This window comes from Apostichopus japonicus, chromosome 11 (genome assembly GCF_037975245.1).
Source record: "Apostichopus japonicus isolate 1M-3 chromosome 11, ASM3797524v1, whole genome shotgun sequence".
NCBI lineage: Eukaryota > Metazoa > Echinodermata > Holothuroidea > Aspidochirotida > Stichopodidae > Apostichopus > Apostichopus japonicus.
The window spans coordinates 6,822,884-6,965,265 of record NC_092571.1 but is presented as its reverse complement, the minus strand read 5'-3'; the positions used below and the strand labels follow the sequence as shown (position 1 = coordinate 6,965,265).

Genomic DNA, 142,382 nt, shown 5'->3' with positions numbered 1-142,382 from the left:
GCCTTACTCTAGAGATCAAACATGATGCTAACCAACTCGAAATCATTTGTGATTCCTAAAGCCGGATCTCGAAAGAGATACTTTGAACAGACTTTATGTTAATGCAATGGAGGTAAACGACAAAGGCAAATGAATATATATAAATGAAAATCGTAATATATATATATATATATATAATCGTATATATATATATAGGCTATATATATAGACTATATATATATAGGCTATATATATATATATATAGGGTATATATATATATATACATACACATATATATATATATATATATATATATACTACGATTGTACTACGATATGTACTACGATTTCAATTATATATGATATATATATATATATGTGTGTGTGTGTGCATATGTACAGCTCTGATGTTTACTATTTTACTACGCTCTCTTTTCGGATTCACTAACGGCACCAGCTCCGCACTGCGAAACATACGGTACTAACATTTTTTCCTGAGATATTGCAACATGCACAGTGAGTGAAATATGCAGTTGAAATTGTCTGTGCGGAAAACCTAAACTTTTGGATAATATGTATCTATTGCATGTTAGAAGTTATATCAGAAGCTAGCTGTCTTACATAAAACATCACATTTGTCCCAAAGTTTGTAGATAAGATATGGTCGTGTGTGGGATAGTTTTCCAGAGGGCAAACTCTGTATCATACACGGTTAGGTGAAAGGACGGCGCCATTGTAATTAGCAACCACTCAGTGGTCACGAAGCTCAGATAGATCTTACTAGCTTTTCTTCTTCTTCTTCAAGTTGTCGATATATGAGAACCGAAACTGAGAAATTGCGGTGATGTTCATATATATATATTAGTGTTTGCACGGGTTATCCGGGTACCCGGGTACCCGCCCGACGTGATACTACCCGGTTCCTAATTTATTACCCGAATCCTAAGCAAAGTGTGATTTAAAAAAAAAAAATGGCAAACCGACGGTTAGGCAGATTTCCCATTGACTTAGTGTGGTGTTAGGCTACAATGTGGTAGAAGATAACAGCAATAATGAAGGGCCCGTTCGAAGCGATACTACCCGGTTCCTAATTTATTACCCGAATCATAGGCCTACGCAAAGTGTGATTGTTTAAAAAAAAAATTGCAAACCGATGGTTAGGCTGATTTCCCATAGACTTAGTGTGTTGTTAAGCTACCATGTGTTCGAAGATAACAGCAATAACGAAAGCTTTCCATAGATATCTTATAACTGCGTCACAATTTCAGCTAATAAACAGATGGCTAGGCTAGACTGCCCCATGGACTTAGTGTGGTGTTAGGCAACCATGTGGTCGAACGTAACAGCAATTACGAAAGTATTCCATGGATGTCTTATAACTGCGTCACATCTCCAGCAAATAAACAGATGGTTAGGCTTAGCTAGATTTCTCATTGACTTAGTGTGGTGTTAGGCTACCATGTGGAAGAAATTATTATTTATTCATTCGTTTATTTCAAAGAAGGAAAGGCTGACAAGGAATTTTACTCGATGTTTATGGATTATAGACGGGATAACTAAAAAATAGTAATCGCAAGTGGCTTTTTACTAATCGTTTACTCCAAATGCGATCAAATTGCGCGAATCGCGCAATCTCGCGGCTAATGAGAACCCTGGGCCTGCATAATAGATAGTAGTAGTATTAAAAACTGTTTAAGAGCTAAATTGCATATCTATATGGTTTGATCCAATAGACGTGCACGAGCTAGCATAAGCAGAGGCGGCAGTGCGATGTTAGTAGTAATGCTAATTATAATTAAATAATTTATTTATTAACAAGTTAATGAAAGAAACAGAAGCAAATAAAAATTATTGAGGGAGGTTTTATACCTTATCTTATACCTACGTATTTGAACATGAAAACATTGTCAGTAGAGAATATAATGCATTTATTACAGCATCCAATATGTAATTTCTTGAAAATCGTGATACACGAGGGTAAACAAATTTTTTTTCCGGGTACCCGGATACCCGACGGGTAACGGCCCTCGGGTACCCGGTTCCCGATTTTTGGACCCGTGTAAACACTAATATATATATATATATATATATATATATATATATATATATATATATATATATATATATATATATATATATATATATATATATATATATATATATATATATATATATATATATATATATATATATATATATATATATACTAATGCGATCGGAAACAGAAAAGTGCTATGACAAGATCCTCAGAAATATCGCAATTCTGAAGATTCTTATGTTCTCCGTTTGATGAGTAGCCTACCATGAATAGTGTATGTTACGCATCCATAACCAATTAGCCTAACGAAGAGATGCCCACAATTGCCCAAGCTAATGTTATGCTACCATATACTTACATTCACTCTCATCGAAAGTAAAATACAAATTGAGAATACATCTGCAGTATTGAGAAGACTTGCATGATCAAACCTCTGGAAATGCTAAAGCTCGTTTGATACACTTGAAAGCCGTGGAATACCTTAACAGCCGGCACGCTGTGGTGGCTGTGGGAGAGGGCGGGAAGTGGAAGGCAGGCTTCTGCCATCTTGGGTCCACATCGTACTGAAATAATGTAGCTTAAGTGCCTTCACTACAAATAACTCTTACTAGCAAAAGCTGGGCTACGAAAAGTGCTGAGAAACGTTTCTGTATTGCAAGTTCCACTCCCTTCCGCATACTAAGGTGCACTGTGCCTCTTTCCCATTACACACTGATATGGGTATATGCCTATAGTATGTATTATATATTCTCTGTATTCTCTATATTCGTACGGGGAGGGCCCGGTTAGCCGTCGTACATCTCTACCCCCTCTCTCGAAAAAGGAGTCAGTTTACCACAGTGCCTCCAACCACCCCCCCCCCCCCCCCATCTTCCTCCAATTTACGATGTGGACGCCATCAGTAGTACAAGGATATTATTGCCATCCGCATTTTTTGTCAAATATATCTTACTTCAGGATATCTTCAGGACCAAAGTTGAAAACACGGCTGTATGTGATAGTTGTTATGTATTATTGATGACCAGTGAGACTAAAGTTGAGATGTTTGATTAACTAAGGTATTTCAATCCTAATAATAAAGAACGTTTTTTTGATTTCTTCATGAAAGAAAAATTCAACTGAAGAAAGAAGGAGTTTTGTTCTTAAGATTAGGCCATATAATATTATATCGAAATGAATAATTGTGTCATGTGTGGTCTTGTGGTACAGAAAGTGTTCAGATTTAAATTACCATCTTCGGAGAAATAATAAACAGGTTATGACGCCATGGCTAGTTCACAGAGTAACCTGAAACACGTATTTATATATACCTTTATTCATGGGCGGCGATCCGTACTTTCGAGTGGGGGGGATATGACCTTGTTCACTATCTAAGCGTAGCGCCACCATGAGTTGGCGCGAAGCGTACAAGAAAATTTGGGGATTTACAAACCCTCTAGATGGCCGGAAACGGCACTTGCCGAGGTTTCCAAGCGGCATATACCCAACTTTAAAATAGGGATATCATGTCCGAAATATCTCATAATCAGGATCCAAAATACTTTTTTTTTTTTTTAATTTTGGGTGTTATTTTTGGAAAACTGCACCTGTCAATCTTGTTTCAGGCACTACGTTAGAATGTTCGAGAGCTCTTTATATTATTCGATGAAGAAAATGGCCTCATGCAGGCTATTATAGGCCTATACACATGCAATACACAATTACACATAGTTACATTCCTAGGTACCGATTGCTAGGGCATCCAGGTGAAACGTACGTGTATTAACAGGGGCGTCGGAAGCTATTTGGGATTGGTACGGAAGATCAGAGTTTGGCCATCTACCATAATTATCGGGGGGGGGGGACGTTTGGAAGGTCAAACTACGCAACGCGCCACCATTGGTTGGCGCGTAGCGTAATGGAGAAAATTTTGATAAAATGCCTCCCAGATTGCAGGAAATGGCACTTCCCGAGCTTTTCTTCTGTGCATTCTCCCTTGTCTGTTTTTGTACCCGATTAATCTTTTGAAACACATTTTGAAGTATGTTTCATTTGGTTCTTTATTTTTTGCCTTTTTTTCTTCTTAATGCTACTTTTTTTCTACTTTTTTTTTTGCGCCGTGAATATTGGTCCGGCGAACCGCTCCGACGCCCCTAATTAAGCATTACCCTGGTAACATGAGATTCTCAGATGTTCGAGGGAACATGTACGTGTGTAGGCCTACTATAGGGCCTATATGAATACTATGAGGGTGCATATATGTACTATATCAATACCGTGGGCGCAATAATACATTTTGTTGTTATAGGGCCAATGAAGCCTACAGTCAACTATTCTTGCTTTATAAAGACGGTTTATTTGAAAAGATCGCACTGCGTTTATGGTAGGCGAGAAATGAAGCTAAAAAAGGGCCGTACATTCACGATGATGCATAACTGAAGGCATGAAAATATTCTTATTCCTGGCATTTGGTGGGGGGGATATGGTGTATTACATCCCCTCCACCCATTTTCATGGGGGGGATATATCCCCCCCATCCCCCCCAGGATCGCCGCCCATGCCTTTATTTATTTATTATCATTTTTTATCAGGTCATAAAAGTCAGCTTGTTTAATTCTTTTCGCACCCTTGAGTTTATTGTGCTCTCCACGTTATACTTTACGTCACTGTGCCCTCAGTACCACCACCACTGAAGTTTTCGGTGGACCAAGTTAGGAGTTACCGTTATATTGCCTGAAATGTTTACAGGAGTAGTTCATAAAGTCGCCAGGAAATTGGATTTTTAACAACTTTTGAGCCATTTCTCAAAGATGTTTTTTTTTTTTCATTTCAATACGGTATACTTTTGTCGCATAAACCGTCCAATGTGCAAAACATTGAAGCCATGTATAATTTAACATGACAGAGTCCTGGTCATAGCAAGTATGGTATACTTGACTTTATCATAATCGTGGCAATAACGGCAGTGTTTTCCGGGTCTTCGTTATATCGTCAACATCTCACTGGTCATATCTGGGGTTGTCGTAACTCAGTTCATTTTAGGTATCAACAGACCCCCCCCCCTCCCCCACTTACTCCCCAATTCTCTCTAAACGTGCCCGACGAGTTCCACTGGGGGTCGTTTTATATTTTAAGGTGACATATCGTTATATAGCTCCCCTGTTGCAGAAGGCCTCTCTTTATCTTCTTGTAGCTCGGCACTGAGACAATACATGAGTCATTTCTAGGTGTTATTGGCAAGTACTTATAGGTTAAACATTATTGGCCCCCAAAATGCTACCAAGTCAAACAATGGTCCCTCGTTTTAACTACCACCCTATCGACATGTTGCCTTGAATCCCTTAATTGTCTAGCGGTAGGTCAGAACCTATACATGAATGAAGTAGGCGTAAGTTAGTTCTGAAAAAAAGTTTTTAATAATTTCAGCATAGGCCTACTCAAAATTTGGGGCCAATCCTAATTGTTGCGTTTATAGCCATACTGCTGATTTATGTTGCAAGAAATAATATTACACTGGATTTATTTACTCAACAATGTATTCTCGATCACGTGATGTTTTTTTTGGGGGGGGTGGAAAATACTACATGTAAGTATTCTGCGATTTTAGAGGGTGTATATATTAAGCACTACATACTATTAGGTGACTTATCCCAACACTGATGACCATTAGAACGTGCAGTTTATTAATACGGCATGGTTTCCAGCGACAAACAACCATTTAAGAAAGAATCAGGTAAATTGTTCAGGTCCAAAAAGCACAAATATTCTCATTCAGCTATATGGTTTGTTTACCGCTTAATATCGTGCTTATATCTTAAAACATGTACGCCTCGCGTGTCGTAGTTATAGATTCTTTGAGGTCTAGACGTATGTGATGTCAATAAAGGACTGACCTATTCATTGGTTTAAAACCATACACTAGATGGAGTTCATAAATATTTTCACGTTCTCATTGTTTACCTTTAGTTCATTCTTAGGAGTAAGTTATTTGCGAATCTAATACTGGCTCAATAAGTTTTCAAGTGTAACTCTTGGCTGGCAGCATGTGAATAAACACGTGAAACAATAACAACCATTCCATCTATGCCCTTGTGAAGTTTTTTCATATTTCTTTTATTTTGTAATTCTATAGATTGCCATAGGCCCTGCTGTATATATTGTTCTACTAATTCGTCACGAAAACTGGATTAATACATGTGGTTATATAGCATATAATAACTTATATGCACCCCCCACCCCCAACCCCGGTGCAACAATAAAAATGGCCACAAGTTGGAGTCCACATTCACCCTGGTCCAACCTGCTTGGGCTTAGTACCTTGGGCTTGACGTTTAGACATCTGGATATGGCATTCTAACGCCTTGAAAGACTAAATGGGGCACGGAGGCCGGCTAAAGCGGATTGGTGGTCTTTGCCACCACCCCCCCCCCCCCCCACCTTGGGCGCGAGTCCCGGAAGACCGCACCGGCCTAGTTACACCGCTGTTTATATCTATATTAACGTCAGATTCTGGGCTATATAGCCTTCGTATAAATGGTTACGTACCGTAGGTTGTAACGCGACAGCCTGCGTTGGAATTGTACAACCTGGCCATAACTCATTAATCTGTAACAGAAAAGATAAGATATCTGAATGCAATATATTAATTTGGTCCAGCAAAATTATGCCCAATAGTAGGAATGGTGATACTAACAGAAACCGATGGTTTCAAATGAGAACCAAAAACGTTTCGTTTTAAGATTCACCCCGTTTCATAGTTATAATTTCGACCGAGTATGTTTACCCTAAATTTGACAATAACGGTAGCTTCCCTTTTGTGCTCTGTGAACTGAGTTCATTGCATGTCATTTTGTTTTCATTGGCACCAACCTGGAACTGATGCATATCTTGTCTGCAATGGGTTCCAATGAATCGCATTGATAGATAAATAAAACTAGTCACAGACCTGAGTCACGAATCCCTACAATTGAAACAATTAATAATGGAGCATCTTGAAAAGGGGCTCCTATTGTTATGACAATGAAGAGGTAGGTTTCAATGGCTTTAATTAGTTGGTAATTACATGGTACAATGACACATTGAAAACCGTGGGTGAGAATCCAATAGAGTCGACTGCGGGTACGTATTGACGTATTCGTTTCTTTCAAAATAACCAGCTTCCAACAAAATACCCAAACAAAATAACAGACCTATCATTGTTGCATATGGGGTGAGTTGCAATAGCCCCCTCTATTTAACGAAGATTATAACTGATTATAACTGTAAATGATCAATAACAACCGACACGGGGTATTCTTTTGCAATGCCGTCGGTTGTTACTTCTGCAGTAATACGCTCCTACTGTAAACGTATGGAGCCACCTAGTGATTCGGTCTTTAAGAATTTGTCACTTATTTAGATAAGAAGTGGGTTCGTTTTATGTTTCTCGCAAGAGTGAATTCGTTGTATTTTGGTATTTGCCACAATCTGATATTGAGACACGATACGGCCATACTAGGGTCGCACAGGCTGAAACACTTTACTTTTGTCCACCTAAGAAGGAGATGTAATTAAAATATTTTTGTGGTATTTTAAGATAATCCCAGCCTTGTATAAGTCACAAAAACAGAACCTCATCACTTAAATACGTGTTTTCTGGTGGGAGGAAAAATTGGCAACGTATTATTCTTGTCACGTGCAAACCAGCTGATGAAAACACCGGAAGTAGGGTAATCGATACATTGGGACGGCTGCATATCGTAACTTTCCCGTGTGCGTAATTTTTTTTCCCAGGACGAACGTGGGTTTCAGGTTTTTCTGGAATTTACAAATTCGTTTGAAATCAGGGTTAGGGTTTAGAAAGTGGGTTAGGGATCCAGTTTGTATGAAAATGAAGGATTGTCGTTCATAATCTGGGGTCAAAACTAGGAAAAAAGATTCACAAACATGTTTTTTGAAAGAGCGTCACATGTTTGGAATCCAGGGATTTGATTGGCCGATGCCCACGTTCGTCCTGGGAAAAAAAATACGCTTCCCGTGTAGCCTTGTGTGTCCGTCAGTCGTTAGAGTTCATGTATAGAGTGAATTGTATGTCTTAACATGATGTAAGCGGCGCGAGCAGTTCTCGTATGTCTTCAGCTTATGTCAGTGTTATATACTTTGCTCTGTTCAGCAGGCTACATAACGGAACCTTATACTAGACACAGTGCGCAATACCATTCATGGAGGTTCGTGCTGGAACTTAGGTCAACATTTCCTGTGTTATTCATAAACATAAACTTTATGATTGTAATGATTCATACTTCTAAAATGTTATTTACTTCTCTCGTATACGTTCACCGCTTATTACGACCCAATGGGGGGGGGGGGGTGCGGGAGGAAGACATACATAAATCTAAATTTAATGTCAGTCTCTTTACCGCGTTTTTCTGTGGAACATTATGGTTACAACCTTTTACAAAAATTGTTTACGTTACCAGCAATTAGATGAATGATAACGACAGGAGTTTAACTAAAGTTGACCATTAAATTTAAGAAAGAAATAAGAAAAAAAGTTACAAACTTTGAAAGCGATATATAGCTTTCTTATTGACAAGTTAAGGTGTCCTGTCGACTCTATCAATGTAAATTATGAGGTGGCTTTGCGATTTCGGAAATAAACGCCGTCAGAGTGGCGCTCCTGACGACCTGGTGTATTATGTGTCCGAGTGACTCGTTGCCCAAGTTACATGTATGCTATGGAAATCGATCAATATTCAACGATGTGCATCTTGACAAACTCGAACCAATTGTGAATATATTGGCATATGCCTTGTAAATGTCGAGCTTGTTTGAAGTTTGCTTCCTTATTTTCAGAAATCGTAACAAACCAACCAAGCCAATTTTCAGTGTGACCTGATTACTTCGTAGATGGCATTGCAAGGGTCCTATCACAGGGGTTCTACTCGTTATGCGTAAGGAGGTTGTCATGTAATATACAATTTTGAGTAGTCAAATGAGAACTATTTTTCAGACTACATAAAAATAATTAAAACAATTGTGTTCCATATAACGCATCTGATTTACAAGCAGTTTTTCTCGTTATACATATATTCCCATTTTTGTTCTTATTTAAAGCAAACTTATGCTACCCTTATCAACATAATGAACTCAACTACAAAGCTTCAGGTACATGGAGGCTATTGTATAGGGGGTCAACAATTTCTGTATCGAACATATTGTAATATTTAAAGACATGTTAACTACAACATATTATCAACATTTACTAACTCCAAGCACAATTTTATTATATTGTATTTTCTTTATATATTGTATTAATATATTGTATTGCATTTAATATATTGTATTTAATACATTTTATTATACCTGTTGTATATTATTTCTAACATTGACAAGTAATGTTTGCTATGATTTTATAGTAACAGCAACCTTCTGAGAAATGACGGTCTAGCCGTCGCTGATCAAAGGATTTGTAGTAAAAGGGCTTCGGCTTTGAGTACAGCGTTGCTGTAGGTTGCCTTGTTGGACGAATCTAGCCGTATACCAGTAGGCTAATTACCGACTTTGTAATCCGCGGTCCCCCTCATCATTTTTCAAGGTCGGTAAGAATGACTCAATAGTTATCCCTTTAGGGAAATAAAAAAAATAGTACACGTCTTGTCATGTCAAAATTCATGATTAAACTCCAGGTAGGCCTTGTCGTGCCTGAAGAATGGTATGTATCGATACATATGACAACTTATGAAATACCCGTAATCTCTATTAAGAATAAGGAAGGAAGTACGATGTGTTATGCATGACGTATACTCCCCGATATAGCCTCACAAAGCTGTTCCGCGAGACCATATATAGCAACACTCACTGAGTATAAACAATCCCTAACCAGCCGCGTGTATATACAGCAAAATCATTGTTGTCGTTCTTAGCTCATATAAACAAAATGACTTGCGGGATAACATGTGAAAACTTAAACCCGTCTGGAAACTCATATTTTGCAATTATTTATAAACCGTGACTGTTTTGAAAGTTGTTGTGTGTTTTTCTTGCTACCAACCTAAGGATACAGATATATTATGGTTAAGTTGCGTATACCAGGAACCGATGATAACCTGATGTGGTTTGAGCAAACATGATCATATTATTTGTTGTGGCAGTCATAGTTTATTTCTCTAATCTCTTGACACCGACCGATCTTATAGCCCACGTATCCTCCTAAATGTCCCGTAGCATGCATGTATGTAATGCGGCATATCATACTTTTCTCTATTAATTTTCATCGTTATACAGCAACTTCAAAGGTTTCGGCTGAAAAGGCTTTAACGTCTGCATGGGCTATCATTCTTTGAAAAAAAATTTGAGGTTCTCAACATATATAAGAATGGACGCCATTACCACCATATGGACTCCTGTGGTGTCTGCTTAATGTACATGCAAGGCATAGCGAGTAACTCATCCGTATAGCCTTTACAACTCTCTCCATCAATGGTTCATTTCACACACTATTTATTTTAAGAACATTTCCATGTATACCGGTACCATGTGGGATCATTAATAATATATTTTATTGACATGAATATTGCGGCTTTCCTGTGTTTCTTGTTAATATAATATTTGTTTGTTCGAATTCTCTCTCACAGCTCCCACGGCTTTTGTTCTCCTGAGTCGTTAGTATATATATGCAAATGAACAGACTTGGTTACGAAAACAAATTGAGCAGGGGCACTTTACTTCGAATAAATAATTACCCACCGGCGTTTGGAGTGCATGCTTCGCCGTGAGCTTTATTTACCACATGGAAAGTGGCATAAAAACTAGACTGGAACGGTTACTCGTTCAGTGTGAATGGTGCAGATCGCTCGCTGGGGTTGTAAACCACCAATTCCCCTAATGAACTTGAAGTTTAACCATGTCACAGCCACAAATGCAACCCTCAACCTGCTTCACTCCGACACTAGATTTACGAATTCTCCGATGATGTGGACTATCATTACTGCCAGATTATTGACAAATACACCTCACATTTGATATAGCATTGTGAAGCAGTGTGAACCGTGAGTTGTAGCCGAACAGGCAACCGGTCTTCTTCAATCCCTACTCCTTCTCTACCCCCCCCCCCTCCAAGTTCCCTCTCCCTCCTCACTTTCTCTCCGTGCCTCTTTCTCTCTTCCCCGTCTCCCTTAGTCTTGGCCAAGTCGTTTGTAATAATCTTTTTCTCGCGTGCATACTTTACATGCCTCAGAGTCCGTTTGTGCCTATCACGAATGTGCTTGCCCACTTCCTTTTACATACCCGAGGATCTGTCCCTAGTATCAATCGAAAACGTCACTGGGGCGTTTTCTGGACAGTACAGCAAATAGATACAGGAAAATAGCTTTGTGAAAAAGAATGGTAGCTAGGCTGTTCATACTATAGGGTCTTAATAGACAAAACTCTCATTAACGAAACATACTTTGTGTTTGGTACAAACTGCATTTTGTAACAAACGTATGAGTGACCAGATATGTGACTTTCTAGCATATTTTTGATGAAGATGATTAACGCTTAAAGCTAGTATAAATACTAGACTCTTTAATCTACGAGACAATAGGAAATATAAGTGTCAAGTGAAGAATTATTTGGTCATAATTTGGGGGTTTGTTTGGAGATGATATACGCCTCCGAGACGACTCTAGCCTTCATCGGCAGTCACTGTGTCAGACATAATGAGCCAATGACAATGTTGAATTAATGTCAAGTTCGAGGAAACAGGCATGAATGATAAATAATGTCATTGAAATGTCTGTACAAGTAATAACACGTTGTCTGAGTGTTACACTCTACCTGAGTTATGTATAAAGGGCCTCACTGCCACGTTGTCGTCGGTGTCATTATATATGTACATATTACAGGTTATATGAGAGAAGTATCCCATGAAGTTGCAGACATGACACAATTATAGGGGATTTTCCACCTTTTCAAGTTGTTTACCAGATTCTATTTGAGATTAAGTTCACGGTATCCGCTATCCATTTTTTTTATTTGTATATTATTTTTTCGTTCTGACTAGCCTAAGTGTTTTGATAGTACTAGTAAAACCAAGGTTCAATAAGTAAGTGCATTTGGCTTCCCTTCGCCAAGGAGGCAGGTATATATCAACGAGAGGCTGTAGCTTTACTACCTGAGGCATGCATATATAGGGGTCTCTCACCATCGGCGTGTGTCCACTCCCCTCTATCCTGCCACCCCTAGACACTTTCTAGGCACTGTTGTAACTGTACAAAGGGATGGGTACAGACATATAGAGATGCATGCCAGTTGAGAATTGTTACGGTCCAGGAATATCAGTCCCTACCGAGTTGTAGGTATATATGGCTGTAATAAGCTGTGTGTAGAATGTGAGCGATAAGCAAGAGAAATATTGAGCAAATCCCGAAACAGTACGTATAACTCGGTAGGAACTGATATTCTGGGGATCGTAACAATTCTCAGCTGGCATGTTGTTTCGTTTAACTTCCGATCGCGATTTAGATACGATTGCTTTACGACCATTGGAAACAGCGAACCCACCTTCACAAGTAATTAAAGTCGTAAGTAGCCATGCGGGGGTCACTAAAGGAAAACATCAAAGTTTGATGTACAAAGACAAGTTCATCCATCCTCCGGGCATTTCGTCATTATTACAAAATATCATCTTTAATTTGCCCCATTTCTGTTGAAAATGACAACAAAATAGCCGTTCCAAGCCAAAAAAAGGAAACCATCTCCAGTTCTTGATGAGTGCTAAAAGCAGACCGCCTCTTGCCGTTGGCTAGACTAATATCAGTTTGCCTGCAATACAACCCAGGGCTACGAGTCAAAGGAAAGTGAAATTGTTACATGTATCAACTTTCTAGCTGCAATCTATGTTTGCGGTCGAACGGAAACGTTTTTGGTGGTCAAGTTCTCTTATTAAATTGATTTTTTTCATTTTCGGAAAAAAAGCCGCGAGGGAATAAAATTTCTATTAACAATTAATTTTAATATTATAATATGGACTACATACACTGTTGAGAAACCAAACGATTTGGTAAAAACAGACTTCCATAACATGGACCGTGTTATCGAGAGAGATTGCATGGAGTGCGCTTGATACATCTTCAATTAGCTGACGAGAGAAATGAGTTCGTCTTTCTTAGGAAGTTCATATAGGTGTATACTACAAATATATACTATAGGCAGTGTTAATAAGCAAGTCATGGACGATCCACTTAGAGGCCTACATGACATCCAACGACTGGGCTCGGAAAGATTGTAGTGGGGTAGGTGAAACATGAGCCTAATGGGTTAGTTAGGTCCTACACCACAGTGTGACCCTGCTCATTGTTTTCCCCCTCCCCTGTCCCGACCCCCCCCCCAACCCTATATCTCTCTCTTTACATATGGACGTCATCGGTTTTGCAATTATTGAATGATCGATCTTCAAAGATAAATTGGTCCAGACTTCCTGGCGCCTCTGGTGCTATCAGAAGTCATTGAAACAAATAAAGTGTTAGCTCTGTGATTCGTCATATTCATAATCGTCAAATCGCTGGAGATGAACAGGCCACTCTCAACTCAGACAGCCACTTGATTTTTCACCTCTAGCACATAATCGTACTTAAAGCATGCAGCTACCATGCACCCTCTCATCACAAAATATCATAATTATTATATTTCATTTTGCGTTGCATTTTGACATAATTATGGTATCATACTCTATACATTTAAAGTAAAGATATAACATGACTTCATAATAAAAACACTGTGAGTTTAGATCAACAAAGTCGCAATTGAAACGATGAAATGAAGACATTTTTAAAAGGTTTACTACATTTTAAGTTTCCGTACATATTTAGATTTATATATTTGATATATATTGTTCATAATAATTACTTATAAGTATATCGGATATCTCGAGGTTACTTTGATTGATGTCACTTACAAAACCGTACCTGGTCTATAAAATATGGCGCATGTTCCAAAATCCTAATCTAAGTTGCATAACAGAATTGGTTGATTCCTGTGAGCATGGGCGCAGATCCTGGTGGGGACAGCGGGACGCGTTCCCACCAACTTTTTTTCAGTGGTGGGGACATGATATACCGTGTCCCCACCAATATGTCTTGACCAAACGCTGCATTTCAAATTCACCTGTATTGAACTTTGGCGCAGTTTGATCCAGCATTGTGAAAATGACTTGCAGCAGTTGTCATTTTATTATATTTAACCACAGTGTTTTAATATTGGACGGAAATCACATTTGCGGCAATCTATAATTGTTTACTGGAGAGAACCCCAAACCCATCGTATACAAAAGTCTACTTAGATTATTTGTCCCCTGATTTTTTTTTCTGCAGACGCCCATGTATTTCCCATAAACTAAATTTCTAAGCCATGAGATCTCAAATTTAAGGAGGTTTGGAAGCATCATTGGGTCTGGGACGTGTTATTTCCGGCGATCTGGTAGGTATATTTGCCAACAAATTTCTTGTACGCTACGCGCGAACCCATGGTCGCGCTCCGCTTAGATAGGATCAGAGAACGCGTCAGAGACACGCGTCCCCACCATTATCCAAGACTGATCTGCGCCCATGCCTGTGAGTGTCAAAGGGCTAATTAGGCCTACACCGTTTGTGTTTGTATGCTATGAGAAATAGTATCGGATCTTACACAGTAAATTGCATGTGTAAATGTTGGGCATAGATGCACGAAATTTGGATGCATTAAACGTAGTACTCAGCTGCTTTAATTTTACTCCCTATCCTAGTTTGATTGTAAATTCCAGTAGCTGAGTGTTTGAGCACTTCATTGACTTTGCTCTTTCATTATCAAACGTACTTGAAAGAGGTGGCTTGGCTGTTTGCTTTACAATCCCCCAGCGCCTTTGTTATATCGAGGAGAGCTCTACGAGCCAGTTTAACTCCGCAATACATACCCCCTATACATTCGAGTGATAAAACGAACCCCGCAACTACTCTAAATCTTTGTCTTATGGTCGAATATAAAAGTGACACTTTTTTTTAATACTTGTATATTTTAAACTAAACTTTCGTCTCATCAAAGGCACCTTTCTTATCATTGTAAACAAAACACGCAGCCAATATGTCTGTTGAATCTCATTATATACTGCACTGCTTCAACACTAGATAATTTTAGTTGTTTGCTGGGTTATAAGTGCGTTGCATTTCTTATTTGTTTATTTTATATTTTGGTGGGAAATTGACCTGGATTTGTTTGGGTCTTGTTACAGTAATCTAACAACAATACAGAGTGACCGTAATGGTCCTTGCATGTTATCGTTTTGATATCCTGAGTGACCATTCCTTTCGCTACAGCTGACCACTCCCGCCGGGTAAAATCGACACTTCTTGTAATGAGGCTAAATATATAGTAGAACTTGATCTCGTATGTTTAGTATAAAGAAGCACACACGCATATTTAAATGTCGGTATAAGCCTGTTATCCAGTGGCGGAGCTAGGGGTATTAGTCAGGAGGGGGCCAGAATGGTCTGTAGGGGCGCTTTCTACACTATCTAAGCGGAGCGCCACCATAGGTTGGCGCGGAGCGTACAGAAATGTTTTGAGTAAAGGTACTCCCTAGAAAACCGGAAATGACCCTTTCCGGGCCTGGCTAATTTGCAGATAAACGAAGAATAAATAGATGTCATCGCCAAATTACACCAACAAAATGAGACAAATGTCAATAGGTAGATGAGAGCGCAATAAAAGGTCAATAATCGCGAATAAGTAAAAAAATGGTAAAGAGCAGAAAAGTGGCGCCAGCAGTCCACTTGAGTTCGTCAGGGGGCATCCGCCCCCCCCCCCCCCGACTGTGATGCACCGCCACTGCTGTTATCCGTGTACATATATTCGGATCCTTGCAATATCAACTGACATGGGCAATATTCTTCTGTTCCCAATATTGAATTTGACTCAGATTACAACCTTTCCCTTATTCACTGTGTTGTGAGTGTATTAAACAATCTTCCTATAATTCTAAGCTTAAAATGTGGCATCACCCTCACGAGACTAACTTGCATGCGCTTAGAAGTTTAGTTATTGACTTGTAGTAGTTTTAGCACGAAGCTATGTTTTCAGGACAATCACAACTACCTTTAAACTTGTAAAGTTTAACGAAGAGTGACTTGGTGTATATAGCGATATAACTAGTTACAACAGGACACCTCTTTAATCGATAAAATTTCGTAATTGTTTTTTCTTCAGTCTGTATAAACTGGGAACAATTGGTAACGGTAAAACAGTTTTCTTTTGTGGTAAGACACTGCGTTTCAATACTTCTATTGTTGCTAGGCGAACTGCCATTTTGTTGGCTAAATTATAGAGACAGATTGAACCGCTGATTGCTAAAACAATGTGTGGAAACAAAGGAAAAAAATATTATAAAACACTCGACGAAAACAAAGAGATGAGATTTCACGACCAGATAGCGGTAAAAAAGAAAACGTACAAAAAGAATGAAAACTTGTTGCCATAACAACCAAATTTCTGAACAGTGTATCCAGACAGGTCGGGAGCCACTAGTTCAGAGACTTACCACAGAAACACGCTGTAAGTTCGATGTTATTACAAATATACTTAACCTAAATAATATTGTAATTTAGCAAGCTGACATAAAATGACACCTGTTCCGTCGTCACAATTCAAACACACCTCTCACCATCTTTCCATAGAATTTGAATACACGGATTAAAACATTCCACACTTAATACACAATTGTAAATTATTCTTTTTTAACATTTGATATTTTAGTATTTAATATTTAATCCACACACGGTAGAAACTGATTAAAGTTATAGCAAATTTATTAGTTTTATTCCCTCATGTATTCTGTTACGCCGTACCTCTTGAATTAAACCAACCGATAAGAGACGCACTGTTATGCATATTAATTACCATCCAAGCTCTCCTTGCCGGAAGAACAGCTGATCGTCGATGCGACTAGCAGACTAGTGACAACAGTAATAAGTCTGCAAAACCTAGCCTATGGTCACACGTAGTACTCCACTTGGTATAACAGACCTTCAATCATCTTCACAATCTCTCTCTGACTAGAACTAGGTCTCTGACTAGGCTACTAATAATATACTAAGACCTATTCCATACTAACAGTCAGGGGTAGGAAGCCTTCCAAAGAGTGGGGGGGGGGGGCACAACATCAGAGGGGCACTTTCTCTTTCCATAACCACCGCTCGTTATGCTATAAACCGATACACATCGGCCATATCACTTAAATATATTGATGTGTTAGTATGCTGTCAATACTATTATGGTGCGCTGCAACATTGATATTTCATTTATTGAGATTGTTTATTGTTATCCGTGCTACAAAAAGATATGGGATGCCATTTTAAAAATAGCATGTACAGACTAAAAATAAATAATTAAAATAAAATATTAAAATTAGCAACTCTTAAGATATCCAAAAGACAGTTCTTCATCATATTTGGAAAAAAAGTGGGGGCACCTTCCCCCAGTGCCCCCCCCCCCCGGCGCCTACCCCCTGCTAACTGTAACAGTTCGTTCAAGTTTTAACAACTATCACTGCCATCTTTATTTCATCAAGTGACATATTTCATCCATGAACAGCACCGGTGGTACATTAGGAAAAAATCAAGAAAAAACATAGGATCAAATATTATTTTATGTATTTCCTTTTTCGAAACGCACGTTATCACTTTGACGTTTTATTCATGGCAGCTCAAAAGCTTGACTTTCTTACTTATAATATTGTTTTGTGGGGGATCCTTTAATCTTAATATTGTTTTTCGGGTGATCCTGTTAATTAAAATATAGTACATTTGGAAGGTTTGCTTAGTTGTCAATGTTCTCATCAGTTTAGAATTAACATCAATATGCAACCTGTTTGTAAGAATATTATTTTACGCAGTGGATAACTACTATTTTACACAGTGGATAAATCATTTGTATATATATGAAGAACACCAAAGAAATGTTCAGCTCAACTGCCTTGATGACACTACTACCCTTGCTGGTGCCAGATGTGTCATAAAATGTCTCTCAATTTTTAACACTTCTATCGCTAAATTACCTCTCCATTGTGCCTTTATTAACATACTCCATATAAATCTACACATACTTTAATTCGTCAAACATACTGTAAACGTTTTGATTAGCCAAGAACCACTACTCTGTCTATGGGTTGCTAAAACATTGCCCGTTCGTGGCGCCTTGAATTTCCCATTCCATGACTATACAGATTTTAGCAACGGGTCCAGTGTCGAGTTCAAGTAATTTAACCTGCTAGTAGTTACGATTCCGAGTATCGAGTAGGCCTACTACAGTCAGACTGCTGGGTTTTTGTTTTGTTATCCGAGCACCAGTGCCCAAGTACAGCTTCTCTTAGAATCCGAGTAACTATGTCCGAGTACAGCTTCTTTTAGAATCCGAGTAACAGTTATCGAGTACAGCTTCTTTCAGGTTGCGAGCACCAGTGCCCGAGTACAGCTTCTTTAAGAATCCGAGTACCAGTGCCCGAGTACAGCTTCTTTTAGAATCCGAGTAACAGTTATCGAGTACAGCTTCTTTAAGGTTGCGAGCACCAGTGCCCGAGTACAGCTTCTTTTAGAATCCGAGTACCAATGCCCGAGTACAGCTTCTTTTAGGATCCGAGTACCAGTGCCCGAGTACAGCTTCTTTTAGAATCCGAGTACCAATGCCCGAGTACAGGTTCTTTTAGAATCCGAGTACCAGTGTCCGGGTACAGCTTCTTTAAGGATGCTAGTATACCAGTGTCCGGGTACAGCTTCTTTTAGAATCCGAGTAACAGTGTCCGAGTGCAACTTCTTTTAGAATCCGAGCAACAATGCCCGAGTACAGCTTCTTTTAGAATCCGAGTAACAGTGCCCGAGTACAGCTTCTTTTAGAATCCGAGTAACAATGCCCGAGTACAGCTTCTTTTAGAACCCGAGTACCAGTGTCCGGGTACAGCTTCTTTTAGAATCCGAGTACCAATGCCCGAGTACAGCTTCTTTTAGGATCCGAGTACCAGTGCCCGAGTATAGCTTCTTTTAGGTTGCGAGTACCAGTCTCCGAGTAGAGCTTCTTTTAGAATCCGAGCACCAGTGCCCGAGTACAGCTTCTTTTAGAATCCGAGTAACAGTGCCCGAGTACAGCTTCTTTTAGAACCCGAGTACCAGTGCCCGAGTACAGCTTCTCTTAGAATCCGATTACCATGTGCACGAGTATAGCTTCTCTTAGAATCCGAGTACCAGTGCCCGAGTACAGCTTCTTTTAGAATCCGAGTAACGAGTTTGAGTACTTTTTTATCCGATTACCTTTCGAGGACGTTTGATTTAGCCAAGATAAAAGAAGTAAAATGGCCGCTCCTTCTTGTTATGCTATACAAATGGTAATATATTGCATTTGATGACACAGTATCAACCTGCAGTGTTCCTCGACTGTTTAGTGTAAAACCGCAACCATGCTAATTGACCTATGGCATGATTTGGTATTTTTCACGCATGCTCGGGCCCAAGGATATGGACGCTTTGTACTGTACTCAATGTTGCTGTTGACTATATATCAGGCGAGATTGAAATATCGTCAGCTGACATAATCGTTTGTTGCTAGTTGCTACAGATAAACTCTTAACGAGGTGGACGTTGCCTCACCACAAGTAAGTATTGTGTTTGTCAGCGACTGAACATACACAAACGGGTTGAATGGACATTATATACGTTCAATATTCAGTTCACATTGGTGCCCTCTTAAGTTATAGCAAACATTTACCAAACAATCGCTGAAACTGATTTTATGACATGATTGAAGATTTTATTCGAATGGGTAATAAAAAAGGTCATGAACCTCATGTCAATTGTGTTTGTAACATAGATTCCAATTAAACTGCAGGTAATGGGGCTGTCACTTACACTGGACGCCAAAAACGCAAATAATGAATTGAGTCAATTGACCATAGAACACGTAATCAGGAAATCAATAGATTATTATTATTATGAACCTTTATTTGCCGAGGGAATTGTGTGAATCTGCCGTAGGATGTTTGGAAGCATGGTTCACGGAGGATAACTTGGCAAGGATCACACGGATTTCCTCGTCTTTGCATTATAATTCACATCAGCATACCAAGGTTAAAAACAACCTCTGCAGCTGCGTGAATGTAGGTTGAAAATGAGATAGACATACACCGTATACATTATATATATATATACATTATATTTATATAGATATATACATATATATATATATATATACATTACAAAGTGACATGTACTGGGTTATATATTATACAATTAGTTTTGATCGTGGTTGCTATGCATGGTTTGATTTGTGTCTCGGTGACACATCTTCGCAAACGTCAATGATAAAGATGCCATGTATTGAAATTCAACCTGCATTTTACAGCTTCATAATGAGTTCAAAGTTCAAAACTGAAGAAAATGTTCCTATAACAGACGACACTTGTGCAGCAACTTGCTTAAATGTATATAACATAGTACCAGTGAATGTAGTAGTAACAATGAATCTGTAGAGGGGTAGCCTTTGACCTATAAGAGTTATGAATCAAAACATATACTTGAGGTGATGAGACTTGTTAGCACCCCTGTCACTACCTTATTAATGCGAAAGATATTTTGAACTGAAAATGATTGCACTGAATATAGTGGGGCAGTTTTGTATTGTTTGAAGAACATTAGGCCCGAGCGATAACCGTTTCATGATTGTATAGTCAAATCCCTGGTTAATCTATGTGTGCGGGGTTGGGGGGGGGGGTGTCGCATGCATGATCATTTAAAGGATCGTTCAGACGAAAATCTTTTTTTTTTTTTTTGCTGCAGTGAGAAAGGACACATTATTAGCACTCTGGTAATATTTGCGTGCAACTCCTACATTACGTTTCGAGATATTAAAGTATTGATAGTTGAAATTGTCACAGTTTGAACGATAAGTGAACTTGAAGCAAACAGGCGTGATGTCATTATTCCACACTGACAGCAAAATGTTTTGCTTTTCTTTATGTAGGCCTATCACTGTCACTTTCTTTTGGCATTGGATTGGATATAGGGGTCCTACTTTGCTTCATCATGCATGTCTTGAAGTTATTTATACCACAATGACCGTGTGTGATCAGGGGCGTATCCAGGGGGCGCAACAGGCGCGCTCCCCTATTGGCCGTCACCAAAAAAAAAAAAAGTTTAGCCACAAAAAAAAAAAAAAATTGATGACGACCTTTATGTGAGATGTCGGTGATCGCTCAACCCCCCCCCCCCCCTCCCGTATGCTTTATTTTTTGTTTGCGAAAAAGGTTTCTGGCGAAGTTCGGCGGCATAATAGTTTTAGAAACATAGATGGTAATTGTGTTTGTATTATCACTATAAACACTAAGTGACATGCCAACCATACTAAATTGTGCATTTTGTGTCCATATTTACTGGAAATGTTGCTTATTATTAAGGTCGAAAAATGGATCACATATGGCACCATTTTGCATTTCAGCCCTTCTTCGAAAGCAAAAATTGTCCACCCCTCCCCTTAGACCCCTCCCCCAGGACGGCGATCATTCATGCCTGACGCCCCCCTAGTGGAAAATCCTGGATACGCCCCTGGTGATAATTCATCTCAATTTTGTAGACGACACGATCTATTACATTACATTTCCTGTTTGCTTCAAGTTCGCGCACTTTTGGGTACACACGTTATCTCAACAACGGTATTTAGGAATCGCACGCAAATTTCACAAGGATGACAAAGAAAAATAATTGAGAAATGTACGAATCGCGCTAATCGAGTAGCGGTTCAAAGTAGCAGTGATGTACTGTATAGGATTAGGATTCGCGCATACATATGGCTACTGTATAGTGTATGCCTATAGTTGGGACCAATTCGTGAAGCACCTCATCTTAACCGTTTTAAGAAAGATTTGAAAACTTACCTTTTTAGCTGTTTTTAACTGTCACAGTATTTGCTTCTTTTTATATGGTTACTAGTTTGCTTTTTAGCCTGTTTTATTTTTGTAGGTTACTATAGTCTTATCCTCTTAGCTGTTTTATCTGTATATTGTATTTCGTATCTTTTTGAGTTTGCATCTTTTGGTTTCTTAGCCTGGTTTTTCTGTTTTTGACTTTCTTTTTACTGTACAGCGCTTCGAGATTTTTGGGAGGCGCTATATAAGTAGTATTTATTATTATATTATTATTATTATTAGTGGAGCCCTAATGTAACCGAAGCCAAGTTATCTTCGTAGGTAATTTTGCAGATGTTTTTTTTATTTGTTTGAGACACTATCGGTAGGCCTAGCTGCTTATTTACGATTCTGACACATGTTTTACTTTGTTCATCACTTACTTTTGGTGGAAAAAAAGTTTAAATTTCATACCGCACAGAAACATCATTTTCCAATGTGCAATTACGTAGTAGGCCTACCAAGTATCTGCCTACGTGCCTAACCTTTTGTTCATAGAAAGTATTGATATTGTAGATCTGCACTATGGAGACTTGGACAGCAGTCATAGTGGAGAGTGAATTCTGCGTTTTGGCGAGTAGATTTTTAGTCACGGTCGCCAAATAGCGAGTACATTTATAAACGTTTGTCAAGGCCTGAAAACCTTTAAAACATGATTTCTCATGGTAGAAACCATAGATACTTTTCATCGGCTACATGGTATATGTATTTGCCATATTGCGTACAAGAATCCTGTTGCTTGTGAGGTCAAATTTCATATGAGGTCACCAGAGGACAAACTCTGAAATGCCTTTTGCATGATACCTAACGACGATTTCAATTGTACTGCACTTCAAACATAACATAAAAAAGAACTATGAAAGGAATTTTTCTGCAATTGGACTAATAGTTTGTATAAATTTGACCAAACCCTAAACAAGGCATCCTCGTTCTATAGATCATAAAACAGTGGTTACATTCAATAACATAAATTTCATAATTTTTTTGAAATTAAGTGTTGTGCAAAAAGCAGTGCCGGATTTAGACTTGGTGAGGCCCTATAAGCTATATATAGCTTGGGGGCCGGTTACTAAAAAAGAATATATATTTTTATACTTTTCTTTACTATTTTAAACGAAAGTTGACAATTATGAAACATTATACACGTGAGACAAATGCATATGCTTACAATCAAATCAAGTTTGTTGTATTTATTCCACCGGTCGTAAGATCACCACCGATCTTTTCAAACTGACTTCATCATTAAGGCGAACGTTTTGCTCGCCGGTATATACTTCCGTCAGTCCACTTTGCACCGTTCTTGATCATAATATTTGAATCGCTCAAAATTACGAAGCTTCAAGTTGATGACAGTTGATCTCGTTTTAGATTCTGAGTACAGGTTACAAAATAAGTCGTAAATCTTGACTGTATTATGAGTTCGTCTCAAGAGAGTTGTTGCGGAATTGATTACTGTTAACTATAGGCTTGAGTTAGTCACAGGTTCCTCTGGACATAGCCACTAATTTTGTTGGGACTTCCGAGTGAGTTTTACCATGGGGTTTTACTGAATTGCTATGACAAATATGTACATATATGAGATACTTCCAAGCTATAACATATGATGTAAGCACAGTGGTGTTCACCACAAACAGGTGTTACTATCTGAGGGACTGAATATAAGAAAAGCTTAGTCGATTTACAGTTAATTGTTGTGATGTTACTATGGAATCATCAATACCAACAGGTTGTAAAATCATACTAAGTTTGGCAACAGTTGAGAAATAAAACACTGGCAAATACGCTTATGCTTTTTGGTTTCGATGATAATCGTTACTTTTGCAGTCATGCAGGCGAGAGGGTGTGCGAGTGTGTGTATGAGTGAGGTTGTTTTGTATTCTTTTGCAATTGTCGAGATTTAGTGCCATGATTAAAACTTCAGGTTTGGATATATAGTAACTGTAGAAAATGACCGGGCGCCTGTACAAGGGTGTTTGACAGGTTATCGGAAGAGCATTCTCTATGTTTGGTGTCAGTGTACTGTTATAGACACCGACTTACCTTTACTTGGTGTTTTATCGTGACTATCATAAACACATCACACTGGATAACCAGTACCTTAGTAGAAGAGTAGTAGCGGGGGGAGGGGTTGGTGAGTGGGGTACGATGGGTGATGAGAGGGAGTGAATGGGAGTGGAAATTGAGAAAAGAGAATGGGGTAAAGGGTGAGAAAAATATTCGTGTGTCGATTGCTCCTAAATATTCTAGAAGTTCGTATAATGGTCACCCTTGTCCATGTATGTATATGTATGTATATATGTATATTAGATCCTCATGCAAGCAGGAACTCGCGAAGAAGCCTCATTGGCTTATCAAAAAAAAAATAAGCTTACTGAAGTCAGTCTCTTAGATTCATATTTAACGTCCATGCTTATGAATTGTAAATTGTCAACAACTCTGTAACCGGACGACATACATTAATATTGGAGTGACTCAAACTGGGGAACGTATGATTGGAAGGTTATGATTGGAAGGTTAATCTTTCCAAGAAACATCTACACTGTCACACCCAAAACAGCTCATTCCTACATTGTAATATTTGTCTTCACAGTGGCCATTAGAAGCTCGGAGACCAGACAAGACTATTGGCATGATACCAAATGCAGGCCGTAACCAGTAATAAAGTTAAGGCATTAAAAACGCGATGGTTTGCGGTTCAAGGTCACCTTGTAAGATGGTCATTTGTTGAGCATTGATGTACAATTTGAGGTTTTAGTTGTCACATTAACGCTCTCATTATAACACCGTTATCATGCACTGCTTTACGTCTTCCTGATGAAGTTTTAACCTCTATCATTCGTCTCATAATCTTATTCTTTAAAGAGATATATAGACCCACCACGTTAACAAATACGTGCTGACAATACATAGACAGCCACAGTAAACAGCTTGAAATAGGCCATGAAAAGTAGGTAGGCCTACATATTGCCCTGCGGTTGACACGGCTTGTAGCTGTACATGTCGTTAGCAGAATATGTGTACAACCTTGAAACTGGAGTAATAATTTAATTTAGGCCTGTTTCAACTGAACCAATTCGGTGTCGTTTTATATCAAGTAACATATGTACCTTATTTCGTCTGGCACGAAATATTCAATAAGGCGATAAATAGCCTACCAATGAATAACTTGGCACCGTTTCAATACATGTAAAATATAGGTTATAGGACTATGAAAGTCTATTATGAAACATGGTTTAGACATTGGACACGTGTGAAAGTTTGTTTGGGAAAATAAAGTACGAATTCAAGCATGGTCGGTGACGAGGGTGCAATTTTTAAGTAACGATATGGACTCTTTACATGTCAATTACACGTGCAGTCATATCAAAGGACGTTACCAGGGCAACCAGCTGTTTTATCAGTTTCATACTCTCCTTTACAATAACATCATTTTCATCTGAAACACTAATTGCGGTAACTTTACATAATGAAAGCCTTGTTGTCCTAATAGTGGGTCACACTTATGATACTATACTTTATGCCCGCAAGGAATAGAAAGGGCAATGCAGGTGGTTATATGTGGTTGTAAAGGTGGTTATCGATCAGCCCTATTATATGTTGACTGGTATTCGGGCAGGAGTTGTAGATAATAGACCATTATAAATAAATCCTATATTGACCAGTGTACAATTACTGTCATCTCATGAGGGGCTCATATATCGGTTCATTATTTAACCTGCTTTATCATTTTCCAAAGGGAGATACCAATTAAAATTACCAATTAAAATGAAGTGATAATAATGGACGTTGATGATCAATGGATAGGCCTATACATGATACGATGCAACTATGCAACGTCATAGTGTTGAAATCTCGTATACAGGATTATCTCTTATTATACAACGCGCGCAGATTAAATTAAACTCATAACAGTTACTAGCAGAATGTATGATCAGATATATGCATGCTACATATACGAGTAGTGCTGTCATTGAGCTTACCGTAAAAGATACACTGAGCTTCATACTTAAATTTGGTTTAATGTCAACAGTCCTGGCCCTAAAATTTAAGCGCGTTAAATATTGCTAGAAGTTTTTGAAAAGTTCTTTACTTTTGATTATGCATCTTCATATTTACTTGCCGACTTTGAGAAGTATAAATTTGAATAATGTGTTGAATTTAAATAGCCAATGAAATGTGTCAGAGACGAAAACATGTTAAGTAATGTGAGGCTGGTAATAACATGTACTTTGCAGTTTAAACATGGGTGACCATTACTTTGACTTTCTAGCATATTTATGGGCCATAGAAATGACTAAGAATACAGTAAATGCAACAATACACGAGTGTAACGTTATAGGAAACCACATAAATGCTGTCGTGAGAATTTCCCTGTTTTCATTTTATTCGTTCAGTTCCTTTTACAAACAGTACAAGAAATGAAAGTAATACACGGTTGCAATATCAACATATAGCACGACAATGTATGTGATTAAATCATTGCAAAAAATGCTTCATCATGGCTTCTCACACGTTTTATTTACGCAGTAACATTGTAAACATCGTAATAACTTTCGTTAGACATGTGCTTTTGTTTTATCGTCAAGTTATTTTTTTTTTATTTCGTGTTCTTAAATTTATATTTAAAACAACAAAATGCACTTTGTTTTTGGCATATCGAACACTTATACCCATGTAGTGCTGCATGGGGTTTTCGACGGTGTGCAAAAATCCGAAACAAACTTTCTTGCAGGAAAGTTTAAACAGAAATCGTTATTAGTCAAACCTGACCTATGAACATACTAAAAACCATGGAGGTAAAAACAGAACCTCCATGTAAAAACCGGTGGATAAACTTCGAATATCTTATACCCCTTTGTCACCTATTTCAGTACTTTTGTTTGTTTTTCATTACGTTTAGACATTTTTCGAGGAAACTTGAGCTTTGTGTCATGTTCATGGGGCAATACAAATACAACTTACCCGTCAAGATACCAAGAATGGACCTCGACGAAATAAACGGACGGTCCTCGACGTCACCCTCGGGGTCCTTATTGATGGTGACGGCCAGCGCAATGACGATTTTATAGTTGCGTGCTACCGCCGTATTCAGTTCATGATTGACACGAGAGAAGCAAGTTCAGCGCACTATCATAACTGAGCTGATCTCACACTTACTCACTGTTTTTGCATTAACATCGCAGGAATGATATAGCTTCGGTTCCTCCCACGCCAGTCAGAGGAGGGTTGGCAGCTGACAGTGGGGCCACATGATGACGAGACTGTACTGTCGTAAAGGATGCCATACGACACCCATACCAAGTAAAATAGTCTAAATCAGGGTTGCTCTAACTTTATCCCCCCACGGACCCCCTGTGGATGTCAGAGTTGTCCACGAACCCCAACTTTTCGAGACACGATCTGAGTTATTATTATACTATAATACGCATAACAGTGCATCGTAAAAGATCAAGTTCATGTGAGTAATATTGAAATGAAAAATAAAAACAAGAGATGAACAAATACTTATTTGGTAACTGTCTGTTTCATAATTCAGTTATTTATCACATACACGGTACGGTACTACTATGGCAACATATGCGTATGGAACGCGGAAAGAGTTTGTCGATAGGTACGACTTTTGTACATTACTAATTTATATGAAATATCAGATTTTAATTCAACAAAAAGTACTCTAGTTTTGCATTGCAGAAACGTCTCACGAACCCCCTGGGATGGACCCACGCTCCCCCTGGGGGTTCATGCGCCCCAGTTAGGGAACCCCTGGTCTAAATTGTAAAGACTAACACAAGTTAGTTCGAGTCACTCCAAGATTAATGTACGTCGTCCAGTTACAGAGTTGTTGACAACTAACAATTCATAATCATGGACGTTGAATATGAATGTAAGAGACTGACTTCGGTCAGCTTGCGGCTTTGATAAGCCAATGAGGCTTCTTCGAGAGATCTAAAATACATACATACAAGTTCAATATCACAGAGACTTGCTCCTTCTTCGGTTAAAGCTCTTTCTCGACATCAAATTTGAGCCTGCCAAAAGGTTGGGAATAAAGGCTGAAATGAAACATGAAAGTTTAAGACTGGTTCAAGTGACGTAACAACGCAGCACAAAATTGTTCATACAGGGCAGTGATATTGGGTGGGGGAGGGGTTTGCATGCATGTGCGGGATGGGGGGGGGGGTTGGATGCACTCCGCAGCAAGAGGTTTTCCATTTGTGAATAGTTAATCAAGTTAAAATGACCAAAAATTACAAATACAACTGTGGATCTGCGACGATGCCACTCTGCGGCGGGGGATTCCGCAATATAATATACCATTTCATTTTATGTACATGGGCGAGTATACTAGGGTTCGGTGAAGTGACGAACAAACACCACAAGCTGTAATAATTATAAATCACACCTAACTGGATATCCCTCATCCCAATCATTGAAACCATAGGTGGAGTAATATAGCTCACACCTAACTAGATATTCCTCCGCCGAATGATTCCGACCAGGTGGTATAATCATGGAGCTATAAACAGTTATAGCTCCATGGTATAATATAGCTCACATCTAACTGGTATCCCTCAATCTAACTTAGCCACGTACAGCACTGTTTACTCGTACAAGAAGTGCATTGTTGACCGAGTTAACTACAGATTTATGTCATATTATATAGTTTCACGCTAGAAACCTTTGCAATTCAATGCCGAACCTACTCTTTCCGATATAATTGACGGCTAAACTGTATTTTCAGGTGTATACCCGACCTTCTGTCTATTCCGATGCCGCCATTTACCTTCCAAGTACACTTCAGCAGCTTTAAGCGTTGACTTATATAACTTGTTTCCCCCCTCTCTCTCCACCTTTTACTCTTTCTTTCTTTTGGTTTGAGTGTTCGGTCAAATCTAACCACTGTCATTGCTCCAGGAAGACATTAACATGGTCAGTTTCCTCCAATTATGACGTCAGTCCTAAAATATACAGCTCTAACCAATTACAACTACGAGTGAGGTTCGGAACCGAAATATTCACTGTTGCTGTGAAAACAAACTGCGGATTTGCATCAGAATACCTTCCCGTCCGATTTTTATCGAGAAGAGCGGAAAGAAGATTTTTTGTTGTTTTTGCTTTCTATTGTTCACAAAAGTGCTAAACAGTTAATGAATCTAACTGGAAAGTGCAGTGTTGGGTCGTTTGTTTTCAATGCTATCGAATATGGTCCTCATTATGTGTTACATCGTGTGTCAGTACATAGTGGCTTATCAGTGAATTAGCCCAGTTAATCGACTTGAATCATTGTAAAAGAAAATAATCTAGATTAACATGCGAAATATGACAAAATCATCTATGCGTATACCTTTTACTATGTTGACTTATGTTGTATTTATACCACCATATGTAATCTATGGCAGGCAAAAATTATATTATCTTCAAATATACTAAAATATATCTAACTTTCCTGTCCAAAGCAAGTGAAAACATTTCATATACCTGGCACTAATTTCAAACTCGTACGTACTATACTGGTGTAGTCAACAGAAGCGGCATAGAGGTGTTTGGTATATAAATATTGCCCTAGTATTTCTAACAATGAACGTGCGTCTCATACTACATTCATTACAAACATTGACTTACAATTAGAACTAATCACCTTTAAACACACACACACACATACATGTTTGTATTACATTCAGACCGAGGACCCCATCGTATTTTCCATTGTTCAAATCCATGTACCGTAACCTTAACAATACCCCATACAATAGAATTCTTCCGAGGACTTGGTGATTCTTTAGAAATCACAACCGAGGACCTGAAATTCTTTTGATCAAGTCCTCGGTCAGATAGCAAAACAAACGCACACCCCCACATACAATGAATCCGGTTTTCGGTGGTTGCAAATCTAACTTTTTAGAAGTTAACAAATAGAATTTGGAAAGTCCAAAAATGGTCACCGTCATGCTCAACTTAACTTCAACAGGACAAGATTAATAGAAAACAAAGGCTACGATTATTATGACCTCAAATTATATGTTTGCAATGTAGGACAAACATGTCAAGGACAGATGGTGTTATATATCACCTATTGATGCTCAGTGTGTTATAATATGAAGTTAACAGAACATTTTTGGGGTTGAGATATTACACAATTTTATAAAACAATAGAGTAACTTTAACATTTATAGGCCTACACCGAGGAGCCGTCATTGCCATCAATTTAATCTTAAAGGAGCATCACAGAGATTTAACAAATGTTTAAATGCGAATATCTTGAAAATCCGAATAGTTGTAGAAGCATGTTAATAGCTAACACTCACATTTTTCTTTTTTCTTGCACTATAATATTCTGCATAAGCCAGTGGTTCCCTAACTGGGGTGCATGAACCCCCAGGGGATGCGTGAGTCTATCCCAGGGGATTCCTGAGACGTTTCTGAAAGTCAAAACTAGAGTACTTTTTGTTGAACTAAAATCTGATATATCATATAATATAGTAATGTACAAAAGTCGTATATACCTAGCGACAAACTGTTTTTTTTTTACATTATATTGCACTATGAACTTGATCATTTACGAAGCACCGTTATGCGTATTATAGTATAATAATGACTCAGATCGTGTCTCGAAAAGTTGGGGGTTCGTGGACAACTCTGACATCCACAGGGGTGTTCGTGGGGGGATAAAGTTAGGGAAACCCTGCTTTAAAGTAGAGAAGTTGAGGAGTCAGAGGCTACAGGAAAGAACTGAAGTACATATTTCTGCATGTTAAAATTTGGGGATCATAAAACTTGATATACCGACGACCGTTCAGTAGTGGTGTCTCTTCTTTTGCAAGCTCACAATTTAACAACCGTATATAAGTCTATTGCCCTGAATAAGGTTGTCACATGCACGAGTCTAGTTCACTTCATGGCTTCTTTACGTGATCATTGTTTGGTTCTATATAGTGATTGTTCAAAGTAATGTTGGCCGGAAGGCAACTTTTTTACTAAGTAGTCAAATATTCATGTGGGATCAGTCATGTAACTTGTAACTTACACTTCGTGTCGTCGGGCGATGACTATCCAATTGACAGTTTGGTCTCATTTTGGGATATTTTACCATTTGGGAGACCACCCCAGATGAGAAAACTGTGGATTCTGCTGGATTTGAAAAAAAATAGACCTACAATATTTGAGTCGGTCAGGGCTCGAATCCGAGACCTCCAATCTGCTGTAGGTGTCATTGCTTCGAATCACCACTACAACATATATCCGCTCATTCATACCACTGCTCCAGAGCCGTCTGAATGGTTGCTGCTGTTTCTGTTACTGAAAACATGAATATTCATGAGTTTGCTGAACTCTTAGAACGAGTTTCGTTTCTTTGTAACATTTTTTTTTGCTTTGAAGGATCATTAGATCGAGTCATCGGTTGCGATTCGTAGTTTGTAAGTTATTTGCATCACTTGTTTATCGCTTTTCTTTCTTATTCCTTAACAACGGTAACCACGTGAAAAAAACTTGGAGCGGGAATTTTCTAGTGAATACCAATCAGGCTTATTACGTTGCTTGCCGTCATATCGGAAGGATGATATCTCCAAGATCAATAAACATTAACCTACCATACTCAGTTTCCATTGGAAAAGTGCCTTGTGACGCATGTAAAGATAATGCCGCAAGCATTAATCGGAAAACACCCTGATGAGCTAAAATATACTTGGGAACTCCTAACTTATACGGTTATCCAACGATAAGACTAATTAGAGGAAAGGAATTTCCGCATATATAAGAAATGGTACATTCTCGAGGACAAGTAACCATGGTGATGTCGGCTGCATCGTTGTCAGGTGCCAAATTCATCTGATTGTGCTTGTGATAAGCTACAAGAATATTACTATATATAGACATAGAAGGCGAGATGTTTCGACGAGGTGTGACTGACATGCAAATTATAAGATTCCTGTAACATTCAAGGGTACAAATATGATGGGACTTGAGAATCGTTACAATGCTCTTTATATGATGTTTTCCGGCCTCTACATAGCCCTGACGTGTCCCGAACATACAACCTATACACTACTCACAAATATCCCCAATGAATGTTCCCTCAATTTACCCTCCGTCACATGAGGAACATGAGGAAGAGACATGCTCACATCATAAGATACTCCTCAGACTCGCATACAAGATTCGGGACAGATGTGATCTTGAAGTATTGATAGTTCACGTCACCAACTTCGCTGCCCCAACGAAGACGAAACGCAAACAACTGTTTCAAGCATCTGTTACAATGACGCGAGCGCAAATACGCTTAAATGCACAGACATAGTTTTCCTCAAATGTAAGATGTTTGCCGGATACTTCCCACTCTGATTAATATCAATTCCAACCCCTACCACCCCTTCCCCATTCTCATTGTGGGTTCTTTTATGTGTTCAGTCCACCGTGGCAGAGGCACACAAGAAGAGATAATGTGAGTTGACATTGCAGTATAGTAAGCCGTGAATATGGTGTCCCTGACGATACTCGGCAGACACCTCACATATACCCCACAATAATGGGATCGAAAAACCGGTAAGCACCCCCTGTACCACGGCAGTAACGGCACATATAACACACATGGGTGCATAAGAAATGCCGAGTCAACAAATTATTGGACACATTTATGTTAAACGGGATGTTATTAGAATTCTTAATAGCCACCAGTAACACCGTAACCTACAGAGGGGATCGCAATACGTACTAGGCCTACACGAGTAACCCAAAGAGGGGATCGCAATACGTACTAGGCATATACGAGTAACCAACCACCGTGTGTTGAAGGTTATCAGTATTGGTTCCAAGTAGTAGCATTCTGAAAATTATTAAAAGTTTCAAATGTATATCTTTCCAGAAGGGTGTGAATATTTCCTTATAGAGTCTGACCCTCCAGGTTATTCACAGACACCGAGGCGGGGTTTACACTGAGACATTTAAATGTATCAACGAAGAATAATAGGGGCAATGCAAAATTGCTTGTCGGAGTTTAAATATGCGTGACCATCAGTTGTAATTCTAGCATATTTGACGGCAATATTGGCGCCTTTAACATTGGTCGCTGCGGAGCCAGGGTATATAATACAAGCGTACCGATATACTTTCAGGCCCACGACACAACGGCGTCAACAGGAACTGATGCCACGACCCACCAGAACCACGCACATCCCTCAAAATCTATGCTTAGAATGCATGAATCTAGTTGGGACTATGGACGTCGGCAATCTTCGAAAACTGCAGATAAATTTTTCGACTTCTGAAAACTCAGCGAACATTTACCGCGACCCACTTTTTGGGTCGCGGCACATACTTTGCCGACCGCCGTATTATGCTCTTGATACAGGCATGTGTACTGTTACTCATTATCAAGCAATTACCTAGCTATAGGCCCTCCATTACTATCAATATTTTGAAATCATGAACGTGATGAAATGAAACCTTCTCGGAACTCTCATAATTTCCTCTCTTCGGGGGGCCAATGTGTTTGAAGAGAAACATAAATTTGAGACAAAACAGGAACTGGTTCTTTTCATGGACTGTTTAATTGATGTGGCATAGAAATATTATACTTCTTTCGGCTTATAACGTGACTCATCCAGCCGTGTGTGTTCATACCTTACCACAGTTTATTGTGTACACAGAAATATTTAAAGCAAACATTTGCAGGGGTTCTTGGCCTTAATACGAGAAGGTATTTCTAGGATGAGTCGTTTAGCACTATATCCCACACAACCTGTTCGGTCGTATGGGGAGTTCAAAGTCACGTAATTATGAGCACATATAGGGTGAAATGGTCAAAATTTTGATACTAAATTATAAACATTCAGCGCGATAGCTCATCTTGCTGGTTAGGATTCTCGGCCTCTTACAGGTTATATAAAAATGCTGCTATTCTTTCCCTGATCAATACTTATAATTGTGAACTCTGCTTCGATTATATTCCCCTTGAGAACACCGAACAATCATGTATCTTGTCTAAAGAGTTGAATAGGTTTTGAGTCTGTCTATTCACTTCAAACATTGTTTGGTATATCCACAAACCATTGCCGTTGGAAACCATCCGTTGACCTTATCCTAAACTTTTCCCCTGCCTACAATTTGATTTTATCAACTTACCGTAAACAATCACCAAAGTTTAAGCTAACTTTCTCTGAATCGTTAGGCCTTTGAATATGTCAGCGGCGAGACTCATCAATGAAACCCTTCACAAACAGGCTCTGTTAATATCCCCTAAGAAAACATGACAACGATTTCCTTGATACGACAATGTTTGTAGTAGTTGGAGGAGGAGTTGACAAAAGTAGATCGTTGTATGTGGGTGGAAAACAATGTCACGCAAACCATCATATAACACATGATAACCACAGCTCTGTGAAATACACCTCTCTTGATACCCCTGTATGCAGGCAACAAATGGCGTCCCCTTATTGACTCATATATTAACATCATTGAATGACCACCATATCATTATTTAACCCCCCCCCACCCCATCAGTGGCGAAGCTAGGGGTATGGGTCAGGGGGCGAGAATGGTCTGCAGGGGCGCTTTCGACACTATCTAAGCGGAGCGCGACCACAGGTTGGCGCGGAGCGTACAGACATTTTTTGAGTAAAGATACTCCCTAGATCGCCGGAAATGACCCTTTTCGGACCTTGCTAATTTGCAGATAAACGAAGAATAAATAGGTGTCATCGCCAGTTTGTCAGAAAATTACACCAACAAAATGTGACAAATGTCAATAGGTATTTGAGAGCGCAATAAAAAAGTCAATAATCGCGAATAAGTAAAAAGTGGTAAAAAGCTGAAAAGGGCGCCAGCAGTCCATTTGAGTCCGCCAGGGGGGGGGGGGGCATCCGCCCTCTGACTGTATGGACGCTCCGCCACTGCACCCCACCCCTAAATAGTGCGTGCTTTATTTCATTACGCGGAACAGATTAACTCTTCCGCAAGTTGTCACATTCAAGAGTTCAACATTTCTCCTGTAGGTTTATTTACATACTTTGTGTAGGGTATGTGAGGAAAGTAGTGAATGGATCATATCAAGGCTGAATGAACAAAACAAAACTATTATAGAACAAATGCATGAAAGTAATATGTAAGTTGTAAGATCGTTAGACGCAACTGATATCCACATGTTGTATTTTCCTATGACCCTTTAAATATTATAGGCTCACCAATAAAAGTGACTGAACCAAATAGTCTAGCACACTATTCATGGGGACAGCTCCTCTGACGAACATAATACGAAAACTTGTTTTAAGACATCAAATAACGTGTATAGGCAATGCAGCACAAATTATTAAAGACAACGGGTGCTGGATAACATTCATGGGTACTCTATTGTTTGAAAGAAATTGAAAGAACTAGTTGGGTCAGCAAAATTAAAGAGATGGAAGAATCATATAACCCCCCCCCCCCCCCACCTTACCCCTCCCTTCTTAATATTAACACGAAGGCTATATGTCTTCTTTCCAAAACGGGTAAAATTAGTGGTAGACCTAGTATATCAGAACCAAAGTCTAATGGTTAACCGAGAGATGTAAAGCCGTTTGAACATTTAATCGGGAATTTCAGATATTTGAAAATTGTGGGTTATTTTTAGATATCTGAAGTTCTAAATGAAATATCTGATATTGAATTCAAGATATCTGATATTGAATTCAAGATATCTGAAATTGAATGCAAGTTATTTGCAACTCTAATGCAGATATCTGACATTGAATTCGGGATATTAAAGATATCTGAAATTCTAATTCAGTTATCTGAAATTGAATTCGGGATATTTAAAATTTAATTACATGTATTTGAAGCTCGGATACAGATATCTGAATTGAATTCGGGGTAATAAAATTGAATTTAAGATATCTGAAATTGTAATTCAGATATCTGAAATTGAATTCGGGATATCTGAAATTGAGTTTACGATATCTCGAAATTCTTGTTCGGATATTTAGATATCTCGATTTTTTCCTCGAACTTCAATCCTCCACGAGGTTGCCGTGTTGGCAACTACAAAGCTATAGCGATATGCGATGAAAACAACAATATTAAATTTAAAAGCTATAAACTGCACAACTTGAATTAATTTCAGATTTCTAAAATTTAAGTTTCCGATTGCTGGACTAGAATATCAGATATCTTCGTTAAAACTCAGATCTCTAAACTTTCATTTCAGTGATCTCGCATTAGAATTTCAGATATTCGAATAAGAATTTCAGATATATGTAAAGTTAAATTTAGGATATCTGAATTAAAAGTTCAGGTATCTAAATTTCAATTTGAGATATCTGAAATTTAATTTAAAAAATATTATACTTTGAATATCTGAAATTGATTCGAGATATCAAAAATTCTTGATTAATTGTTGAAACGACTTATCATGACGTGGGCGTGGTTAGCTTAGAGGGATGGGGGTGATTAGCCTGGGAACTTTGCCGGAAAGGTAGGTGGGGAGGGCTTATGGAGGGCTTACGGATGGCTTACGGAGGGCTTCCCTTCAACTGAAGGGAAGGGCTGACCCTTTAGCTGGTGGAGAGCAGGGAACATGGCAGCGCTGTTTGTTACTGGTTTTACTGTGAAGGTACCGGGCATTAACTTATACAGAGGGAGCAAGGCTGTCAGAAAGATAGTATGGTGGTATGTTTTCACTTTGTTTTATCTATTGCCCTCTTCAGATATGTGACGTCACTTTGGTTTTATAGACCTAGCTTGTTGGGGCGTCGCTTATGCGTCAAGCCAATGGCGGCTAATTTCCCGTGTACTCTTGTCGTTTATAACGTTATCTCTCCTTTAAAGTGTATGGTCTAGATGCATTATTTTCTATGTGATCCGCGTCCGCTGTTTCGTAATTAAAATCTGCCTCCTGTAGTACATGTTGTTTAATTACTAACGTTGCCGCATGGTTTATGTCAGTCCATGTTTCTTTATTTTCATATTCGGGGCATTTTAGCTGAAAATTGTATGTTTATCTCATTTTTCATTCTGCTTACATCATATCAACAAACAAGACGTCTCTTTATACAGAAATCAAGGCAGACTAACAGCTTCTTGTAGAACTGACGAGGACCGTTCCGGGAGCGTTGACGTGATAGAACACGCAAACGTCGGCTAAATTCAACTATATTACCGCTGAACTAAAACGAGATCAAGTGAACCGCGTCTTGTGAGTTAGCTGTCGAAACAACAAGGTTGTCAATGTATGGAGCTGGTTACTGCAGTTGTGAACATGTAGGCGCGTTCTCTACAGACGCCAGGAGTTCATCAAACCGACGACACCGGTATCCGATATCTTCAATTCCAAGACACCGTTTTAGTCCTTGCCGCTTACAACTATAGCATGGTGTGCTAACTAATGTTACGACAAATTGAACATGCCAGGCAATTAGTCCATACCTTGTAGCTTCCAGGATCGAATGTAGGACAGTCATGGGGTGTATACAAAAACAAGTAACTCTGTTTCACGTCTGAATGTTACATAAATATGTTTACATAAATAATCGCAATAATTGCAACTGGGCTGATTGTCTGATTACGGAACCCCGTCAAGGCGGATACAGGATGGCGTCTATATTCGGCCTAGTTTATGCGTACTAATAGAACCCTCATCTAAAAGAGAATGAGCTATGCACATCATGTCGGCTTATGTTATACAAAAGGCGGATCAATTAAAAGTATCGTTCGAACGCCTCACAATTAGATACCCCCCCAAAGGCTTAACATCCCTTCCCCTTTAACATCCCTCACCTCTATAGGGAAAGAGATGCACGACACACTCAAGAACTCGAGTGGGATAGGATAGGGTAAGTAGCCTACCCATGAATGTCACCAACACATTGCCATTTCTCACTTTTAGATCTTTATTGCATTATTTATGATATAGCAGGTTTAAATGTCAGATAGAACCTCTACCCATATACCATGCGACAACGAGTAACCTACATGGAAGTGATAGATAGATTAGTCACCATTTATTAATAAAAGAGTTGCCCCTGAATTAATTAGTGTATCAACTTGAACCCATTCATCATTTATTAATTAAAGAGTTGTCCTGAATTAATTAATATATCAACTTGAACCCATTCATTTCTCACGAGGGAGGGAAGACAAGCTAACCTATGTTAGTAATTAAAACATGGGATTTAGACATTCATACAATAATATTGATCTGCTTTTAAAATTTGATTTCTTTTTGAAGGTCATCAGTGTATTGCACCAAATTATGGTCACTCATGCTCAAATAACAACTATCAATAATCATTTTACTGCCACACTAAAAGTATTGTTATCCAGACTGAGACATTTAATTGTCTTTTGTTTTATCAATTCTTAATGTCTAGAAATAATTTGAGCACCAAAACCGCCAGGAAAGTACTTTGGAACATTTCTAGCAATTTTTGGAATGCTAAAAAATAGTTGCCAGGTGCCTGCTGATGACCTTTTCAATGTGTTTGAATTTTTAATTATATGAATAGTTTATTATCTTACGTCGTCAACATTTGTTTATACTCTCAAATTAGCTATCTGCGATCAGGTAAATACATTGTCGATGTTCTTGATAACAATGCAGTTAATTGATAATCATCATTAATCAAGTTTCAGTGGAAATAATGAAGGGAACGTCTTTTAATTATAACCCCTGACATCCAACGAATTCAAGGAATTCTCGACACTAATTACTTCGGTAATTAAATTCATCTTGGTGTAATGGAAAATCTAGTATTCGGTATGCAATCGCAATATTCAAAAGCAGCAGAGGTAATCTGTACAATCGTAACACGTGTGATGTACGTAGTGTGCCATAAGTCCTGAAATCGACATATGTCGAATTAAACTGACATATGTAAGCTTCTCGTGCTTTCATTGGACGATCATAGTCACATGTCGTTTTCTTGTGCTCTGGTCGTCCAATGAGAGCACGAGAAACCGAAATACGTCAGTTTAATTTGACATATGTCGATTTTTTTTCAATCAGAGCGCTAACAAACAACATATGACACTGGTCGTCCAATGAGAGCACGAGAAACCGACATAATGTCAATTTAATTCGACGTATGTCGATTTCTTACAAGCAGACATGTGATTGGTGGAACACATTTTACGCAATGGATCATGACTTCGGAAGAATTCGAATGACTGCTACATTTGAACACGGTCTATACGATAAACAATGTCCTCTTATTTGTGACCGTAAATAACAATATCCATTTCTTGGATGTTAACATAAATCATTTTACTCTACTTCATACTTGTCATCAATATTTGAACATATTATACTCATGGGCAAACAATTCAATAACATCACAGAATTGTTTGTTTGAAGAGTTAGGCAGGCTAAAGTTCTCCTATTACACTTTACCGGAAATATCTTTCACGGTACGGAACCTGAAATCTGCCATATTCAAGGAAATCGAGTCCAGTGCATTCCAAGTGAAGAGGAATACGGTATTCGTCTTAAAGGGAGTGAAGACTCGCGCACAAAGAAACGTCTAATGCCGGTAATCTGACCTAGTTTCGAATGTGGTGTAACAGAAGTGTTAGACACCACCATCGATCCCAGAAAATACACACACAGCTAGCTACCGTCGGTAATTAGACACTAGTGTACAGTCAATACATGCAGCAACGGTCAATACCCACAACACAGTGTACATAGCAGCGATGGACATCGCAGCATGGAGTTTTATGGAACTCCCTGATCTCAGGTGCAGATAAAAGATAACAAGGTATCACGTTTCATTACTGTCTGCATCTTGTAGCGACAATTAGAAGAAAACTTCACTTGCAAGCAACGGAAAGTTAACTTTTTCAGAGGGCGGCACGCGGTTTGGGGGCGAGTCTTCAATGCCTTAGTAAAGATGTAACTGTCTGATTGGGGCTGATAAGTTTTCTCAACTCTACTGGTCAATACTAAAATTCCATGATAATGTGTTTCACTATTGACCTTGTAGTCAAGTTTGGATTATGGCAAAAAGACAACATATTTTAAATATTCCCTTTTTGTGTACGTGTAAGTTGAACTAGAATGCATAGTGTCTGGAGTACGAAATATTACGAATAGAATGTTCATCTTCATTTCATAGAAATTAAAACGTAGGAAAGTGTTTAGTTTGTCAAATATAACCTTATTTTTGGGGTAAATTCGGTCGGTTTGATAAAAAAAAGTTGATCAAAAGCAAAAATATGCTTTAAAATACCACGAAAATCTCAAATTCAAGGTTCCGATCGTTGTCAATCAACAGTTGAGTTGCCTAAAAATATGAAAGAATGAGAAAATGCTTGATTGTGTATACAAGCCGTGTAACCGTTGAATTTCATTCTATTTTAAAGGCTGGTATTTGGGTAACCTTCAACAGGCGTCGATTTACACACTATATGTTGTGAAAGTCACCTTCATATTGTCAAGAATCTGTTGGAGTTAAGCAGTAGATATTAACATGAGGGAAATGATAATATTTGGATTCATATTTCTAAAGACCCTCTGAAGACTTGACAAATGACTTATGTCAATCATCCACTAAATTCTACCGGATGACTAATGACAACATATTAAAGCAGTCTACTTGCATTATGTTTGAATCAGTTATCGGTGCTAAAAGTTCACAAGCCAACCAATGAAGAAGGTTTATTTGAGATAATGATGGATGAGTGGTGGTGTCTTACTTCGATCAAATTTATATATTTAATGTTTAAACTTTAATGTTGAGTGTTCAGTGGTTTCTATCTCTGACAATGTAGATGTTTCTGGTAAGGGTATGGTGGTGTGGGGGGGGGGGGAGTGGGGGATAACAAGAGGGTCCTAATATGCTATAGTTAATACCTATGGAATGAAAATTACTCACTTTCTTCAAACTTTGCGAAAAGAACTTGTGTAAAAATAATGATAATAAAACAAAGTACTTCATTAAAAATTCTTCGTAGACTTGATTTGCTAGATATACAGTCGTAGGTTACTTGCCGATTTGATTGCATCTGTCAATTCATCCTTAACGACAAAACGGCTGAATGAATAGAGTTAAACTTGAGTTTGCTTTATCGAATCAAGTAAATGAACAATTAAACATTTTCAGCAAAGCGGTAAAATCATTTCGTGGTTCGTCTTAGTTACCGATCATTAGATGTCCGCCCTTTCTTACAGTTGTCAATATTCATTACTTTAAAGCCTCGTTTTTACTTGGAATCGTAAGTTAGGCTATATAATATGTATGATAATATTTTAACAGAATTCTGCTCTCCGTCAACAAAGATTGACTCCTTACAACTAGTTACTATATAACGAGTTTTCATCCGTTGAATTCCATGCAGAAATTGTGTGTTCGCATCTTTAATATATTTTGAAACTTTTGAACCTTATTACCATACCATCGTTCCTGGTGGATTGCAAGCGTCTTTATTATTCCTATTCGAGAATGCTAACTTACAGCTATTGTGAACAAAATTCATGGCTTGATGGAGAAACAGATTTAGTCAGCAACAATAGATTCCTAAACCGATGTATCAAACTTGATAGATGTAAGCTATGAGAGTCTGCCAATGTTGTTTATCATTGAGAAGACCTTGCGATAAATCCATAGTGATTGCAGGTAAGAATTGTGAATGACTAATCACTCGCTTACGTAAGTCATAACAATGTAATTGTGTGTTCATCTGGGTTTGATGGTCACTTATCGTATAGCCTCAGTTATCAATGGCGCAGTTAGACTGATAATATCTGAGATTTGATTAGCTACATCTGTCCAGTATCCCTGCTAAAGCAGGAGTTTGTTTTCAATGCTAATAGTAACCTACACATCCTATATACCATCATTCATACGTGTTCTCAGTGCACCCATACATGTATATACTTGGCTTTTAATTACTGATGTTAGTTTACGAATTCTCCGCAAGTATAGGCTATATATACGATGAAAATTATCCTTGAAATTATGGAAGAAAGTATACAATAGCTCAATCACGATATATTATAACAATAGCAATTTCCTCCCATACCTGCGTAAGCAACTTATAGGCTTGGCATGTAAAACACACAGCTATAATGACAGTGTTATTTATAGGCTTAATAAGTGTTTGTATTATCTTATATGTTTTAGTAATACTTGGTCCAGTCTCGGTTCCGCCATTTCAAGTGGTAACGGACGCTCTCTATAGTCCCTGCGACTAATTAAGTTTTTTTGGTATATGCACGCAATATGTCTCTATACATTCAGTTTAACAATGGCTCCATTATGATCCATGAACACGCAAACAGATTACAAAGATTCTCTGAAGGGCATAGTACTTTTCAATTCTACACGTGACAGAAAACAAGAAGAAGAAGAAGCGAAGTCGTAAGTCGGGCAAGTAAACATAGGCGTGGGAGGCGGGGGGGGGGGGCTGGGGGCTGCAGCCCCCAACCAAAATTGTTTGTGAAAATTCGGGCAATATGCTGAGAATTTTTCGGGCACCTACTGAAAGAAGAATAATTTGCAATGCGTTTTTCAATTTTTTTTTGGTGAAACTTCGGGCAATATGCTGAGAATTTTTCGGGCACCTTCTGACAGAAGAATAATTTGCAGTGTGTTTTTCATTGTTTTGTGAAAATTCGGGCAATATGCTGAGAATTTATCAGGCACCTACTGAAAGAAGAATAATTTGCAATGTGTTTTTTCAATGGTTAAACTGATATTATTATTGTAACGACTTCCCCAATAATTTTTACCAATATGGAAGGGTAAAAACACGGAAAATGATTGTATGTTATTGGCATGTGATGTAATAACCGATGAATGCCTATATGATATGCACATTAAGATGTGAAAAATTTTGGTTATATTTTTCGGGCAAGTCGTTAAAGCCCCCCCCCCCCCCCAAATCAAATTAGGCTCCCTACGCCCATGCAAGTAAATGATGGTAAAAGAGTGTAAAACATGTATGTATATGGAAGAAAACCTTTCTTTAAACTTTCTGTGCACCCTAAACCAACGGTCTGCAAACTACGGGGCGCGACCCACAAGTCGTTTTGGGAAACATTTTCGATGTATCGCGCGCTTTTCCCTGCAGATGTCGGAAAATATATCTATCGCCTTTATCTGGAGCTTGCCGGAGACGATCGATTAAGTTAATTTCTTAACATCAAATCGATTCAGTAATAAGATTAATTTACTGGGTTATTGAGCTTTAATTATCTGATTTTCCATACAAGTTTACATTCAACAAACCACTGATTACGCTATTTTGGAAAAAAAAATATAAATGTAAATAGGCCGTATTATGTCTCAATATTTTCATTTAAACCAGGATACTGTACAGTCCAGCCCCCCCCCCCACCCCCCCCTTAAAAAATAATAATAATTAGAGATTGTTTATGGTCAAGGTGTTAGAGGCTTTTGAATGATCCGTTTTGAGGACATTTTCAGACCATGTAGTTTTCAAATAAAGAGGGGGCGGGGGGGGGGGGGGGAGTGAGGGATTGTCATACGTCTTTATCGGATATACACGTTAGATAGACACCCAATGTTCTGGTTGTTGTTTATGCATGCCTCTGATATGGAAATGAAAACTTGAAGGAAAATTAATTTACTAGGTGGGCAATTTTCCCTCCAGTTAGTGTGTTATCTATACTTCCTTGCATCATGTACATAGTCGAAGTTATAGCTTAAATGCATTCTGAACAACGATTTCGAGGGATGCCATGTCAGACCTGGTGGGTCGTGCTCAATTCTCGTGGAAGATATTGGGCCATGGGCCGTAAATGATTGAGGGCAACTGAACTGAAATCTCAAGAAAGAACACCATAAAGAAGTTGATTCGGAATTCCGTGTTCCATCCTTATCTATCTTAACTGTTCCTTAGTAGTATATATGTTGCTTTTTCGGTCAAATCTTCTTAAGTCTAAGCTATATTAAAAATCCAGAACACCGGCTATCAATGCCGTTAAATCGTATGAGAACCGCTTCCCCTCCCCACCATCCTCACCTCCACCCCCCCCCCCCGGATCTCCACTTTAACTTAGATTGAACGAGTTCTCTTGATTATTTAATGGAAATTGATCATAAATTTACCTTTATCAAAGGGAATTGTTTCTGACCCAACATGCTGGTTTTAATCATCACGTTTGTGCAACGATATCAATTATGGTGAATTAGACTTCTTTATCTACGGCAGTGGCGGCGGAACCCGGGGGGCTTGGGGGGCTCAGCCCCCCCAATAAAAAAGTTGAGGGGGCAAATGCATGATAAGCCCCCCCCAATATTTACCAAGGCTCCGAAACGTGCATCTGCCCATTTTTCAATGCATACTTGTCGATCTGTCCGATGCACACGTATACTCTATAGGTGTAATAATTTTAGTAATTGCTGGGGGACCCTCGGCCCGTCCCCTGGCTATAGACCACATTGTCACCCCAACCGCGTCTTCACGCCCCGTGAAAAGTGGAAGCAGTGAGTGTGAGTACCGGTAAGCGTAACACAACTCGTCTTAGGCCAATGACTTGCCTCATTTCAGCCAGTTCTCCAACATCCCCTTACTTAGTGGCGGAGCGTCCATATATACAGTCAGGGGGCGGATGCCCCCCCCCCCTGACGGACTCAAATGGACTGCTGGCGCCCTTTTCAGCTTTTCACTACTTTTTATTTATTCGCGATTTTTGACTATTTTATTGCGCTCTCATATACCTATTGACATTTGTCATATTCTGTTGGTGTAATTTTCCGACAAAATGGCGACGACACCTATTTATTCTCCGTTTATCTGCAAATTAGCAAGGCCCCGGAAAGGGTCATTTCCTGCAATCTAGGGAGTATCTTTACTCAAAAATTTTCTGTACGCTCCGCGCAAACCTGTGGTGGCGCTCCGCTTAGATAGTGTCGAAAGCGCCCCTACAGACCATTCTTGCCCTCCCTGACCAATACTCTAGCTCCGCCACTGCCCTTACTACACTCAAAAACATCTTGGCGAGTACACTACGAGTAATAGCTACTCTCTTAAAAAACCATCGAATATACAAATTACAATGTTTTACAGACTTTTACGTGCAATCTGAGAAATTGCAGGCTTGAGACCATATTTTAGGGCTAGGTATTCGCAGCATAAAACACTCGGAAAGTGCCGTTTCCGGCCATCTGGGTGTTTGAAAAAACCCAAAATTTTCTTGTACGCTCCGCGCCAACCGATGGTGGCGCTCCGCTTAGATAGTCTCCACACATTAGCCCCCCCAATAATTTTTCCGTTCCGCCGCGCCTGATCTACGGTAGCGTACGTACACCGTTTATAGTTAGTAACACAATGCAATGATACACTACGTGCTATTTTATGCTGTTTTGAATTTGTAAATTTGTAAATAAAGCGAGCGCTATAAGAGCATTGTATTAAGAGGTGTTCAAATTTACGCTTTCTTCTTGGATATTGCTAATATTTATGTTTCGACTCGCCGTTGGCCTGTACAACGAATATAATAAACCTATAACTCTTTTGCATATACTGAGTAGTGTGCAAAAAAGTAAAGAGTTTGTATAATAACGTCAGGACTTTGAACTTGAAAAAAACCGCTTTGTTTTCGACTGAGTATCGGTTTTACTTATGGTCAGATTGGTTCCCACGTTTGTAAGGGTTCAGTTTTCAACAGAGAGAAGACCGAATCGGTGAACTGGGAGGGTTGGTTTATACGTGCGAAGATACTGACCTATATATTAGTGTCGGCAAAAAATAACTTAAAAGAAAGAAAACAGATTACAGACACGAGGTGACAGTAAGTTGTTATAGTGACTGATTGATCAATAAACAGAGAGGCGATCAACCTACATCAACCACGCCTAATTCAGAGTTAAATGACGACAGACAAACAGTGGCAGATGTGTCCTGATTAGGACTCGAGTCCCCGGATTCTGACTCGGGGTTGTCATGAACTCAAATTTGGATCGAACTTACTGCATCCGGAATTCGAATCGATCCCACCGATATGTTTAAATTCTCCTAACGGTTGGTAAATGTTTCAGTAAACATCGGTTTTAAGTGCTTATTTTATAAGACCTATATAGGCAAGCAAAGTTATAATTGGCCTGGGTCCGATACTGGTTGGTTAACTCAGACCAGGACTCAAGCTGTACCGGTTGTTCAGCAACTATAGCAATCACCGAGTGAGAATAGGTTTCATAGCATATAATTGCGAACAGAAGCCATCGGGTGGATGTACCCTCTTTGGAGGAAACAAGTGAAAGGGGTTCTGATCGGACTTCGTTTCTTCCACCGAAGATCGTTCTAAAATGTTGATGTGTATAGCAGGTATAGGGTGCAACCACCTATTCTGTAGGGGGGGGGGGGTTAGGGTAGGGTAATATGTTAGGTCGTCCGTAGTGTATAAGGGGAGCAGGGGCGTAGCGAAGGGGTTTTTGTTGGGGGGGGGGGTGTGGAGAATTTGATTTGCCGACGGATCTGGAAGTGGTGACTGAAATGGGGGAGGGGTCTAAGGGGAGGTGGTGTCCCCCTCCCCTTTGGAAAAGTTTTAGTTTTGAAACGTCCTTAGATGCAATCTGGTGCATATTTTAAGTCAAATTTGATTTGCCGACGGATCTGGAAGTGGTGACTGAAATGGGGGAGGGGTCTAAGGGGAGGTGGTGTCCCCCTCCGCTTTGGAAAAGTTTTAGTTTTGAAACGTCCTTAGATGCAATCTGGTGCATATTTTAAGTCAAATTTGATTTGCCGACGGATCTGGAAGTGGTGACTGAAATGGGGGAGGGGTCTAAGGGGTGGTGGTGTCCCCCTCCCCTTTGGAAAAGTTTTAGTTTTGAAACGTCCTTAGATGCAATCTGGTGCATATTTTAAGTCAAATTTGATATGCCGACGGATCTGGAAGTGGTGACTGAAATGGGGGAGGGGTCTAAGGGGAGGGGGTGTCCCCCTCTCCTTTGGCAATTTTTTAGTTTTGAAACGTCCTTAGATGCAATCTGGTGCATATTTTAAGTCAAATTTGATTTTCCGACGGATCTGGAAGTGGTGACTGAAATGGGGGAGGGGTCTAAGGGGAGGTGGTGTCCCCCTCCCCTTTGGAAAAGTTTTAGTTTTGAAACGTCCTTAGATGCAATCTGGTGCATATTTTAAGTCAAATTTGATATGCCGACGGATCTGGAAGTGGTGACTGAAATGGGGGAGGGGTCTAAGGGGAGGGGGTGTCCCCCTCTCCTTTGGCAATTTTTTAGTTTTGAAACGTCCTTAGATGCAATCTGGTGCATATTTAAAGTCAAATTTGATTTGCCGACGGATCTGGAAGTGGTGGCTGAAATGGGGGAGGGGTCTAATTTTTAGTTTTGAAACGTCCTTAGATGCAATCTGATGTATATTTTAAGTCAAATTTGATTTGCCGACGGATCTGGAAGTGGTGACTGAAATGGGGGGGGGTCTAAGGGGAGGGGATGTCCCCCTCCCCTTTGGAAATTTTTTAGTTTGAAACGTCCTTAGATGCAATCTGGTGCATATTTTAAGTCAAATTTGATTTTCCGACGGATCTGGAAGTGGTGACTGAAATGGGGGATGGGTCTAAGGGTAGGGGGTCTACCCCTCCCATTTGGAAAAATTAGTTTGAACGTCCTTAGATGCAATCTGGTGCATATTTTAAGTCAAATTTGGCACGGAAGAAGCTCCCGTTCTCCTTTTTCTATTCAGCTTTCCTTCTTTCTTCCCCTTCCGCTCTCTTCACCTTTTCTCCTTTTGCCGACAGACCCAAAATTTGCCGACAGCGACCAAATTATTGGGGGGTGTGACACCCCCCCACACCCCCTCTCGCTACGCCCCTGAAGGGGAGGGGTGACCCCTATACCCTTTGAGAAATTGTTGGGAAATGGCTGGTGATTATATCAAAAATGGTGAAATATTTTGAGACAATGTTGAAGAATTTGTAACTGTTTCGGCTTGATACCTCTTCATACCTCTTATATATTTATGTTCTGTACGCCATAGAGTTTTTGTGTGTGTAATATTCTGTATATCAGCGACGGGAAGGGTCGCGGCTCAGCCCCTTGATTTTATTCTGCGCCCCTGGGAGCTGGTAAATCGTAAGAGCAGGAGTGAATAAGCCAATTTAGCTGTATGGACATTGACATTGTACCATGCTGTATTTGGCAATAATATAACGGCAAAGACAAGATACATGTGACCTCCAAGTCATCTTTATCCATTCTCAATCATTTTATAAGAATCACCTTCTCCTGTGTCAAATTTGTGGCAGCATTCTTAGGAGACCATAGCTATATCATATTCAAACCTAAGCCCAAACACCTCAATTGAAAAACTTCACTAAAATTTGTCAGCAACTTGCTCAAATTAATACTAAACAAAATGGATTACCTTTTCCTATAAATATATTAACATTATGTATTAAATTACAGTCAACATAATCATCGATGTTGTTGTTGTTTCATATTGTATTTTAGATATTTCCTTGCTTACTGTACATTTGTATTATGATGTAGTATTTGTTATTATGTTTTTTATATAACAGATACAATTCTTGTGTTTCTTATAACTGTTTGCTGTTTTTCTATATTTTTCGCGTATCGCGTATTGCGCTATACAAGTTGCTTATTATTATTATTATTATTATGTTGAATAGATGAACTTGTTACCTTAAGAAAGTTGTAAGAAAGTCACAGTCAAACATTGATATGTTTTCCGTAAGTAACCTATAGAAACTGAAAATAACTATTCCCCTACAATTTGGTGACATTACATGGTATGGCTTTTGATGTCACATCGGGCACATATATTTTTAATCTTAAAACTTAAAATGACTTCTGCGCTGTACATCCTTGGAATACTAACCGTTGTAGCGCCCCCACTTTATCCGCGATTTTTTTATATTCACGGTGAAGTCAGAACTTACTGACCACAACCTCTGTTATAGACAATTAAAGTGATTCTGTGCGTTTCGAAATAGGAAATACATGAAACTGTTCATATTCCAAAAAGGAACTTCGTTTAAGCTGATTATCTGACGAGCCATGACAAATGAGAAGGTTTCACCAAGCTAATTTTGTCAACATCTTTTCATTAATTAAGGAATTAATGAACGACAGTATCAAAAAGTTTTTTCAAACATGCTTTCAAAAAAGTTACCGTTCTTAAGCCGTTTCCTTTGGGTTTAATAACTATCACTGTCATGTTCAGTTATCAAATGGCATATTTCATCCATGAATAACACCGGTGGTACATTTTAAAATAAGGAAAATCGTCATATCAAACATTATCTTATGTATATCCTTTGTCGAAACGCACGTTATCACTTTAATTAACAGCCTGAAAAGGTCACCGTCTGACACACTTTCCTTGAGATATGCTGAGTACGATGTCATTTCTCTAATTTGTAGCTTTCTGATCTTTTTTTTCTTTCCTTCAAACCTTTTCTCATTTTTTTTGTGTACAAAGATTACACACACTCTCCTCTCTCATTTCATTCTAAAGGATAGAAGGTTCAGTTATGTTAGGAAACTGGTCACAAGGCCTTACATTGTAAGAGAAACAATGTGTATGCTATAGGGATTTTACCATTAGTCGCTGTTTGGTATTTCCTCTCGGTACAGTATCCCCTTTTCCCGATCCGTCAATCGTCAGGGTACAAACGTTGGTATCTCGCTAGTTTCAAACTAAGTGCTGTGAGGCAAGGGCGTAGGAACCGGGGGGCTGGGGGGCGCCAGCCCCCCAGTGAAAAATATGGGGGGGGGGGGGGCGGAAGTATCATTCCGCCCCCCCGCTCCGCAAGTCAGAAAACCCCTTCTTCATTTCCAAATGAGAAAAAAATCTCATTTGGAGCACCAAATTGCATTTAAGGCCAGGTGAAAATGCAAAATTCTTTACAAAATGGAGTGGGAGTTGAAGTGTGCTATATTGCACCAAATTGCATCTGAGGCCACCTGGAAATGCAAAAAAATTCCAAAGGGGCACCCCTCCCCTTAGACCCCTCCCCCACGTCGGCCATCAGTCTTCAGCCCCCCACTCAAAAGTACCTTCCTACGCCACTGCTGTGAGGTGTTTGTCTGTAATGAATTCAAGTTTTATATAGCTACCTTCTTCCCTATTTCGTTTCCCTGTATTTCTCACATAAGCGAAGAAGTGAGATTTAACCCAATATTGAATGCATGAACGAAAGATGAGTATTTCCGGTTACTTTCAAATGCCTTTGCGAACAGTGTCAGCATTTGCCAGCATATTCAACACTCCGCCCCTTCCAAGTTTCATCACTTGCGATTGGTCAACAACCGGAACTAGAATTAGTCTTTACTTTTCGGATGATACCGGAGACTTTTCGATGAAATATTTCCGAACGTACGGGAAGGAACCGATCTAGTATACGCTAACTTGTCATGTTTATGTTACGAATATACCAGTGCGTTAGCTATTAGTTTTCAGTTTACCCAAAGTTAAGCTCCTCCCACTAAAAGAAACCACACTGAATGCAGTTGAGTGTTGTTCATTGGTAGGCAATTGTTTACGATTCATTCAATTGATCGCTACCTTGTACACACATTCGAAAGACGGTGGCAAAAGCTGAAGGTACGTGTAACTGAGATTTGGCGAAGAAAGTTATACCTTATAGTTTCTTTCAAATCTTAGTTTGATTTTAGATTATGGACCTAAAGTAATGTTGCTTTTTACTTTTTCTGTGCCTTGTGATTATTGTAGCGGAATTTAATTTATATTTATCATACACAAGTCCCGCACTGAGCATCTCACCTCACGGAGGCCTTGTTTGGTGATCGAGTCCGAGAGAAGACGGATGTAACCTTATTCGAACGAATGTCAACTTTCGACAAAATTCTCATCAATTGGGACATATTTGGATTACTGAATCGAGATACTTTGACCAATTTCTTCGTTTTACTGTACTGATATCTCGCATTTATAGGTAAAAATGTCGACGCATATCTTTTTGTTGGTCATCTGTTCGGTGCTTATTCAGTTCGAAGCCAGTTTGGGTCAGTACTCTTCGAGGGACACACACGGTTCTAGCTACAATCGTTATAGCGGCACTGAGCAGTATCAGTATGGGGGCAACCGTGTCAGCCTTCAAAACCAAAATGATGAACTCGGGGACGGAATGTAAGTATTATTCTATTTCATTATTTGTCGTATAGACTACATCAATAATAATATGTACCATTGTATAAGGCTAGCACGACCATTAACTAATATTCATAGTGTCTTCTATATTACTTCACAACCGCTATAACTTAGTGGTTTGTATTGGTATATCGGCCTAATTATATCCTGTAATTATGATTCCGTTCCCGGCATTTCTAGCTGACCACATCCTTGCGACACTGTCATGTGGATATTCCTCTGCAATTCTGTGTTTTATGCTTTTGTTTTATGCTTCATGCTTTAAAACTATGATATGGAATCACGTCTCTTACGGTTTCTGTAGGGAGTGGGTATTCATCGATTACATACAGATGGTACAATGTACTATGGCTCAACGCTTTTTCTGGGTGCTATATGTGTTTTCTTGTGGTTTTAGTTAAGTTTTCATGAGGACTCAAAACACTCGTCGTGGGATCCATGAAGCGAGGCCTCCTTATACTCCATCTCGCAATCACGAGAAAACTCATTGTGATTTTAGGGGCGTGGTTCCGAAAAGGTCTGCCCAAGTTTTTTTTTTGTAAGCCCGTTGTACGGCCGGAAACTCAGAACAATTTCGAAGTAACATCAGCTCTTGTGAAGTATTGGAATTTGCGCAGCCTATATACGAATATAACTCTCCTTTTCCTTAATTGCGAAAGTAAGTTTTGGTAACGAAGCAGTCATAATTTTGAGAATGACTGACATTACGGTTGCTCGGAAAGAGGGAAAATTACGAACGTTTTGCTGATGCCATGATGTAACTCCGCAGTGGTTTCCATTGTGAAGCATTACTTAGGCTAAGGTTATTGCACACTTGCGGTCCTTTGCGTCAACAAAATACACGTGTAGGCCTATACAAGCGACGCATTGTCTCCTAAAACGCTAACTATATGTGCTCAATCGAGGTCGGAACATTTGCGGTCAACAATTAGGTGAAAGTCTGAAAATCTTGTAAATTCGATAACACAAGAAGTACGTCTTTCTTGAACTATAGTATGTAGACCCAGCTTGGTGAGTGCAAGAATCCTATTGAAATTGGTAGAGGTCACATTAGGTCAATATGCATCATAGTCTGAAAACCTAACTCCAAACTTGAAGCTACAATTAATCTGTGAATTCTCCAATGCTATGATTTTCCTTTGGTGAGCAAAGTTTGGTCAATTGAGTTCAGTTAAGTAACTTCTGTGAAGGGGCTCTATAGGTCTTCAATAAAACATACCTCGGGCCTCAGGGGAAATATCCAGGGCCTCGGGAGATGTGCTTTACGCTAACAAGGTTTATATCCTTTAATGTAAAAAAATAAATATATAAATACTTGGCGTCCAGGCAATGAAGTCAGTTCCAAAGTTCAGTTCATACTCTTGCTTTATACCCCATATGCATCATTAACATACATGTGTACAGGTAAGTGAATACCAGCCATGTTCAGGAAACAGGCAGTGATATATGCTTAAATTTGAACTTTGATTGCGTTTTCACGCTGCATACAGTTTTCATATTCTACCTCTTAGGACCCCAAGTCCCATGAAAACTTGAAAAGTAGTACTTACACTTCCTGCCTGGCCCTGAACTTCCTGGAAAGTTGTGTTTGAGACAGGCAAAGCAATTCACTGATTTGCTTCATTAATTTTTGTTGAACTCGGTTGGTGCCTGCACATTTACTCAGTGTGATTGCCTTGGCCTAACTGGAACTGTTTACATTCTTCACACGTTGTGCTTAACGCAAATTTTGGTTCTTTGAATGTCTCAGAATATTAACATCATGATTAAGATAATGTGACCAGTAATTGTTTGATATTTATGTAAATGAGAGGATGATACTGTATATGCATGAATTACATTGATGATTTTGCGATACCACAGTCAATTAACAAACTTGTGAGTGCGCTTATGTTTGTTTAATGTTTATCATCCCCAAATGCATCACATGTATACAGGTAAGTGAATACCTGCAGCCATCTTTAGGAAACAAGTACTAATATGCTTTGATCGCTTTGGGATTATGTTGCACACATTTTTCATGTTCTTCCTCATATGACGGTTGACCAAGTCCTATGGCCTTGAACTTTCTGGAAAGTTGTGTTTGAGACAAGCAATTACAATTTACTGATTTTCTTCATTACTTGTTGCACTCTGTTTGCTATTCAACCTGAAATTTGTAATTCTTATCTTTTAATATCAACAAATGCTCTTATACTGACCATGACATTATGGGGCACCTTGATGTGGATCATATGATTGGCTTACTGCACCATAGTTAATAGTTGCAAGGGCAGGTGATGTGATGGGTAAAAAAAGGATATGAATTGTACTGGACCAATTTATTTGTATGGAACAACATTGCCAATGTATGTAAGATTCGTGTAGTATTGCAGGAGCTATCACTAAAGAGAAGTGCAAAATTTAAGTTATAAATTGTTTATATTCTTCATGGGGGTCCCTATATTTAGAAGCGTTAAGTTAACTGTCAAAGTGGGATTTATGTGATCTGGCCCTACCAATGTAGTATTATGAATTAACTTAATTAGTATCCATTTTATAATAACTTAAATCTTATGATAGATTCAAATTCCAGGCAAGAGGCAATTGCATTTCCTGGGGTTGCTACGGTCACCTCTCCCATGGTGATTAAACATTACACTCAAATTTGCATTTATAACTGCATCAATGAAATGTCAATATTTCTACTATTTCCATGCAGGCCAAACACTTGCCCTTATCAGGAGGAACAAATGGTGGCAACAAGACAACCTTGTGTACGATCCTACATCAAGACTGTGAAGATCTGGAGACCAGACTGTGGTTATACCAGAAGATGGTGTGTTGGATATGAAAGACGGTAAGATCAAGAAGTATTTTGAGGAAATAATTACTGTCAAAAAGTTCTCTAAATTATATCTATGGGGTGAACAAAATTATATCTTTCATTTCAGAGACAGGGGGGAGGGGGGCCTGAGTGATGGTAACAGGATATGGATTGATTTGCCAGCCCTTTAGCCATCAACCAGTTTTGAGAGATGGCCAACCAGCCCTGCAGCAGCCTACTATTGTTTTCTTGTTTAATATAAACTCATACTGTTCCAGTAGCCTGCTATTGTTTTCTTGTGTAATATAAACTAATTACCATTCCAATAGCCTGCTATTGTTTTCTTGTGTAATATAAACTCATACATTTCCAGTAGCCTGCTATTGTTTTCTTGTTTGATACAAACTCGGAAAATTCCATTAGCCCGCTAAATTGTTTTTTGCTTAATACAAACTCATACTGTAGCGTGTTATTATTCTTGGATAGTGTGTTTAGTAACTTTAAAAAATACAGTTAAGCACTGGAAAACATCTGAATATTCTCATCCCAAAGATAAACTTATAGTTTTAGTATATAGTAATGAACACAATGCTAATCTGCTCATTTATAATAATCAACCACACAAATCAGGAAATAATAGGGATGCCATTGAGAAAATAAAAAGTACTCAAGGTCAAAAATGATGAGAAATTGATCTATTATTACTATACTGATTGTATTGTACCGGTCGGTTGGCCTGCCAAAGGGTTTCCTTGGCATTTGAACTAGTTCTTAATGGTAAATATACCTCCTTTTAGTTCACTCGAAACTCACCAATAAATATATGTCACACAAAAAAAAAAATATAGGATAAAAAAGTTATGATGGGAACATATTTCGGAAACAATTAGATCAATTTAAGTTTTGAGTAACATAGTAATTAGATTTTCCAGCCAAGTAAATTTTGCCCATGAGATACACACTATATTGCAAATTTATGAAGTTACAACCACCAATTGGTTACTCCTCATTTACAGTAGGAGTTGTTATTAACCATCCAAGAAAAATTTCATGTTATATGTTTTATCGTTCATTGTAATATAGGCTATGACTTTAGATTTGTTACCTGTCTCCCATGGAGAACAACACTCGCCCTAAAAAATAACTGCTTGATATAATTAGTATTGATTCTTAGGTTTCATCCTCATAACAGTCACCAGACAGTCACGTGCCATTCTTGAGATTGTTGGATTGCTTGATGAGTTAACACGGTGTTACTTTAAGTAAGGCCGTCTATAATGTCTTGATGGTAGATTTGAAATAGTTCCATTGGATGGCTCAGCCATCTCAGGTCCCTGACATGATTTGTCACGGTCAATTAGAGATATCACAAATGAGAGTGACAGAATTACCAGGTTTGGAACATGCGCTGTCACTAATAATTTGACATTAAAAGAGTCATAAAGATAAAGAGTGTTAAGAGACCTCATGAAATATTTGTAGAGCTTTGAATCATTATCAAGTTTGTACTGTCTGTCTGTCGTCTTAAATAGATATGCAAGATTGCATGTAAAGCAGATTGTGTTGAAATCATCTGTACATCAGAATGGGGACAACACAGCCTGATAGTATGCTCTAAGATGAAGATGTGAATTTTCAATTTTAATTTAACTTGTTCAATGTATGTATCTGACTGCTAGGCTATGATTGAAATTAACATGACATTTGGGCTGAAATATCTGCTTAAATTCTACATTGGTTACCACTCAATTATGCACGGTTCTGAAGTAATGTTATTCTTAAAGACAAAAACATGCATGTCCTTTGCATCTTCAAGTCATAAAGAATCAGAAAGTGATGTAATTTTCTGTAAATTTTTTTGCACTCAGACTTTCTATCATAATGTATCAAGCTATCTAGATTGTTGTTGCCATGGTGATAGCCATTTTTAGCTCACCGAAAGGGAAAACTATGGAGTCACTCTTACCGACCTTGCAAAATTGTGAGGGGCACCGTGGATTGCAAAGTCGGCAGTGACTAGATAAGGTGGATTGAAAAGTCGGGAATAATAACAGTTAAATTCATTCAACACGGCAACATACAGAATGTTGTACTCAAAGCCGAAGCCAAAGTGAATTAATCAGGTCACAAATCCAGAGTCTATGCATGTTAAGTTCTTCAATACCGCCCTCCTCCTTGGGGGGGGGGGTGTTTGATAAATAGCAAGGAGATTCCTACAGCATATAGTATATCACTGAACAGACTCAGTATCATTTGTTAGCATAATTGGTGATAAAAATGCCAGCCTAGGCCATGCTACCAATCAACACTGCCAAACAAAAATGTCAAGAACAATTCTGATGAATATAAATTACACTGTACTCATATCCTCACCAAAAATGCACATTATCACCATAAGTCCAAATAATCAACTGAGGTCATAATTTTTGGAAGTTCTGAGGTGGAAGCCAGTGAGTGACTAGGGCACAGTCTCAAAATGACTGTACCTGGCTTTCACAGTTAACATGCAAAAGAACAGATGCATTGGAAAATTCTTACCAGTTTTTGTGTATGCCCTTGCCAGTCATAAATTCAGAAATGCCCACCACATCCGAGGCAATTATCTAGATTTTGTGTAACAGTTTGCCCATTCAATATTTCCCATTTGTGCATAATAGATACAGCTCCATATTTTGCCCCCTGGATTGTTGATCTTGGATGACCCTAGTTAACTCCCCCCCCCCCCACATATTCCTCTCCCAGTTAAGTAAGTGTTGACACCTATTACATCCTTGCTGATAGCATTGATTGATTCAATCATTATCATTCTTTGTGGTTGCCCTTTAATTTGATTCACTATTTACATCTCAGTAGACCAGTGCAGCATGTTGACGACACTCAAGTGGGCTGTAAATACATCACTCTTCTAACAAGGGCTTCTAATTGCAGAGAAATTGTCAAATCATATTGTATTCCACTTGACCATTTTTTTTTTGTGATGATAGACTTCAGGGCGATTTATGGTTATTTTTGCCCTTCAACATTGATCCTTGATGACTAATTAATATCTTCTAATCAAGTGATGTCAGAGTCTTCAGGGGTCCTTACCATTTTTACCCTAATTGTTCCAATATTGTGGTGGAGTGATCTAGACTCCTCTATAAACTTAAAGGATGATAGGAGGCATAAATGTAGAGTGGATATTGTTACAACAATACAACCAAAACAGATAATCATCTTGTATTTTAAATGTCTGGAACACTCCTTTAACTCTAAATGGTTGGTGAGATGAACAGGTCAGTTCCGGCTACATATGTTATTGTTAGTTTAATATAAAAAAATTATTTTACAAATTATACAACCTTGGAACTATGAAAATGTTTCTCATTTGAAGAATTGTTAACTAATTTATTTATGTTCTTCTGAATCTTTCACAATAGGAGTGCATACTATACCACCTACAGACTTCCTTGGAACTATGAAAATGTTTCTCATTTGAAGGATTGTTAACTAATTGATGTTCTTCTTGAATCTTTCACAATAGGACTGCTTACTATACCACCTACAGACTTGTGTATGAGAGGCAGTACGTTACCAAATACAAGTGTTGCCATGGCTGGTCCAGGATGAACGGAGAACAAGGATGCATGTATCGTAAGTATCACATCTCATAGCTAGGCTTGCATGGTCTTAATGTAAGCAGTGAGTTACCATTTTACAAGTGGGATACACTAGTGCTAGACAGTGGCGGAGTGTCCATACAGTCAGGGGGGTGGATGCCCCCTCCCGACTGACTCAAATGGACTGCTGGCGCCCTTTTCAGCTTTTTACCACTTTTTACTTATTCGCGATTATTGACTTTTTTATTGCGCTCTCATGTACCTATTGACATTTGTCACAAATTAGCAAGGCCTGGAAAGGGTCATTTCTGGCGATCTAGGGAGTATCTTTATTCAAAAAATTTCTGTACGCTCCGCGCCAACCTGTGGTGGCGTTCCGCTTAGATAGTGTCAAAAGCGCCCCTACAGACCATTCTCGCCCCCCCTGACCTATACCCCTAGCTCTGCCACTGGTGCTAGAGAAAACTTATAGGCCTCATGGAGTGAAACTAGGGGTTAGCTTGATCATGAATGCATTGTATAACTGTTATGTAGAGTACAGTGTAATTAATATGATCCTCTGATAACTACAGTACTTCAGGTTTATGTGCAATTGCAAAGTAAGTGCATGATCATTGTACATCAAAGTGAGAGTGGCATTGCTACCGAGTAACAGCATCTTAAATAGTTCCAAATGACATCATTTGATTGTTTTTGAACACACGTTTGTCCAAACAAATCAAGGAACTAATTTGAGGTCATTCCCTGTGGCCGGGGCACACAAGTGCTACATAGTTTCACTTAAATGTGAATTAGTGCTTGCTAGTTAGTGAGTTCATTGAGAGTGACCAATAATAAGGAACAAACATAACCAAATATAATATACAATCAAAGTGCGTACATGCAACCCCAGCATCGATCTCTGACAACGTCTTAATAGGTAGTGCTAGAGGACCAGTTATAAAACGTTGGTATTTTGAGAAAGTTGAATCACATAGAAGTTACATTGACTGTTAGCAAACCCAACAGCTCTTACTTGACATTAAGGAGATTAATTTTGTGACATTCTTGTAGAGTGAAGGCACTGGCTGATAAAGTTCAAGGAAAGAGTACTCTTTCCGTGAAGGTTCATTGGCAGCTGACTTAATTTTGTGCATAATAAGATTGTCTTCCAGCCACCTGATGACAATAGTGGCTTTATTTCTTTTGTTGTAGAAGATAAAATGATAATGTTAAGTGACAACAATACTGCATGCTATAGTGCTACATGTTTGTTTTGATGATCTTCGCTAAGTATGTACTGTAAGCTACATATTTTCCCTCAAGTTGCCCTTTAGTGGTTCCCATGGTAAAGCAATGCAGTCTGACAACATAGTTGTTCCTATGGTGTCAGTACACAATCAGTTTAAGTTGTTAAATTATGATAAAGTTATCTGATTACCTTATGTTTAAATAGTGCTTCGTGATCCATTGTATGTTGTTACAATGGGCTTGCCAGGAATGTTGAAAATGTGTGTTGTTTACACATGTAGATACAGAGCTTTAGTAGGAGTTCGGCTGGGATTGTGCAGTTTAGTCTGGGATTCCATTAGTATTGGCATTTTCACCAGACATATAGCATGACATACTAGTGAATAATTAAGATAATAATAAGTAAAATTTATATAGCTCATAATCAGCAAAGGTGCTCAAAGCGCTTTACAAAAGTAAAACTTAAAAACAAATAGTAACAAAAACCAAAATATTAAATATATAGAACCAATAAGGCAAAAAAAAAAAAAGAAAAAAAAGAAAAAAAAAGGCTGCACAGTTTGGGTAGCTTTATTGGTTTCATGAATTTTATATCTCATAAAATACTGTAATAAGTCTGCTTCTTCAGTGTGCATAAAATGCTGTAGATATTTTTGTTTCTGTAGCAATTTGCCTATTTTTTGATACGAGATAAACGATTCCCTGCATACTCCCGTTAAACCTTGCATTGTATATAAAGGTTAATGCACCTAACAACTATCTCTCCCCAAGCCATGGTTGCTTCCAAAAACTGTATTCAATAGTAAAAGTAAACTGGTTGCACAAATATCTAGAAATTGGTAAAATTCTCAACTCCTGTTAGAGAGTTGATTGATTGGTTCACACTTATTTGGTGTATTCCTCTCCAGCTGAACAGATCAAACAAAGTCCGACACAATTCAAAATTTGAGAGCTTTCAGACCAAACTGCATACATAGTTAAAATCTGAAATCATTCGCAACCATGACGTTAACTATAATTCCATCAAATAAAATTAAGCTTCTTACAAAACATTTCTTTACATGTCATCAAGGACGTTTGTCCTAATGTCGCAATAAATGTTCTTCCACTGGGCGATAGTGCTACTGACTAAGGACCAACAAAGTTAGTATGAAAATATGAGGTAACTCCTTTGATTTTTCCAAATTTCCCTGTTCCTAGTCAGTATTTTTTGCGTACAGTATAAATTTAGAACTTGTCTGCTCGTTAATGACCTTTTCAGAACTTTTGTTGGGAATCAAAATTCAGGAAGGTGATCAATTGCTTTGGTCTTCCTCAGTGTTCAGACAAACATTGTACTTTTGACAATTAAATGCCCAATAACATGCTGGAACTTCATTGGGTAGGAAACTTTCACTTTGCATTAATTACTTACAGTCAATTGCACATTTACAAAGCCCCCCCCCCCAAAAAGAAAGAAAATGGACATAGAAAGGAAAACAGAACTGCGTAGGAAGGAAAATCTTTTTTGTTCAGAACCTAACTGCACTCTCTGTATGGACAGATTCCCTCCTCTCTGTGCATCAAAATTGAGAAAATTATGTAACTCTGCTGAAGTCGTGAACTTCCATGGGAATCAGGAATATAAATCTCTTGTTGGTTTTGTATGTTCTAACTCACTAGAAAATTTAAAGATGCATAATAGATGATTTCTCTTCAATTAGTAACATCATATTCTGTCACTGATGTTGTAATAAACTGATTATACCTGGAAGTGGACTGGAGTATGTGGGATTGTCACTATCAGGGCATTTATAGGGAAATGAAAACTCTCAACCAGAGAAAATGTACAACAGCTGCTGTGACTTAAACATGCTCATGGAATAAGCCCGAAGATCTGTTTAGGAAAACAATTTAGTTTGCCTCTGAAAAAACATCCTGTTAAGATTGCAAAGCCAGGCTCATGGTTGTTTATGATGGGATTAGAAAGTCCATCTGTACTTGGTATTACAAGAAGTGTCATGTTGACAGTACTTGTCTTTTACCTAGAAGCTCACAAACATGGAACTGTTCTCTTTGGGATTGTGCAGCCCTTCTTTGTCCAAAAGAAAAATGACAGTTATCTGTATTTGCCTTTCAAAAGAGATCTGCTTATATTACCAATGTTGAAGTAGTTGGAACTAGATGGTTTGTTAACACAGTACTAAAGGGAGCATCAAATTACTTTGTTGTGAGTATGCTGTTGAAAATCACAAAAGCTTCTTACAAGTTCTTAGTGTTAAAGTGTCAATTACTTATTTGTGACGAAGCTCTCGCAATGCAAAGATGTCCGGAATAAGTTAGTTCTTTCTTAAACACACCCATCATCTATAATCCTCACGCCTTCTTGAAGAAGAAAGCAGAGAGAAATTGGCCTGCATCCTATTTGAGTATTAGAGAGGAAATGGCTACCTCATATGAAATGCTAATTCTGTTTTCTCAGCCTTAAAAGTTTGTCGAGTTTATTTCACAGAGTTGCTGAGGCGTATCTCTTGTGGAATAACTGCTAGTACTCGACAGTTTTCCCCATGACATGGCACTTTGGTGTCACTTCAACGTTAAATAAACGGTAGTATACTAGTGGATTGAAAAAGAGGATAGCTGGCATATTTATACAGAAGAACTTAGATAATACTAAGTCAGTGAGTTGGGTGAATGATCATTTTACATAGTCTGTCTTTTAGACTTGATATAGCAAGACAACATTCAGTTTTCAAAGTCATTCACCAACTGACAGACTGATAATTTATCTACAGACATCTGTCAGGATTGCAAGACTGGTAGGCTTTTGGATGAGTGCAGTCTTTCAGACTATGCATGTAGTCTTTCGGAGTCAATCACAGTCAATCACTGATCAAACAGAAATGTACCATTTATTTGTGCGCAAGATTAAATAGATTCAATTTCGAGAAGGGGGAGGCGGGGGGGGGGGGGATGGGGAGACAAACTTTGCCTTGTCATTTAAGTTTTGTTGCAAAACCATGTTACAAGATTAATTGACAGATAAACGAAATATATGCTATTGCAGCTGCAAGTACAAGTTTGGTCTTGATTATACATGTCCTCTGAATCAACAGTAATGTATATTATCCAATATTATTGTGTAACCATCGTCTTCTCGTATAGAACCCAGATTAGATACAGATCATGTCTATTACCCAGGTCCCAGTGCAATGATGTAGCATCCTAATACTCTGTAGATCTGGCATATTTCACATGACCAGATAGATTCAACCCAGAGCTTTAGTATGTACATAGGGTCCATGGGATGTATGCAGTGTTTATACGATGAGGGGTCACACTAGACAGACAAATGTGTGACAAACCAAACCAAACTGATAGTTTCCTGCATGCAAGTAAGTCCAACAGTATATGTTATTAATCTATCATGGGCGTATGTCTCTATGCTCATCACCATAATACACTACTTTACTGTACTGTATGTGATGGGCCCTGTTCTGTCCTGGTCCCATTAACTGGGCACAGTTATTCTTTACAATAGCCCCTAAGCATCTTTTAAGTCTGTAACACACAATAGGCGAACTGAAGAAGAGGCTTTGTTGGTTTTTGGCCAATAAGGCCTGCCTTACCACACAATGAGGTTTCTTTATGCAATGGTATTTCCATTGCTTGAGGGGCTTTTGTCTGGGGTAATCAGGCTGAAGAAGATAAGTGTCTGAGAACCCATCATTACCAGCATGGCCTATTATTGATAGTTTTGTTAATGTGGTGTTTCCAGAGGGGTAGTAGTGTTGTGGTAATACTGTGGTTAGTTGTACATTGTAGGTGAGGAATGTGATATATAATGGGAGCCCTTAAATAGCAATGGGAGAATATACAGATGGCATGTTACTTTACAATTTTGTATCTGTAGAATACAGGTTACTTTCCACTTGGTGTAACTTCAGTTGCCATGCATGGAAAGAAGTAGATCATAACAGCAAAGTAACCAAGCTTAGGCTACCAACAGGTGCTATGTTATAACTGCAGTGGTAAAATTGGCAAAACTGTTGGACTTACATTCCCAGTTGAAAAGTATATACTGACAGCTTGCCAAAACAAAAGATTCGATGTCTGCTGCATTGTGGATGGTCCAGAAATACATGTTTGAATGTGTAGCTTTCACAGTTTGCATAATTCCCTAAACCGTATATGGTAGCAAGTAGTTATCCGCTTTGCCTGTAAATACATCAGGCAAGGACTTTGACAGTTCCATATTTGGCTGAAACTGCTTTGGACCTAAAGCTGCCTGCCATTTACAACTCTTCCCTGGATGCCACATGGCCCCTTTACCATGTAATTTGACTATGTCATCCTGTGGTAATGGTTTGAAAGTTTTATTGTGCATACAGTATAGGCTGTGGCAAGGATCTTCATATATACTACTAATTTACTCAAATAAACATTTTGTTATGTACAAGCTTTTTGTGGTTTTGGACTATATTTCTTTTATTGTATGTAACATACATGGTATGTATATAATAGAGAGTACTATGTGTTGTTAAGTATCACTAATTGGTGAATTAATTTAAGAGGTGGATTGTATCTTTGTAACTATTTTGGGATCTCTCAGATCTGTCTCCTTGAGTGGTGTACAATGTGAGACAAAGACAAACAAAGACAAACTGTAGAGGCTACACCTAATGAAAGAAAGAGTTTAAAATCGGACATGTCAGATTCATGGCAAACAACTCCTTGATCACACGATGACAGTATGTAAAGTTAGCAAGATGAAATCAAAAGTCTGTTCTTGTAATATGAGTTCAGATGGGCTGGTTACATTACTTTTGAACAGCAGACCACAGCAGATTCATTGTATTGCCCAAGGTAAAGGCAGCTGTCAAACTTGTTTAGAGAGGTCAGTGGCCTATAGCACCCTTATTTTGACAGAGTATGATGAGAGAAGGTTTGGGTTTGGACCGTTTACAATGTTTAGAAGAACAGCTCTTTGTGCTTTGGAAGAGTTTCCGAATAAAATTTCTAGGTGGAAACATTGGTGAGAATGGAGCAATGGCACTCTCCACTGGACAATGGTCAAGAATTGTGTGTTTGGGGAAGGGGAGGGGTGGGAGAAGATGAGCACATTGTGTCTGATATGAAAATGATGGTTAAATGCATTGGTGTTACGTACATTACATAAATGATAATATATACATATAATTATATCTACTGTACATACATGTTCACATTTAAGTTTGATTAACACATTTATATGATGCTGGAAAATTATCTCAATAATGTTTAAATGCTGAAAGAATGGATTGCTATACATGTGTCTTGCTACAAGGATCCTTCATACAGTGAAAGCTGCATACGCCATGTACTGTATGTTGGTATGATTGATATGACAAATGTGATGATGCTGTACACCCATGAAACCAGTTAAAATGTTGCTCGTGTTGTATAAACAATGTACAGTAGGTGAAGATCTATGGTTTTGTTATTTAACACTGGTTAATGTACGGTATTGAAAACTGACAGGAAAAGGTTAGGGTAAAAGTTAGGGGAGCATTGAAACAAACATCTCTCTCTCTCAGTGATTGTTATGATGTATCAAAGAGCAAGCGTTATGTCAACAATATCCAGGATATTGTGCACTGAAACAGGAGCTTACTTTGTTGTTTCATGAGCTGCACATTGCTGCAAACATTGAAGTTGTCGTGGAGTGTTTTTGTATTAGTGTTCATGATTTATGCCTTTGTCTTTCGATGCCGAAGATGTACCCAAACCTCCTGGAATTGACCTAGTCTGCAATCCATGTGATCTTGGCTCTTGAACATTTTGTATGTTAAAAGTACAGATCGGGAGTATTTGCAATGTGATGTTTCCTCAAAAAGAAATAAGTAAAGAAAGAAAGAGAAAAACAACAAACAAACAAACAAATTTATCAGAAGAATTTATCATCTGAGCAGGCTACAATAAATAGAACAACTGCAGTGTAATACCTCTAAGTCTCTTCAAAGAGAGACCAAAAGTAATTGACCATATTATAACTTTAATTATGCAGTTTGTACCGTTGACCATTAATGAGAGCTATCAACTAATAGTTGCGTCCTGCCATATAGAATTACAACAATCCAGGTTTTGTTTGAATAATCAGAACATTACTTTAAATATGACCGATAGAGGAACATTTCTGTCCTCTGAGAAGTGAAACATACATAATGTTAACCAGTACTGACCCCTACATTAGAACTTACCCATTTACATTAGGCATGTGACATCGACCACTTCTGCTTGGTCAATCTAGGCTGACAAGCCCTACCCATTTTGCTGTTGGGTTGATGGCTTCCAAACAATAAGGATGCTAAACCAAGGCTAGGTTTCCCACATTTTGTAGAATATCTGTCAATGATAAACAAAAACTTTGTTCCCCCTCTTCCCTCCCAAAATTCCTCACAAGTGGCATCTGATTGTCTTCACTGCATAGTTTGGCCTCTTGCCCAAGAAAGTCTAGCAAACAAACAGGCAATTGATTGACAAGTTGACAATCCCCAGTTTGGTAAGTGTAAAGGGCTACTGCTACTACTAATGGACTCCTGTATAGATGTGGATAAACATATATATTACATATATTATAGCTCTTTAAGGTACTTGAAGGAATTGTATGAATTGTGAACTTGTTGTTCATTAAAAGAAGTAGGTTACTATTAAGCAGTCCGAGTAGCATTTTTGTATGAAATGTATGTCAGCAACACCTGTCTGAAAAGCATTGGTTTTGACTTTGAATGGCCAAAAAAAAAATGATTGTTATATCAAGGGTAAACACAGTGACGAGGCTATCAACCCTCCATAACAAATATGTACTAATTACAGTGACAGCATGGTGACCTATCCATTGTAGTACCTGCATACAGTGATGTGTGCATTAGACTTTGATCATACAGTTATGACTGAGTAATTCCAGAAGGAGGGTTGGGATTTTAGATTTCAAGGTCAATTTTAAGTATAAATAATAGTTGCAACAGTCATGTATGTCATTGTGTATGAAGAAAGCATATATAGAGCAAGTACTCATTTATTCAACACAATCATATAGCAGGCCTAAGAGTGACTTGTGGCAGAGAACTAAAATAACTAAAGGGGCAAAAAAGGACTCTTATAACATCAGAGACTCATTTGTCAAGTTGAGTGGACTAATTTGTCTAGCATTAAATATGAGGTTAGGTCCTGTGAAACAGTGCAAAAGTAAATAACAAAAAACTAAAAGAGGCTTTTATTGACAGGATGAATTTCAAATTTGTCAAAGGACAGGTGTAATTTAAATGCAATTCCTGGTGGGCTCTGTTGCTTGCATGAACTTAAAGGAACATGCAAATTATGAAAGGTTTTGAATTAATAAATTGATGGACTAACATTATATCAATTTAGCATGTGGAGCTGACATTATGGTTAGTTAAGTCTTAAAGGAGCATTTCAGACTTTTAGCTAATGTTAAAAGTTCAGAATTTATATGATCATTGGAAAAGGTATAGAAACATATTCATTGCACTTCTTGCAAAATAATATTTCAACACTGTAATCAATTTTTGGCCTAATGTCCATATATCCTTTACATTGAATTGTTGCTTAGAACTGATGCTTTGGTTAAAGTAGTCAATCATTGCTACCAGTGTGCTTTATGTCATTCATAGAAGGATTGCCAAATATAATATGTCTGTCAATTTATTCTTTGAAAATAATAGAAACATTGTTCAAGCACAGTTGCATTCCAACCTGATAACCTCTCCCCTGTTTAGATAGCAAAGGTGTTTTTTAGCAGCACTTGGTATATATAACCATGGAAGTGTTTGATAGTATAAGTCAATTATATATATATGTAACAATATGCTGGAGTTAGTAGCCTATATATATCTAACCAAACTGACTAAACATGTAAATGTGTTGTATCTAACTCACTGTATGTCTCTATATTTGTCTGTCTGTATGAGTGTCTGTTTGTCTTCATGGCCTTCGGTGTCCCATTTGTTGTCAAAATTGAGTAAATCATTCAGTTATGACTATAATCTTGTTTGCAAGAATGTATTAAAAACATGCACCTCAAATACAGTTAATGTGACAAAGGATAGGCTGCAATGCTGCTTCTATGTTGGTTTTGAGATTTAGTCTTCTTGATGTTCTTCTGTTGATGTGGAAGCAGAAGGAACCCTTTATTATGTGGATGTACTGAAATATATTCTGTAAATATGTATCATACACGAAAAATCATTTGTGAACCACCAGGAGCGTATATCTTAATTGTCACATTTTCTCCTTTAGAGCTAACGGTTGTACAATACGATTTTACTACTGTACATTCTCATGTCTGATTTACACAGTATTCATGAATCAGAAATAACACATTTCTATAAAATTATGAATAGGAACAACTATGTTTAGTTGTTGGGCACCAAAACTTTTATAACCATCAGAGTATGGTGTCACTAATAGATGTTTAAATATAGATTAGTATGGGTGTCAAATTCAATGAATAATATGCTGTACAGGGTGTACCATATGTACAGCCTTAGTCTTAGCATCCTACCTGGGAACATCTCAAATCGACAGACCGTGCATGATAGTTACTCAAGCTATTACTACAAGTTGCCTATTAAGGGGGCCAAAACTGCAAGCTCAAACTTGCACATTAATATAGGCCACTTAGTAGACTGTTGAAACATCAAGTGAGACCTCATTAGTCTGTACTATGGATATGAAGTACACTGTATGTGAAGCTGTCTACTATCCATGGTATATAGTGTTGAATAACTGTTCAGAAAGTGCAATGACTCACACAGTATATATGTGCCATGACCCTGGCATCATATTGTTTTAATTTAATGATTAAATACATCCTATTTTAGTCTCAGAGCTCATGGGGTAAAGCAGGTCCCTCAGACCACATTCAATTACACCTGTTATTTATACAATGGATTTACTGTGTCAGAAAGATAGTGGGGATGAATACCTTCTTCACAGGGGATAATAGTCTGATAAAGCACCAATATGTCACCTAGTGGAGTCAGGCTATCCACCTAGCTGACAAGTTTCAGCCTTTGTCAATGCCTAGACAATCTTTAAAATCTAGTGGTATGCATGGCGGCTCTTATGCTTGATTTGAGGCGCATGCCTAGAAGCAGCAGTTGATTGGACTGCCCTACATTCCCTGTTGGTAATGGCAAATTATGGCACAGGCTAATTCTAAGATACCATATGAAAGTCTGCTATATCTGTTTTCGATGCTAATATCTGAACTTTATGAAGTATGAGTAAGTTTCAATTTAATTTTACCAAATAGAAAATCATTTGCATAAGTATGGTCTACTGTCCAGCACAAACATTATATTCACAGCCTGTGGTTGCTATGGTGTTGGCCCACTGTGTTTCAGCTCCCTGCTTCACATACAGTTTTTGCTTTCTGGTCTGAGAATAGAATTCAGCAATATTAGTCATTTTGCTGAGGTTGATCTGGCTGGTGCATCTGCTGTCTGTTAATAAATTTGGCTCAGTGTCTTGGAATTATTGTTTTCACTAATTTGCATTAATGGAAGGAAAAATTATGCTAAACATGATGAGTAACAGCATATAACCCTTGGGATTTTCATGAAGTCATTATAGTTCCTAACTTCCTGGCAGTATTCCCACTACAAGATAATTTTATAGTTTCAGAATCATAACTTCTCTAAATCAGAAAGTCTCTGTGATGAGTGGTATGGATGCATGGAATTCATAGCTCCCTGATACATGTATCGCAGCCAATTAGAGAGTTTGTCGCCAATGCTAAGCTGGGGTAAATGATAGCCTGAGTGATTGGTTGGTTTGATGAAAACAAATATTGAGTTAGTATTGAATGTATGTTTGTCAACTTCTTTACCATTTTCCTATTTGTTTCAGTTGATGTTTTGCATTTTGTGTAGCTCAGTGAGTGACCATGTATAGTTGGTTGTCTTTGTGGATTCTATCTAAAATAATAGGTCAGTAGGTAAAAAAAAAGACTCGGTTATCACCGATCGTTGAGACTTCGCAGCTTGGTCAACCACTTATCGAGAGCTATCTCCAGCAAATCAACATGTGTACACAGTAGCGTGTTTGCTTAGGCCTTGTTATTTCTATAATATCTTTGTGGGTTACCGCTTCATCCCGATAGAACAATTTAAAAGTACACAGAGTACCAGTTTGCCACTGAATTTATCAGACATTATAAGATGAAGAATACATAGACTTACATACTGCATGTGTAAATCCAATATCTAGTATACTGTACATCCTTTGAATGTTGCGTCAAAAATCGGCATCATCTAAGAACAGACTTTGTAATGGAAAAAGAATGGATTTTCTGTGTGTTATCTAGCTGATCGAGTAGACAAAGTGGGGAACATTTCATGAGAGATCGGTAGCTGCGACAGGAGTAGCGTTAACTTGACTCTTAAGAAGGAGTCGCGACTCTGAGAAGGAGTCCAGTTAGTTAATAGCAAAAAACAGTACATAATGCATTAAAACAATGCATATATATAACAGTGTAATATATTTGCTGATACGTACTAATCCAATGCGTAAACAGTATTACCCACACAAATCCAATACATATTACATACAAATCTGATACATATAGGACATACAAATCTGTATCGTTTGTACACTGTGCTGTGGGTATATTGACCGCAGCTAGCTGTTTGTACTACTGACTGTACACTAGTGTCTAATTACCGACGGTAGCAAGCTGTGTGTATTTTCTGGGATCGATGGTGGTGTCTAACACTTCTGTTACACCTCATTCGAAACTAGGTCAGATTTATTGGCATTAGACGTTTCTTTTTGCGCGAGTCTTCACACCCTTTAAGTACATAGTATAAATTGATCTATTCGGTGTACACTAGCTACTACCATGATGTGGAATGTCCTCAAGGTACAAACAAGGCTAACACTTGGGTTTTCTTTCGGTATTCTGACATTATGTTTAGTACAGGCTAGTGTGATCTTCCATGCTAGGACCTTTCAACAAACTGCAAAGACTCCTACATGAATACCTATATATGTGTATCATACAGAGCTTCAAGCAGTGTTAAATGAACTTGTGTGTTGATCTGATACAATGCACTTTGTATTCATGTGGTTAAAGCAGGCAAAGTGATTACTATTCAGTTTCCTCTCATATGTGTCTGCTAAATTGCCTTTCTATTAAAAAGCAATATTTCTTTCAGTCTGATTCTGATTCATAATCATTGTCTGTGATTTTGCTGGTCTTGTTCTGTTGGTGTTATTTTTATGATTACAACATATTGTTCTTTATCGGAGATTCGTTGACACTAGTTTGTGTGGGAGTTATTTTGTTTTCTAATACCGATAGAGATATCTAAGGATACAAGCCGTTGGTGTCATAGCGATGAAACAAATATCTCCAAGCAGTGATAAGCTTAGAACTGTGATAATCATTGATACCCATTTCCCTAGTAGTTCCCCCCCCCCCCATCATCACAGTTCTCCTTGATACACAGATGTTACACCTAATTCAAGGTTACACCATTAAACAACATTCAGTTCAGAGGCCTTTCTTATATTCACCTGATGTTATGTAGATCACCTTCATGTGCATATGTATATTATTGAAACAATTAAGGTGTGGTGCAGTTGGGCAATATATATACTCTTTTTCAAGATTGGTTGAATAAATACTTTTGAGATAGTGCTTATCTGAGGTGCCAATCAATTTCTGATAGATACTGTTCTTGGGAATGTTTAACAGTGCATATATGAATTCAGGTACTTTATAATGTGACCTGAGAGTTGGTGTTATGAAATTTTATCTGATATCTGTATTAATTTAATTGACCATTTCTGTAAAAGGTCTAAGTGTTTTCCTTTGTATTTAATAGTTTTGATGACACTTATTGCATTCAAATATATGTAAAAATAATGTACAGAAAATTTTGTTTTTTGGAACAGTGTGTTCTTAGAACTTGTTGGTCTGTTCCCATTGTTTAACCAAGGGATTGCAGTCACTACCCAAAAACAAACAGGGTCAATAACTTGGACTTGAACGCTTAACTGACCTCTTAAGTAGAAAGTTCTAACAGTAGTAAATGTTACCTCTCCCCCCATTTAGATGAAATCCCTGTTGATTGAGCCGCAGGAAATGCTCACAGGTCAGCCAATTTTAAATGTGACCAGCCTGAACCTAACACCCAGGTGCACAATACATGCTACCAACCAGGGTGAAATTGTCCACAGAACTTTTAAACTTGACAGGTGTGCCAAAGATGATCATGATATATATACAACTTTGGGGTATTTACTTCGCTCCTCGCTTACCTGTCTCCCCACAACCTTAGCACCTCATTCTACCGTGTCTAGTATGCCCTGGTAATCTTTTAACACTGTGCACCCTCAGCGACAGGTGTGCCAAAGATGATCATGCTATATACAACTTTGGGGTAACAGTGGGTGTTTTGTGTGCATTACTAGCAGCCTGTATCCAGCAGCCGAAATATGGAGTTTTGGGGGGGGGGTCACGGTTGGGCTAGGGGTGGGTGAAAGCTTGAATATTGGAAATGTGTTCAAGGGATTAAATTAATTGTCATATCAAAAGATTCTCTCGTCCTACATTGAAAGCTCTGATTACCTTAAGAATAGCAAGAGGGCATTTCACAAATGGGGTTCTTCGGCTCTCTGTTTATCCCAGACAGCTGATCTTAAGACATTTTCCTTCGATGTCAGATTTCGTTGGTTATCCACAGACAACTTTACAGTGTGCGGCGCAGCAAGATGAAATATCAAGTACGCCACAACGGGGTACTCGACATGCTACTGTAGCAATTTTTGTTTGCATAGGGCGAAAAATGTGGTCGGTAGAAAAAACTGTCCTCTTTGAAAGCTAGTTCCCTCCATTGCCTTGACTGCTAAATTAAGAGCATATGGGCTCAATTTCTCCTTTTTCCATTCCTCTGTTTGTGAAGTACTCTTCCTCAAATTGGTTTCATAGCCAAAGGATGCAACATTATAGATATCTCGCTAATACCGAACGACCACCAAAGAAGACTATACTGTAGCCTCTATCTGACTCCATCTGCTAGTTAGCATGGTAACAACTGATGACCTTCTTGTGTCAGATGTATGCACAGATAGGGCAATGTATTATCCTTATCAGAGGGGAATTCATGGCCTTTATTCATAGGATGCTATTAATCTCATCACTGGGAACTAATTACCTCACAGGGGTGGTGGAAGGCTCATCCCCTGGGCTATGGAGGGTCTTCCATATCACAGTCACTTATACCTCAGTTTTGCTGCTAAGTTTATGCTAGGGTGCGAATGCTATCCCTACTGGCAATGGCATGGAAGGTTTGTCAGTAAGGTGAAGTAAATTGAGGTCACTATATTTATATCTCTCGGTTATAAAGAGAGAGAACTATTTAGAGTTTCTTAGAAGGTAAACACTAGTATTCAAGAGACTATGTGAGGTTCTTTTTTGAACTGTTGAACTAATGTCACTTTTGTGTGTACAGCAGTCTTTGTGAAAGGAAATATGATGACGCCTGCATTAAGTCATTAACTAAGTGCTTTGTGACTTTCCTGTATGCAAACACAGTGTATAGTGAGCAAACAGTAACCTTTGAGGATCGAAGGACTATGCGTGTGTGTTTATGGGATATTTATTGTGTGCAGATATGTCATTGTCGGTGAATAAGACAACTCATAACAATGTCTGCACAAACTGGCGCATACTCAACTGAAATGGTGTATATGTCATATATATATATATGCTATACATATTTTTGATATTTGATTCCGCTACATGGCTCACCTTGGTTCATGATATTTACTGCTTTCTTCCAAAATCATTGAATGATTGAATAAAAAAGGTGAAAAAAAAGCTATGAATTAAACCACCAATGTTTCATAGTTCTGTACATAGCAGAAAAAGTGAGAATTAAGGGCTAATCATGATATGAAACCAATCTGTTCTACAATATTTGACAGAAGCTCCTGGCAAGGAATCTGCAGGTGTCATTTCCTTCATGAGATTGTAAATGATAGGTGACCACTTCCTGTCTTCCCTAATACTCCATGTCAACAGTCCAAAACATTGTCAGATTGTCAGGAAGCCCATTGTAATAGTCACTACTTGTTTCTGAATGTTAAAAGTGCAATGTGGTTGTTGTCATCAGTGTAGTTAGTGTAGAGCTGCTATGCTCTGATAAGAACTGTTTGTTTGCTTCTCATTAGGGGGTAACTGGTGGGATTGATGAACCATTCTCTTATCTATTCTTGGGAATAATTTGTTACTTGAAATTAGGCCTTTAATTGACGTTATTGACTAACGTGAAAAGTGAGAAGTGGGAAATTGTGCCACTGAACTTTGTATTTTGTGTGAGAGCTGCTACTCAGATGTGTTTTTATTGTAAAACAACAAAATATTTCTATCATTATTTTTTCTGTTGTTGTTTTTTTTGCAATAAAATTGAAGATTTAAAGCTTTAAATGTATCCCTGCCCATCCTGGCTACAAGACTGGATCAGCTGTGCAGTTGTATATGATCTGCCTTTGTAGCCTCTACAACAGTTAGCTTTGAAAGTATCAAAACTTATAGCGATATGTAATACTGTACATGAGATAACAATGTGTCCTCTGCACATGGATAAAATACATGCTTGGGAATTTGTCCTGGGAAGTGCCAGGGACTTGAATTTTGCATTTACAGTTTGGTATACAACTTAACAATTAGTACTAGGTTAGAGGGAATAGTTTAGTGGACACAATTTCAAATAGTGGCATGTCAAAAAAGAAATAGCTTTATGTCAGTCTTGTTTCATATTAAAAAAGTTATTACACACTGCAGGTGTCAGTTGTTTGTACTGTATAGGTTGAAGAATCTTTTGTTTCAAAAACTTTACCTTCTCTTGTGATAAGATGAACAACTAATTATAAACTTGCTTTGTTACCATGGTAATATCTGCCATTTGTAGGCGGAGTATTGATTTGGTCAACAAATATCAATTAAAGAGTGAGGAACCATCTACGAGGGAGAGAAAAAGAATTCCGAGTTTGTAATATTGCATTCATCAGCCTCAGCAACGATAAATATTTTTTGTTGCGGTTACACAAGTTATTGATCAATTTACAATTTCATTTAGGTTATATATATGTGTAGTAGTGTTGATTCCATGTCATTGTCCATTCATATCCAATATTCTACGGTTTTCAATATTTTGGTCGTAATAATGATTGATATTACCTCAAAAAATACGAACAGATACATTTCTGAGTGCCAAACCACCGTTTTTAATTGTAGCAATTTCCCCATATTCATGCTGAGGGTGCTATTAGGTGGAATTCATGCAGAGTGTGGTGCTTAAATTCCTTGTAACATTCCTGCCATAAAATAATCTTTTAAGTTATTGTAAATTGCTGATGATTTCCTTACGTGAATGACTTAAAATGTCTACAGTGAAAAATATACTTTATAATAGGATTAAGGAATGTCACACATGATTTCACCTAAAGATTTCACTATGATATTTGAGCAAAAGACATGATCTCTAGGATTGGTCAATTTCCAGTACTTTGTAAATGACAATTTATTAACTTTCCCAGTGAGGATTAAATCATCTGGCCTGCAAAGTGCTACTTAATGTCACAGATTGAAAGAAAATTGAAGGTGATTTGCAATCCATCCTAAATGAACCATGGCAGACTTTGTTAACCAGCTAGGAGTTTTGTCTGACAGGCATTTCCAGATAAAGATATGCCTGTCAAATCAAATTAACTCTTCCAATGGGTAACAGAACACTGTGTATGTAAGTAACCTTGGCCTGACCCGTGCACAGTGAGCTCCATTAAAATTATTATAACCATCAATGACAACTAATATAATTATATTGCAGGTAAGGTTTCTTCTCTTTTCCTGCTCTATTTAGCTGTTGGTACCGAGAGTTTTAATCAGCTGAACTCTCAAAAAAAAAGCTGTTGTAGAATATTATTTTTGGTTCCTTGCTTTAGCAAAAGGAACCTATGCAGTCAGGTTGGCGTGTGTGTGTGTGTATGTATGTATGTATGTATGTATGTGTGTGTGTGTGTGTGTCTGTGACACTTGCTTGGGTACGCTCTATCTCAATAAGGGAATGTTGGATTGAGGCCAAACTTGGACTATAGATCCACCATATGGAGAAGGTGTGCCCTATTGTTTCTGGTGCCCACAAAGGTCACCAAAGGTCAGTTATGGTCCAAAAACCAAAATTATTAAAACTGCAATAACTCCCAGTGCCAATGTGCGACAAGATTGATATTTTGGGACAAGTTGTGAACTGGTTAGGGGCGCATTTTCAAACTTAACGGTCATGTGATCCGAGGTCAACAAAGGTCAATTAATGATAAAAAACTAGTATTTTTGCGATAACTTGAGAACGAAATGTCCGTTAGGGTTGGGAGTTGCTTCAATGTAATCCAATTGTCGACCCGCACCTGGGTGACCCTTGACCTCAATTTGACCTTTGGTGACCTTTACGTGTTTTTGGGGATTTTTACAGTTTTGATGCTATTTTCAGATGTCAAAGGTACCTTCTGAACATAAATGTCAATAGGTTGACCCCGTGTGACCTTTATGTGCAAAGTTATATGGGGTCAAAGTTTTTCGGTCGGAGTTAGGATGGTTGTACAGACTTGTCGTTTTGTTTTTTGGAATCAGGAGATTAAACTACATTTGAAACCAAGGTCAAAAGGTCAAAGGTCACATTAGAAAAAATGTGCTTATTTTGAGAGGAAACGAGCAAAAAAGAAAATGTTTGGTTTTGATGCAAGATTTGGATACCAAAGGTACCTTCCGATCAAAAATGTCAATGGGTTGACACCCGTGTGACCTTCGTGTGCGAAGTTATACAAGGTCAAAGTTAATTTTCAGACATTTAATGCAATAACTCCCAGTTCCAAGGTGTGACGTGGTTGATATTTTTGGACAAGTTGCAAATGGTATAGGGGAATATTTTCAAACTTAACGGTCATGTGATCCGAGGTCACCAAAGGTCAATTAATGTTAAAAAACTAGTATTTTGGGAGGAGAAAATGGGCAAAGAAAAAAATGTTTGAATTTGTATAGTTTGATGCTCTATTTAGGTCTCACCGATCAAAAATGTCAATAAGTTGACCCAAGGTGACCTTTGTATGTTAAGTTATATGAGGTCAAAGTTAATTTTCAGACATTTAGTGTAATAACTCCCAGTGCCAAGGTATTACACGGTTGATATTTTGGGACAAGTTGCAAATGGTATAGGGGAATATTTTCAAACTTAACGGTCATGTGATCCGAGGTCACTAAAGGTCAATTAATGATAAAAAACTAGTATTTTTGCGATAACTTGAGAACAAATTGTCCGTTAGGGTTGGGAGTTGCTTCAATGTAATCCAATTGTCGACCCGCTTCTGGGTGACCCTCGACCTCAATTTGACCTCTGGTGACCTCTGGTGACCTTTTTGTGTTTTGTGGATTTTTACAGTTTCGATGCTATTTTCAGATGTTAAAGGTACCTTCTGATCATAAATGTCAATGGGTTGACCCCCGTGTGACCTTTGTGTGCGAAGTTATACGAGGCCAAAGTTAATTTTCAGACATTTAATGCAATAACTCCCAGTTCCAAGGTGTGACACGGTTGATATTTTTGGAGTAGTTGCAAATGGTATAGGGTAATATTTTCAAACTTAACGGTCATGTGATCCAAGGTCACCAAAGGTCAATTAATGATAAAAAACTAGTATTTTTGCGATAACTTGAGAACGAATTGTCAGTTAGGGTTGGGAGTTGCTTCTACGTAATCCAATTGTCCACCCACATCTGGGTGACCCTTGACCTCAATTTGACCTCTGGTGACCTTTTCGTGTTTTGGGGATTTTTACAGTTTCGATGCTATTTTCAGATGTTAAAGGTACCTTCTGATCATAAATGTCAATAGGTTGACCCCTGGATGAGCTTTGTGTGTGAAGTTATAGGAGGTCAAAGTTAATTTTCAGACATTTCATGCAATAACTCCCAGTGCCAAGGTGTGACAAGGTTGATTTTTTTGTACAAGTTGCGAATGGTATAGGGGAATATTTTCAACCTTAGCGGTCATGTGGTCCAAGGTCACCAAAGGTCAGCTAATGTTAAAAAACTAGTATTTTGGGGGGAGAAAATGGGCAAAGAAAACATGTTTGAATTTTTACAGTTTTGATGCTCCGTTTAGGTCTCACCGATCAAAAATGTCAATTGGTTGACCTACGGGTGACCTTTGTGTGTGAAGTTATGTATACAAGTTCAAAGTTAATTTTTAGACATTTAATGCAATTAAATCCCAATGCCAAGGTGTGACACGGTTGATAATTTGGGACAAGTTGTGAATGGGGTGGTGGAACATTTTCATACTTAAAGGTCATGTCATCTGTGGTCACCAATGTTATCATATCTGTTGACCCGCTTGTAGGTGACCTTATACTTCTTACATTTTCGACGCCATATTTAGATCTCAAAAGTGCCTTTTGATAAAAAATCCGATCACATTTTGTGATCACAAAAGTGTTGGCTATAGTGTTGGTTACTTTATGCGTACATGTAGGACCACAATTACTTGGACTATTTGAGCCTAATCTTGCTTGATAATATTATGTGTATTGTCATATACCCCAAGCAAGGAACCACAGTGCCCTTGGGCTCTTGTTTTCAGGGTGAGATTGAAGGAAAGCTAAATAGCTATGCTACTACAGATAAGTGTCTTAACAGTGTTGTATATATATTCTTAAAGAAAGTGACGAAAGAGGAGTGGGAAAGAAAGTTATTGTAGGTGGAAGAAAACAAACAATTATTTGTTGTGAAACTTAATGACCAAATTACTTGCGTTGTGAGTGAGCCAAGACCTACCTGAACATTATGTAAAGGAAATTTGAGGACTGACTTGGAGATTAATCTTGAGCAAGCAATAGTTCTTTGCATATATGTGAATTATTCTGATCATAATATGTTTATGAGCTGCTTTCCATTACGCCATTATCGGCACTTCCAGTACCCCCCTCGGTGAGATGTTTCCCCGTGAACCTGTTTTTTTTCCAGTGAATGGAATGGCGAGACTAAGACTCTTGCCCATATGAGCTTCATTATGTCTCTCCTCATCTTTCCCAGCAAGTGTCTATCGTACATCTAGATAATTCAGTAACCCTGTCATGCTACGTAACAGTTCATCAGCTGCGTGTCTGCCAAAACCACATCCTTTCAGCTCAACAGCAACAATTGAGATTTGAGAATTACTTCCTTTCCATATCTTCAGATCTGTTCGATTTCCCAGGAAATTGTTGGCTTTAAAATGATCTAATTTTACCCATGTCTCTTTTCTTTGATGTAAACTGTAAGGAGCTCCATAAGTTCTCATTTAGAGCACTAATACATCGCTGTTGTGTGGTTGGGTTTGTACAGTAGGAAGAAGCCATGAGGTGCAAGGAAGCTTCCATAGCCTGTCTAGTTTCCCAGAGTTTGCTAACTGAGATTAAAAAAACTGTATTCTTGTTTGATGTAATCCTTCTGTGTTGATTATAAGATGGTTCATCCCATAATTTAGTTAATCCCATTACAACCTTACCACTTCTTTTATAGAAAAGAATTTACTCTTCAGCCTCCATTTCAAATTGTCCAAGAATTTGTCTATTTATCAGTGTCATACTTCATATGTCATAATTAAAGTAAGATTGACTACTTTAAGTGATTATATTTTGGCAGGGAGAAAATAATTCTGATTGGCCAGGAATAGATGCTGATATTAATTCAAATGATTATCAACAGATGTTCCAAGTAATGCTGTCATATACAGTATACAAATTAACAACAGCATATATATTAATCATTTATTTCCTATGTGGGCCAACCATAAAGTGAGGATGATATAATCTGTAAATAATCGTGAAAGAGACCAAACTCTATAAAGGTCTGGTTTTGAATAAATTCTTGGACAAATTTTAAACTCCCTTGCTCTGTATTTAGTCAAATATATAAGTAAGACTGATGTTTAGCCTTGATGTTTAATTTTGTGTGGTAGTATATTTTTATGGATGTGAAGCCATTCCCCTGTAACTCCTTGCACAGCTAGGAGTCATAGATATTATCATAATCAAGTCACAGCAATATCCGAGCAAACAACAGGGATTAAAATGAATCAAATAATATCTTCAACTGTGCACTGTTTCAAGTGGATGCAACCCTGTTAAGCTTCTCTGAGTGGTTCCCTTAGAAATGTTGAGTTTAAAACACCTGTTAACATTATATCTTTCCTCACCTGCCACATTTCCAACATTTCATGAGGGGATTGTCAACATAGGATTTACCCTGAAGTCAATGAGTCTTCTAAAGATGTTATGGAGTGTTCCCCAAAAACCTCTGATCCTAACTGGTTTTTTCACTTTCGCAGCTTTAATTGTACACTAGGCCAATTGTCAGGGAGGTGGTAACAATGAGGAATTTAACCTTTCATTTACAGTATAAGGTTAGTATCATCAGTCCTAAAGATCTGGCATATTTTGTGCCTTAAATCATCTTATCCAAAGTCAACAAATATCAAGCATGATTTAATTGATATAAGGGGAGTATTGTTTTCATACCTGTCTGAGCTCAATGTCCTTTTTCTTCAGTTTGTTACCAATAACAATGGATGACTAAAATGACAGGTCAGGTGAAATTTCATGATAACAGTTGTCTTTGAAAAGTCAGTGGTTAACAGTTTCACACAACACATTCCCCAGTATGTTTGGAACATTACATACCAAGATTCCTGGAATTATAACAAAGGGATTTGACACTGCATTGAATCACAGTTAAGCAATCAGTATCCATAAAGCTTTACTTCTTGGAGTGCATGTCAGTCAGACATGCAAAGTGGTTTAATTTTACTTATTTGTTTGTTTGTTTGTTTTATTCGCACTCAGAAGTCTCAGATTGTTCAAAATACAAAAATATTACAAAGACATAATAGACAAATAGCACGGAATTGTAAAGAGTAACAGGAGCTAAACCCACAGGACGTCGGCCAATTTCCAATGGGGCCCTATAGACGAAAACTTGCACTTTCAATGGTAAATACTAAGGAAACCAATAAATGAGACACAAAAAACGTATATATTGCACAAAATACTGAAAAGTGCCTCCCTCTCCCCTCACACCCTAAATTAGTATAGCCATTAAAATATGCATGAAACTCAACTTTAAAGTTGTTTGACAAATGACTAGAATAGAGACGGGTTGTACACTTGTTTTAATTATACATTTCAAGGAATAACAAAGGCAAGGATCAAAGACAATTTATATTATTCAGTAACCTCAAAACTCTCTAATATTCAATTTTTAAGTGAACAGCAGCATCCTGTTTGACTGAATACGCTCGCTTTGAAAATTTCGCTCCTAAGCCCTCGATCACCACAATACACAGTAAGCCGCCATTGATTACGTAATACACTTAAAATTTCATATTGATGTGGTAAGGCATTAGGAGCCAATTTTCAAAGCGGGCATATTCAGTCAAACAGGGAAGCAGTTAACTTCTAAAAAATCAAATAATAGAGAGTTTTGAGGTTACTGAATCATATAAATTATCTTTGGACCGTCAGCCATGGTTATTCCTTTAAAGAGGCAGGGTTAGATCTCACTGTGCAATCTCCTGTGCCATTTGTCTTCATGTTTGTGGTCAAAACTTACAAGGAAACTCTGAGGTGTTGCAATACGCTAAACCATCTAGTAGCTATGATTTAATACAGAGGGTACATGGCAACATCATCAGAAACATTAAAACAGGAATGGCAAGTGGTTAATGGGGTCATGAGGTCACATACTATTAATATGAGGGAAGTATTTTGACCCTTAAGACTGAATAATCTATGGACTTGAACATTGGATTGGGAAGAACAGAGAACTGCTATTCAGAAATGATGGTGGATAGTACAATGATGGGTAAGCCATTAAAAGGTTTCCATGAGGTGAATTTGTCAAGGTATTTATATCTCCTAATCCTGTTAGTTTACAGCAGCCTGAGATAACCCTAACTGGTATTTTACACCTCCTATGGAGAGGACAAAAGAGTCCTTAGTTCTTACTGTGAGGGAGCTAACAGTTTTATACCATGATGAGTGAGGAAACTAGACGTTCAGGGGTCATAGGTTTGTCTAATATTTTTTCAGGTGGACTCTGGTTGCCATGGTGTCGCAGAGTTAGGTAAGATTTCGGAAGAGATAATTAAACTAAGGTATACAGTCGAGCTGATAGGCTTGATTCTAGGTAAGAGCAACAACAATAGCCAGCATAGGGGATGTGACAATAGGTATATAGCCAACTAAGGACTATTATTATTAGCCATTTACCTCCTCTTTTGAGATCTTATCAGTCTAATAGAACTTTATTATTCAATACAATATTGCTGCACTCTCTCCATGTGCTGCACAGTTTGGAAGATCAAAGGGCTTTTATTTACAATAGGTTATATTCAAGGCATATTCATATAGCAATAGACTAACTTAAATTTGACATTGCTACCTTATAAACCCCACCTCAATCTCTGGTCGTTAATGCTAAGGATTTTCAAGGTAATTTATATATGGCATAGGGTTTAAGTTAAAATGTATGCCATATTGTGAGGTGAAGGCCTCATGCCCCACCTCAATATCATTTCTTCATGCTAGAGCCCTGGATGTCTCCCAAAGGAACTCATTTTGGCCATTTAAGCCTTTGTTCATAGTGGGGAAGCTGTGATAGAGATTCCTGTAAGTTAAGTCTCTTTTATCATCCATAGGGCTTGAAGATCCTTGGTCTTAGATGGGTCTGGGAGGATGGCATGTTCCATTAAGTCAAGCATTGTCATGTACCATTTATTCCAGCATTCAACAATACATATGGTTACTTGTTTTCTGTTGGTCCATGACGTCAGCAACAAATTTCTGTTTAAAGGAGCATATTGCATTTCAGTATCACCCCAAAGTGATGCCTGCATTATGCATACCATTAATTGTGATCCCTATGTTACTCCAAACATGTACCAAAACATATTTTGCGCGAAAAATGTCTCGAATCTTACAAAATTTAGCAAAAGGGACGACAATGGAATATGCTAAACATTCCAGATAAATGCAATATGAACCTTTTAAAGGCATCCTACATTTTCAATTTTCACCCTTAGTTTATATGAGTTAATTGAACACACTGACCTAGAGCAGAATGCACATTGTTATTGCAAAATTGGCCAATATCATGCACAATTTGTGAAGTTATGACAACTTCTGAGGCTTGCTTCTTTTTTTTTAGGTTGACAGTGTCAAAGGTCAGTTTACAGTTCAAATAAATTAAAGATGAAGGAGGTGATATATAAAACAAACATTTCTGAAATATCACTTAGGTAAATTTTTTAACCAATGAACCCTCGTTGCACATGACCCTCTAAGAGAAGAAAGGGTGGTCTTGTTAAGGCCTTGCTTCTGCAGTAGCTGGTATTTATGCTGGACTTTTTGACCTAATCAAGGGAAGGTTGGTATAGAAGCTATTTTTCTGCATCAATAAAGTGTCATGATGAAATAAATCAAAACTTTACTCGAAGAGTTTCATTGAGGATCGACTTTGAGATTGGTGAACATCTTGATTTGCAATATCCTTCCAAGTCACAGATTGTGTTAACAGCAGAATCAGCTTTTTTTAGTTTGTTTTTGTTTAATAGTTAGTGATTATAAGAGGTTAAAAATTGCCATGGTGTGTTGTTGTTTCCTGCTCAGTTCAAGTCTATTGGCTTCAGGGGCGTAGCCAGGAATTTGCCAAGGGAGGGGCGAACCTGTAGGCAAACTATCAGAGCGGTAGATTCTGCATTGAAAACTATCTATCGTAGCGCCACCAAGAGTTGGCGCTACGCGTACAAGAAAATTTTGGCTGAAAATGCCTCCCAGATCGCTGGAAATGGCACATCCCCAGGCCTTGTAAGCTGCATCTTAGCATTTTCTCTTTTGAAATTACTAGCGATATCATAAAAACATACAAAAAAAATATGCTCAAGGGGGGGCGGCTGCCCCCTTCGCCCCCCCCCTTGGCTATGCGTCTGATTGGCTTACTAATCTTGGTACAGTAGTGTTGTAGTTATTAGAGAGACTACAGTATATATATGTTGACTGGTGATTAGCTGTGCAGTCAATTATTACTGAGCTAGAGTTACAGAAGCTAATTTTTTAATTTATGAAGATCCGATTTAAGCTCTTTCCCTGAGATTGTATGGGACATCACTGTGGGTTGCTGGGGTATAACTTTAATCTGCAGCATCCATATGACTTGTGCACCATGCTGATTCTATTAAAACATTGAACATGCCCTGAAAGCATGTTTGTGTTTCAAACCTTTAGTTCGAAATTTGTTTAACATTTTTTTCCTTCTTTGTGTGATAGAGAAAATGAAATTCTATACCCGCCCTGGGATGGCTCTGTAATGCTGGGTGTTTGAAAGTTCCTCCGTTCTTTGATTAGCAGTGGTTTGAGGTATTAAACTTTCCTGTCAAAACTAATCAAGTATGATTCAAACATTTCCATATGACTAGCCAAACAGTTCAATTCAAATAGGTAAGGCTAAAACTAGACAGGTTAAAGTCTGATAGACTTCAAGAAAAAAACCCAGCATTCTTTTAAGTGGTTTTCATTGCTTGTTACAGTTGATATGTGAAATTTATCCTAAGGCACCCACCATATGTATGCTCATCTCTCAAGTGGTTTCATTGTGAAGTTGACTGATATGTGAAGCCCCTGGGGGTCCCCTAATGGCCCCTCACATGGTTCAGTGCTGTGCTACAATTGCTTCTTAGATCCTTAACGGGTAGCATCCCCATATCTTTGAGGTATTTATTAAATCCAAAATAATGTCCAAGTATCTTGTAGCTAGTCTATGACTCAGGTTCTTTCCCTTACAAATAGCAAATATCACATGAAAATTACACTAAAACAGTGATTCAGTGCTGTGTATGTCATAAACTGTACTTTGCAATACCTGAAAGGTTAGCCCACCACCATGCCTCTAAGTGGGTCCTTGCTCTCTCCAATTAGATTTTGATATGCCCCTGGTTTGAAAAAAAAGTACTTATTGGTAAAGTCCATGTTAGTGGAGTATCTGCTGCATCTTTCACTATAGTCAAAAGTGTGTTTGTGTCAATAGAGAAACATCCTGTTGCAAGCAGGGGTAAAGTGTCTACCATTACAGTTAAACTATAGATTTGGTTAAGACACCCATTTGAAGAGAGTCTTGAAGGAGTCAATAGATGGAGTGTAAGACATCCCCTTTGGGGAGAAAATTCTTATCTGATGGAAGGGTCTGGCATTGTCTTTTACAAAGACTGGAACGTGGGTCAATAAAAGTTTTTGAGGGGCCGAAGTCAAATTGGTGTCGCAACACAATCAGTTTAATAAACACATTCCTAGTGTCCCCTTGAGTGTGAAAGCTCGGCAGAGATCCGGGGATCATCCAAGGGTCCTCAAGGATAAACTAAGGGAGGATAGGCCAGCCTACTTACCTTGGGTGTTTCTTCTCCTCTTGTATAGCCTGTTCGCATCCATCTATTGCCAGTTGAATAAATAACACTTTCCTGTCAAGATAAGAGAACAGAGGTGAAGGAGAGATTATCTAGATTGTTTGCTATTTTTCTCCTTAACTTCTGCTCTCGTTATTTGTACCATAGAATAATAGCCTGCCTGCTGTTGTTAATAACAGGATAGGTTTTCTTGTCAGCTTTTAGGGAACACTTTACAGTCTTTGCGGACTCACTTGCTCAAAATATTCGGAATAGGAATTAAAGAAATAGCAAGTCGAATATTCCAGCCGCTCTGATTTCAATGTGTGCTGCTTGGCGTCACACTTCACGCTTTCAAAGTATGTTTCATTGAATTCATGCATTCCATTCGATTCAGGGTCATACACATTCTTTAGCAAAAGTGAACTTTTAATCAAACAGGTGTGATATTGTAGATGCACAGCTACAAATTATTCTTCAAAATTTTAAATGCTGCAATATAATATTTACTTGCAGTACTGCATAAAGACTGCATTGTTTTTTATATTGTTAACTAATTGAGACACTTCATTGTTCTTTGCCTCACCCCATCGTTCCCCATCCCTCCCCTTCTCCATCCTTCCCTTCCCTATGACTTTCTTTTTTAATACCCTTACCTTCCCTTGTCTACCCCCCCCCCGCCCCTTATTTCTCCACGCATTCCTTCCTCCACAGGTTTTTTTCTAGTTGTAATATTTTCATGTTCTAAGCAATTCATCTGGCAGTAGTTGTTAACAGAAGGTTATTCTGTTGGTGCAGTTCATTGTGTGGTAAAGACTGTTTGTCCTATTTCAGAGATTCAATATTCCTGCTGTGAAACAGGGTATAGGTTGATGTAAAAGCTTTGTAATTACAACTTGTGATGACCTGTTGCACAAATCAAGGCCATGTGGTATATATTTGTCAAGATTATCATGCAGGGTAATTATCAGTAAAATTGGAACAGTTGGTTAGTGTTACAAGCCTTTTGAGGTTTTGAATCAAACCACAAATATTTTAACTTTAGAGTGAATTCATATAATGGGAAGAAGAAGAAGGGTCTAGTGTAATATGAATGTGTACTCAATATAGGGCTAGTCATAATATAACTTTGATAATAGCAATAAAATGATTGGGAATGTCAGTCATTCTGCTGAATTCCAATAGTTATTGTTCATTAAGTGGTTGAATAACGCCAAGCCCCCCTTTTGCAATGTTTTGGCATACCTATTAAAGTAGGCGTACATTTTTTGGATTATGCCTTTATGTGCCATCGTGCTGGTGTCAGTTTAATGCCCTATCGTTCAGTAGCAAGCTAGGTCTTCATACTAATTCCATACTTAATCAATCACCTGGTCTGTCTTCCTTGTGATTTTTCTCATGTTTTTCTTTTCTCGGTTTTTACCTGAGGCAGGTTATAATATTTCTGGTTTGGGCAGACAGTTGGCACTGTACATAATTTCAAGGTAAAGTTCCCTGAGGATAAACCTACCACTATGGGCAACTTGTATGAGTAGAAGTATCATGCTCAGCAATTTAATGAGTATACTGGGCACCCTGTTGTGTGTTTAGGTCTCCATTACAGTCAGAATTTACTCCACCAAATGGCTGCAGAACAAATATTTGTACTTGATATTAATTCCGTTTGAACAGAGTAAGGAATCCATTTAAAGTCGAATTAGGCTGTATAATTTAATGTAATGGGCAAAGATTGATCAAATTACATTCACTTAGGTGGCAAGGATTAGTGGGTATTAACCAGGGGTTTTCCTTTTATGACAGCCTGTTGTAGTTTTGTCTAGATAGAAAGTGTAGGCTCAAGAAACAAGAGACAAACAGGAACAAGACTATAAGGCATATTATATAAGGTGGTATTTACATTACAAATTATAGGGAACTACAGTGTCATGCCATAAACTGTCTTACTTATATTCAGATGATATAAATGTAATGGACAAAGATTGATCGAATTACATAAAGTAATCAGGCCAACTTACGTTTACACATTCTATTACACAGGCTCTCTGTTTGCTAACAGTTTTATTTTATTTTGAAATAAATATTAAGGGTTTATGTCATGGATCAACCAGAAGGCTTGATGGATTAATCTGGATATATGTAGGGCCTACATACCATGCATGTTATGGTATGTGTATGGAATAGGTTTATAATTAGGCAAGAAGCAGGGGGAGGGGAGGGGGAGGCTGGAGGAGGGGTGTCAAAAGAAGATCTGAGAAATGACCATCAAGTATCTATCTTTGAAATAGTTGGAATTAATGTCAGAGAGATTGTACAATTGAACTTGTGAGCTTACACTACGTACGAACCTTGGAAATGAAGTGAAAAGTAGGGAAAAATGCGTGTAGCCACTCCAGGAGAAGTTCCTGTTGTGAGGTAATTAAAGGTGCTATTTCTACCCAGGTGATATATTAGAAGTTCATTCTCAATACGATGGGACCATGTTGTCAAGTGGAAAACTGGGGCATAAGGCAGAAGTTAACTGTTCGACGGTAGTTTCTTTTGCAGCAATTTCTCAAGTTTCCCGAGCTCCTAGCTGATTTTATGATCACCATGGTAGTCACGGGTAACGACCCAGAAACCCAATCTATGTAGCTAAACTTTTAATCAGGTGTGGAGAAAGTTGATCATCTTTCTCACAAAACTGATACTTTTTGACAGGTTTAGGTCTTTCTTTATTAAGTGTGGATGATGAAGGAATGTAACTTTGAAATCTATTGTCCGTTCCAATGTGTAAAGTCTGCTAAAAGTATGTATAGGATTATATTGTATAACAGAGAGTTAGAGAGCAACCCTTATACAGTATACACCGGTAACCATCATCACAATCTTACAAGTTGTGCTGATCTCAGCTGTTGTTGTCCTGGTGCAATCTCTAATTATTATTTCTGTCCTAGGGCTGTAATAATTTCCATCTTTAACCAGTTGCATCCTACCCAGCAATTATCCTCTTTAATGAGGTTAAACAGTAGAGACATGTAGATCTAAATTGCTACATCTGGGCACCGATTTTACTGTGACTAATAAATGTCCAATTGATTTGGGCTCTCGGTCAGACAATTCCCTGTAAAGGCTACTGAATGTGTTCACAGTAGACACCAGGATCCCACCAAACAATGATTTAATCCCAGTGATTATACTTACTGTAGCTTTCTTTATAAAGCTCTGCTTGTATCTGTACTGTAGACATTTCAGTGTGTAGTTAAATGCAGTCATTGCTGTCAATATGACATGATCTAATGTATTGTGTGATTTGAGTAATCAACTTACAGTACTCTGAGTGGGTCTGTATGGATCCATGGTGTTGTATAATGAGAGGACAGTCTCTCCTGGACATGTCATCTCATTAGTTCCTTCCTTTTGTTATTTCCCAAACTTCTCAAGACTGAATATATCTTCTTTTAACCATCGTCTGTCAGTTGACTTTTCACCAAGATGATAATTCTACATTCTTTGCAGATTTTGTAGAATGCTGAGTGACAATAGATTCATCAAGTAGTTCACACAAACAGTGAAACTGGTTTTTTACTGTAGACCATATTAAATCATGTGGAATGTTGTAAATAAGACCCACATTTTTTTGGACACTTGATAGCTTCTCAAATATTCCACAAGAAGAACTTGCAGACAAATATGACACAGTTATTTAAATTGTTAAAGAATGATAAATTGTAATGCAGTCCTTGTGTGATACTGTATCATATTTTAATTCATATGATATCTCAAAGGACGATTTGCGGCACAAAATTCAATTTCAATGTCTTTTTAGACCATTCAAAAAGACAGTTTCAGTTAATCCTCTTTTATAATATCCTAGCTTGAATAATAAGAGACTTATGTACAATATTTTACAATGACACTAACAATTACAAGAATTCAAAGCAAAGGCATAAGAAAAAGCTTGCCAACCAGGTTTAGTTTCTACACGACATTTACTTTTTAGCAAATGACCCCTGTTAACTTGGATCTCATGCTCATCAATGGAAGTGGCTGGAATAAGCCTAAGGGTGGGTGCTTTTACTCTTGTCCAAATTAAATTCATGTACTATATGAAGATTAAACCAAACTTGATGAAATATACTAAAAAAATGATTTGTCTGTACCATATGAATGTTGACAATAATACAGTCTCCAATGGCTTTGGCCTGTTAAATGTATGGTCAAGTTCTATGAATATGGTCATTTTAGTAATGTCAGTATTTATACTGTAGACCGCTTTATGCCCTGTGAAGTGGATGTCCTTTTACTCAGTGCCTGGGAGTTATTGTTTGCCCTGTTGTTTGTTTGCTGACCTACAGTAGTGCTATTAACCTAGTGTGAAATAACTAGTATATTGCAGCTTAAATATTTGTCTTTGTGTGGCTTTCACAAAATAAACGTCATCTCACAAAGACCGGTGCTGTTAGTCCTTTTGAGAGAAATTTCCTACTTTAAATGGATAAATTGAGTAAAACACAAGGCTTTCAATGCAGATGTTACTTGCAATCAATCACAAATTTTGGTGACCAAAGATTTGATTATAGACCTGCAAGTGGTGACTTATTAAACTTTGCAAGTACCAGTAGGCTACAGTATTTGTGTAATGTTACCTCAGATGATTCCATCAGTAGAAGTATGCAGAGGCGCATGGTTAAAACTCCTTCCACCCCAACTTACTATGAAAAGTGTGACGAAATCAGCCCCACTTTCAGAAGTTTGCCTACATCAGTTCAACAGGGCTAATGGCTTCTTTCCTTTTTGAAGCAGAGATAAACATGTACAGATGTTTCAGTTTACACAAATCAACAAATTGCACTATTAAAGACACAGTGTTATCCTGTTATTTATATCATTTTACAAGTCTTCTTCTAGATTTATGTTGAGTGAATGATGTATATAGCAAGTTATTAGCCTAGATGTATGGTCATGGAGACAGGAGGATACGTGTCCTGTTACTGCCTGATATGCCGTGACCTAAATCCAGTATAAAGTAGTAATAAGGACCTGCTGCATGTTAAACCTTCAAGTTTTGTCTGGGGAAGTATTTGAAGTTGACAAAAGTAAATACTGCAGCTTGTTCCATAAACGTCTGGAACATTAATTGTTTGCAGAGATAGATACACTCACGTAACTCTGAGCACTACAGATATACCATGATTCTTGTCATTGGCACCAGACCGGGGGTATGTATTTGTATGTATGTATGTATTTTAGATCCTCCTGAAAGCAGGAACTCGCGAAGAAGCCTCATTGGCTTATCAAAGCCGCAAGCTGACCGAAGTCAGTCTCTTACATTCATATTTAATGTCCATGATTATGAATTGTTAATTGTCAACAACTCTGTAACTGGACGACATACATTTATCTGGGAGTAACTCGAACCTGAACCTTATGATTGAAAGACACAGGCGTTAACCACTGAGCTAACACTCCACATTAGAATGATAACTTGTGGAATACCTGAGATCCAATCCTTCCCTTTCATTTGGTCTGAACTTTACGGCTGTTGCTGGTTGTGTTCCTGTTGACAACTTTTTTTCTGGATTATTTGTTGTGGCAGGCCAATTGCTAATTCATCCGTATTAATCCATTTTGGCAGTGACAAAACCACTCAGCCATTCCAAGATTTTTATCAGTAATTTGTACAAAGTTCATTAATCCTGAGATAATCTTTCCAAATATTTCATTTGGGCTAAGGGAAAACAGGTCAAGTAGCATTACTTCCTGAGAGAAATGAAGCCACTTTTAAAAAATGTTAGATTCAAAGCAATTTATAAAAGAATTTAAAGTTTGCTATGTTGGGTCTGATCTGTAAAGTATGTTTGAGTGAAGTGCAAGTTTCCTGTTCAGAAATAAAGCATTCATGTAGAATGAAAAGGATAGCAGTGGAAATACGCTACATAGAAAGATTGACTCTTAGCCCTGAAAAGTGCCTTGACACAATGGTCAGAGCTGGTATTTACGAAAGTTGGCACTTGGGCAATCTTGACATACTTTAAAAGTTGTCTAGAAAGCAAAAACAAATTTTTTGATGGGTGTTTGGTGTTGAAGGGGTTCAGCAAAAGAGGTGGTTAAGCATACAAAACCTGCAATGACTGGATGTATCCATGGTTGAGGGAGGGGGAAAGGTTTGGAGGCACGGGAGGAGGGACCAATCAGATACAACCAACATGCAAACACACATTTTCATTACTGTCTGCATTCTATCACAGATCTGTGTGACCTGTCATGCAAAAATTATCTTCATGATGTTATTTGTCACCCTTTCTAAACTTCTGTGGTCATTTAACTCTATTGTGGTTGGCAAACAAGACTAACTTCTCTCAGAGAGGGCTCTTCTCAAAGCAAATGTTACATCATTACAATAACTGATTACTTGGAAATTGAAGTCTAGGGTTAGGATTCAAAGTAAACTCTCAAGAGATTTCCATGACAGTGAGGTTTGGATGAGTAACTTCTGGGAATCTTGTAAAACGATAAAAAGTTACAATGTAATTAGCTGGTTGAGTAACTGATTCTGTGTTAAAAAGAAAAATGTTTCCTAGTCAAGTTATGCTGTTGATTATTTACACATAGAGAAATGTGTGTGTGTGAACTTTGAAGGGCATGGTGGATGATTTGTTTGAAAATGGCTGTGTGTTTTGTTATGCAATCTGGCATATTATATGCTCTGATTCTGAGAATGCATTATTTACTTCGTTCCCCACTTACCTGTCTCCCCACAACCTATGCACCGCATTCTACCGTGTCTAGAATGCCCTGGTAATCTTTTAACACTGTACACCCTCACTGGCCCTAATGGCCTTCCTTCATTTTTCTACCCACAAAGTGTCTCCCTGTGTTTTTAGGAGTTAGAAAAATTTTCGCGAATATTCGCCCGGATTACCTTGGATTTATACTCTAGAAGTTTCCTATCAGGACTTCTGCACTTCCAAGGATCTTTTCCAGCCTGATAAGTATCCTTTTCTTGTAGGGAAGGGTGTTTTTCTAACTCCGAAAAACACAGTGAGACACTTTGTGGGTAGAAAAATGAAGGAAGGCCATTAGGGCCAGTGAGGGTGTACAGTGTTAAAAGATTACCAGGGCATTCTAGACACGGTAGAATGCGGTGCATAGGTTGTGGGGAGACAGGTAAGTGGGTCACTCGTAAATATATAAACCAGTAAGTTTTATAATATCTTTGCTACACTTCTGTGTTTTTGCCTCAAATGTTTACTTTATCTTTTTTCTAAGAGTTAAGATTTCATGAGTGAACTATACCCTGTCTTTACTCAGTTGCATTGTGGGTAAAATATCCATGGATTATAGACAAAGCATGTACTTGTTGTGCGACTGAAAAATGTTAGATTTTCAGCACACCCTTATTCTCTGAATGTTGTATGCTATAGCTGAATGGTTTGTGTAAATATTGAAGTGAACTTAATTGACAGTTCTCTGGAGGTGACAACAAAACCCAGCATATTTAGTTACCTGTGTTTTGTATTGCTTATTTGTGATGATCATTTACAATTGCCCACTGATGATGTTACATACAGAGTACAGACAAAGACATAACTGTTTTGCTTACTGTGTCCTTTAGTGCATGTAGTTGTCTTGCTGTTTGCATGTCTGTGCTCAAAACAGGAGATAGGGATACAATTGTAATACTATGTTTGTACTTTTATGAGATTTTACCTGCTGGTGTGTGACCCCTCATGTGTAAAGCACAAGTGAATAAAGAGAGTGCAACAGTACGTGGGCGCACGTGAAGAACAGCATGTACCTCAGATCACTTCAAGTTTGACTCCAGTGACATATTTAAGTGACTCCAGTAATCCACACTTCCTGTTGTAGTCATTTGTTGAATTGATTTATAATGAAGCAGTAACTTTCTAAGAGTACTTTCTGGCATATCATATTACTTGTTTGTAATGGAGCGATCTTTCGCGGGACATTTCTTCGGAAGAAATCCAGCGACATTGCCCGGTGCGCTTTCTGCACGCTGTTTAGTTTAACTTGACCTAATCACTTACTCAAGACTGATCTAAAATACTTCCACATGGATATCCTACACTTCCATCTGATAAAAATGTGAGATAATTCGGATGTTTTTTCTCGTCCAAAGAGGAACAGTTTTGTGTACCGCTGTCAGTTTCATCACCAAGGTGCGCTGTGTGTTTTAGACTCGTACAGCTTAACAATTTCCTGTTTTTGACAAGTGCTTCTTCGGTTGGAAAAGGCTGCCATTGAGAACAAAAGACAGACGGAAGTTGTAGCTTTTTAAATTGTATCGGCCGGTATTGGGATCTGTACTGGTCAGCCGTGCATAGAGTATTGTATGGAATCCTATGAACTCTCTGAGAGCTGTATTCAAACAGTTTCCCTTTTTGTTTCAAACTTTAACTGAAATGGCTAGATTGTACATTAGAATTGAAAATAAAATATTACGGAATGAATAGAATCAGAGAAGGGGGCACGAAAAAATCAGAAAAGAGGGCATGCTCAGATTCTGCCCTTCATTTTCCTTAAAATAAGCGCTTACAGAATTAACGGATATGAATCCAATGACAGACTGTATTGAAGATTTGAACTTCCTACTTTGTGACTTTTCGGTTCAGAATTTTGAATACATAACATGTGGCAATGCTTGAGTCTGTCATTTTATGAGTTATATATGTATGATCAAACATGTGTTTTGGTGCTAAATTTTGTTAGCTTACATCAGTAGCACTTCCTGCTTTAAACAAATTTGTCATGTCTCACTATAGACAATGGGAGGAGACCAGTATATAGTGTGTAACATTTGGTCACACTTCTAATTGGCATAGCTCTAGGCAGATAACCTTTCAAGAACCATATTTGTGTCTGATTGTATTCACAGCCAATAAACACAAAAACAAACATCATGTACACAACAGGGATATTTGACATCAGAATGTGCAGCCTCTGATAATTTGCTGCTTTGACAAGCTACCTTTTGACAGCAGAAATAGAGTGTTTGTCACTTACACAGCAGAGCTGTAAAAACAGATTAAAGGCGTCGAAGACTCGCCCCCAAACCGTGTGCCGCCCTCCGAACAGAGTTAACTTTCAATTGCTTGGAAATGAAGTTTTCTTCTTGTCACCACAATATGGAGACAGTAATGAAACGTGATACCTTGTTATCTTTGATGAGATTAGCTGCTGTGTACACTGTGCTGCATGTATTGACTGTACACTAGTGTCTAATTACCGATGGTAGCAAGCTGTGTGTGTATTTTCTGGGATCGATGGTGGTGTCTAACACTTCTGTTACACCTCATTCGAAACTAGGTCAGATTACCGGCATCATAGTTTCTTTGTGCGCAGTCTTCACTCCCTTTAAGCCTACAGGTCAAAGTGTCTATTCTGGGCATATAGCATACATTTATGTTTGCTGGCTTATCTGTATGTATATCTCTGAATAACAGAAATTCAAACTAGACTGCACTCATTGCTTTTCCTTCAAACTGTATTTTGGATGACTTCAAATGTTTAGGAAATTTGTGGAAAAATGCACAATTACCTTCAGCGCCCTCTATCATGTTGAACTGACAGGAAGTCTTATTTGGAAATGCTGGTGAACTTTCAATGTTGAAAGTTCGGTAGAACTTCAGTTCTAATTATCAAGGGAAAAGAAAACAGGTTTATTGTCGCACCAATTTACTGTTTCCTCAAATTGTTTTTATATTCTTTTATAGTTTTTACTTTAAGCTCAACAAAACTGAAAAGGCAATTTAATTGGCACTGAGAGGCGGTATGTGGTTATTGTATTGGTTGTTGTTCTTGCTGCAAAAAGGAGTGTGTTTAGTTAAAGTCTCAATACCTGTTTGCTGATGAATTTCGGAAAACAACTTGGGAGTTTTAAAGAGTATTCTCTTGGTTAACTGCATGGGTATGTTAATGCTATTTGACCACACAGAAGGGGGGCAGTCTTCTCACCTCCAAATAGCAGTAGTACGTAACTTATCAAATAAACTGCAGTAACTATAAAATTACAAAACTTTGGGGTAAATTAATGAGTGCAGAGCATTCTTTTTCATATTTTAGGATTAAATAGAAATTCTGATCTAACTACTAAGTTTGTAATGTTTCTCTTACTTGTGTGGAATATGAAATGCCAAAGTGAAGAGATATCTTTCAGTTTTTCAGTTTTTTTTCTCAATCCAGCTAGTTAACTCCTTCTCTGTAGATAAAGATTTTGCTATTTCAAAATTTCTTAAGTGAAAGGAGAGACCCCATTCATCAATCTTGACAATCATGATGTTATCTTTGCTATTTAGGTACAAAATTCTAAAATTGTCACTGATATGCTGCAGTGATAGCAACCACAAAGACCTCATTGTTAGATCTGTGTGTGTGGTTGGTAGGTAGCGCTCCCTCCTGCTGGTCCATTCAGGCGCTCCCTGGTACCCCTTTGTCCCTAGATCAACAATGGAATCCCAGTATCTATTATCAGGAATTGTGTGGGCATATTCCAATTGTCATGCAACTTGTTAGTTTCTGATTCTGTCTACCACACCTGTACTTTATGTCCCAATCAGCTTTTAGAGTAAGAATATGAGGGATTATCATTCACTGTAAGAATATGAGGGATTATCAATCATCTTCACAGTAGAATATGAGGGATTATCCATCAGCTTCACTGTAAGAATATGAGGGATTATCAATCAGCTTCACTGTAAGAATATGAGGGATTATCAATCAGCTTCACTGTAAAAATATGAGGGATTATCAATCAGCTTCACTGTAAAAATATCAGGGATTATCCACCAGCTTCACTGTAAGAATTTGAGGGATTATCCATCAGCTTCACTAAGAATATGAATGATTATCAATCAGCTTCACTGTAAGAATATGAGGGATTATCAATCAGCTTCACTGTAAGAATATGAGGGATTATCAACCAGTTTCACTGTAAGATTATCAGGGATTATCAATCAACATAAAAAATATCGTTGGTGTTGCAATGTTTCTTGTCATCCGTCCTAGGCATCCCATGACATATTTGTGTATGTTTCCTCCAGTTGGGTACTTAACTGAAGTAGCAGGTGGCCTGTCACCTCAGGGTGCACCCCCTATAGTCGAGTCTGTATTCATCTAAATACGGTGCTGCCTAAATGTGAAATGAAACTCGTCAAGTGGGTGCGAGAGTATTGCTGCTGGTGAGAGGCAGCAGGTAAAATTATGAAGAGATCATTGAAAAACACTGAAAAGATGCCGGTGAAGGTATCAACCCATTATTCATGCATTACAAACACAGCATGTTGTACCAATATTTGGTATCTATGGCCGATCTGTTTGTTGATTCAGGGCTTTAAAAATGTACGTCTTTATTAGAAGTTGTCAATTAGAAGAGTACAAGTACAATTTAGTTGAATATTTTCAAGGTGCTTAATGCAATATGATAAGCTGTGTGGGTTGAGTAGAGCTGTTAAATAATTAATTAATTCAAACAATCACTGAGCTCTTTAACCTTCACTTGTTAAAATAGTAAAAATACCTTAGAACTGAAATGATTCTTTGCTCTACAGTTTTGGCAACTGCACTGTTTTTTTTACCCTGAAGAGAAGGGAATATGTTGGTTAATAAATCTTTAGTGTACTCAGCATCCTTCACAAAGGTCAATATATTATGATTATTATTGTTTCACCCCACTATTGTAACTAAGGTGAGATAAAACATGATACAAAATGATGATTCATGACTGCACTGTTTGGCAGTAATGAGTTGTCTCCAGGTATCGGATGGTACCACATTGATGGTTTCAAATTCCTCGTATGGGCAAGTAACCATTGGATAGAATCTGTGCTCTGGTCATCATGTAAGATGGAATTGATATGAACAAACATTTTGCTGAATGACATACAATATACCAAAGCAGTGTCTCTACTAACAATATTCATAGTATCTATCGGTCCCATTGCAAAGGAAAGAGTTGAATGGAATTCTTATCTACAGATTATAGATTTAATTAACAGTTTTACAGCTATTATCGCACCTCTTGAGATAAGATTTAACAAAACACTCGCTCCACTTACCCATATCCTGTTTTTTCCCGTGAACAATCAGCATCTTTGTGAAATATCGAACATGGCCGTTTTTTAGTAGGTGATGGTATGCAGCACTTGAGGGGGGATGATAAATTTATACAGAGATCAATTTAAACCTTTAAATATCCCAGAAAGGAAGATCATTATCAGTGTCAACAACTGTGAAGATTGATTTCCTGTATTTTAAGACATTCTTTCATACCGGCAGCATAGTTAGCGGGGCAAACAGTCCCATATTTATATCAATATTTAGGTTGTTATTCCGAGTACAATGTTAAGTATGCAAAAGAACATAAATTACTATCATTGAAGTATTGTTGAGTGTTGTTTCCAAACATGATTGGAAACACATGTGTATATAGGACCCAATCTGGAATGCAAGCTATCTTTAGATTGGATTTACTGCAGTCATGGAGGGCTTGTATTTGAATATAAAGGTATTTAAGTAGTGTATAGTTCTAAGCATCAAGTTGGAAACTGGAAAAACTGTACTTTAAGCGGACCTAGCATAGCAAGTGTTTAACAGTTGTTATCAGGACCCTGTGTACAATTTGCACATCACATTTGTAAGATCTCCACTATTCTATTGCTTCATATATTTACTTTGTTTCCTTGCTTACCTATCTCCTCACAACCATAGCACTATGACTATACTGTACCTTGCCTAGAGTGAACTGGTCAACTTTTAGCCCTGTATTACCTCACTTTGACCAGTCAATGATCCTCCTTCTCATTCTACTACACAAAGTGTCAATCAGTGTTACTAATTCCTGGCACTTTGTTATCTTTTCGTATCGTCATAAAATCTACAATTCACATTTGCCTAATTCCTTCTAGCATAGTGTTTAACATCTGTCAGATCCATACAGAATCCTAATCCTATTAATATCGTGTAACATTCTTCAGGTCACATTTGTGATATTATTCTAGCCTACTGGTTAATACTTATCAGGCCATATAACGGTCAGATCAGAGAGAAGTTAAAATATTCACTCATCAGATACCCTATGTATATATGATACATTAATGAGTAGTAAAAGACCAAAAGTGGTTTCTTTCCATCCATCGCAAATTGTGGTAGTCATTTTTAGAGTAGCTTAATTGGTATTATGCCTTGTAAATTGTAGGCTCAAGTTAAGCCCTAGCTACCATGAAGTATGAAGAAACTTGATATTAGTTAACAGCACTATTTATTGTCCAGTCATTCTCTCATTTTCTTCCATAAATTCAAAGACTGCGCCCTGAAAAGTCACTTTATTGTCCCGTGCTATGATGTGCCATGCTATAAGTAATTAAGAGTTAAAGACTATCAGGAATATGTCCCATTGAACAATTCAAGATTGATGTAGTTTAAGCTTTATCCCCGAAATCCTCGGCCATGTTGATTGTGTATACGGGTCAAGGATCTCTTCTTTAGGTAATATACGTAATCTCTCCATGGTAGTTGATCTGATCTTTTGGTTGCTGTCACGGGGTAGGAACTGACAAGTATGTTTTCAGCAAACAGTTGATAGACCATCTCAATGGTCCATGAGAGGCAGAGATGACAAAGACTATAAGCCACACTATAAGTATTTGCATTGTCTTCATTTTAATAGAAATCTAATCCACTAGATAAACAAAAGGGTTTGGGTGATTGAAAGCTTCATCTCTGAGTGGCAACAATCTCTCCTTTTCATATGCTCTCCTTAAATTACCAGTTTTTAAACAGGACAGGATCATTCTTTCTCCCTTAGTACTTTCTCTGCAGGGAGGAGGGGTAAAGTTGGGGTGATATTTCTAAAAAGTAGTTAAAATAGAAACCATATTCAGCACACCAAGTGAAGTTAACTTTTATCACCCAACATTTTAGGTTTCCCAACTTTAGGGGAAAACTATGGAGTCACCTTTACTGACCTCAATTGCATCATTTTATACATAAGTTTTTAGTTAAGACTTTGCAAGAAAAGGCATTACTGATAACAGTTTAAAGTGTGGTTGGGATATCAAATTTGTTGATGACTATTAAAATATTGATAATGAGCAACATTGAAAACAGTGAAAAAATAGCAAAGTTCTTGATTGTGTGATATCAGAGCAGATGCTAAATTAGTGGTCGTGAACATTCATAGGCCGCGACCTAGCGATCATCCCGGCCCCCTCCCTCGAAATCCTTTGCAACCCAAACATTGGGTTATTGTGACCCATTGGTTCCGGATTGCCTTAGTAAATAAAAGACAAAAATTGACATTTCATCTCCGTCTCAACAACAAATACATGCTTTCTCTGTAAATTGAAAGTACTTGAAATGGACATTGTGTTGCTGTAAATGTCTTTTTTTATTTATTTTTGTTTTTGTTTTTGATTGTTTTATGCCATTTTATTCCTAGTTCAAGAAACTTTCTTACTTTCCGTGATCTATCTAACCCCTGCTCTCTTGTCATTGGAGTTTTTATTTGATTTAAGTTAGGACTTAAAGAGGAAATTAAGTCAATGCAAGTCATTTAAATCATATTGGATGTAGTTAATATAGCAGCTCCCTGGTTTGTAATTGGTCAGCTACTGGTGTTTTTCAAAGAGTGCTTTGCCAGTGTTCAACTAACATTAGAGTCATTTTAATATCAGCATATTTGTATCATTTCATTTTCTGTTTGTCTTTCAGCAACTTGCAGTGTTGGAGTCTGTTTCAATGGAGGATCTTGTAATGGGGGCTACTCACAAATGTGCAGATGTCCACCTGGCTTCCAGGGACCTAGATGTCAATATGGTAATTCATCTTTTAATCTCCATGGTTACATTACAAGGTGGTATATAGTTTTGTTTAAGAGGTGTGACAGATGCCTTGACATTGTAGTATTTGTGGTGGCAGCTCTACAGAGTATTTAGCTAGGATATTTTCAAGATTGGAGGCCAATCTGTTGAGAAGTTAGAATGTGATCTCTTGCATCAGGAAACATCTATTAGAAGAAGAATGTTAACCGAATTTACGCTTGTGTAAGAGGGGGAGTGCATAAGGTCATGGCATTTTGTCTGTGCGTCATAGACTTTGTGTGTAGTTGAAAGACATTCAATTAAAATGTTTGAAGTAGGTGAGAGGTCATTTGAGGTTGATTACTGCATTTAGCTGCAGGGGTACACTGACACACTTTACATGGTTAGGGGTCAAAAGTCATCGTAGGTAACTTTGAATAATTACAAAATAGATATATAGCTGATGATCAGCAAACTTTGTAGGTTGTTACACTTCTTTTCCTTGAAAGTTGGTTGATTGACTAAGGGATGCAGACAAACTAAAGTTGAGAAAGAAAGGTCATGTGTTTTTGGTTCTTTCAAAGCATACCTATCATGGTAGATTTTCAGAGAGTTCACATGGTTTAGAAAGAAGTATGTAAGGTCATCTGAGGTCAAACCAAGTTCCAAATTTTAAGGATTAATTTTTTTCTTCTTCTCAGACCATATCCAATATGTTGATTTGGTGAATGAGAGTTTAGTACTTGAATCATTGTTAACAGTCACAGTCAGTTGGACGATTTAAGAACACATATAAAATCAGATAGACTAATAAGTTAATAGTCTGACTAGGAGACATGGTTGCTTCAATTCAATGATGTTATTGCAGTAGATGAAATAACTTAAGGGATGGCCACCTACTTTCTTCCTGACCTTAAGACAACTTTGCCTTCAGGAAAGTAAAACTGTATGGAAAGTAAAAGTTATGAAAGAGACTGGGACATGTGTTATATATTGGTATCATGTCATAGATAGATCTGTGGTCTGACTTGCAGCTCCCAGAGGAGAGAGAGATAATTATCTGCACACAACAGTATATTTTCTTACCTGTTTGAATAAACTATTAAAAACATTATTCCAAGTTGAAGACAGAAATGTGAGTACTTGATGAACAATCAATCCCTGACTGCAGAAGTTGCGGTTAGCAGGTCCATTGCCCCTTGGATCTTGTCTTTAGATACAGATTAGTTATTAAATACTTTTGGGATTATAATTGAGAGTTTTATGGCATGTTCAGCCCTGGTTGTTTTTTTACTCACAAGTGACTTTCTACCCTGGACACATTGTCTTCAAGTGTTAAATAAATCCTTCAGGCAACTGTATGTGATACTTCTCTCTGTGAGTTCTTCCTATATATTAAGTATTAACATGCTTTTAGTTTAAGGTGATCCAGTTGCAGTTGTCTAGCAGCACCTAATCTACATCCTACATCCGGGGGGGGGGGGGGGGGCAATATTCTTTCCTTCTGTAAAGTGATATATTTTGTCGCGACATTATTGAGCTCACATTTCGACTTATGATCAAAGACTTCCATTGCTTACTGATTTGCCTAGGAGCTTTATAGTGTATAAGTACTTCCTAATTTGCCAAGAGGTTAGCATAATCCACTTCTTACTAGAATTATGCCAGTTAGTATCTCCTGAAGCCATCAAAATAGATGTTAAAGAGTTATTTTGATAGCAAGTTAAATTATACCCTTAAGATGGAATATCTTCTCTATTTTACTGGTAACATTTTAATGTTTATGATAACATTTATAGGTTTGACCTACTAATATTATTGTAATAGATATCTGAAATGAAGCCAGAGTGTGGTATGTTTGTGTACATCATCATGTGAACAGATGCTGAAAACATGTTGCTAATGTTATATTTAAAATATATACTCAAACAGTTTGGGCTCTTAAATTACTTGGCTGACCATTTCACCTGCTACAAAATGTCATACAGATTAATTTAAATATTCATTTAAATTTCTTTTATACAATTTATGTCAATCAGTGAAAACTGTGTAACCGTTAATATGTCACATTGCACTGTAGACCAACTGCAGTACCTATACTGAGAGCAACGTCACTTAACTTGGGCCTAAAATACAAATATTACATCTCTTCTTTGCATGCTAGAATCAGGGCAGATCTGTTTTTTTTTTTCGTTATCAAGTGACCAGTTAATATTGCACCTTTCTGGGGAACTATTTGTTTCATTAGTCAATTGGATTAATCTAAGGGAAGTGGCAACCATTGGTGAATTGATTTTAGTTATGGAATTCAGCCTGTTGCTTCCAAGTTCGGTTTGACATTGAATATTTGTTTGTTTATTCTAAAATGGGAATATTCTGTAGCAGAAACTAGGTCACTGCTTAAATCATCGTAATGTCTTCTGACTTTTGGCCCCAGTGCACTGTGACTATGGTTTCAATTTGCCTGCATGACATTAATACCCATCACGAATAATTGTCAGGAAATTAGGAGGACATATCGTGAGGAAATTAATGGGAAGGATAGGTTGTGGCAGACATCCTATTCTTTTAGGGACGGATTGTCCAGCAGAGATGTCCACATGAAGAATGCTCTTATTCTTTTAATTGAGGAAACATTTGTTAATGATATTTTAGGGTTGAGGTCAGTGACTCTGCATGCAAGGTTTGCCTGTCAGTAACGGTTGTGAGAACTTTGCTTAGTGAGGAGGGTAATATAAGCATTGTCTGAGGGTCAGACTACATTTGAAGAATAGTCAAATGATACCAAAGTATGGTGATGCTTTCCAGCTTAAATTATATAGGGAGGTTAACTCAGACCCCCAGACATAGAGCAAGTATATCACATTTTGAGTTGTTTGCTGCTGGGACACCAATTGCAAATCTTTACCTAATACAGGTCTGTAAGACCATCCACTGTTTAAACATTGGACTAAAACTGGTAAAACTTTCATGAACTCTAAGAAGGAATTTGATGCTCTACTTTGATTCATTGTTTTTATTGTTGGGTAGTGTCTGGGTGGGTACCAGTGACACAGGTACTCGGAAACACTGGAGGTCAGTAAAGAGTTTCAATGAAAAACCGCTGTTTTCAGCAAAAATTTGGTTTTGCAGATATGTGGTTTATAGCTATATGTGGTTTATAGCTGTTCATCTGAATTCAATGTATTGATTTCTTTCATCATTACAGCATCTAGTATTTTCTTTCTCCTAATTTATGTTAAAAGACAGAATATAAAGAGAATACTTTTGGCAGTCTAATTGGCATATTGTCTTGAGAATAATTGATTATCTTGTGAAGTTACTGAGCTTCTATATTAAGTCTGCTTCCTTCTTGTTGTTATATAAATTGTAGAATTTGAAGGGATTTTTTTTGAGAAACATCCATTTCATCATAGCATTGATTTAAATAGATCTACTGGAACATGCTTCAAGATTCAAATGGGAATAGTCTAACAGGAAAAGAATAAAATCAATTTTCTCATCATTATATCTTGGATGATAATCACTTAATTAGTTTCTCATAGCTATCAGTGGAAGTCATTAATTAAGGTGAAATGAAAGTGTCTTTTATCACCATGGTAATGCGTCTAAGTTTGCATCATGTCCTTGGAGATCATTCAATCACTAATTACCAATTAATTATGTTCGGTAGTCAGTCAGCGTAAGAATGCAAAGGGCAGATAAATCAACTTCTAACTTAGCATTTATAGCTACAATTAGCTGATTTGGAGTGCAGGGTGAAGAAATAGTTAACATCAACTACGGTAATATTTCTTTTTTTAATTTGCTTTTTCAACATTTTCGACAATACCCCCAAAGTTTATTCCCAAAACATGTAGGGGGGAAATTGTTTTAGAAGTCACTTGAAAGTAATTTACCTTTTGCTGAGAACACTGAAGTGGTTGAAGTTAGGAGCTGGTTCAAGAGTCTCATGCCAGTGTGTGAATTCTAAGGCAGTAGGGTACTTTAGCCTAGGACAGTGTGTGAAAGTATTGCTTGCCAACAAAAGAACAGTACTTTTGACACAATGGTTTCAAGGAAAATAGTCCTGTCACTTTTTTTTATAATGGTTACATTACAATAGGACAATTTTAGTTTCAGGCAAATATACAAAACTTACCCAAATTATTAAGCTGAACAACTACCTCCAAGAAATGATCATATGTTGATGTTTTATGCTTTGAACTTAGATCTATACAGATTCAATGCTCCTTTAAAGGTCACCAGTATTAGCACTAAATATGCTAGAAAGTTCAATAATGGTCACTCATGCTCTAATTTCTGCATTCATTTTTGTTACTACCACACTCAAATATGGTTCCTTGCTAAAGCATTTAATTGTCTGATTTTGACACCCCTCAATGTCTGGAAGTAACATGCAAAACCACCAGTAAAGCACTTTTGAAAACCCCAAGAATTTTATTTTAGGTTGCTCCAAAAAATTTGAGGCTAATAACTGATGATCGTTAAAAGCTAACATCGGTTGTGTAGATGTGTTGTTTTTGAAGGCTCTGTGGAAGCAGGGAGTTGTTATGGAACTCCCTGGTTGAAGTAGTGACTTGAATTTGCTGAAGGGGGTTGAGTGGTGGTGATAAGAAGATTGATCGTGTAGAAGTTATTGTATCAATATCTCACAGTTGGATAGCCTGGCACACTTTGCTCCTTCATCAATTTGTAACCAGCCAAACAAGTCTTAGCAATCCCTCAAGCAAAATTCCTTCTCATCAGAGGCATGACTTAACTGACACCTAGAGATGTTTATAGTCCTGTAGGAAAGACCTTTCAGAGTTGTGACTGGACAGGTTCATACCTCCAGTGTTGTGCTCTCCATCCTGACCAATAGCTGACTGAGGAAGTATGTGTTACTTCAAACTTACTCTTGAATTTCAAATAATGTGTAGTATAAATTAAAAAAAAAAAAAACTAGCACCAGGGATGCAGGACATTTGTTCAAATGTAGTTACCCTGATGCTGTTGCAAATGATTTTAAGGCATGGAAATGTATTACATCCATGGTTTGGGGGAGTTTATGGAAATATATTACGTCCATGGTTTGGGGGAGTTCACAGTTGGTGCAAGGTATGGCTTTTATCCAGATCTGCAGGCAAGATATGATCCTAATTGTGAGGGACTGGAGAGGATAAAATTACTAAATAATATGACAAATTAGAGCCTTTAATCCCGATGATGTTACTAGGTTTATCATAATTATTGCCTCGCAGCCCTTGGTGATGTTTGTTGTTATTACCTGTCGATAGTTCATTCCCAGTTTTGTCTGTTTATCAGACTTTCCATTTTAAGAGGAAAAGCAGCTGTAACTTCAGTGAGTTCACCTGGCAAATCAAACAACTTCAAAGGAAAATATTTTCTTACTCTGTTGAAATTTGCAGCGAAAGTTTTCTGTAGATTGCGGGAATACCGTCTGTTGAATTGTTTTAGACCGTGAAGATGTTACAAGAATAATAAAAGAGTCCTGATAACTTTCATACAGCATGGCAACCAATGGAGTGTTCGGAGAAATTGAATTTACCTGAATAAACATCTACCAGTGTGTGTGAATGAGATGGCTTTGGTTGACTACCTAGCAGTCAAGCTTAATTTGTTTGCTTGTGTAAAGCTAATATACACATCATAGGGGACCCCTTTGGGTGATCGGTGTGGCGAAGAAATTCTAATCCAAACAGCTTGTCCTCTTCGATCAGAAGTGGCTGGATCCAGTTGATGGCTAGCTGTTGGAGAAGTGGCAGGGGTGCAGCCACTGGTGTGTTTATGCAGTTGTTGAGTATCTAAGTACCTCAATCTCAAATCCAAACAGGAAGCTAACAGTTGAATGCAGTAACATAGACCATGATCAAGCAGCTAGGGGATAGGTCAAGGTTCATAAATTCTCCTACTGTTCACACTGTAGATAGTTTAACTCTTAGAACAGTCCAATTTTCAGTTAAAAAGGAGAATAAATGTTGTCTGAATATTTCTCGTTCACAGTAATACAAGGTTGATATTGAATTGAATGCAATGTGAAAGTCAAATAATTCTAACAGGTATCAATGTAGAGATCAGCTCTTGACAGGGTTTGGTCTAAATTGAAATGTTGTGAAAGATAACATCCTTTGGCTAATGTTTGGAAAACTGAGGAACTGAGAAAATTATTTATTTAAATAAAAAAGCCAAAATAGACCCCCACAAGAGGAAATGTGACTGAGTATAACATTTATTTCCCACAATACAGTCTGTGGATTAGACAGGTTGTCAAGGGACAAACTTAATTCCACATTTTGCTTTGAAAAAAGCAAGCTGTATCATCAAGATTCGGTGAGAATTTGTAGACTTCCCATGACTGAGAAATTAATTACAAATTAGACAAAAGAAAAGTTGTGTTAACACCCTATAAAAGAGGAGAATCCAAAGAGTGACGGTTCATTCAAAGGCATTGAAGATTCGCCCCAAACCGCATGTCGCCCTCTAAAAAAGTAAACTTTCCGTTGCTTGCAAGGTGAAGTTTCTTCTTGTCACTACAACATGCCGGAGTATTAATGAAACGTGATACCTTGTTATCTTTTATCTAGCCCTGAGATGTCCATCGCTGCTATGTACACTGTGTTGTGGGTATTAACTGTAGCTGCATGTATTGACTGTACAATAGTGTTTAATTACGGACAGTAGCAACCTGTGTGTGTATTTTCGGGGATCGATGGTGTCTAACACTTCTGTTACACCTCATTCGAAACTAGGTCAGATAACTGGCATCAGACGTTTCTTTGTGCGCGAGTCTTCACTCCCTTTAAGCCAGGAAACAGGGATTGCCTCATACATGTCACACTATTATCATAAATACATGCTGTAATTCAGTTACACACAGTTATTTTCATCTGGCCGATGATGTCATAATTATTCTTACAAAATGGTGAACTCTGAAGTAAAATGAAAGACTTTTGTATGATTTACTAATGCAGAAAAATTGCCTGGGCATTTGACATTGGCAATCAAAACAGTGTAGCACCAAGTTCTTTCAACTAGTAATATTTGTCATCTCCAATATTAAACATGGAAGTTTTTATTGAATTTCTGTATATTGCAGCCTGAGGTTAAATTTTGGTTTACTGATTTGAATGATGTGATCGATATTAACTTATGTCAATCAATCTTCACTGTTATAGCATGCTAAATGTAGTAATTAAATGAGGGCTAGCTATATCGTGCAGATTCTTTATTTCTTTATTCCAGCCAAACAAAATGTTCATTCAGCCATTTGATAGTGTTATTTTTAGTTTCATTGGGACATATTCCAAATAGCTAACTAGATTCTTATCTTCATACATTTGTGATGTTCCTCTTTTGAGGAATGATCACACTTATGTTAAACCTGAATGCAGCTCACAGAAATAGAGGGCGACAATGTAGAACAATAATCAAAGCTTAGCCTATAAACACACACAATAACTAAATTGTATAATAACCCTCTGGGTCTGCTGTCATGGATGGTTTCTTTCTTTGACTTTTTCAGATACTAATGAATGTTTATTCAGCAATGGTGGATGCCAGGGAAGATGCTGTAACACCATTGGCAGCTTCTACTGTAAATGCGAAGAGGGATTTGAACTCTCAGCAGACGGTGTTACGTGTTTAGGTAAGAGAGAGCGAGTGTCTGATCAATGAACTGGTGGGAGCCTACTCACTCACTCAGTAGATAAACACAGTGTTAAACTAGGGTCACCCACATCCTGTGTAGTTCAAAGCCCTTGTGACCGTAAATTTTTCTGGTAGGATTCGGTGATGAAACATGGTTCAATAACATTGTCTATGTTCACTGTATATGTCAAACTTAAAAATGGATTTTGGCTGTCTTGTTTTATCAACTGCTAGCAATCAACAAGACCTCTGAGTCTTTAAAACAGATAACATATATAGCAAACAACGAATATACACAAAATATGAACCAGAGCATTTGTTTTCTAATTACACATGATTGGAATGTTAGCTATGTGTAAAGCATTAAACTTCTTCTGAGGGAGCAAAGGTAAATGGATAAAGTATGTTACTTTTGTAGGATCAAGGGTAGTGGTTAGACAGTGTTGTTTTTTTGAGAGCATGGGTAGTGGTTATAGACAGTTTCTTTTTGTGAAAGCAAGAGTAGTGGTTATAGTTTCTTTTTGTGAGAGCAAGGGTAGTGGTTATAGACAGTTTCTCTTTTGTGAGAGCAAGGGTAGTGGTTATAGACAGTTTCTCTTTGTGAGAGCAAGGGTAGTGGTTATAGACAGTTTCTTTTTGTGAGAGCAAGGGTAGTGGTTATAGTTTCTTTTTGTGAGAGCAAGGGTAGTGGTTATAGACAGTTTCTCTTTTGTGAGAGTAAGGGTAGTGGATATAGTTTCTTTTTGTGAGAGCAAGGGTAGTGGTTATAGACAGTTTCTCTTTTGTGAGAGCAAGGGTAGTGGTTATAGACAGTTTCTCTTTGTTAGAGCAAGGGTAGTGGTTATAGACAGTTTCTCTTTGTTAGAGCAAGGGTAGTGGTTATAGACAGTTTCTTTTTGAAGGAGCAAGGGTAGTGGTTAGACTGTTTTTTTTGTGAGAGCAAGGGTAGTGGTTATAGACAGTTTCTTTTTGTGAGAGCAAGGGTAGTGGTTATAGACAGTTTCTCTTTTGTGAGAGTAAGGGTAGTGGATATAGTTTCTTTTTGTGAGAGCAAGGGTAGTGGTTATAGACAGTTTCTCTTTTGTGAGAGCAAGGGTAGTGGTTATAGACAGTTTCTCTTTGTGAGAGCAAGGGTAGTGGTTATAGACAGTTTCTTTTTGAAGGAGCAAGGGTAGTGGTTAGACGTTTTTTTCTTGTGAGAGCAAGGGTAGTGGTTATAGACAGTTTTTTTTTGTGAGAGCAAGGGTAGTGGTTATAGACAGTTTACTTCTGAGGGAGCAAAGGTATTGGATAATTCATGTTACTTTTGTAGGAGCAAGGGGCAGTGGTTAGATAGTTGACTTTAGCGGGAGCAACGGTAATAGTTAACACATTGTCCTATTGTGGGAGCAAGGGTAGTGGTTAGTGGTTAGTACAGTGTATATAGCAATGCTACAGTATATTAATGGTAAGCACATTCCCTAATTAAGGTTGGCTTAGATGCATTTGTTGCAGCCAGCTATTAAGCTGATTTCACAACCCAGACAGAACACTATCTTATCAATGTGTATCATGTGTTCTTGGATGTTTCTTCACAGATATTGACGAATGCCGCCATAATAATGGTGGATGTCAAAGAATATGTGACAATACCCATGGCGGATACTCCTGTGCATGTCCAACAGGAGAGAAATTACACATCGATGACCGGACATGTATACGTAAGTGACTGCTGTTATTATGTTATCAAAGTAATTCATTTCATAGAAGGTGAAGTTGTTTTTGCTTATTGCTGGCTTTATTTGCTTTATGTTCTTGGATAATCCCAAAAAGTTTGATCTGATGAAGCTAATCGTTCGTGTTTGCAGCTTCATGGAAGTTCTTGAAAGTGTGATAAACCCATGGCAGAAAGAACTCAGGCTTGAAGTCTTTAAAAGTTCTGTTATCTGTCTTGGAAGTGTATACTGGTTAATTCATACTTTGCTCATTGGTATGGGGGGGGGGGGGGGGAGATCCCAATGTGTTGTGTAGTTATCAAATGATGACATAGCACTTTGAGCAGTCTTATAACACCTACAACAGCATGTCATAGTTAAAATTTAGACAGACATTTTCAGATCAGTCCCATGCAGTTTCATGTTTCACTGCCATTGTCTTCTAATACCAACATGATTAATTACTGTTATTGTTTTATGATTTGACAGCTGAAGATGGATGTGAAGTCGATAATGGTGGTTGTCATCACCAGTGTGTTTCTTATTCTCAAGGGAGGTATGCCTGTCAGTGCCACACTGGATTCAGATTGAATGATGATGGTAAAACTTGCAGAAGTAAGTGATTTCTAATTTGCTAGTCTTGCCATATGAATGCCCCTGTCCTCAATACCCCCCCCCCCCCCGGTCAGTGTTGTCTTTATTTTTTGGTTTTATTTAAAAGGACTGTTTCTCTCAATGATTGTTCATTGTGGAGTAACAGTGGCTGAAACAAGTACAATGTACACAAGTCGTGTGTGCAGTAACTTTTCCTAATTAATAATCAAAGCATATCACGCTGCAATATTTGTCGGAGTGTTCAGTTCAGAAAATGAAAGCTTGGATGAAGAGTTTAGGTGCAGAACTCGATGGTTTTCTGTGTAACTCAAAGGTCGTTTGAGGTCAAGGGATGCAAAAGTCTGAAAAACCTTGTGAAAAACTCTTTGAAAAATTTCTCTGTGATTTATACTAGGTGACCTTTGCTTTGGAAGTAGGTTGTGAAAATATTTCACATTGTATAAACAATGTCATGTAATTCTCATTCATGATAAAAAAATGTTAAAGGGATGGTTTGTAAGGTGGCAGGGCTGATTTGCTAGCTCAAACTTGGTCCTTTCATTCATACATCTATGTGTCTATATTTCCCATGGGAAGACTGTTCTTGTTGGATATTGAAACATGTTGAAATAAAAATCCAATACGGTTACAAATCCTTACTGGTCAGTGAATGATATATTCTATGCCCACAAGGGAGTGATACACATAAGAGCTGGAAATCTCTGATCTTTTCTGGTTTAGACTTAGAAGTTATTTAGACCTTAAATTTCCATCCATGTGTCATGTGTCCCATCTTATGAGTCATTTTCATACATTTATCCCTGTCAATTGTGGTCATGTGAGGATGATTAATGCTTTTATAGATGCATTGTTATCTTGGCAACAAGGGCTCATTCTTCACTGACCATTAGTTAATAACACTTTATTTAGCCAGTTTCTTCCCCTCTTCTATCAAGTTTATGGCCACGTTCCAAATCAGTTGCTAACTTATGTAGAAATCCAACTGTTTAGGAGGAAATGAAGAAAATGATATAAATTTTGCAGAGAGGCGGCCTCTTAGTGTAGTCTGACTATGGTATTAAGGTGACCTACTTTAACCTAAAGTGTCATCACCTGCTGTCATCCCTGAATATTGACTTGTTACCAAATTGATTTAACCAACTGTCAAGGGTGGCAATTATGTCACAGATCTTACTGCTAACTTTTAAAATGATAGAAAAAAAAGTCTCAGGAGAGTTTCTGTGAAAACAGCCAGGCAAACTGACACATAACAGGAATCCATCTTGTAATATCTTAAGATAGCTATTTTGTAACCAAAAAAAAAAAACAGTCTTAGTATCTTGTTCTTAACTTTAGATATTTCTTTGGAGAAGACCATTTATTGTTTAGGTAAAGCGTATTTCTTAGTACAGGCAAAAGAATGGTCTGTGGTCTGATGTCATAATGGCATGTTATTTGGTAAAAGAAATACTTTTCATTTAATATTGACTTTTTGAATTCTCTTTGGAATATTTGCTTATAAGACATCATGTCAAAAAAAGAAAAGCTGTAGCAGCTGTGAAAACCCCTGCAGCAAGGATGATTCAATTAACAAATGATAGAAAATATCTCAGCTGACCAGCAGTGACCTATTGTGTGAAACCGCACAGCACAAAATAGTATATCCTATGCAGCCTTGCTGCATGATGCTGCAGCCCCCTGAGTATTTTCCTTTGTCATACAGACGTGCATTAATATCCTGTATATATAATCAGATTGCAACTCATTTTCCATGATCATTATTGTGTCTCTTCATTTCTATAACATTGCCAGATTCAGTCATCAAGTTGCAATCCTACCATAACAAGTCATATCTTTGATGACAAATCATACTTAACTAGTAATTTGGTCAAATGTAATGTGTTTGTGTGAAGTGTCTGAAATATATCCTCAGTGACCAGTTTTAAGTATGAAGCATTTCCACTCTTTTTTATAGGGTACAATCCTTGTGCGTTGCGTAATGGAGGTTGCCAGCACATTTGCACCAATAGCATGGATACTGCTATATGCACGTGTAGACATGGCTATGAACTGTCTAATGACTTCCAAAGTTGTGTTGGTATGTGTTTTTCTTGTTTTTCTTTCTTCCTTTTCTACTTTTCAAAAGTGTTACTGACTTGCAGAACACAGATGCGATTGTGATTGGTGTATCGTTGACACTAACGATATATCAAACAGCACACAGAGACGATTGTGATATGTGTATCGTTGACACTAACGATATATCAAACAGCACACAGAGACGATTGTGATATGTGTATCGTTGACACTAACGATATATCAAACAGCACACAGAGACGATTGTGACGTGTATCGTTGACACTAACGATATATCAAAGAGCACACAGAGACGATTGTGATGTGTGTATCGTTGACACTAACGATATATCAAACAGCACACAGACGATTGTGACGTGTGTATCGTTGACACTAACGATATATCAAACAGCACACAGAGACGATTGTGATGTGTGTATCGTTGACACTAACGATATATCAAACAGCACACAGAGATGATTGTGACGTGTGTATCGTTGACACTAACGATATATCAAACAGCACACAGAGAAGATTGTGACATGTGTATTGTTGACACTAACGATATATCAAACAGCACACAGAGAAGATTGTGATAGGTGTATCGTTAAAACAATCAATACATCAAACAGCAAAGTGAGACCTCTTCCATCTTCAAATTTGTACAGTCAAAAGAACTAGGCCTGTTGATGTGTGTTTGAAATTGTATACAGTGAAGGGATCTGGGTAGTTGGTGTTCTTTGTACATTCTCCTACCATTTATGACTGTACCGCTTCCTTTTAGTCTCCACTGCATCCTCATGATCAAATTACAGAAAGTGTCTCTAATATTGACATGTGCAGAGAAACTGCCAGTTGCATATTTGTTTATGATCAATCTCTTGCAGATATTGATGAATGTGCAACGCCAGGAAGTTGCCAACAGAACTGTCTGAACACAGAAGGATCATTCCGTTGCAGTTGTAATTCATCATACACCCTCACAGAGGATGGGAGAAGTTGCAGAGGTGAGTGACTGATATTCAGAATACAAATGTTGTATTTACAGCGGAGTGGCTGTTATCTGCACCGATCATTTAAGTTTCCAAATTTTCCTTGTGGAGTGACGAAGGAGTAGAGTTTCGACTTTTAGATCCGCAAGTAAATAATTCAATAATTTGAGGATTAGCTGAAGCCTAATAAATACAATGCATCCTTGCTCACATTAGTCTTTACAGAAGATAGTATTTCCTTACACCACTATAATTACACTCAAGTCTCCCTAAAGATAATTATTATCACTAACTACTCTACTTTAACTGGGAATTATTATTACACCGCTCGACTATAAGTATACATTTTGTTTTCATATAAGGTGATCGTTTGTATGTCTGTTGCATAATCAGGGTATCCTATCCTTTCAGGTACACCATTGGCATTGATATGTCTGTTACATAATCAGCCTATCCTATCCTTTCAGGTACACCATTGGCATTGATCGTTTGTATGTCTGTTGCATAATCAGCCTATCCTATACTTTCAGGTACACCATTGGCATTGATATGTCTGTTGCATAATCAGCCTATCCTATCCTTTCAGGTACACCATTGGCATTGATGGTTTGTATGTCTGTTGCATAATCAGCCTATCCTATCCTTTCAGGTACACCATTGGCATTGATCGTTTGTATGTCTGTTGCATAATCAGCCTATCCTATACTTTCAGGTACACCATTGGCATTGATATGTCTGTTGCATAATCAGCCTATCCTATCCTTTCAGGTACACCATTGGCATTGATGGTTTGTATGTCTGTTGCATAATCAGCCTATCCTATACTTTCAGGTACACCATTGGCATTGATCGTTTGTATGTCTGTTGCATAATCAGCCTATCCTATCCTTTTGATTTGCAGACAGGTACACCATTGGCATTGATATATTTGATATATGTCGCTCTGAGACATGTGGCGGGCTTGGCGATTGTGTGGTGGTGAATGGTACCGGGATCTGTCAATGCCTAGAAGGCTACCAGGTTGCAGACTATAATCCCCTTCTCTGTGTTGGTAAGTAATGGTGTTAAGCCCTCTGTGAAGGCTTCATTTTTGGAAATATTTTGCCTCTTCCTCTCTCTCCTCTCTCTCTCTTTCTGGGGTTTCATTGTTTCATCCATTATTCTGTTGTGTGTGGCTTCGAGCTCTTCCTGATGCAAAACTATTCAACACTTGTTTTAACCTAGTCCATTTTCCATCCTATCTCACCTTTCATCTATTTGCAGTGCAGTGACTGAGACAGTCGCCCAACTGACATTTATAATTCAGAGAAAGGCTAGGATAGGAGTGGAATATGTCTTTGACTTTCATGACCATTATTACTATTGCATCCTATCAAGATATGTTTGATTGGATTAATCACTGTATGCATGATACAAACATCATAGCAAGATATATCAGTTCTGAAATGTTAACATATTTTAACAAACCTGCTAGAAGTAGGTCAAAAAAATTGTATTATGTAACAGGAGAAAGTCTAAAAAGAAAAAGATTAAAATAAAGAAACAAGAGGTGGACCCTCCACATGAAATTAAATTTGGAATCTTTGTCCATAAACTTATTGGATGAGTTTGAGGGTTATTTGTTGTTGTGTCATGTGTGTTGTTCATCTTACTGTGGTTTTTCTTTGTTTTTGTGGTGTTTGATTTTTGTTTCATATTTGTACCACTTGTTATCAATATGGTGCACATATCACTTGCTGGTTCTTTATATTCTCATGCTTCTTCTTACTTATAACCTCCATCAGCTCTCTTGCATTTCAAAAGTGGCAAATGTCTGGTGTTAAAAAAGGAAAGACTGTACCCTAATTAGGATCATAGTGTGTGGTTACCCTAATTAGGATCATAGTGTGTGGTTACCCTAATTAGGATCATAGTGTGTGGTTACCCTAATTAGGATCATAGTGTGTGGTTACCCTTAGGATCATAGTGTGTGGTTACCCTTAGGATCATAGTGTGTGGTTACCCTTAGGATAATAATGTGTGATTATCATCAATATTGGCTCTTATGTAGTTATTGTTTTTACAAAACCCACACACCCCCTTCTTCACCTTACAAATGAAAATGAGTAAACGTCAGTTAACTTGACATATACTTCCAAGAGTAGCTTTAGATGCTCTCATTGTCTTAGAAATACTGATATGAGATAATATTCTGTCATAGACCATGACCTTGAGAAGAATAAAGTAAAAGAGCTTAAAGGTTAATACTGATATTAGATAATACTAAAGGATGAAGTCAACAATGGTCAATAGTTGAAGAATAATGTTTAATGGGCTGATATAAAACTTATGCAAGGAATCAGTCAGTTGGTTTTCTGGTTAGATAATTGTAATAGACCATGCCCTTAAAAAAAAAACAGTCAAGTCAATAAAATTGAATAAGATGGCATATGTGCTTGTGCAAGACATATTTTCCTTCACAACTTGATGGTCTGTGAAGGTAACAAATCTTTAATATAAGCAGGAGCCAACTGTAAGCGATTGTTATTCCTGAAGCAACTAATTTAAATTAAATTAGCTGAATTAAGTCAGAAACTAAAAGCCACGCTCACTGTGTAACACCACTACTACCAGAATAGAATTTATCAAGAAAAATGTCTCTGAGCACAAAAAAAAAAGGGAAACTGTGTGTTAAAACATTTGCCACTTTTGGAAACACCTGGGTTTGCTGCACTCATGCTTTGCTGCTATATGTGATTTTGTATTCGCTCAGATATCAACGAATGTGAGGGCGCTAATTGCTGCGAGGATGGGCATAAGTGTTTGAACATGATTGGTTCATACAGGTGCACATGTAACAGTGGGTTCATACAGACCCCTGACGGCTGTGGCTGTAAGGGTAAGTAACAGTCTGCTGCAAGACGGCTCATCTTGTACCAGCAAAACCTTGTTTTATTATTAACTGTTAGGCTGTGGAAGCAGTCCTACAAAGGCATCTTCAGAGTGCTGAATAATTGGAGACTGTAATACCCGCAATGAACCAGAATGCTCAATTAGCATCTAGCCTCAAACTTTAACAGTGTGGGCAAAGTTTATAGTTGCAGTGTAAAAAATATGTAAGTATGCGGAGTACTACAATATTGAATACTTGGGAGAGAGGAATTAAGGTATAACTGGATATTATTGATACATATTATGTGAGTCAGGAATGTGCAATGGGTAGCATATATGTACTGTTGAGAAGGGGAGTGTTGGCACAGCTATAGTCACAATATAGACAAGTAGTAGGTATTTCACTGCTGAGCACCCTCTGTGGAAGAGCAGGTAACTGCAGATAATTATATCATAAATGGTCATAAAATATCTGAATTGTATTTTATTCTCTGTGTATTTCAGATATTGATGAATGCGCTGCCGATGACTATGGTCAATGCGCTCAGTATTGTCTCAATACGGTTGGAGGACATACATGTTACTGTGAAAAAGGCTTCATAAATCTTAATAATGGAAGAGTTTGTCAACAGGCACCTACAATCCAGTTTGAAGCATCGCCCGCACCACCTTTTAATTTCCCTAACAACAATGACCAACGGGCTGCACTCAGTGAAGGAAATTCTAGTTTGAGTAAGTTCCAAACATCATTTAGTATTTTTGTGTTTTTCACATATGTGTGCCCAATTCTTGTAGTATCCTACTCAAGTCCATTTGTTCGAGAACATTATGTGTGCCCCATTCTTGTAGTAGCCTACTCAAGTCCATTTGTTGGAGAACATTATGTGTGCCCCATTCTTGTAGTAGCCTACTCAAGTCATTTGTTTGAGGACATATGTGTGCCCCAGTCTTGTTAGCCTACTCAAGTCCATTTGTTCGAGGACATACATGTGTGCTCCATTCTTGTAGTAGCCTACTCAAGTCCAAATTTGTTCGAGGACATATGTGTGCCCCATTCTTGTAGTAGCCTACTCAAGTCCATTTGTTCGAGGACATATGTGTGCCCCAGTCTTGTTAGCCTACTCAGGTCCATTTGTTCGAGGACATATGTGTGCCCCATTCTTGTAGTAGCAGGTCAAGTCCATTTGTTCGAGGACATATGTGTGCCCCAGTCTTGTAGTAGCCTACTCAAGTCCATTTGTTCGAGGACATTTGTGTGCCCCATTCTTGTAGTAGCCTACTCAAGTCCAAATTTGTTCAAGGACATATGTGTGCCCCATTCTTGTAGTAGCCTACTCAAGTCCAAATTTGTTCAAGGACATATGTGTGCCCCAGTCTTGTAGTAGCCTACTCAAGTCCATTGTTCGAGGACATGTGTGCCCCATTCTTGTAGTAGCCTACTCAAGTCCATTTGTTTGAGGACATATGTGTTCCCCATTCTTGTAGTAGCAGGTCAAGTCCATTTGTTCGAGGACATATGTGTGCCCCAGTCTTGTAGTAGCCTACTCAAGTTCATTTGTTCGAGGACATATGTGTGCCCCATTCTTGTAGTAGCCTACTCAAGTTCATTTGTTCGAGGACATATGTGTGCCCCAGTCTTGTAGTAGCCTACTCAATTCCACTTGTTCGAGGACATATGTGTGCCCCAGTCTTGTAGTAGCCTACTCAAGTCCATTGTTCGAGGACATATGTGTGCCCCAGACTTGTAGTACTTAAGTCTATATGTTCAAGGACTTAATTGGACCTTGCTATGCAGAACCAGGACTCAGATTTGAATGTGAAGGACTTGTATCAAAATTAATATTCCAGTGATTTGTTTTAACCTTTTGTATCATTTATTTGCCCTGAATTGAAGATAATCTGCCCTTTGATATGCCGGTGTTGATTGACTACAACACTGGTGTGTATTACATGCATTGTTAAGTGGAATGATTTCAATGAGTCATTGTATACCAGGTGAACTGTGATAAGTTACATGGCAGAATGTGGTAAGTAGTCATAGAAATATAAGCAGCTGTTTTCAGAATGACATTTGACACTGTTAATTGCCATCCTGAATAGTTTTACACAGTTTGTGCCTATCAAAGAGCCGAACTATGTGTGAAGAAATTACAGGTATCTTAATAATTCTGGGCAAAGAAATACAAAAATACAATACAAATTGATGAACTACAAGGTTGTAAGACATACCTATGAAAAGTCCAAAATTCAGTTGGTGTTAATAAGTGTAACATTTATTAAAAGTTTTGGATTATGTTGAGATGTTTCTTTTTTCTTCTTTGAAGTCTGTGGCGAGGGCACTTTCGGGCCACGGTGCCAGTATGACTGTGACAGTTGCATGAGAGGAGGCATCTGTAATGATGAAAATAATGGCTGCATTTGCCCATCTGGTTGGACTGGACTTCTCTGTAATGAAAGTGAGTATGCCCTGCGGCAGGGAACATTTGCACAGCTTCAGTGGCACTAGGAGAAACATTGTGAAACAATTCCCTGCATAATCAGAAATTTAAAAGCATTATTAAATGGTAACCAGTAGAGCCCCAATTATCCAAACCCTGTTCATCCGAACCCCGGATTTTCCGAACCGGCCATCCTTTCATTAATAAAAAGTCTGGAGGCCTAGTGTTATTTATTCCAAGTACCGTACAGCACTCATATTATGTGTGAAGTCAATTAGTTAACTTACCCTAACGATCAGCTTTCAAATTCTTTTGACAAAGCATGAATATTTTCAGTTCATTTCTTCCATTGTCTTATATATCGAATAGATTATCACCTTCTAGTCTCCTACATAAACGTCTGATTGTTGTTTGTATCAAGATTGTTACCCCTTAACAAAAGAGTTGTTATTTTCTGGTCACACATTCACAACAATAAACGTCCTTTTGACTAGCTCTTGTGTGGCTAGTATGCAGGCTGTGGCCTAATGATCACATGATTTCCAGATATGTGCCACTGACACATTTCTACTCCCCAGGAAGATTTATACAACCAGTTGAAATTCAGGCTGTGGCAAAAGCCTTTCATGATTGTGAGATGGCTTTCTACCGGATGATAGCATATTACTATCTTCACACTTCAGTACAATGCTGGGATTATTAATGTCTCAGTGTTTGCATCATTTTGAGATATAAAAAAATCAAATAATCTATTCATAAACATGGAGAATAATGAATACAATCATTTAGAAGGCATGATATCACATTACAAATTTAACTCACTTGCTCTACATTTAAGTCAGATGGTTATGTGGAAGTTCGAGCAATTGTATGGCAAGGAATCGCAAAGCCGACTGGCCGTCTGGTTTTCTGATCTGGAGGTGATTTGGACAGAGAGAACCTTGTGTGGGATGTATGAGACAGTGCTATACACACCATTGGTGCACTTGTTTGGAATTGATTCAAGCAAGTTTATGTTTGTATTGTTCTTTGCTAGCCTGTCCAGCAAGATTCTATGGCATTGACTGTGAGCAGGAATGTCCATGTCAGAATGGTGGTACATGTGACCCAGAGACAGGTGATTGCACCTGCCCCCCTGGGGTATCAGGTGACTTCTGTGAAGATGGTAAGTACCACTAATCCTACTCTAACAGTCTCTTTGATAGTTGTAGCATGGTGAGGTGAATATTGGCACACTTAAGACATTCTTACAATTAGTGACAAGTTTTACTCATCTGTCAAATTAATTAACTGATTGTCGTATATATCGAAGGCCTACGATGTGTTAGAAGTTTGGGCAGTTTCTGTGGATGTATCTTCATCAATACTGGTTATGTTGAGGTATGGTTGAGTCTTTACGTTATATTGTTCTGTGTTAGTGATCTACAAATTATGATAAATACAACAGGAATGGTATATAAAGAATACTTTCCTTTTATGAAAGAAATGAATGAAAAATTAATAATTGTGAGAATTCTGTCAATTTCTTCAACATGGTAGCCTAACACAACACTTAGTCAATGGGGAAATCTAGCCTAAACATCTGCTTATTCGATTAGAGAAACAAATAACAGTTAAGATGGTATACGTTATCTAACACTGAGTCACTGACTATATTAGTGATATAAATTGGGACATAGTTTTGCAAAAACACACTGAGATTTGTTAGAACACTTCAAGCAGGGTTTACCTTGTTGCTATGATGAAATCAACAAAGTTTTTAAAAGTATGTCATAATTTGTTCTGCCCCATATCACATTCCAAAAGTTATACTTATGTATGGCTTTTGATGAGTTTTGGTACAAAACTGAAACACTACAGTAACTTCTTAAAGCATTTATCTCTGTACAATAGTCTTGTACAATTTACACCAGTAACAATGCACTCCTGGTGGAACTTTTAATGGGTGGTGCATGAAATGAAGTCCACTGTGTCAGTTGTTCAGTACAAAAATGTTCTTCATTTAAGTCTGATAATTACTGATATTTACAAAAGCAGAAAGTACTTTTTAATAGCTGCTTTGATGTTTAATATTGTACCATCTATCAACTGAGTGTGAAAGATAAGAGCAGCTACTGTGTGTTTGGTCTGCCCCGACTGTTTGTCATTATAAACAAAGCTATTGCTGTGTTAAGACCCGGCATCCACTAAACATTGGATATCTTTTTTGTACCCCCTCCCCTTCCCTCCTCCCCCTGACAGTTATTAAGACCGTATGTTTCTTAAAGTGTTTATCATAAGAAATATTTTTTTTTACTCTGAACATATTTCACGCAATTGCATGAGGCCTAGGTGTAAATCAGAGTGTCTTTTATGAAAATAATTTCATTGAACCTAAGTTTTATCAAATTCAAAGGATGCGATTACACAGAGTGACACAAGAGATTAGGGAACGATCGATATCCATAGAGTCTCTTGACGAATGAAATTCAGCGGTAAGTGTTTTAAGTTTGGCATCATCTCAGTTTGACTTCTTTATAATTTAAGGTTGCCCTCCTGGTCACTTTGGTCGAAGCTGTAAAAAATCTTGCCAGTGTCCAACAGGCATTCCTTGTACCAAGAGGTTTGGAATCTGCCTATGTCAGCCAGGATACTTTGGAGGACAGTGTGAACAACGTAAGTTACTCTTTTCTCTTCAACTATTTTGCTAAGCATTCACGTCCGTGGTCAATATTGGGCAGTAAATACCTTTGACGAGATATTACTTTAACTGGTACTTTATTCCCCCCCCCCCCCCCGCAAAAAGAGGAAATTTTGAAATATTGATTGAGTGGTTTGTATATATTACATACACATTTATGTATATATCACATATTAAAAACATATCTGCACATATGCCAGGACACTAGGAAAAACATCACATTTTTCATCGAGTGTAACAACGATTAAAATAAGGAAATGTGGAATAAGAATGCTTTGCAAATGACAAATGTTTGGGACACAAGTTCCGGCAAACTGAATAAAACGGAAGACAAGTCGTTGTAGCTAAAGAGTTGGTAGCGCATAACTTTGTTAATAAGATTGAGGAGTATCATCATCAGCTGTTTCCAAATCTACAATAAGCTCGCTCAAAATGATGCAAAGGTTACTAGTCAACTTAATAAAGAAATGGTTTCAATAATGAAAGAAGATCGGAAGAAAGAATCTCTCTGATTGGATATTTCTCTTCCTCCCTTCCAGCATGTCCCAGGTTTTTCTATGGTGCAGGCTGCAGGCAGAACTGTGACTGTCACGCCACTAATTCCAATGGCTGTGACCCTGTCGACGGTACCTGCTTGTGTAACCCGGGGTTTGAAGGAGATAGGTGTCAAGATGGTGAGTCACGAAAATTATTATCATCTAGAGGTCTGGTATTAATTGCTCATTCAAACTCCTAATATGTTATGTGAGATTATAGAGAGAGAAGTCAAAATGGAGATGCAGATAATGTAAATGAGAAATCATTGGTTCAGCTCTCTCCACTGTTGTCATGGAGACAGGTCATTATCAGGAGATAGGACCCTGAGGGTCACATAGAACACAGATGCATGTAAATGGGAATTACTCATCGGTCCAACTCTCTCCAATGTTGTCAATAAGAGAGAGCTGTGTGCCCATCAATTAACATACATTTCCTTGTTCATGGTGTTCATTCATATTTTGATATCATTGTTCAAAATCTTAAACATTGATATGATCATGCTTGATCACAATATCAGCTGAACAATGGATAGTTTAGACGGTTGTCTTCATTTACAAGCTTATATAATATTTAACTGAATACAGAAGCTCCATGTCATTATAAACTGTGTTTATTTGTTTAGCCTGTTGTTATTTCCCTTCTCCACTACGTGATGGAGACTTGACCTAGATATCAAGCAGATGTTTTCTTGGTTTCTCATCTTAGAATGCCCCCTCGGTCATTACGGTGAAGAGTGCAGACATATTTGCCAGTGTCAGGATGCCAATGCTTGTAACAAAGTAACCGGTGAATGTAGCCTGGAGTGCCCTGCAGGATACACAGGAGAAGCATGTGAAAGACGTAAGTCAAAATCAAACAGTATCATGGAAGCATTTGTTACTAATTGTCCGCATTGTGAGCTAAAAATGATAATATGAATTAAACTCGAAGATAGTCCACTTGACTTGGTATTTCTATCAAGATACACATAGGTTTAAAGAATTTTCACAGAATATGGGATATGTTCTGTTTGAGTTTATTCATCAAGGAGGGACTGTGATCCACCACATCAATTTTGTTTCGTAATATTTATTTTTAGTAGATTTGGTTTATTCTTGTGATTTAGATTAATTAGACTTACAAGTAAATATGTTTGTTTTGTTTGCATGTTCTTTCCCTTATATCGGTAATTCCCTTATTTGAGTTGTATCCCTTATTTTGTCGTTTCCCCTATTTGAGCTGTTTTCCTCATGTGAGCTGTTTAAGAAAGAGGCATAGTGGTGTAACCTCAGTTTTAGGCACCATATTACATTCATTTCATGAGTTTGTTTAGCAGGGCTTTCTATGTCCTTGTTGCAATGCAATTTGCCTTTCATGCCTTCATGCCTTTCATGCCACTATTGTACTGACAAGTCTATTTTCATCTCTATCTACAGCTTGCGGAATGCGAAAGTACGGAGTGAACTGTAAGTTCACTTGTCACTGCGGGGGTCAGGATTGTAACAGTATCTCAGGCGAGTGCTTCTGTGAGGCAGGTACAATGGGACAAGACTGTGCCGAGGGTGAGAACTAAGTCAAATGCTATTCTACCATTAGGAAGTATATTTATGCAGAATGACACTATAACCTCTAATTTCTGCTGGAATATTTGAAAAGTCTACCCTACTTAAGAATAGTGTGTGTGTGTGGTGGGTTGGGGGAGGGAGGGGGGGGTGGTTTTGCTAATTCCTAGCTCATTACAAGTTGCATGAATGAATGAAAGTAATTGTTTTCAGTAAGGAAGCAAATATGTCAACACTGCCTGGCTGAAAAAGACATCTTGGAAACTAAAATTAGTCTCATAGTTGATTTCCAAAATATGAGATTAATTATAAGTGAATCGCCCCTTTCTGTCTAAATACACAACAACACAACACATATTACTTTGTCATTGTACTTGTATTGTATGTCTGTAAGTTTTTCTAGCTTGAGTTTGCTTAATACCCATCACAGAGCTATATCAAATTAGATGACTTATATGGATGTATTGAAGTCTGTGTCTGGTTTGGAGAATCTTTCAGTAATTGCACTCACCGTTTACGATGCCGATTAATCGTGGCATAAAATGGCCGTTAATCACCGTCGTTCCCAGCTACTGTCTTTATTAAGACTGCAGCTTTAATACTTTGTAGTCGTTGTTCAATCTTTCTTTGTTTTGTCCTTTTCAGAATGTCCAGTTGATACATGGGGTGTCAACTGTGTCAATAATTGCACATGCGCCGACCACGAGATTTGTGAAAAGTCCAACGGTCAGTGTCTGTGTCCCCGTGGCTTCTTTGGAGACGAATGTTCACAGGGTGAGTCATTTTAATTATAATTCTGAAGGTAACCACAGTGCTAGTTGAAGTTTGTCTTTAATAGCTGGCCCCATTTATGAAGAGGTGGCTAACACATCTCATTTGCTCTATCCTCTCGTCTTTCAGCCTGCGCTCACGGCAGATGGGGGAGTAACTGTCGCCATACTTGTATCTGTCAGAACGGTGGTATTTGTGACCCTGAGAATGGTGACTGTGCTTGTGCACCAGGATGGAGAGGGCTCAGATGTACAACTGGTAACTATTTATTTATTTATTTTCTATTTTTGTTTTGATAGTCTTATTGTTGCTAATTTTCGGCTGTAATAGTTTAGTATTTTAGTTTTATTGTATGCTGTCATATTTTATTGCTTTCGTCTTTAATTTCTGTAGTTTGTTGTTTTTAATAATTATTGTCAAGTTATTTATTTCTGTAATTCTTAGGATGGAATATTTTTAGACTGTAATAGTTTTAAGCTGTAATATTTTTAAGTTGTATTATTTTATGCGATTCTGTGAAGTGCTTTGATATCATTCTTTTGATGTAAAGCGCTATATAAGAAAAAATTATCATTATTTTTATAATTTCTCTAACTTTACTTTTACTGGCATCTATAATGGCAATTACGTATCATCGAGCTGGGTCGATATTTTGAAATAAAGCCGCAGGTTTTTTCCAACTGCAGAACTTAGCTCAGGTGTTTGTCAACTGCATATCAATAACTAGTTAGGAATGCAGAATTTGCAAACAAGAGTTGAAATGCATAGCACTACAGAGCCGAGTGGTATCAGAGCTCCATATAGGAAAGATTGTTTTAACTGATTGTTAAAACTTTAAATTTTTAACCCAAATAGGTGATCATTCAAAGAGTAACAATTAAAATTAATAACAAAAGGACAGTCAGGTGTCCTGCCCCATTGTTTTAAACATTTTAATTTTTCCTTAATTACCTCAGAATGTGCTGTGGGTACTTACGGTCAAGATTGTGGTCTTCAATGTGACTGTGAAAACAGCGCAGGCTGTGATTCAGAAACAGGGGAGTGTATCTGTGCTGATGGATGGAGTGGACCGAGATGTGAAAGCAGTAAGTTGTAACCTCTGTTGCTATGGCTGTACTGTATTCTGCTGCAGTAATTTAATTATTATAAGATCACCATGTATGTAAATGTATGGCATAGTTCTGTAATTATACAAAGAACAAGAATGCTCATTCAAAATTAATGTTTATCTCGATAATTGATTTATCATAATTTTGGTTCAGATATGCTAACAGCATCGAGACTCTACATAGTTGTGATAGTGCGTGCGTGTACAAGTGTTTGTATACCAGATGTGTGTACTGTGTGTATACCTTATGTACATGTGCTATGCCTAGCTTGTGAACATGATATATAGGAAATATGCATTGTATTCATGTCGTCATGTATAAGGGTAGTCAGATAGCCAATGGGCTGAAGATGTGCCCTATTGCTTTTACATGTGATGTCATGCATATTAATGAGTGGGTGGGGCATAATGTAAACATATGAGTTAAACATGTTTGACAACTTATCCTTTGTTTCCTATCATATTTGGCATGTTTCTTGTTAGTTAGTTGTTAGTTGCATCTTGAGAAGCATCGGAACTATCAAACGTTTTGGTTTTTCTGGTTATAGTTTACTACTTTAGGTCTCCCACTGTGATATAAATTACCTTGTATGATGGTTAACATTGTGATGATTATCTGGAGCAGTTGACGAGAGAATAGCAACTCAGTCACCTCAAGAAACCTTTCATCCTCCTTCGATGCAGCTTAAAGCTATATTTATTAAGAAATAATAATATGAAGAGTCCAGACAAAACTTCATTTCTTGCCGGTACTTTCTTCATCAACAGAATGTCCTCGTGGATTGTACGGTCGTAACTGTGAGAATGTCTGTATGTGCAGAAACAATGCTACATGTGATCATATCAGTGGTGCATGCACCTGTGCTCCTGGCTGGACCGGAACTATCTGTAACAAAGGTAGGATATCATTTTGTTAGGTTAAAGACGTTAAAATTGAAGAGTTGTAACCGATGAACAATAAACGGTTGCAATTCGTTGTAGTCGTACATTGGATACAACTTCTATTCAACAGTTTATCTGGTCTTGATTGTGCTGGTGATAAAGGAATTGATACACTAGTGACTCTCAACCATGCCTTTGAATTAACTTGTCATGTAATAGCTGTCACATGTCATGTTAGCTGTCACATCTTATGCAATAGTCATACATGGATATCTCCTCAATGTTCTTTAAAGCAGGGTTTTCCTAACTTTCTCCCCCCACGGACCCCCTGTGGATGTCAGAGTTGTCCACGAACCCCCAACTTTTCGAGACACGATCTGAGTCATTGTTGTACTATAATACGCAAAACAGTGCTTCGTAAAAGATCAAGTACATAGTGTTATATTGTAGTGAAAACAATAAACAAGAGATGAACAAATATTAATTTGGAAACTTCAAGATCAGATCAGCTTTTTCTTCACGATATACGGTCATGCGTACACCAACTTCACCAAAGTCATGCGGCCTGTGTCTGTTTCATAATTCAGTTATTTATCACATGCACATTACTGTACTACTATGGCAACATATGCGTTTGTCGATAAGTACGACTTGTGAACATTACTAAAGTATATGATATATCAGATTTGAGTTATAACATAAGTACTCTAGTTTTGACTTTCAGAAATGTCTCACGAACCCCCTGGATGGACTCACGCACCCCCTGGGGGTTCATGCACCCAAGTTAGGGAACCCCTGCTTAAAGTGTTGTTGCTGACTGTTCATATTTCTTTACAGCTTGTCCAGATGGTTTCTTTGGATACGAATGTCAGCACAGATGTGATTGTGGGAACGGTCAGCAGTGTAGCCCTACTAATGGAGCATGTGCCTGTCGTCCTGGCTTCACTGGATTCAGCTGTCAACAAGGTCAGTTGTGCAGGGTCAAAGTGTTGCAATTTCTAAGACCATTCTGATAGATGACCGTGGTAACATAAAAGTTTCATCCTACTTTGTGCATCGAACTGTGAGCACTCTTGTGTGTCTAAATATTTCCTCAAAATTACCTTTAGTCATTTTGTAAATTATTGGATGAGCCACGGCTGAGTCGTGATAGTTTGTTTTAATCAGTTTGAGGTAAATGGGATATATATTTATTTATTTATTGTAATCAGCTGGAGGTAAATGTATATATATTTATGCATTTATTGTAATCACCTTGAGGTTAATGGGATAAATGTATTCATTGTAATCAGCTTGAGGTACATGGGATAAATATTAATGTATTTATAGTAAGTGTTAGATGATGTTGGGTGAATGAGATATGTATTTATGTGTTTATTATAAGTGTTAGATGGTGCAGGTACCTTCTAGAAGAAGAAGCACGTTACTTTCTGGTTCAGTCCAGGCAAATGGTAAAAAGGTTTCAACTCAGTTTCATCTAATTTGTATCCTGTAATTGCAGTTGCTAGTAGAGTAGAAAAATATCCATAAATCGTCTCGAGAAGGTAAACGAAACACATTCCATTGTTTTTGTTATAACTATCAACAGCGTTTACAACATGAAGGGTGTCACATATATGTTCATTTGATGGAGTTTGCTTCCTGATGTATCCATTCTTTTGCATGTCATGGCTTGGTGGTATTGATTCTTTAGTTGCTTCAATAAGTCTCTAGTAAGTTGTTGATCTGTTACATAATAACAGCACTTTAATATATGGTATTTACTTTTTATTATCACAGAATGTCCAGTCGGTACCTGGGGTGAAGACTGTAGAATGAGTTGTGAATGTGCCAACGGTGCAACATGTGACTCTGTTAGCGGTCAGTGTATCTGTGCGTCCGGCTGGACTGGGCGTCGATGCAACCAAGGTGAGAAACCAAATCGGTCAAGGCTTACCTAGTTACATCAGATATACAAACATGTTTTTCTCCTTCAGTGACGTTTATATAACGACAACCACTCGGAGATATATTGGGCCTGCTTCCCTCTAGAAATTTGCAACACTACTTGTGTCTAATTAATGTGTTGTTTGATTTCAGAATTGTATAACCATGCAGCAGTGAATACAGCTTGGATGTGCTTATTAATTACATTGATTTTGTTTATTTATTTATTTTTGTTTTTTTATTTTTATTATCACAAAAAATTACAATGTGAAAGGAAGTCTTCTATAAAGCCTGAATTGGCTTAGCAGAGTAGAAGACTCCCTGGTAAAGAAGAAAAATATAATGCTACATTAACAAGGCATAGGAAATTGTTGAAAAATGGACATGGTTACTTTAAAGGAATAGAGGGAGTAGTAAGATATTTTACTCGGAGGAACGATTTGTAACAATCAAAGAAGGAAATCTTCTAGAAATGTATTGCAAACAGATTGATATTTTAATGAATTTGATGCTATCATTTTGTTCAATTAACTTTGCAGCTTGCTTGCCAGGGTTTTTTGGTGCCGGTTGCACCCAAACATGTAGCTGTCTACTGCATGCAGAGTGTGACCACATCACAGGAGAATGTGATTGCCCCGCTGGCTACTGGGGAAGGACTTGTGAGAAAGGTAAATATAGAAACCAGTCAGCCATACACCCCTATATACAGTCTCACTCTGAGTCTACCTTTCTTCCTGTCAATCGCTAACAGACATTCAATTATTGCTTGTTTAATTTATAAAGCTTGTCCTCCATTGCAAAATTATACTTTGAGAACAAAGTAAAATAAGGATCAAATGTTTACCTGTTAAGTCTCAACTTAGATATAGAGATGGTCCTTTCATTAGCTGTTATTTTATTTGTTATTTATTTTTATTTTCTTATTTACAGAATGCAATGCTGGTTTTTACGGTCCAGGGTGTCAACAGATCTGTGATTGTATGAACGGAGGTGTTTGCGAGAGATTTAACGGAACATGTCAGTGCAGACCTGGCTATAGTGGAGACCGGTGTGAAGACAGTAAGTTTTATGGCTTATAATTCTTGTTTTGGATCAGAAAGTGAAAAGTCTAAAATTCGTTATTGTGATTGGCTGGGTTGGTGTCATGTGACCATTCCTTTTCAATTTGTCGTTGCAATAACAGATTGCGGACATCATCGGCTGCATGCATAATTCTGTGATAATATAAGATATTTTTGAGGGTATAATGTAGAGAAGATTTGCTGTTGCTAAGGTGACAGGTTGATAAGGTAACAGGGTTCAGTGACATTTACAAGAATATTGTAAAAACACAATTTTCCAATTGCTCAGCCATAGAGAGCAGATTGTAACAACAACTGAAGCTTTTACAGGCTGTCATTTCAGGAATGTATTGTGTTATATCTGCCTTTGTGGTGAGTCTTTCATGTCAAGGCACAAAATTCGGGAAAATAATGTCATGAAAGTGACAGCAGAGCACAATCCCTTGATTTTCTGGCACCCTAAAGTGTAGACCTAACCCACCTCAGGGATAGTAGTCTTGTGTAAGTCACTTTTTAAATTGTAACTTAGTTTGCTAGTGCTGGGGTAGTGACAAAACAAACCCATGTTATAGAATGTGTGAAGTTAGAGCCCATGTTCAACGATGTTTGATACTTTCAGCTTGCATGCATGGATTTTAATGTCAATGCTGTCTTAACTTAAGTAATCAGCATATTTAAGTAATCAGCATATTTATAAAATATTTTAATAATTCTCACTATTTGCTTAACCACATGTGAACAAACTTGTTTTCTCTTCATGACAATTTGTTAGCTGTACTGCTCTGCACAGAAAATTACACATAGTACACTTTAAAGATGTGTTTACTGTGTACATAATGTGTGTAACCACACTATATGTATATAGCCATACCACCAGGTAAAGAGTACTGGACAAAGTGAAATTACACCAATTCAATTCTTAGGTAAATTACTGATTCTATGGTCAGTAACTGGATTCATCATTAAGATATAATTGGTATTGTTTTACAGCCTGTCCTAGAGATTTCTTTGGTGAGGGATGTATGCAGAGATGTCTATGTCAGAACGGAGCTGATTGTGACTCTATCAGTGGAATCTGTATCTGTCCTCCTGGATGGAAGGGTGCACAGTGTAATAAACGTAAGTAGTGTCTATCTATGTATAGGAAGGGGGCACAGTGTAATAAACGTAAGTATCTACGTATAGGAAGGGTGCACAGTGTGTGTATGTATGTATAGGAAGGGTGCGCAGTGTGTGTATCTATGTATAGGAAGGGTGCACAATGTAATAAAGGTTAGGTGTGTGTGTCTATATATGTATATGAAGGGTGCACAATGTAATAAACGTTAGTTGTGTGTGTCTATGTATTGGAAGGGTGCACAGTGTAATAAACGTAGGTTGTGAGTATCTATATATTGGAAGGGTGCACAGTGTAATAAACGTTAGTTGTGTGTGTCTATGTATAGGAAGGGTGCACAGTGTAATAAACGTAAGTATCTACGTATAGGAAGGGTGCACAGTGTGTGTATGTATGTATAGGAAGGGTGCGCAGTGTGTGTATCTATGTATAGGAAGGGTGCACAATGTAATAAACGTTAGGTGTGTGTGTCTATATATGTATATGAAGGGTGCACAATGTAATAAACGTTAGTTGTGTGTGTCTATGTATTGGAAGGGTGCACAGTGTAATAAACGTAAGTTGTGTGTATCTATGTATAGGAAGGGTGCACAGTGTAATAAACATAAGTTGTGTGTATCTATGTATAGGAAGGGTGCTCAGTGTAATAAATGAAAGTTGTGTGTATCTATGTATTGGAAGGGTGCACAGTGTAATAAGCGTAGGTTGTGAGTATCTACATATTGGAAGGGTGCACAGTGTAATAAACGTTAGTTGTGTGTGTCTATGTATAGGAAGGGTGCACAGTGTAATAAACGTATCAACGTATACGAAGGGTGCACAGTGTAATAAACGTAAGTTATGTGCATCTATGTATTGGAAGGATGCACTTGATACCAGTTAATAACTATCAGGTTGTGACAGGTAAACACATCAAAGTGTGTTTCTAATTGAAGAGTGGGGTGGGGGGGGGGGTGGGGGTATGGAGGCTATATTTTATTCTTGTTTTATAGCCATCACTATAATTAATGTAGTTGTTGGCATGTTTCACCTTATTTTGTTATCTATGTGTTGTGTTTTCTTTTCATCAGCCTGTTTGGCAGGTTACTATGGTGAAGACTGTCAAGAGATTTGTTACTGTGGTGTCGGTAACCCTTGCAATCATGTGACCGGTGATTGCGTATGTCCAGTGGGCTACACAGGGACAGAGTGCAGTGAGGGTGAGTCTCAATTAAGTTGAATTGGTATTACATATGATTGTAAGCCAGTGTTCTGGTCAGCAACATATGCTGGGATGTTTATGGCTTGTTTATGAACTTAAAATCTTATTCAGGTTGGAAACTCAGAAGACTACAAACAATTTATATATTTATCATCAGTGTGAGATGCAGACAAATCACTTAAACTTGAAATGATTATTGAATAACAACATAATACTGGTTGCAGACTACTAGGGGCATTTGGAGCTTTTACAGATGAACTGGAATTTATCTATAATTTAACAAAATAACATTATGTCTGAATATTTCAATAAAGGCTATATAATAATAATTATAATAATAATAAATGAGACTTATATAGTGCCAAATCAGTAGACAAAAGTCACTGCTCAAGGCGCTTTACAAAGAAAACAGATTAATTTACAAAAGAACAAGTGAAAAGATGGGTCTTAAGTATGCAACACATACAAACAGCCAATTGTCTTGCTTTCTTTGTTTAGCTTGTCCTGAGGGTACCTGGGGTCAAGATTGTACAGAGAGCTGTTCTTGTGGGGCTAATCAGGTCTGCAGTCCGATTACTGGTGAATGTTCGTGTCGCCCTGGTTACCGGGGGAGACACTGCAGCAGAGGTGAGCTCACTGTTCAAAACAATTCACAGAATAATGCTGTATATGTCACTAACATGTAAACTCATAGTAGATACTATATTGGTTGTGCATTATCACCATCGATGTTACCATAGTTAATAGTATTTAACATGCTGTCTTTATGGTTTCAATGTTGCTTGCTCGTGCAGCAATTTTTGTATTGTTTCTCCGCAAGTGATTATATCATTTGGCAAGGGGGTAATATTTTATAACAATAGTTTGATATCATGTGGCCAGTGTTGATAATCATGTAAACACAAGTTAATGGTTGATTTTTCATTATCATGATTGATTGATGGATTTATTGATTATCATGTAATGCAAGTTAATGGTCGATTCATTACAGATTGTCATGAAGGCTCTTATGGACCTAACTGCCTTCAAGAATGCCAATGTGAGAATGGAGGTACTTGTAATCATAATGATGGTTCCTGTTCCTGCACAGATGGCTATATCGGAAGCCTTTGTGAATTATGTAAGTCATCAAACATCACTGTTAGTGCCTTCATTTCAAAATAACCTAGCTCTTGCATCTAAAGGGAGTTTTGACAGTGAATACGTATATACTTGGTCAGGAAGAAGAATGTATGCCCTTCCCCTGTGCAGACTTTTATGCAACCCCCCCCCCACTAATCTGAGCTACCATCATATGTACAAAAAGTTATGCACAATGGTATAAATAGAACTTTGGAAAGATAAATAATGGTGTCTCCTGTTAATGTGTTTCAAAGAACAATTAATACAAATCCACCATTTAAATTAAATAATATTTAAAAAGAGATTGTCAGATGTGCTAGTTTTTATCAACATATATGAGTTGTTTCTTTTACATGCTCATAGGCTAGAATTAATAATATATTGTAATTGAACTGTAGTTGGAAACTTTTGATGGAATAACTAAAAAGTTACACAGTGTTGCAGCCTTATCTTTCTTGAGGAGCATGGGCAGCTTCTTATTTCTTGATGAGTATTGCAACATGAGGATGGGCAAGTTGGGACAGGATGACTATAGACATGAATCATCGTTTATTTGAACATTTTGTCCTCAAATTGCTGTTCTTTTTCTTTTTGGTACAGCATGCCCAGAGGGAACCTATGGACGAAACTGTGCCGAGAGATGCGAATGTCAAAATGGTGGTTCTTGCCATAACATCACAGGAGAGTGTACATGTCCAGCAGGGTATACTGGTCCTAAGTGTGAAAGAGGTATGAACATACAGATGGTATATGGTGGCATTCCTCAAGTCAAGTTTAATATGTATGTCTTACTGTAGCATACAACTGGTGTAGGTCCATAAAGGTCAAAGGTCAACAACATATGACACAGACTCAAAAGTGCGTTGCCAAAAAATTGAGGTGGGTGGTAGTATTTTTTTCAACGGTTGAAAACATTTTCACACATTTTGGAACTTGCCGACATCAATGGTCCAAGCTATCTAGCTTTCGTGCATTCTGATGCATGGAAATAAACCGGGTCATGGCCCATGAAAACCCTTGGAATTAAACCCTGGGTTGTGGGCCTATGAGTTGCAAACAGCTGCAATAAGACCTAAATAGTATGCTTTGACTTAATGCTGCATACATCTGATGTAGGGATTATTAACTATGTTGTTGTCCATACAGCTGTTATTGGGTCAATTAGTTGTCAGTTTGCAATTTGGGATCATAGGCATAGAGTCTTTTCAGAAATTTTTCAGTATCGGACTGGGATCCTTTCCATTCTTGAAATGCTGTCAGTGAGTAGGTCATCTAACTATCAGTTATATCTTTCATTCACAGGATGCCAAGAAGGAAGATTTGGTGAATACTGTCAAAGTGTGAAAGACTGCTTGAATGGAGGTATATTGGATCCAGTGACTGGACGATGCCAGTGTCCCATGGGATGGATGGGCAACATGTGTGACCAAGGTGGGTTGTCATTCTAATCCTATTATCAATAATACCTCAAATTCCTGGAAATCAATAGATTGTTTATTCAAAAGACATTAAAAATATGGTTGCAAGAGAAGTCATAATTTGGTTTTAGCTTTGTGAGTGTGTCTGTGTTATGCCCAGCTTGTATAAACATGCTGTCGCAAATAAGAATCATGGATACTTCGCATACTTGGTACATAGATGTGTCATATTGAGAGGAAGATCCCTATTGGTTTTGGTGGAGGTCAAAGATCATCTGAAGTTACCAGAGGTCAAACACTGCAAACCTTGTAAAACACGATATCTCAAGTTAGGAAGCATGGTTAATACTTTTCATACTTGGCATGTGTATGTGTCATATTGAGAAGAAGAAGCCTATAGTTTTTTGTGGAGGTCAAAGGTCATCTGAGGTCACTAGACATCAAAAACTGAAAACCTTTAAACATGATATCTCAAGGTACTTGGTGTGTGGATGCACCACATTGAGTACAAGTCCACTCTTTGTTGGAGATGTGTTTTGCCACGTTCAGTAGACTATCCTGTGTTTATCATGCAATATTGTACATCAAAAAAGTGGTTCAGGACATCCATATTATAATATGCATGATATACATATATTATATATAAATATTATATTCTGGTGAAAAAGCAGAAATCTAGTGTAATGAAGTCACTGAAACCTCAATGTATTCTGCTTTCTGGTTGGCGAGCTATTTTAGTTTCATTATAGTCAGAGCTGCAAGTTTATATCTACATACAGCTAGTTTGAAATTGACTAAAATTAGCAATGAGAGAGGGTGAATAGAACAAACATATTCTGGTAATGAGTTAATAGAACAAACTGGTAAAGGTCTTTGTAGATAAAATTATCAATAGATGTCTTTAATCCTTGAATTTTACCAATCCTAGCAAGTCTTGTTTGAAAGTAGATCAAATTATTCACAACACTATCTCAGAAGTATGTCAATTAGTAAGAAAGCAAAACATTAAATTTGTGAAATACAGACATATCTATATTGGATTAAACAGTTACTAACTTACTAATTAAGATTAGCCTTATATGGTTACCATGGAGATACCTTGGTTAGATTGACCGATTACATGTCTTGTTCAGAGAGACATAAGTTTAAAATGCAACAAAACCATAGTTTTATTATTCATTTGTTGCAATTAAATGACACAATGTTTTTGTATGCCTTCAAAAGGATTCAGGTACCTTAAATACCTCTTTTCTTTATCACAATTGAAACACATAATATGCTGTGCTCAAGAAAATGTTAATAGTTTTACAACTAATATGTCTTCAAGTTCATACACAGTCAATTTCTTTGTGGTGGATAATTATATATCAGATTTGCCATGATTTTGATTATATTTATTATTTTACTTTCTTGATAAATAGAATGTTCCTCTGATCAGTATGGGCCAAACTGTGAGCTCTCCTGTCAGTGTCTAAATGGAGGCCGTTGTGACAGATATACTGGATGCTGTGAATGCAGTGATGGTTATTACGGACACAACTGTCAATTTAGTATGTAGAGTCTTTTTTTCATTCCTTCCTTCTTTCTTTGAACAAATAGAAGCCTGTTTCTGATATCATTTTAGAATCACTCTTGCAGCAGAGAAAAAATTGAAATTTCCAGATTGTCAACTTTTTCATCGTCATTTTTATGAAAACCTAAACTAAGACTAGTCGAGCTATAAATGGACTGCCTATTTGTTAGCTTTGAGGACTGACCGTGATGCAGAAAGCATATATTTGTTTGTTTATTTGTTTAACTATTTGTTTTATCACAAGAAAGTTACAATGTGAAAGGAAGTCTTCTATATAATATATATATTTATTACAGTGATGCATTATTGCTGATGGGTTAGAAATGTTATTCAATATTTGTTTCTTTTATACTGGATCACTTCAAACTCTCACTAATTTGAATTCTATTTATACCAATAATAGCTTGCCCTCAAGGGTCATACGGTCCTTACTGTGCGGAGAAGTGTGACTGTCACAGAGACGCACAGTGTGACCCTGTCACGGGTCAGTGTAGATGTCCAGCTGGGAGGACGGGACCAGAGTGCAAACAGAGTAAGTTGAAAATTTCCATCCTTTTCTCTCTTTGGAATGTTTTAGATGAACGACTGTAATCCATGCTTCAGTTTATGGTCAAAGGTCATATTTGTATCAGACATATGTCTGTATGTTATAATGTTGCCTGTAATATTAACAATAGTCTGAACTTGTTCGAGGTAGTTATGAGGAATAAAGCAAGATATCATATCTCAACCTGTCAGTCATGTCATGGCAATGTTTTCTTATTTTTTGTTTTCTTTATTACAAAGCTGTTTGAATAGAATTAGGGAATAGCAAGGTGGCCTGATTGCATACATGTTTCACAATTCATTATATTTTTTCTTTCTATTGTCTTTTTCTTCAACAGCATGTCCTACTGGATTCTTTGGATCCAACTGTTTTCAACTATGTGACTGTGCTAATATGACGCAGTGCAACCCAGCTACGGGTGTGTGTGAATGTCCCCCAGGTTTAACTGGAGAGACATGCCAAACAGGTATGTATATATGTATTTTAGATCCTCCTGCAAGCAGGAACTTGTGAAGAAGCCATCATCTGCTTATCAAAGCCGCAAGCTGACCAAAGTCAGTCTCTTACATTCATATTTAACGTCCATGATTATGAATTGTTAATTGTCAACAACTCTGTAACTGGACGACAAACATTAATCTTGGAGTGACTCTGACTGGGGACCTTATGATTGGAAGGCATCGGCTATATCAGGCACTGGCTATAGGTTAGGCTATATCATTTTGCTCACCTTTTTTCATTCCGATGTCTTGCATCCATCAGAACCTATGCAGTTAAGTTTGCATATGTGTGTGTGTATGTGCATATGTGTGTTTCTCGAGATCAATCACAAATATGTGATTGATGTCATACTTGGTATATAGGTTGGTCAGGGTCCGTTGATGATCCCTACCGTTTTCGGTGGGGCTATCATGATGAGTGAGTGGGGCTCACTGTAAAAGGCCTAAATTGCTGTTGCAAAGAACATGTACATACGATATAGTTAAATCACCATAACAGGTTAACTAAATCAGAAATACGGTTCTTCAGATATTGACATTTTCAAACTGGTAAGCCTTGCCAACTCATTAATATTCAAGAGATGGGAACCAAGAACAATAGAGCACATCATGGGGCATCTATCTACCAAGGATGACATTGATATAACGTGTGCTTGATGAGATATCCTGTGTGCAAGCCGTTTTTAACAATATCCCATTGAGTCCCACCCACTCATGACTACTAATGAGGTAAAAATTGTTGTTGCAATGAACAGGTACATACTATGCACTTACATCGCAATACCAAGAACAAACTAAATCGGACATACCGTTGAAGAGATATTGACATTTAAAAAAAAAATCTGTTTAGCCCCGCCCACTTATTAATATGCATGAGATGGAAACTACAGACAACAGGGCACATCTGCACATCATGGGGCATCTACTTACCAAGTATGACATTGACTCAGTTGTGGTTGGTAAGATATCATGTTTACAGGCCGTTTTCAAACTATTTCTCATTAAGCCCACCCACACTTTGTCTGATGAAGTTAATCCTCCGTTAAAGTATTGAGTATAATGACCCGCAGAAGTTCATTCTCCTCTCATTGTCTTATCTTTGATCAGAATGTCCAGAAGGCAAGTTTGGACCAGACTGCTCTCTAAACTGTGACTGTTTAAATGGAGCATCATGTGATTCAGTGACAGGGTCTTGTCTCTGTGTAAATGGACACTTTGGAGCCAGGTGTCAACTAAGTGAGTTTAATCATTTTTTTTATCGTCTCTCCTGTGATGTTATTGAATTCAAGATGTAGACAATTTTTAAACATGTACATTTTTTTCCCCCTCAGAATAACATTTCTAGAAGTCCAAAAATACATTTTTCCAGAAAAAAACATTTCAATGTTGATCAGATTTGAATCTTGTCAGCTTGGTTAATGCAGCATTACAAATATGAATTAGGCAGTATTAAAGCTGAGATTGATTGTGAGACGCATTGGAAGCTAAGAAACAAACACAATTTTTTTCTTTGCTACATAGTGTTATCCCAGAATTAACCATGACCAATAGTTCAAGATTCACCAAGTCATTCAGGCATAAATCTGTTTATATTGAGGAGCAGGCTAAGACTAATTTGCGTAGGGTGAATGGTGCATTTCCAAATAGACTTCAAGTATAATAAATATGTCATAATGTTACTCATCTTGTGAGCCTCACTAAAGGATATTTTGTGCAGTTTAGTTTAACACCATAGTATTGATCCAGTCTCTCTACAAGCTATTAACCAGTACATATACCTTATCTTTGACAGATTCTCTCAGTGAAAGGCTACGAGGAGATCTTGCAGGAAATTTTTAACTTTTTGCCACAAGTATCCTTTTAGTGCCAGTGAGGGAGGTATCTTAACTTCAGGCCGCTAGTATCCTGATTAGTGCCGGAGGTATCATCGGTCATGCCAGAGAGGATGAGGAGAGCAAAGATATGAAGAAGACTCGAGACTACTAACTCAGAGATATTCACACTCTGTAAATATGTTCCTCTGGCAACCAGAGGAATGTTTGGTACCCTTAGTGTTGTCATATCTGGGTAGTAATTATAGAGGTGAAGTATAACCACCATCAAGGTGTTTGAAGAGGTAATCAGAAAAGCTGCCTTCCCTCCTGAGCACACCTCAAACATGATGGTGGTGCATCTCTGCTGTTGTGGGTGAAGACTCCTCCTGGTGGGGAGAAACAGACAAATATTTGACAATGTGTGATGGACATGGAGTAGATTTGTATGTATTTAAAAATTCAGTATTTTGTAAAAAGAAAGAGCAAAGTCGAGTAACCTTTTTTATGCATTACTTTTAAAAAATTAGATTTCATATTTAATTTGAGTTTGCATTTTAAGATTTAAAATAGGTCAACCCTTAGTGCCTTAGAGAGGAATCTTTTTAACAATTTGAGAGCTAACTGATTATGCAAAGACTTGTAAATACTCTTAGTACACTAGTCAGTGGAAATACTCATTTTGCAAAGCAAGTATTACCATAGCCGTGGGATTGAATGGAGGGGTAGCATCACTCCCATTCTCACAAGCATTACCATAGCGTGGGATTGAATGGAGGGGTAGCATCACTCCCATTCTCACAAGCATTACCATAGCGTGGGATTGAATGGAAAGATAGCATCACTTCCTTCTCACATGCAAATCTAGGCTATATCTGAAGAACATAGCAGATATGTGACTAGTAATTAAAAGTTGGGTCACACCAACAAGTATTCTATGAAGTAATAAGTGCCTAGTACAGGATTATAACATGTAGAATAGAACAACCTTTAATGGGGTAAGAGAACTGTAAGCAATACCTGGAGGTGTTTTTTTAATCTCTGCTAATTGCTGCCACTCAATCACTATTTCCACTGATATATGTTGTCATCAGTTAAGCACCACAAGTTTAAAGGAGCTCCCTGTGCATAGCTGTCAGAGATATTTAGCCAATATGTTTGTATGAGTCATGTCTTTCATGAAGACAGTTTTGCCTCTCATTGTTTCGATTAAATATAAACAATACAGGGTTTCTGAGAATCGGGAGTAAAGAAGAATAATCTTTATCAAGAAAGCTCTGTAGTATTAAGAGGAATAGTTTAACTATCTAAATTATGTGAGTTGATACTCCAGTAAAGCACGCTGTAGTATGTGACAAAATACAGCAGTCACACTATTTGACTATGAAATTGATACATACTTTATGACTATATCTTTCCTACATGGCTTGGGTGACACAAGTATTAGTAGTGGAAACTAATCTCAATGCACACAATATATATATTAATAGCAATCTAATGTGCATAATGTATGTAGTTTAATGAGGGGGATCCTCAGTAATTAACTACCAATTTATTTTGATCACAACAAAACTTTGAAAATGAACCAAACTATTATCATGACGTACTTGATAAGTTACTATGTCTACATTCTCGACAATGTCCTATAGTCAGGTATGTATGTATGTATGTATGTATGTATGTATTTTTAGATCCTCCTGCAAGCAGGAACTCGCGAAGAAGCCTCATTGGCTTATCAAAGCCGCAAGCTGATCGAAGTCAGTCTCTTAGATTCATATTTAACATCCATGATTATGAATTGTCAATTTTCAACAGTTAAGGTCTGTGGTGACCGCAGTGTACAAGGGTAACCCTGAACATATGTAACCATCTTTCCATAAAGTGATGGGTCATAGTTCTCCTCGATCTCAGGCTGGGAGTTCAGATAGGTTTTTGAACTTCCAAGTCAGCCAATCAGAGACTTTCATAGTGCGCTATGTGCTAGAAAAGTAGAACGATCAACTCTCGGCTACAATACATCAAAATACAACTTGCAATGACGATATTTTTTTACCGTATATTGTATGTTCACATCTATGGCCTGTGGTATATGATTGGAGTACGAACCAGCGGTTAGACAGACATTAAAGCCTTCACGGGCTTCTTAAAATATGAACACAATTTTTGAAAGAAGTCAAGTTCACCCTGAAGTGTAATCCTCAGTTAAGTATTAATCTTTTGCCGTTGAAAGTGTAGTTAAGAAAAATGATGTAGTGAAGCAGTAGCTTAGGGCTCTGTGAGAATCAAGCTGGTGATGATATTATTAATTAATAACTAATAATAATAATATTATGAATTGCTGTATAGATACATGAACTACTTGCCTTATATTAAAGGTGATTTGGCTCTCTAAGGAGTTGATTTCAGACTATTAAAATAGAGGCTGGCTCCTTACTTTCTTTTTCTTTTTCTTATTTATTGTTGCTTTTGTTTTTAATGCTTTTTAATTATACATATAACAACAAGCCATTTCAAGTAATTTATTTTTAATCTTTTTGTACATTTGTTTAATTCAGATATTTTGATGCAGACAATTGATATCTTCAGTATAAATGTTCATAGATAAATTGACAGGTGTTGTGACTGGATCTTCATAATATATATCTGATAAGAATAATGTTTGATAAAAGTAACCTATTATATGCCAATGTGGACTTAGCTTGGCAGTATGATATATATAATAACATTGAACTGGGTGAATCTGTTGAACCTAAACAGAGAGATTCATATTACTCATACAGCATCCCAGTGGTATAATTTATATAAGGGTAAATATAAGGGCCAGGATTATGTGTGCTGCTGGGGTAGTTCTTATATTACCATTATCATTTTCTTTTGTTTTGTTTTTAGTATCTATTATGTGATATTATTTATATAATCAAGCATCAAACATTAACCAATTGATTATGACTATCTGTGAAGTCACTGAGAGTATTCAGACTTTGATTGACTCTATTCTGCCAAAACCATCTATTCTGCCATAATCTTGTATAATTAATGGCTTTGAAAGAGACATACATGCATAGAAACATGTATGCTTGCTAGCCATTTGACTCTACTATAGTCCAGCTAGACTAGTGATATATGGATGTATAAGAGACCTCAGTAGTCCAGCTAGACTAGTGATATATGGATGTATAAGAGACCTCAGTAGTCCAGCTAGACTAGTGATATATGGATGTATAAGAGACCTCAGTAGTCCAGCTAGACAAGTGATATATGGATGTATAAGAGACCTCAGTAGTCCAGCTAGACTAGTGATATATGGATGTATAAGAGACCTCAGTAGTCCAGCTAGACTAGTGATATATGGATGTATAAGAGACCTCAGTAGTCCAGCTAGACAAGTGATATATTGATGTATAAGAGACCTCAGTAGTCCAGCTAGACTAGTGATATATGGATGTATAAGAGACCTCAGTAGTCCAGCTAGACTAGTGATATATGGATGTATAAGAGACCTCAGTAGTCCAGCTAGACTAGTGATATATGGATGTATAAGAGACCTCAGTAGTCCAGCTAGACAAGTGATATATGGATGTATAAGAGACCTCAGTAGTCCAGCTAGACTAGTGATATATGGATGTATAAGAGACCTCAGTAGTCCAGCTAGACTAGTGATATATGGATGTATAAGAGACCTCAGTAGTCCAGCTAGACTAGTGATATATGGATGTATAAGAGACCTCAGTAGTCCAGCTAGACTAGTGATATATGGATGTATAAGAGACCTCAGTAGTCCAGCTAGACAAGTGATATATGGATGTATAGGAGACCTCAGGCTAGACTAGACTATTGATGGGACGTATTAGAGACTTCAGTGTATTATGTTGATGGTGGTAACATATTAATTCTAGCCATCCTTCACAGAGACAGGTATCGGATTTGCTAAACTATGCCAACCTTACAAAAGGTCTTGAAGTATTCAAAATGGTGGTAAAATTTGTGACTTATTCCTTGTATGCTTTCATATGAAAAATGTATTTATTATCTATATTTACAGTTGGTGTGCTTTATACACAGGTTTGTTATGCAACACTTTCACATTTGTATGTGTGGCAGATAATCAATGTATGCAGCCTTTTTTAATATATTTTTTTTAAATTTTCTTATTTTTAATGAGGGAGCTGTCTTACTGTCAGTGGCAGCCAAGGCTTAATCGTAATTATGTAGAAAAATTCTAAGTTGATCACTGAGAGAACCAAAAGTTAGTCAATGCTGGTTATTATGCCTTCCGTGATAACAGACAAAAAAAATTATTTTTTTCCCCCCACAGATGGCAAAGAAGTGCAAATAATAGATTCATCACACAGTAATTTGACTAACTCTACTCAATGCTGCATTTCTGTGTCCTATTTTCCTTTCTTAATGGTTTCATTCATATTTTTTTATTGAGTTTAAGTTGATTAATGACAAACCTAACAGGTGACTCTGTATGTGTATATGGCAGCCATTAATTAAAATAACCATGTTTTAGTAATGTTCTTCGGTGACAGTTGTCCTTGAACAGAGGTTTTCATGTTACCGGTTATTGTATAAGCAAGTCTTGTAATGGAGTTAATTAGTAATTACCCAAGAAATATTGAGTCATGGTTGGTAGTAACCCTCACCCCCACAGGAGACAGACTTAATAGTGTAGATACAGACTTAATAGTGTAGAAATTGCACCTAAACATACAATTGTAATGAGTTAACACTAGGGGTGGATTGGATCCTCCTAACCATTCTGGTGGTCACATTCAAACAGGTTAAATGATGTTGTTTGGAAATGAACTGGATAATACCTAGTGTACATTCATGGACTGTTTGTACTTACTGTGTTATTGTGCCCATATGGGCATAATCATCAACAGCATTGATAGGTGACAAATATTAATACTCTTCCTCACCTGTATGTTTTCAATCTTCAGGTTTGTTTTCCTTTTATTGTCTGTGTGAATTGTTATGTATTTCTTTCCTTTTTTTTACAGAAAACCTTGTTATTTAAAAAAATAAAAAATATCAAAGAAATAAAACTCATAACTTCTTGAATCTTTTTTGTCGTTTGTTAGTTATACAACAGAAACCCCACAGCAGTTCAAAATTTTGTATAGCTTGTACTTGCAAGTCAGCCAGTCCTACCAAAGTTCTATCACATGACCTTCATAGCGTGGTACGCTTCCACATTATAAAAAGAGATCCAGTTGGTATTGAACATCAATGGTTTATTATAAGGCAGAAAATTGAGTGCGGTCTCATTCCAGAAGGTGCCGTTAATGTTTTTGTGTCTA

General features: G+C 37.7%; 1 protein-coding gene across 4 annotated transcripts; it reads left to right on the top strand.

The window, feature by feature from the left end:
• The first annotated feature begins 50,393 nt into the window (after positions 1-50,393).
• LOC139975640 (uncharacterized) lies at positions 50,394-142,127 on the top strand. Of its 4 annotated transcripts, XR_011795819.1 has the most exons (38): positions 50,394-50,995; positions 53,718-53,855; positions 57,346-57,455; positions 98,872-98,976; positions 106,486-106,608; positions 108,188-108,310; positions 108,794-108,919; positions 110,874-110,996; positions 111,862-111,981; positions 112,868-113,017; positions 114,719-114,844; positions 115,342-115,569; positions 117,162-117,293; positions 118,312-118,440; positions 119,802-119,930; positions 120,495-120,629; positions 121,201-121,335; positions 121,911-122,036; positions 122,682-122,810; positions 122,937-123,065; positions 123,764-123,892; positions 124,684-124,812; positions 125,635-125,763; positions 126,577-126,705; positions 127,263-127,391; positions 127,654-127,782; positions 128,775-128,903; positions 129,972-130,100; positions 130,601-130,729; positions 131,094-131,222; positions 131,825-131,953; positions 132,527-132,655; positions 134,064-134,192; positions 134,619-134,747; positions 135,100-135,228; positions 136,370-136,498; positions 137,055-137,798; positions 137,909-142,127. XR_011795819.1 is itself a non-coding variant. In XM_071983719.1 (37 exons), exons 1-37 carry the CDS (start codon positions 50,808-50,810, stop codon positions 137,099-137,101), a joined length of 4,815 nt encoding a protein of 1,604 aa, XP_071839820.1. In that variant the 5' UTR covers positions 50,394-50,807; the 3' UTR covers positions 137,102-142,127. The 4 variants fall into 4 exon arrangements, 3 of the variants coding, with proteins under 3 accessions (XP_071839820.1, XP_071839821.1, XP_071839822.1); XM_071983719.1 differs by having other exon boundaries at positions 137,055-142,127; XM_071983721.1 differs by lacking the exon at positions 50,394-50,995 and adding an exon at positions 51,057-51,674 and having other exon boundaries at positions 137,055-142,127.
• The last annotated feature ends 255 nt before the right edge of the window (positions 142,128-142,382 follow it).

Excerpts from the sequence above, each read along its gene's own strand:
- LOC139975640 (XM_071983719.1), top strand. The coding sequence starts at position 50,808 with ATGTCGACGCATATCTTTTTGTTGGTCATCTGTTCGGTGCTTATTCAG. Across the intron at positions 114,845-115,341 it reads TGACGGCTGTGGCTGTAAGG|ATATTGATGAATGCGCTGCC; the intron begins GTAAGTAACAGT and ends TGTGTATTTCAG. Across the intron at positions 123,066-123,763 it reads AGGGCTCAGATGTACAACTG|AATGTGCTGTGGGTACTTAC; the intron begins GTAACTATTTAT and ends TAATTACCTCAG.